Source organism: Urocitellus parryii, chromosome 6 (assembly GCF_045843805.1).
Source record: "Urocitellus parryii isolate mUroPar1 chromosome 6, mUroPar1.hap1, whole genome shotgun sequence".
In the NCBI taxonomy this organism is placed as follows: domain Eukaryota; kingdom Metazoa; phylum Chordata; class Mammalia; order Rodentia; family Sciuridae; genus Urocitellus; species Urocitellus parryii.
The window spans coordinates 157,802,784-157,930,173 of NC_135536.1; the positions used below are offsets into that span (position 1 = coordinate 157,802,784).

At 42.9% G+C, this 127,390-nt stretch overlaps 2 protein-coding genes across 6 annotated transcripts; one reads left to right on the forward strand and one right to left on the reverse strand.

The window, feature by feature from the left end:
- Positions 1 to 14,596: 14,596 nt before the first annotated feature.
- On the forward strand, positions 14,597 to 82,170 carry Rrbp1 (ribosome binding protein 1). Of its 4 annotated transcripts, none has more exons than XM_077799916.1 (24): positions 14,597 to 14,827; positions 37,810 to 40,162; positions 54,745 to 54,893; positions 56,020 to 56,142; positions 58,597 to 58,749; positions 59,760 to 59,878; positions 61,908 to 62,061; positions 65,592 to 65,730; positions 67,835 to 68,004; positions 68,115 to 68,149; positions 71,382 to 71,472; positions 72,302 to 72,394; positions 73,941 to 74,033; positions 74,110 to 74,193; positions 74,340 to 74,429; positions 75,156 to 75,248; positions 75,641 to 75,712; positions 76,319 to 76,414; positions 77,105 to 77,188; positions 79,004 to 79,111; positions 79,937 to 80,020; positions 80,366 to 80,464; positions 80,943 to 81,086; positions 81,617 to 82,170. In XM_077799916.1, the coding sequence occupies exons 2-24, from the start codon at positions 37,831 to 37,833 to the stop codon at positions 81,653 to 81,655; spliced, it is 4,644 nt and encodes a 1,547-aa protein (XP_077656042.1). In that variant the 5' UTR covers positions 14,597 to 14,827; positions 37,810 to 37,830; the 3' UTR covers positions 81,656 to 82,170. The 4 variants fall into 4 exon arrangements, with proteins under 4 accessions (XP_077656042.1, XP_026256503.2, XP_077656044.1 ...); XM_026400718.2 differs by having other exon boundaries at positions 37,810 to 40,153; XM_077799918.1 differs by lacking the exon at positions 79,004 to 79,111.
- A 4,763-nt stretch (positions 82,171 to 86,933) lies between these two features.
- Positions 86,934 to 119,770, reverse strand: Dstn (destrin, actin depolymerizing factor). 2 transcript variants are annotated; one of them, XR_003301857.2, is made up of 5 exons: positions 119,448 to 119,770; positions 92,656 to 92,963; positions 90,496 to 90,572; positions 89,824 to 89,937; positions 88,078 to 88,166 (listed from the first exon to the last, which is right to left on the reverse strand). XR_003301857.2 is itself a non-coding variant. In XM_026400714.2 (4 exons), exons 1-4 carry the CDS (start codon positions 119,448 to 119,450, stop codon positions 88,057 to 88,059), a joined length of 498 nt encoding a protein of 165 aa, XP_026256499.1. In that variant the 5' UTR covers positions 119,451 to 119,763; the 3' UTR covers positions 86,934 to 88,056. The 2 variants fall into 2 exon arrangements, 1 of the variants encoding a protein (XP_026256499.1); XM_026400714.2 differs by lacking the exon at positions 89,824 to 89,937 and having other exon boundaries at positions 86,934 to 88,166; positions 119,448 to 119,763.
- Positions 119,771 to 127,390: the final 7,620 nt, after the last annotated feature.

Genomic DNA, 127,390 nt, shown 5'->3' on the forward strand with positions numbered 1-127,390 from the left:
TAAACTTTTCTTCCTTAAAATTGTTGTTGTTAGGTTTTGCATTTCTCCAAAAGGCAGCCAGCACAATACCCCCACCTGCCCTGAGACCTGACACCCAGTGACCAAAAAGCTGAGTAAAACAAGGCTCTCAGCGGATCATGCTTTCCTAGTGACTGGCCCAGTGTCATGGCTCTGCCCAGCCTTATACCTGTACTATGGCAGGATTGATCCACTCCTTCCCTTGTCTCAGCAGTAGGTCTTAGTTCCCACCCCCAACTCCTTCCATATTCTCTTCCCCATCATTATCATCAGCCCTCCCAGAGTCTCCCCAAACAAACATACCACCCAATAAAAATGTGCATGAAAATACACTTCAGGACCTGTTTACTTCCACCAGACACTTCATGTACAGAAATTCTGGAGTTTCTACCGCATGGATTCAATGGCAGTTTGGCTGGTCATCATCCCAGATCATTCTTAAGGGACAAAGAACCCCAGGGTTCTTCTTTCCTCACATTTCGAAGTGGCTCTGGGAAGAATGAAGCCTGTCGTACTAACGCATTGTGTCAGTAACAATATCAACCTTTTCAGTCTTACCCATGCTGTAAAAAGTAATTGGCTACAAACAGCCACAAGCTCTGCCTCTAGACAATAGGATCATATTCATGGAAAGAGACCTCAGGATGGAGCTAGCAGTAAAGGGAGCTTAGCTAGTGCTTCCGTAGGCCAGGGATCACAGTGTCCACTTCATATTTTACATTCTGTCTTACACACATCTCTTGCCTAGGGGAACACTAGGAGGAAATACACTACTGTATGTAAAGGGTTAGTGTTTCATGGATGAGACTATAGACATTCTTTCCGTATTTAACAAAAAGTTATCTATATGATTCTCTCTCTCTCTCTCTCTCTTAATATAATAAAGTGTACATTTAAAAAAATTGCAAGCTACTGGAAACAAGTGCTGATGGTGGTCTACAACATACCATATTTTTACTGTATGTTTGTGTGATGAGATCCTATGGATTTTTTCCTCTGCATATCTACCAATCTAAGTCTTCAAGCTGGGTTCAAATCTCACATCCTTTACTAAATCATCCATGCCCCTGACAAAATTTGTTCCAGCCAGCATCTTTCCATATATTGTTTGTTTATAACCACATCAGATGCTCAACAAGGACTGTGATGAGATCTTTAACTTTTCTCCCTTTCTGCTCCTCCCTCCACTGCTCTCATAGACACCGAACCCAGAATCTCACCCATCCTAGACTGGGAATAAGTCTTTATTCTTCATATTTCCAATAGACTTTAACACAGAAATTTAGAGAAAATAAATCCAAGCTGGCACTATGTATAGTAGCACAGGTTGTTCACGACACAAATGCCAAGCAATCGTACAAATGGTTCCCTCAGCTGGAGGATGGTGCCCTCAGAGTCCCTGTCCCATCACGTCTATTTTGTGACCTAGAAGAGGTCGTCTCCTGAGCCAGTTTTCTTATCTTTTTAATAGGGCTGATGGGATGATCGGAATGAAGATGATTGTGTTCACAAAGCCCTCTGCAAACTATTAAACACGCTTCACTGGTACGTGAGGTGTTCATATAATAAATCTAGACGATAACTTTCTTTCTGACCTCTTTTACTACTTGCTCTTTACCACTTCTTGCTCACCATTTAGATCTCTGAAATTGTCAACCGTTTCCACCTCGTTCCACCTTCTGCACATGCTGTTCCTTCTATCTAGAAAGCTTCTGCTCCCATGTCTTCCCACAATGGGTTCCTTCAGATGATTTAGATTTCAGCTCAGGGTCACTTGAGGCTTTACCTGAACATCCTAAAATAGGCTCTCCCCACTATCACTTTCTGTCACATTACTCCAGTTCTTTTTTCCTTTTTTTAAATTATATTTTTAGAGATGGGGTCTCACTAAGTTGCCCAGGCTGGCCTCAAACTCCTGAACTCTAGTGATTCTGTAGCTAGGACTACAGGCATATGCCGCCACACCCAGCACCGACCACTCTCTTATTAGTATAGTAGTTGTTCCTTTTCTGGGGGTGGGTGGGGTGCTTTCCATGTCCCACAGTGGATCCTGAATCCATAGATAGTACCAAACCTTATGTATACTCTGTTGTTTTCTTATATGCTCAGCTGTGTTACGACATAGTACCATAGGTAATCATCCTTACATTTGTATGCATAGGTGCTCCTTCTCATCATTATTCATATGCTTTGGGGCCATTATTAAGTAAAATAAGGATTACTTGAATTTGATCTCTGTGATACTGTGACAATCTACCTGATCGATGGCAACTAAGTGAACTAATGGGTGGGTAGCCTATACAGCATGGATACTCTGAACAAATGATTCAGGCTTATGAGATTTCATTGTGCTCCTCAGTGTAGTATGCAAATGAAACCTTATGAATTGTTTATTTCTGGAATTTTCCATTTAATATTTTTGACTCATAGTTGACCATGATTAAAGTGAAACCACTGTAGGGAGACTAGTATACTTGAAATTATTTGTTTGGTACTGATTGTCCATCTCCTATCTCCTGGTCTACAGGAGTTTTGTCCGTTTTGCTCATTGCTCAAAAATCATGCACTGACCAAATATTTTTTTACAACATTGTATGTATTCAGTTCAGTTTTCCAACCATTTTTTTGCAAAAAGAAGAGACTGTGAGGGAAATACTGTTCATTCCCACCCAGTGACTGAACGAATCTGCTCAAGACGTGCCTGTCGGCCACAGGTCTGAATGTTTGCCACTCTGGTAAGGCTCCTCGTCAGCCGCCGGGTTGTGGGGAACTGGAGAATAAGGAGGGCATTGTGCTGCGCTCAAAGATGGATGCGTTCTGAGAACAGCTCAGGGAAAGTACCTCCCCATTAGACACACCTCTCCGGGCTAGGTGCTTTGTTCTCTTCTCCTTTCCTGTCTTTCCCCTACCAGAGCAAGGAAATCAGAACAATCCTCCTTACCTTTGTTCCTTGTAACTCAGTGTGCAGATTCTTTAAGGTTCTGGTGCTTGTAGACAAGCCCTGCCAACACCACAGTGGAATTTTCTAACCCATGCCAAAGAGGGAGCTCATTAATTTTCGTGGCTGAAAGAAAACACTTCTTTAGAAATTGGAATATTTGCTCTGCTGAAGGAGGGTGCACAGCCTCCCTGGGAGGAAGGTGGGTCCCGCAGGGAATCCCCCCAACCCCAGCCCACTGTATAGTGTGTTGTTTGCACTGATGGCTGCCAACTGTCCTGGATGACTTGAGCAGAGACAGGAACACACTCCCTCTTCCCCTAAAGTGACCACCCAGTATATTTCCAGAAAGTTCTTTTGCCCTGTCTCTTCCTTTCTTTCTTCTTGAATGTTCATGGTTCCTGGAGGGGATCACACCCAAGTGTCTGCTTTTCAAATTGGAAAGCAATTTGGGTCAATTCCCCAGTGCCTGGACTTGGTGCCATCAAATAGCCAGAATATTTTACACAGTGGTAAGTAATTTAAAAACATTTTATGTTTAAACAATGTGTCTTTATAAATAGAAAATAGTGTAGAAGGAAAAACACTTAAAATGTCACATCAGAAGTTTGGAACTTCCCATGATCTTCTCATATTTTTATTGATAACTTCCCTTGTACTATATATATATATATATATATTACAATAAAACTATTTCCATTTTGAGAATACCTGCTCCTGTGGATATATTTCAGAGAAGAATGGAAAAATCACGTGGGTATTTTAAGATCTATCTTAATGCCTTCCTGGGACAGATGCTTGAGGGACCATAACCCCCTTCCTCAATGTCCACCTTCCCTTCCCTCTACCTTTAGAGGAAGTTTGACAAGAACGTTTGAGAAGGAGCTGCATAGTAAGCCAGTAAAACTTTAGTGTGAATTAGTCTTTCATCCTCCTCTCTCTCAATCATGCTCATACATAAATATTGGCATCTAGGGCTTCATGGAAATCACTGGACTTGTGAAGAAATGACCCTGGAAGGAAGAACAAAAATCATCTAAATTAAAGTTATCTTAAACTGAAACTGTGCCCTGACCTGGGGCTCTTGGACCACAGTGACTCTCAACAGACTAAAGAAGAGAGCTGATGGAGCTGTGGGCTAAGTTCTCAACCCTCCAAATTTAATTTTTATGCAGTTCACATTCAGATCAGAGGCTGGGAGGACTGTGCTGAGGCGGGCCAGCCGGCTTGATGTATTAGCTGGTTGAAGGGCCTGCCGGGCCAAAGGCAGAGAGTGGAACTCAATCGCCCTAGTGGGCCTTTCTGAGTTTTATTATACATTTTTTTTTTTGGCTTCTGGCTTAAGGACCATCTTCAAAACTCTCACTAATGATTAAAAAATAAAGAAGAAGAAAAAAAAAGCTGATTAGCAGAGTTTGAGAAGAGCCATACAGTGATTAAGTGGTTGGGGAAGAAAGGTTTAAGGAGCTGCAGAATTTAAGTCTAGAGGCAAGAACCTGGAAGAGGGGATCGAATGATAATTTTTAAGTGCCAGGCTCTTATTAATCAACTGACACCACTCGGTGAATGTTTAGCGAAGATCCAGCATCGAGCAGGGTGCTTTAGCTTTGCCCTAAAGCTATGTAAAAAATAAGGCTTGAAGAAATGAGTACACAGTGAGGCAGGAGTGATTTAAGAAAGAACTTCTGGGAGCTAAAAGAAACACACTGCAGAACCTAGAACACAGGAAATACAGAAGGAAAATAGTACCACTCATGCCTTCCATAAGCTATTATTTCTGAAGAGTTAGGATACCTGGATCTAAAATCTAGCAGCAAACTCTAGTGCCCTGTTGGGCTGGGGCAGCCTCCAAAAGTAGGCATTGGTAGGGGGAAAATATTTAGAGGTTTTGTGGAAGAAGGAGTTCTGTGGGTTCTTCAAGGGCGGAGAATAACCAAATTGCATTCAACTTTGCATCCACCTATGAGAGGGTGCTTGGCAAACCTAGAACCAACTACAGAATGAATGACTGAAGGCAGGACTTGAAAGGTGACAGGGTGGGGTGGGCATGGTGCTGAAGGTAGGGGAAAGTGCTCCTTGGACAGAGGCAGCTGGTGCCTACAGATGGGAAGAGGCAGACGTTGGGGAACAGAGAGGTACTGGCATATGAGGGTCTATAAAAATCGGGCAGAGAAAGAAAGACTTGATATAGTCAGGACTATTTTTGGCTGCTGAGGCGGAGGCATGACAAGGTAGAAGGAGTAGTTTTGGAGGTAAATTTTACTAAAGAATGGACTAGAAAGAGAGAGAGGGGGAAAAAAAGATAGCTTGGTCCTTTATATCACTTTACTCTGTGAATTTACTTGAAATTTACATACCAGGAGCTGAATGCAGAGCTGTTAAACTATTGATTGCCTGCTTCCCCCATCTCCACTAGACTATTAGCTCACCGAGGGGAGGGGCCTAAAGATTGGTTCTCTGTTGAAGTCTTAGCAGCTAGACTGTATTATGCCATGGTGCTCCATAAATATTTATCGAATTGTTTTCATTAACTTTTGAGTTTCTGTGACCAAAACACCTCACAAGAACAACTTAGAGGAGGAAAAGTTTATTTGGGGCTCATGGGTTTCCGAGGTCTCAGTTAAGCTAACTCCACTGCTCTTGAGAGAAGGATCCAGGCAAGGGAAATGCTCAGCTCATGAGAGGGTCAAGAAGAAAAGGAGGGAGGGACCACAGGGAAGAAAAACTCTCCCAGAGCCTGCCCCCATTGACCTACCTCCTCTAGCCATGCCCTACCTGCCCACAGTTACCACCCAGTCAGTTCATTCAGACTAGGATGGACTGATCACATCATAGCTCTCCTAATCTAATCATTTTACCTCTGACTATTCCTGCATTAACAAGAATTTTGGGGGACACTTCATATCTAAACCATAACATGGATGAAAATAAAGTAAACCAAGAATGAGAGATGAAGTTCTGTTCTATGTACAGGTCAAATCCTGAGCTTTTTATCTCTGGTAATCTTCCAGAAGAGCTGAGATATCTAATTAGCTAGACTAGTTAAAGAATGCTTTCCACTCAAAGATGGAAAGATGAAGCCCTTTTGTGCCTTCCAATCCAATAGCTTTGGAAACCCATTTTGTCCCAAGATGCCCATTGTAAGGCTTTTGGTCACGCCAGGCTGACCTTAGGGACATGAAGTGTTTCTCCTGACTGGTAACTTCCCACCTGTGATGGAGGGGTGTAATCACACAATTCCTAGAATATCACAGCTGGACAGCACAACTGGACATGTCTTTGATTAAATTAAAACTTTTTTTTTGACAGCTAACCAAGTGCTCCTTATTATCTAAGGCTGAAGGGGAGACACATGGAGTCCTAGAAGAATGATGGAAAGGAGATGGTTTCCGTAACTCATGTAGGGTCTGTTGTACTGGCTCATTTCTTCACTCATGATTCCGTAGAGGAAGCAGAGATGAGGCCTGGAACAATGCTGTTTTTGGAGTCTTTCAGGGTTATTTAACTTTATCATTTCTAAGTGTGAACATTTGGGCAAGCTATTGCACTTCCCTAGCCTAAGCCCCCCATCTGTAAACTGAAAATACCAATAATACTTTACTGTCATGGTTATAATAAGGATCATCTGCAAAGCACTTTAGAAAAAAAAAATGCCAAACATCATTTTACTTTTCCTTGTTTTCTTTGGGAGCCTACAGATGGTCAAATCATTGTCATTTCTCAAAAGCCTCTAACTCTAAGCTCATTTCCAACATCACCCACACAACAAATCCGTTAGTTATTTTCTAACTCAGGTTGTCTTTTACTACCACTAGCAAGTGCAAGTGTTGGTAACTTGGGCTCACACAATCTATTTTATTTGCCTCAATTTTATTTTTTCTTTTGACAATTTCTACCATCTATAGGGATATTTTTCCCCAATGTGCTCAATAATATTACTCATTTCAAGGAACACTATTGCAGAATTTAAATGATCTGGGGTATCATGTAGATTCTCTGCTCTAGATCTTGTGAGAAAGCATATGATACATGGGCTGCCTGGGGAATGGAAGGATGTCCATTCTGTTTTACAACTTTTAAATTCTGAATTTGTGTTTAAAGGTATTTAATGGGCCCTAACCCTTACACCCATTCATACGTTTGTTAATTCATTCAAGAAATATTTATGAGTTTGGTGCAGATACTGTCAGTGTCCTGCCCATATCCCCTTGGTCATTCTTTTGCATATCAAGTGCCTATTATTACAAACACTAACAACGGTCTTTCTGGTCTTTCTAAGTGCTTTCTTTGGAATGTGAGCTGGAAATGCCAGCCTAATGCTTTCAGGAGCAGCCTTCAGCCAGTGATGGATAGGAGTTGGTGAATAAGTACTTCAGCTTCCTTACCTCTTAGCTTGAATGACCGTGAGGCGTATTCTATACTACTTCTAGCGTTCTTTTATGGGATCATACCACAGCTGCCCACAGCAGTAACTTGCCTATGATGCACTATTCACAGGCTTTCATCCTTATCTGACTTCCCGGTTTCCCCTTCTGGTAATTCTGAGATTGTCTTCCAAATAAACTTTTTTCACTCAAATCTTTTTTTCAGGGTCTGTTTCTGGGGAGATAAATCTATGGTGAGTTTTGTTTTTGCTTTTTTTATTTTTATTTTTTGGTAGTGGAGAGTAATTAAACCCAGTGCCTCACAATGCTATGCAACATAGTATTTTTTTTTTTTTAATTTTGAAACAGGGTGTTGTTAAATTGCCCAGACTGGCTTCAAACATGCTACCTCTGTCCTTAGCCTTCCAAGTAACTGAGATTACAGGGGTGCATCAGCATTCCGGACTATGGTGAATTCTTAACATAATCAAGGCATTGGGCTAGGTTTTCATAATGATGCATTGGACAGTGAGAGTGCAGAAGTATCAACATGAACATAGACAATATTTCATTTTTTTGAATACTTTAACATCCTGCTGAGTTTTTCCTCCATTCTTCTCTCTTTCTCTCCTCCCCACCCAACTCCGCTCTGGTCTAGATGACTACTATATTCAGTGGTGTGGTGGAGCTTATAAGAATTTATAAGAACTTATTGTTACATTTTGGGAATTCATGGCAATGTGTTAAACACAACCAGTATTAAAAATTAAATCATATAAGCATATAATGAAATAATTATATTTTTAAAAAGTTAATAAATACTCAAAATCATTACTTCCTAATTATTTTACTCCATATCAAAGCTCTTGAAGTTATGTCTATTTTTTGGATGTCCATGGCCAAGATAGTACACAGTGGTGTATGACTGCAAATTTATTCCCATCTTTGCCTTCAGTAATTAGATAGTTTGAAATCACTGGGCTCTGATGGGAATACATGCACCACAGAAATTGGTAAATGCCCCAAATCAGGGAGTTCCTCCACTTTCCCTGCCCTCTTCAGATAGTTGTTAAGTATTTACAAGCAAACATCAACTGCAGCTTGCCTGGAATTTTTCAATACCTCCCTAGTTTATGGTGCCTAATCCTCTGTTATGAAAACTGTCCTAACCATTCTGCATACTACTGATAAAGTAGTCTTTTGAAATGCAGATCAGATTGCATTTAGTCCTGTGTAAAGCTCCCCTTTGGCTTCCCATTACCTCCCACAGGGACTCCCTGATCTGGGACCTTCCTGCTACAGATCCCCTGTCTTTTCTCCCTTCTTCCTTGAGTTCTAGTCGTGTAACCTCCTTCCTGTTCCCTGAACCAGCTGCTGACCTCCCCTTTGTCCCAGGAATTTTGTACTTCCCTTTCCTTATGCTGAGACAAGATCAGCTTCTCATCATTTAACTCTCAACTCAACCATCCGTCCCTAGAGTCTTTCTCTGACCATCTTCTTCACACTCACTGCACTGCTCATTTCCCAATCCCTGGTCCTTCACTGTTACATGAGCCCCATCCACTTTTCCTTGCACCACTTTGACTCATCTTGCTTATTTATCAGTTGATTTGTCTATTGTCCCTCTCCCCACTACCATGTGAGTATGCTCCATCAAAGAAGACCCCTCACCTTGTTCATGGCTGTCTCCCCAGCACCTAGAGCAGTGACTGACACGTGCTGGGTACTCAGCTGTGTGTCTGTTGGATGAACAGATGCACTTTGCTTCTACCTTTTCTCCTCCCATTCATTTCTCAACCCTCTGTAATCTAGTGGCCACTTTACCACTCGCTGCATTCTCTAAAGTTGTTTCCCCCAGGTCTCTGGTGATTTCTGAGTTGCCACGTGTAACACTACTCCTATCTTTCTCTTGCTATATTTCCAGGCTACCTTTAATAGTGCTTATCCCTCCCCAACTCTTGAAACTCTCTGTCTTCTGTAAATCCCTCCTTTCCTGATTTGCTTCCCTATTGCTACCACTTAGACCTTGTGGTAGATTATATCAATTATTCTGCCATTTCTTTACTCCAGCCTGTATTTCCCCTCCTTGTAAATCTGAGCTCACCTGTACGACATGGTTTGGCTAAAAGAATGATATGGAAGCAACACAGTTCTGAGCCAAGACCTCAAGAGTCCTTGTATATTTCTGATCATTTTCTTCTGATTCAATCATTGTCACGAGAAGGGAATGTTCCCTCTAGCTTGCTGATCCCAAGAGGAGGGTGTAAGCCAAGAGTTAGGAGCAGGAGCAGGGCTTCTGAGGTTCCTCAGTCAAGCCCAGGCTAGAGGTGAGTCCCCAGTCTACCCAGTGCCCAATGAGTGAGCCAGCCAAACTTGACCAAGCCTCAGCTGACTCACAGAAGCCTCAGCCCTAACAAGAAACCAGACTTGAATTAAAACCACCAAGTTTTAGACTCTTCTGTTATGCAGCAAAGGCTGATTGATACAGGCTTTTTTGTGGATTTTCCTTTTTCTGTCCAGTGCTCAAGCATCGGCTTTCTCCTGTCACCACCCACACGCAGCTCCCAGCTCTATATGTTATGTATGATCATTGTTGTTCCTGGGATTTGACCTTGCTTTGGCATGCTTAGGTTTCTAAACTCTTTTGCCAACCCTGATTTCAATATGAAACTTTGGATCTACAGAACAATACAGTCCTGAGCCTTAGAACATTTCAGTCAATGACACATCGCACACATAAGAGTACTGGTCCCATAAGACTGTATCATCTAGTGACATCATAGCTGTCTTAGTTTATGTGAGTACATTCTGTGATCTTTGCACAACCCTTTTTATTCTCTTTTTGAGACAGAGTCTCACTAAATTGCCCAGGCTAGCCTCAAACTTGCCATCCTCCTGATGAGTTGCTGGGATTACAGTATGCACTACTATGCCCCATTTCTACTTATTCTTTTAAAACAATATTTGCAATTTGGTAGAGAAAGTAAAGTACTATCATGAATTAATAGACTATACTAGGCAATTATTCTCATGTTTAATTTTTCCTAATAAGAATGCTTTGTTTTAAATGTACAACTAAAGTCTAATGCATCCTTTTATTTCAGTTAGGTGATTTAATCATAATTTTTCTTACAAACCAAATTCAGCCTTTCAAAGAGTATACAATTTGATGAGTATTGCTATAATCATGTGACCGTTACTGTAATCAAGATATGGAACATTTAATTTATATCATTCCAAAAAAGTTCCCTTATTCCCCTTATGATCACCTTTGGGGAATAATTCTTCCTATCCTCTCCTTTGTCCCTGAGGTCTTTCCAGGTAGCTGTCCCACGTGCATCAGGCTGTTCCTCACCAGGGGCATACTTTGGACCTGGTTACCTTCAATGTCTCCCTTGAGCCCCTGTTTATTCCCTCTTCCTTGTGTCTGAAGGAACCCCTCTGCCCAAAGCACCTGTCCCATCTGGGTCCTCTCTTTCTTTTGTGTTTAATAAATCATCCATTCACACCAGAGAGCTCCTCAGTGGACTGCCATCTGGGAACGGAAAGGACCTGTTTCCTAGGCTCGAGCCTGAAGCCTGACACTGAGAAGATGGCACCTGGAGTCTGGGTCACAGACGGAATCTTCCTTGTGCTGCTGGTGAGTTGTGTGATTTAGCAGATTCTGGACTGTGGTGAAAGATCAGAGCTCAGGAGATGCCTCTTATTGCCCCCAACATCTAGTCCAGGGGATAACTAGGGTTTTTTCCCATCTATACCTTGGAATAGCTGATGAGATTGTGCAGGGATAAAGATGGGACTCCACAGGTACAGCAGTGTGGCCATGAGGATCAGACCATAAGGTGGGATGTGAGGCTGACCAGCTCTGATAGAGCTTGGCTGAGGGAGGTCGGTTTCTCCACTCAAAGGTGCCTGAGGAAGATGAAGCTGCAGGTGGGAGTCTCTAGCGCATAGCTGGGGGTGGCAGAAGATGAGTGGGGAGGGATTGCAGTAAGCAAAGCTCAGAGGAGGCCACTCTTCCTTGGGTCCTGAATTGAACGTTGTGTTGAGGCTGAACCAAACATTAAATTAGGGGGAGGAACAGATAGGGAGCCTCTTTTTGTAATAAATACCACTTACTCTTAGAGACTTCATAATTCTATCATTCACTGGACAATATTTACAGAAATATTGTTTTGTGTTTAAATTACCCATTCACACCAGCTGCTGTGGCAGGCACTGGTTCCATGTGGAAGGCTTTAAGGTGCTCCCTCCCACACCCTCTGGCACTCACCATTCTATCAAGAACTACTTTCTTCAAGGCTTTCTCTGGCTGATAAGGGGTAGGGTGAGTTAAAGTCCCTTAACCAACAAGGACTGGGAGTGCAAAACAACCATGTCCTTATCCCTCTGGTGGGACATTTCTGAGGTGTGTTCTGTATCATTTCCCAGCATCTCCAGTGACACCAAGCCCTAGCAGCCTACCGAAGTTACTCTCTTGACGAAGGGTGTGGTGGCACATGCTGTAATCCCAGTTCTCTGGAGGCTAAGGCAGGAGGATTTGTGAGTTCAAAGACAGCCTCAGCAATTTAGGGAGGCCTAAAGCAATTTAGTGAGACATTGTCTCTAAATAAAAAAAAAATATAAAGGACTGGGGATATGGTTCAGTGGTTAAGTGCCTCTGGGTTCAATCACTGTTTAACCCTCGACCCTGCTAAAAAACAAAAAACAAAAAACAAGTTAAGTGCATGATACTGTGTTCTTTACTGGCTCCTTCCTATCCTATTTATCCATCAGTGTTTCTTATAATCACCTCTAAATGAATTACAGTTGCCTTCCAGAGCTATCCACAGGTTATGCACCCACATACTCAACTGAAGATAAAAAACAAAATTCAGAAAAAACCTGCATCTATACTAAATATCTATAGACTTTCCCCTCCTTGTTATTATTCCGTAAACAAAATGTATAACAACCACTTATATCATATTTGCATTTTATTAGATATTATAAGTAATCTAGAGATGATTTAACATGTATGGAAGGATGCATGTAGGAAATATGAATATACTATGCCATTTTAGATGAGACTTGAGCATCTTCAGATTTTTTTACATCTGTGAGTGGTGGTCCTGGATACCAAATCTCCTTTGAATAGTAAGAAACAATTGAAATTTTGAACCATATCCTTGTGCCAGGATCTGCTGGGAAAACTTAAACAGTGAACAAAATAAAGGAGGCTCCTACACGAGAACAGGCCCCTGGGCAGTTGGGTCTTTACTGGATCTATGTATTACTCTGGGCTTCCTGCTCTATCCCAGTCTCTCAACAAACATCCATGAATGAATGAATTTCTTCCCTAAAACCCAGAAGAAACTGACTGTCCTACAATAAATACATCGATGTTCAGAGAGGTTAAATGGCTTATCTGTTGTAAAGTAAGACCAGTTGGTAGTAATTGCCAGCCAGAAGTTGGAATTCTTGAATTTATTTCAAGCCAGGGTTCACTGAAGAAAATGAGCGTAGAAAGCTAATCCAGGTTAATTCCCGTTGATTAATCATTAATGTGCTAAGGAACTGCTGAGATTGAAAATAGAAATGAATAGTTTAATTTCAACCTAACTCCTCTTTATTCCCTCATAAAGGTTTTTATTTTCAACTTCTTTCTAACAAAAACTAGTATAGTACCAATGGCAAATGGTGGTGGTGCTTTAAAAAAATAGATATTAGGCAGGGAATTCTGCAACCACAAAGATGAGAGGAGTGGTGTGGGCAGATAGACAGTCACAGCCCTTTTGGCCTCTTAGAAACTTAAATTTCAAAGAAACTGGCTTTGGCTCTAGTTTGAAGGGTTAGTTTTTGTTCTTTTTTTTCTTTGGTGCCAGGGATTGAACTCTGGAGCACTCGACTACTGAGGCACATCTCTAGCCCTTTTTGTATTTTATTTAGAGACAGGGTCTCATTGAGTTGCTTAGGGCTTCGATAAATTGCTGAGGCTGACTTTGAACTTGTAATCCTACTGCCTCAGCCTCCTGAGTCACTGGGATTACAGACCTGCACCACTGCTGAAGGGTTAGTTTTTTGTTCTTGCAGTGTTTCGGATCAAACTCAGGGCCTCATGCAACCTGGCAAGTCCCCTACCACTGAGCCACACACCCTGCCTTTTTTACATTGTATTCTAAGGGAGGGCCTTGCTGAATAGCCCAGGCAGGTCTCCAGCTTGGGATCCATCTGCCTCAGCCTCCTGAGTAACTGGGATTACAGGCCTGCACCACTGGATTGGCTGATTAGTTTTAAGAGACTGTTATAATGGTTAAAATCTAAACCTACAGTTAACTTAATTAAATTTGGTTATGAAGACAGTGTTGGGTAATATCTGGAAGGAACACATGTAATGAGGAAGTGCCAACTGTTCAGTTTCCTGGGGTACAGGTGAGTTTTCTTGGGTCAGAACCTTTCACCTTTCCCATTACCTGGAATAAAAAGTGCATAAGGTGGGTGATGAATTATTACTCTGGGGCTGTGGTTTAGGCCAGAACAAGAAAGACACACTGAGCCTTGGGTGCACCCTCTCTAAACAAAGGGTGTGTGATGTTCACAATGCCTTGTACACTTTCTGGGTTTTTCACCCCAATTTTCCCCTTTATTCAAGGAAATCTTTCTAGTGTTGACTGTAATCTCTTTGAAGATAATTACTTATCTTGAGTTGCCCCCCAGCAGAAGTTGTGTTCCCACCCAGAAACCCCAGGGGGCTCTGCTTTCCGGAAAGTTTAGTTGGGTTTGAATACAGCAATTTCTTGAATTGCGCAATTCTGCTTAGGGTGACACCCATCGCCACCTCAGACCGGAGACGTCCAAAGGCGCAGGCCAGGGGCTGCTGGGATTCGAACCTTCCGCCTCCCGCTTAGGCGGAGCCCATTCCAAGTCAGCTACGGCGAGCAGCGCCCAGGCCCGGAGTGGGCGGGGCTGGTCGGGGACCACCCCTAGCTGGGCGGAGCGCTCGGGTCCCGCTCCGCCCCCGCGCAGAGACCAGAGCTACGCGGCCCCGCCCCTTCTCGGCCCCGCCCCCAGCGGCTCCCCGCAGCTCCTCCCCTCTCCCATTGGCCGAGGCGGAGACCCTCCTCTTTGTCCAATGGCCGCCGCTGCGGCTCGGCCATTCGCGTCCTTACTGGCCAGCGACCAGCAGAGTGGCGGGTAGCGGACCAATAAGGAGAGGCGGTTCGATGAATGGCTGGTCCGGGTGGGGAAGGCAGGAGGCGGCGATCCCGGCGGTGGGGGCCGTTCGCCAGCTCCGAGGCAGAAAGTGCCACGACTCCACACGCGCGCACGCAGCCAGCGAGCGGCCGGAGCGGACGGCGGACGGGGCGGACGGCGTCGGGGTCGCGGCGCCTGCAGCTGCTTGGGGGCGGCTTCTTGGTGGAGGCTCGGCCGGCTCCTCTCTCCCGGTTCCGCGGCGGCGGCGGCGGCGGCGGCGGCGGCGGCTCCGGCTCCTGTCCTCTTGCTCTCCCTCTCGCGTCTCCGCCTGCAGGTAAGAAACTTGGCTGGGCCCTGCAGCGGCAGCGGCGGCGGTGGCGGCGCGCGGGCCCGGCCGTCGGGGTGCCGGGGCCGGCCGCGCCGCGCCGCGAGTGACACGTCTCCTTGGCGGCCCCTCCCCCGGCGGCGCCGGCTCGCCCGCCGCCCGCCGTCACCGCGGCCGCGGCCCCTCGGGGTGGGACTCGGGTGGGGGGGCGTGTGCCAAGGCCCATTCCTATGCAGGGGCGGCGGCCGAGCGCGCCGAGCTGCGCGGACCCCACGTCCCTGGCCGTCTGGCGAGCTGTGGCGGCCCGGCGGCGCGACGTGGCGACCCCTCCCTCCCGGCCCGGCCGTCGGGCCGGCCCGCGCGCTCCTAAGTTGGGCGAAGAAAGTTGGCGGCGGGGCGGGGCGGCGCACAGCTGGCGGAGGAAGGGGTTAAGTTTCGGGAAGCCGCCGGATGACGTTGCCGGGCTGGAGTCCGGGCCGGAGGAGTGGGGGGGAGCTGGCGGAAGGCGGTGGAGGCCGTGGGGAGGAAGGCGGGATTGAATGGGCAACCTGAGGGCCGAGTGCGCCCGGTTGCGGGCCGCCGAGTGGCGGTGTCTTGGGGGATCCTGGAAGACCCGACGGGGCGGGCCCGGGCCGCAGGCGTGCTGTGCGGACGCCCCAGGGTGCTGTCCCGGGCGCGGACGTTCGGGCGGCCGTGGTGGCAACTTCCCGGAGTGCGGGACGAGGTTCCCTGCTCCCCCTGGCGGCGGGGCTGCGGCACCGTTTCCCCCGCGGGGCCGCGCGGAGTCCGGCGCGAGGGCACCCGGCGGGGGTCGGGGCCACTCCGGGCCCAGCTCGGCCTGCCCCTCCCGCTGCCACTATGAATGGGTCGGCAGTGCCAGGCCCAAGCGGAAGCGGGCACCTCCGGCCCGGCGGGCCAAGCGCTCTGGCACCCAGCCCGCTGCCCGCCCCAGCCCGCCAGGCTCCCCTCCTGCGCTTTTGGTAGGGAGAGTGTTACTGTGGCCCGAGTTTCCATTGGGGCTCAGAGATGCTTTAGGGATCCCCTTTGCATTACAAATCACAAGGTGTGGCACTGTCTGGTGTCCATGCACCCTGGAGGTTAGGACCAAGTCATCTTTCTCGGGCTTGGGGTGAGGGGCTGTCTCAATTTCCTCGTCTGAAAAATGGGGCTCCTGATTCTCTGTACTTTAGAGAATGCTGTGGAGGACCAGCACATGTAGGAAGTAGTCAACAAGTGTTGGCTTGTCCTTTTGGGATGCATTTTTAGGGACGTGCCGGACACAGGAGCAAGGTGGAGCCAGGCTCCTACTTGCCTACTGCAGACCACGCAGGCCTGCAGCCTGCAGAAGTCACAAGTTTGGATTCCACTTGCTAGACTACATATCTCTGGTCCCTTAACCTCTCTGAACCTGAGTTTCCTTATCTGTAGCCTGGAGATAGTACCACCCACTCACGATGGGGTCAGGGGAGCTGTGCAGGGAAGTGCTCGGACCTTGTGCAAACAACAGGCAGTTTGGCAATAATTCCGTAGGTCAGAGGTTAGGAGAGACTGGAAGCACCAAGGAAATGAAACTTTGGAGGCTCTTGGAAGACTCACACGTCTCTGTTTGCCCAGCTATTCACTCAGTGTGCTGAAATCTTCCTGGTTGCCAGTATCTGGATGGAATTTTCTGAAGTTTGGGAAAAGTGACCCAGTAGGGTCTCATATCCCAGGCTGAACAACTGCACATTTTACAAGAGCCCTATGCAGTTGGGGAGCATTCTTCTACCTCCCTTCCACCTCCTTATACTTTTCCAACTGCCCTTGTTTGTCTTAACTGGTCATTAATTGGATACCCCGGGAAATCTCAGTGATTCTGCAGCATGCTATCTAACTTTGGTGATGTCTTAATTTGTTTATGAACTTTCCAAAGGTCAGCCCGCTATCGTCTGCCAACTTGTTTCCCTTCCAGAAGTACCTTCCGGTTCTGAGGTCCTGGAGATGCCACTTCCTTCTTGATTTAAGTAGAGGAGGAGAGGTCAGGGCAGACCTCCTAGTAAGTTTCCCTTTGTATGAAACAGGGCAGACTTGGATAGCAGGGCAAACCCATATTATTGGGCTGCCTGGCCACACCCCAGAGGAGGGCAAGAAAGGAGTCCTGGGGTTTGGAAACAGGGTTTCCAGTGGGTAGGGCTATAGGCACTATGTTATAAGAGAACTTCACCCTTTCATACTTAGAAGTCTGCCTCTGACCATTTCAAAAGGAGATTAAGAAGTTAGAGCAGTACCATGGTATAAGGATATTTTTTGTTGATGGGAGAGTTTTAAATAAATCCTGAATCGAATCATTTGAGCAGTTATGCTCTTTGCTAACTAACTCTACAGGCTGCAATAATTATATAGCACCAAACTCAGTTTAAATGGTTGAATGCAAATGATTTAATTGGAATATTGGTTTATTATGCAGCAGAATACCTTTTTAAAGTGTAAAAACCTGGATTCTTCTTACTCATTCTTTTATCACTGGGAGCTTTAACTAATAGACAAATGACACAGAGTCAGAGACAACAATTCTTTTGAGATACCGGATTTTTTGTTAAAATCTTGTTTCCAGAGGAAAAAATGGTCAGTCAGAATTATGAAGGTAGGGACTGTGCTTTCCTTCTGTATATCCCAGGCCTACAATGGATAAGATCTAGTAAGTTTCCTTTGACACAGAGTGGTGCAGACCTGAATCACAGGACTCCTGATTTAGCTGAAGCCTGGAGGAGACCATGATTGAGGGATGGCAAGAAAGGGATCTTGGAGTTTGGAGATAGAGGGTTTCCATAATTAATACTGATTAAGTGGGATAATCTACCATCTCTGGTTAAAATATCCTCAGTAATTAATCCAGCTGTTTCATGGGATAAATGAAACTGAACACAACTTGATTTTTAAGGTTTACTGTTTATAATCAGATTTCATAACTTTAATGTACATTTAGGACTGACAACAACCTTATTTTTTAGGATAGGTATAGTTGTCACCCATTTGATGGATGAGAATGGGGAGGCCCAGCAGATCAGGAGGTGTTTAGACTTGTTTTTGTTGCTAGTTTCTAGGTGACCTGGACTCTGCCTTCCAAACATTCTGTGGGGCTGTACAATTCTACCTTCTAGGGACAGTAATTATCCCAGAGACAACATAGAACTAGAAGACCAAAATTAAGTTTCACTGGCGAGAAGGTGGAGAGTCAGTTGAAAATGTAAAGTGGCAATGCAAGAAGGTACTTTGAATTTCATTTCTTTATGAAGCATCTCTCTTCTGGACCTTCAAATCTATACATACAAATGAGGGACTTCTAGTTCTTGTCTGAAGAAGTTGCTATGAAAAATGGTATTGTCCGGCACCATAGCCACATACAGCTATTTAAGTTTGACTTTAAAACAAGTAAAATGAGATAAATCAGTTTCTTAGCCACATTTCTAGTGCTCAGTAGTCACATATTAGTCAGTGTAGATTTAGATCATTCCTATCATCACAGAAAGTTCTGTCAGATAACATTGGTCTAGGGAAGCTGTTATTCTCTAAATAGTTAAGTCTCTGTTCTCTTGATTATAGGGAAATATTTTGATGTCCAGCCGGGTGAAATGCCCATTCTATAGATCAGTACAGTTGACTAGTGGCAGTTCATATGCTTTGACCTAATAAAATGTCACTTTTAATCACATTAGTCCTGACTCTGCATTGTAAACTACATAATGAGTGGGGAGTGGGGGGATATCAGTTTTTACCTAATAGCAACAGCATCTAAATGGCCAATTGTACCAAACATGGAAAATAAATAAGTATTAAGTAGAAATCATATGGCTTGTAAGGAAAGTAAATATTTAATTTTAAGTGGGCAAGCAAGGCCAGTTAGCATTATAGAACATTAACTCAGGGACTTCCTAAGAGACCATTTTTTTTTTTAGGCAGACAACTTCTGAATGAGTCTCCCCAAACAGGCAAGAATACACCCAAATTTAAAACCAGGCAAAAGTGACTCTCCAATCTCTCTAGAATGCACAGCAACTTTAATTTTTTTTAAAGTCCTATAATTCCTTTAAGTTGTAAATTCTCAATTATTTTGGCAAGACTGGACTACCTGCTTGGTCGCCAAACCTTACATCTTCCAACATATTGGAGTTTTCCTATCCCTGGGGCAGTGACTAATTTGCAGGCTCTTTCATACTCCGTATGACTCTGAAAGGCTCAGTGGGATTTGAGAGGATCAGTATTTGGGAAGAGCTGTTGAATTCTTGGTTGTCCTAGTGGGCTCATCTTAGTACTCAGAATGACAGAACCAAAGTTTAAACAAAGAACCTTCAGTGTTGGGCAGTTAGTCAATCTCTTGTTGGTCAGAGGAGAGGCCCACTGAGATTGTGCGGGAAGTTATCAGCTATTTATAGTGATAATGAATATCATTTGCTGGCTCAAAAGTCGTACTAAAAGACCATCCTGATCTCAAACCTTTAATTCTGTACCCTACCTGTGGGCTAGTTATCAGCAGACAAGGTCTGTGTTAAGCTGTCTCAAGACAGGTTTGAGGCTGGTGCACTGTGTGGACTGAACTTGGCCTGCACATGACGTTTGTTTGACAAACCCCATGTCATTAAACACCTTTTAAAAATGGGGGGATTTTTTCCCCCATTAAAATATTTCATTTTACATGAGGAAGAAGCTAAAGCCCAGAAAGAGAAAAGTCATGTCTAAGGTCACATCACTTATTCCTGGTATCAGAACCCCCACTAGGGCTTATCTCTTGGAAAAAATATTTAGGGCCCTCTTGGAAAAGATGAGAATGTCTGGCCACATTATGTTGGTTTTCTTGCACGAAAACTATGAACTGTGGTCACCCTCTGGGAAGAGCCTGTGCCCTCATGCACCAGCATCCTACCCTAGTTTATGTGATGTGCTGGGGTTTCAGCAGTCCTTGAGGGGGCTGGAGAGCATCTAGGAGCGGCCTGGCTCATCTCCAGCATGGGGCAGTGAGATAAGCCCTGGTTGGGGTTCTGATCCCAGGAATAAGTGGTGTGACCTTAGACATGACTTTTCTCTTTCTGGGCTTTATTTTGTTTCTCATGTAAATGAAAGTAGGCCAGATGGCTCCATCTTTGAGGCTTCAAACCTTGGTTTAATTCCCTGCTCTCTCATGCCAGTGTCTCCAACATCAGCAAATCCCATCAGTTCTACCTTTAAAATAGAGCCCTCATTGGACTTCTTACCCTCTTTTGGTTCCACTGTCCAACCCCTTTCACCGCTTGCATGGATTATTTTACTGCCCTCTGAAGTGGTCTTCCAGTTTTTACCCTCACCCCATGCCTTCTAATCTGTTCCAAAGCAGTCTTCTGTTAAAGAGCCTCCTTGGTCAGAGTGTTTATAGTGGTCTCCAGTGTTTCCACTTAGGCTCTGGCTGCCTACCATGTCCCTTGCTCCTCGGGCACACTTCTGACTCTGGCTTTTTTCATGTGCAGTTGCCTTTACCTGGGGAGTTTTTTCCCCAGATAACCACGTGACTGGCTCCCCCATCTCCCCCAGGTCTGTTGCCACTCTTTTTATTTTCACAATATCTTTATTTTGTTTATTTTTATGTGGTACACAGTGCCTCACATGTCAAGGCAAGTACTCTGCCACTGAGCCACAACCCCAGCTTCTGTTGCCACTCTTTTTAAAGTGACAGCCATCTGTCTCTTTTCATGTCTTTCTCATCTCTGCATCACTTTCTGTTGATTATCACCACCTAATGTATCCCATATTTGACTTTGCTGTGCTCCACCCCAGTGGAGCATGAGCTCTACCAACATGGGGATATTATCTGTTTTGTTTCCTCAGGTGTCTCCAGTATCTTCAACAGTGATGGCACCCAGTAGATGCCATCCTTGCTGAGCTAATTGAAGAGACGATTTCCTAGTGCTCATATTCTTCGGGTATATTATCATTTAGCCTGAAGTAGTCTGGATTCCTAGAGCATCAAATATAAACACAAAAACATATTCCAGAGCCAAATGCAAGTGATTTTTGGATTACCTCCAGCCTGGCTCCAGTTGAGAAATTGACAAGAACGTTGTGGAGTGGTGCTGTCAAGCATGGACAGTCCCTGCTCTGGCAGCAGAGGCTAGAGGTTTAAGTGTGCCTTAGGGGAAGGCTTGGGTGCCTGCCCTCCCTCTCCTGGCTCCCTGAATCTCCTGGCCAGCATATTATATAGATCTCAGGGCTGCCTGTTTCTCCACAGCCCATCATCCATAGCACCTCAGCAGGGCTAGGCCCTCCCAGGTGCTTGTCCTAGTTTGGGGGAGGAGCACTGGCAGTCAGCATCCTGTGTTTCCCTGTGTGAATTATGAGCATGAGGTGGGGTTTGCAGAGTAACTGAGCATATCAGTGACGACACACTTAACCAGGAAACAAAACGTTATTTTTGGTTCTGAACAATGTGCTGGCTTGCTCTGAATAGAGGTGGATTTTGTATTTCAGTGTTTCTTAGTGGTAGGAGGGAGAATTCTTTTCTTTTAGTTGGTATTACATTTTCTTTTCTCTTGGTCAGACTAAGGAGTGAGAGGACTTGATGAGGTTATTCTGTTGCCTCCCCTCGCAGTGGGCTTCTTTGCCCTCAGAGGGCTTTAGTGTGTAAGTTAGCAGAGATGGAGGAAGCCTGGTCAAAGGCATGCTGGTCTTGTAGGTGAGAGTGGATTCCAGGTTAGCCGCCATCCTTCATTTCTCCTTCTCTCCTGCTTGTAGGCAAAGAATGGAAAAGAACATCCTAGATTCCTAGCTCTTTGTAATGATGGTTTGTGACCTACTCATTTTACATGGAAGTGTGAAAGATCCTTGTCCATACCTAGGTGTGGTGTTTTCTGGAATCTGTCCTTCAGTGATCAGAATGTACAGCTCAAAGACAATTGAGTTTTCTATGAATAGGAATTGATGTAGCTTTATTTCTGATGGATACATTCTTATTTTTGGTTCTTGATATTTATACTGTAGTACTTAGAAAAATCTTAATTTTTAAAAATTTATAATAATAAATGATTAGAAAAATCTTAATTTTCAAAAATTTATAATAATAAATGGTTCAGGGAAGGAAGGAGCTAAAAAATAAATGAATTATTGCAACTCTTTATGAAAAGTCTTATTGGGGACTTGTCAAGGAACTTCTGAAAAGTCAACTTTAGCCTTGACTCTGAAGCCCAGCCCTAAGTTGACTGTCATATGTAGCTTCTGTCTTAAGTTCCTGAGCCTTATGTTGTACAGTTTTATTTTTTAAGACTGAGGAGGATAGCACAGTAGGTGTGGCTCCTTGCTGTCCTGGACACATCAGGAGATAACACCTGCCTGGTTTCTTTAATTCCTCTCTTTGGAGAGAACAATATTGAGTATATGTAAGAGCTGGGAGGTGGCAGTAGAGACAGAACTGTGACAGATTCTTTAGGCCTTAAATTTACCTCTCCTTCAGGATCCATGAGATGCATTTTCCTGGCAGAGATGGCACACATACTTTTAAAACAATATTTATTTTTTAGTTATAGGTGGACACAATATCTTTATTTATTTATTTTTTAAATGTGGTGCTAAGGTTCGAACCCAGTGCCTCACACATGCTATGCGAGTGCTCTACCACTGAGCTACAGCCCCAGCCCAGCACACATATTTTTAACTCTTTCCTGAAGTAAATATATTTGAGTCTATAGCTCAATACATTTTTTTTTTTTTACAGAGTATAAACCCTTGTTTAACCATCAGATCAAGAAGTCTATTATTTGTGTCCCCTTTTACTTGCTGCCTGTTCCCAAGGACAACTGTTCTCCTATTTCTAATAGATTCTTTTTGCCTTTGTAGGAATTCTATAGATGTGGAATCACGTGGCATATGCTTGTCTTTCCCTCAGGATATGTGTAAGATTTCATCCATGTATTTGGGATAGCTGTAGTTTATTCATTCATTCTTGTTGTTTATATTCCAGTATGTGAATATATCTCATTTTATCCATTTTACTCTGGATAGGTACTTGGATAGTTTCCAATTTGGGGCTATTAAAGATAATACTGGTCTTGCCTCTGACTTTTGGTGAACACATATTCATGATTCCATTGGAGTGGAATTGCGGAGCCACGAGGAAGTGTATGCTCAGCTTTAGAAGACAGTGCCAGACTTTTCCCCCAAAATGCTTCTATTAATTTGTACTCCCACCAGTAGTATATGAGAGTTTAGAGTGCATTGTGAAATGACTGACTTTAGGAAGGAACCAAAGTTTGATAATAAGAATCAATTCCTTCATACCAGAGTTCTTTTGTCACAGAGATGGGAATGTCTGACCAGCAGAATTTGTTAATCAAAGATGGGTCTTTGCAAGGGCTGATAGGAAGGTCAGATTTAATGTCAGTGAGCAAATGTTATTTCTTCACCACAAATCCAAGTGGAAAGGAGCTCCTCATAAAAATTAAGTGATGGAGTTGATTTGTGTTCTGATCTGATCCCTATTGGTTTCTTAAAAACAAGGCAAACAACAGTTGGGTACCAGACCTTATTCAGCCCTGGCTCATACATTTCTAATTAGAAGATCTACCCCTTCCATGAGTATGGTGGTGTGGGGATACACCTGCAGGATCTCCTACTTATCCACCTCCCACCCCTTGGGATTAGGGTATAGTAGTTCCCCCATCTGTGGGAATATATTCCTGCGACTCCTGTGGATGCCTAAAACTGCAGGTAGTTCTGAACCCCATACATACAACGTTTTTTTTTTCCTATACAATGTAATATGATAAAGTTGAATTTATGAATTGGGCACAATATGATATTAACAACAATAACATAACAGAGAAGAAGAGTTCCAACAATATCTGTAATAAAAATTATGTGAATGTGGTCTTTCTCGGTATCTTATTGTTCTGTACCCATTGTTTTTCTGTTGACAATGTGAGACGGTGCAATGCCTACCTGACGAGATGAAGTTAAGTAAATGATGTAGGCAGTGTGATATAGCATTAGGTCACATTGACCTTTTGACAATACATACTTTAGACTGTGGCTGACTGGGTACCTGAAGCCTCAGAAAGGGAAACTGTGGATAAAGCAGCACTTCACATATCCAGGTCTGGATTAGAAACTTGTCTTGCTGGCACAGCCAGCCTTCCTGTCACATAACAGTGATGTTTTCCCTTTTCTTTGAAGAGCTTTATTGTCTGGAATTTGGTTTGACTGTGAGTGGCAACAGTGCCAGCTATCGGTTAGCTTAAAGATTGAAGGGACACTGGGTTTCTGGTGAGGTAAGGTCTGGGTTGTCTAGACCAGTCTTCTGATTTGGGATGGGCTGGGGCAAGTACTAGATAGAAGATCAGAAACACCTCCTGTAAAGCATGGAATGGCCTGGAAGATACTGAAGAAGGATAAACATGATGCTGAGGGCCTTGGGTGAACTGTGCAAACTCTTAAGTTTTGAGGGAATCTCTCAGCACAAGGGGCAGAGATCAACATGGGCAGCATAATAGGAGAGCCTCTCCTAAGAGCTGGAACCACTAGGGACTTCAATACCTTTAGGAAGAAGGAAAGTCCTAAGTAAGCACTTCTGGGACTGGGGATGTAGATCAGGGGTAGAGCGCTTGATTAGCATCTGGGAGTCCCAAGTTTCAATCCCTAGCACTGCAAGATAAATAAGCAAATATACAGATAGACCAGCAGTACACAGCAAATAAATAAATAGAAAGGAAGGAAAGGAAAGAAGAAAGGAAGTGCTTACCCTACCCAAGAGCCAGGTTGTGTGGAATGGCATAGCCTGAGAAGTGGATATGAAAAGTTGTCCCTTATGTAGATCACATGAACTGAGTACTGGGAAACAAGCTCATTTTAAAGTTATTTTATAATTGACCTGGACAGATAGTGCTCTTGTGCCAGTCTCTGAGCAGGCAGGTCTATGAAGAACTGTACCTTTATGTAAGCTCGTTGAATTCCCAGTAAAAGTGTAACAGGAAAATGAACAGCCCATGCTCACAAAACACACAGAACTAGACAAAGGATGCAAAGTCCAACATGTAAATATGAAAATGTCAATAATTGTAATAAAAATCTGACAAATGGGATTATCATCAACTTAGACAAAACTGAAGAGAAGAAATGGACTGGAAGGTAGAACAGAAGAAAATATATAGATTCATTTTTAAAAACCAAATAGATGGGGCTGGGGTTGTGGCTCAGCGGTAGAGCTCTTGCCTAGCATGTGTTAGGCATTGGGTTTGATTCTCAGAACTGCATAGAAATAAATAAAGGTTCATCAACAACTAACTAACTAACTAAATAAATAAATAAAACAGATGAATACTTTGTAAGACCAATAGAGATTCACAGAGAATGGACTGAGAAGTGTGTATAATTGGGGATCCAGGAGAGGATCTGGATCTCTTCAGTGGGTATCTAAAGAGATCATGACTGAGAATTTTTGCAAAATGGATAAGACATTCATCAAAAACTAAAACCAACCCTCTAAAAACAGGTTTACGTGTGGATAGGTTAGTGGTTAGAGGGAAAAATTCAACAGTGAAGGTGAAAAGGTCATTTTAAGACATAAACCAAGAGGGTTACTATGGATCTTGGCTAAAGGACATTCTCAAGGATATTCTTGGAAGAAAGATAAGGCCAGATGGAAAAAAGTGAGTCTGCAGGCATTGAAGAGTAAAACTCGTTAATTTTTGAACAATCCTAAATAAATATAAATAAAATGAGATTATATACATGAAAATAGTAAGATCTAAGTTGGAAAAGGTAGTGAAATGTATGGGGGAGGGTAAAATTTTTGTGAACCTTGCATGTTGATTTTTAAAGATAATTACTAAAGAGTAGAAACAGTGAGTTACTTCTGTAATAGTGGGGTAGAGGATGGTGAATAAAACATTTTAAATAATCAAGAAAGATAGAAAGTAACCCAGGATAGGGAATAAAATAGCACAAAACGCAGATTTAAACCCAAATATATGAGCATTCTTATTAAATGTAAATGACCTAAATATTCCAGTTAAAATGTAAATATTTTGTTCATACTGGGTTTTAAAAACATCCAGCTCTTGAGGTATTTATGAAAGATGGGTGAAAGTAAAAGAATAGAAAAAGATACTACAGAAAAACTATTAAAAAAAACTGGTGTATTAATGTAATATCAAATATGCTTCAAGGCAAAACCCATTATGTAGAGAGAAGGTCACTTCATAATGATAAGCATGCAATTTGAAGATTGTTAATTCTAAAGTTAAAATTGCTCAATCTTAATACATAAAGCATAAACTGACAATTTTCAAAAAATGGTCAAATCTATATTCATAGTAGAGAATTTTAGTAATCCTGTCAGCTAAACAGAGCAGTAGGAATGTAGTTTGTAACGATTTTTGGGGGGGGGGGTACCAGGGATTGAACTCAGGGGTGCTTAACCACTGAGCCACATACCCAGCCCTCTTTGTATTTTATTTAGAGACAAGGTCTCGTTAAATTGCTGATAAATGGCTTTGATCTTGGGATCCTCCTGCTTCAGCCTCCCAAGGCCCTGATATTAACAGGCATGTGCCACCATACCTGGCTGGCATGTAATGATTTTTTTGTAAATAAAACACTATAGCCAGTGCATACTTCAGGTTAGCCATGTCTGTAGCCTTTAAAGTAATTCTCAAGAAATAATAAAGGTTTGAAATTGTACAGAGTAGATAGATCACTATTCAATTAAATCAGAAATATGAATAAAAAGAAAATCTCCGTGTACTTAGAAATTTTAAATTGCTTCTAGTATTCATGTGTAGGTAAAAAAAATAATGAGAAATAAAAATGTTGAAATGTATAGTATGTTAAAAGTTGTAGCATGTAGCTAAAATATTATTTACCAGGTAATTTATGACTTTAAATGCATTCAGAAGGAGAAAAAGATGAAAATTAATGAACTAAGCATGTATCTTGAGACATTACAAAAGGCAAAATAAACCTGTCAATCAGCAAGAAGTAAAATAAGGATTAATGAAACAGAAAACAAATATATAATAGGGAACCTCAACAAAACCATAATTTCACCCTTAGAAGAGATGAGTAATATTGACAAATCTCAAGCAAAATTGATCAAGAGAAAGACATAAATAACTAATCAAGTATGTAAAATGGGACTTCACTACAGATGATGTAGACATTAAAAGATAAGTGGTTATTATGAAGAACTTGTGCTACATAAATTTTAAAATCAATATTTATTAACATTTATTAAAATATCTAATAACTAGAGAGGAGTTATACATCATATATCAAAAACTTCCCTTTTACATCTCAACATGGCAAAGGTTTTGCAAATTCTTAGAATATTAATAAGCTTCTAGAAAATATAACTTATCAGTACTGAATCAAGAAGAGATAGAAAACTTGCATAGTCCTATAATTATTAAGGAAATTAGATCCTTCAAGTTTTCTCACACAGAAAATAGCAGCTCCAGATGACTTCACTGATTAGCTCTACTAGACTTTTAAAGAAAAGTATTTCAGTTGTTCACAAACTCTTCAAAAAAAGAAAAAAGAAACACTACACTATCTACTCATCTTGATACAAAACCTGACGAAAATAGGTGGGAAGAAAATTTTCAAATCTTACTCCTAAAAATACAAACCAAATCAATTAGTATGTATAATGACATATTTATCCTAGGAATGCAAACTTGGTTTAATGTTTTAAATATGTTTATATTCATCTCCCGTGCTCACAGATTACAGGAGTAGCACAGCGTGATTATCAAATACAGAGAAAGTATTTGATAAAATTAACCATGTATTTATGCAAACTAGGGATAAAAATGGACTTTTTTAAACTGATAAAGGATGTCTTCAGAAAGCCTGTAGCAAACATCACACTGAAAAAAGGGATTCATAAAATCCTGCCCTTAGATATCAGGAAGAACTGGTTGCCTAGCATCATCCTTTTTCCCTCTCTTTTTTGTTTTTCGTTCATACTGGGGGTTGAACCCAGAAATACTTTGCCAACTGAATTATATTCCAGCCCTTTTTATTTTGAGGCAGGGTCTTGCTAAACTTAAAATCCTCCTGTCTACCTTCCATGTAGATAGAATTATAGGTGTGCGCCTCTGCAGCCGTCCGTCCTTTCTCTTTAGTGCTGTGTTGGAGTCCTACCCTGTCAAGAAGAGTGAAACAGAGCATATCAAGAGTGGGAAGAAAAGAACAAACAATGGTTCATATGCTTAGATATATAGAAAACTTAAAAAAAAGCCTTCAGATGCATTATTAGAATTAGGCAAAAATTTACCATACCTGAATCAAATACATTTCTTATACCAGTAACAAATTGAAAATGAAACGTAGAGACCTTTTGCAAGTGTGTAAAAACTGTGAAGAACCAAGAAATAACTCTCTGAAAAAATGGGTAAGACTTCATGGTGGACATTAATTTCTCCTTCAAGACGGTTGTGTTTTTCTTTGTAAATTTGGTCCTTATAAAATAAATTAACACATATTGTCCTGATATCAGCAGATACTGACGCCGATGTGAGGAGGCTGGCTGCATGCAGTGCAGGTCAAGTTCATCCCTGCTTTCTGAGAGGTGTATGTCAACCGCAATAAGCACTCTGTTGTGGGCCGACACATCTTTACTCTTCATGTTTATTTTTAAAAACCAGGATCCTTGATTCCTACCACATAGGCATGTTGTCTTCATAAGATGAAGCTTGTAGATTTCTTAAAGCTCTCAGAAGATTTAAGTCTATTTAGATACCTACTTTTCCAAAGACTTCGTGATTTTGAGAAACACAAACGTGTCAACTCTTTATTTTTTTCCTCAGGCATACAAATTGAATCTGAAATGGCTGATGAATAAGACTTATAATAGAATACATTTCTATTTTTAGTGTTTCAACTCTTCTTTGAAATGAGTGGTATTGTTTCTTTAAAGTAGGAAGTCAGTTATTTCCATCCTGTTAACACATGAAATAAGTGATTACAGAGCTGTCTTTAGTTACTGCATTTTCTCTTAGTTCCTCTGGGTTAAACAAAACACAACAAAAACAAATCCAAGATTACATTTAAAATTTTAGACCAGATACTCTGATTCCGTTTTAGAAATGTTAGATGAAGTTAATAAGCATTTTTTTTTTAAAGTTTTGCTTATGGGGTAGCAAAGAGATTGCCAGAAACTGTAAGCTAAGTGAGAAGTGACTGGGGCGTACCCTAAGCTGACCCTGGGATAGGGGTGGGGTAATGACAACTACAGTCATTTTTTGCTTTAATGCCCAGGGGGTAAGGGATTATGTGAAGTGGAAGTGGGAACTGAGCTTTCCTTCACATACCCATTTAAGTCCCAAACCCTTGAAGGCCTGCATCCTCAATGGAAGAGCAGACATTATCCCATGATTAATAAGGGGAGAGGAGGATGGGTAAGCACTTACCTGGTTTTGTTCTGAGGTAGGAAAGCAAAGTCTCCTGAGTTTTTCTGTGCTACTGGGCCCAGTCCAGGGCCTAGCACATGATAGGTAAGTGCTCAACCACTGAACTATACCCCTACGCCTTTTTATTTTATTTTAAGACAGGGTCTTTAAGTTGCCCACACTGACCATGAACTTGTGATCCTCCTGCCTCAGCCTCCTGAGGAGCTGGGATTACAAGTGTGCATTACCATTCTGGGCTTAGTTAATTTTTTTTTTAAAGGATTATTCAATGATAAAGTGGAACTAAATTGTAAAGGAAAAAAGGATAACACTTGAATAATCCAATAAGAGTGCAAAAAAGAATGGGAAAATATATAAAGAAACTGTTATAAATAGGAAGTATAAAAGGAGAGTATAAATGAGTCCAATTACATAGGAAACTACAATAGATGTTGGTGGATTAAACCTACCAGTTAAAAAAACAAATTGCCACTGGTCTTAAAATAAAACCCAGCTATATGCTATTTTTAAGAGCTCCACTTAAAACATAGGGACACAGAGGAGTTGCAAGTAAAAAATAGAAAAAGGTTCCAGGCCAATATTAACCCCAGAAATTTTGGTAGGGCTTTTAAGTAATCAAACAACTTTAAGGAAAATAAATTATTATTAGGATAAATAGAGACATTGAAGAATAGAGGGGAGGTAACAGGTTCTTTACCAGGAAGATGTAATAATTCTGATATTATGTTCACCTAACAAGATAGTCTCTAAACAAAGCACAATAGTGGGAAAATTATGAGTTCTCAATAGCTGCTTGATTAGGTAGGCAAAAACCTAGTGATGTATAGAAGATTATTAAGCTAGAACTAAGAATTCACACAGGACCTTATATTCTACAGAGTATACATATATTTATAAATATTGATCACAATCTTGGTTTGGAGGCACATGCCTATAATCCCATCTAATCAGGAGATTGAGACAGGAGGATGGCAAGTTTGAGGCCAACCTGGGCAACTTAGAGAGATCCTGTTTCAAAATAAAAAGGGCTGAGGATATATAACTCAGTGGCAGAGTGCTTGCCTAGTATGCACTAGGCCTTTGATTCAATACCAAGTGCTGGGACAAAAAACTGACTACAATGTAGTAAAAATCACCAAATACATAATCTAAATTAGAGTTCTTCAAACTGCAAGCATTGGAGTCATTTTAGTTTGTTATATAACATCTTCTGTAATTTTTGATGACAGAGAAAAAAACAACAATAGTGCATTCCATCTACTAAGATTGAGTTGTTTCATGAGAATTTTATTTACTTGGTTTTCTCTCTTTATGTGTGTGTGTATATTAATATGTATGTATGTATCTGTGTCCATGTCCTAGGATACACAATAATTATTTATTTTTTTGGTTAAAAGTCTGTAGGCTTATAATACAGTTAAATTAGGATTTATCAGCCATACTTAAGACTCATCCTATGTGTTAGGAAAGTTAAGCACTGCCTAGTCACAGGTCAAAGAAGAAACACATGGGAGCTAGAAAATAAAACCGGTTATGAGAATGCTGTTCATTGATGCCTGTAGGATGAAGCTACAGCAGTACTTATGAGGAAAATGTATTGCCTTAAATATTTGCTATAACAAAAGAGGAATGAAAATTGATAAATGTTCATGTCAAGAAATTGGAGAGAACAGAATGGAAGATCAAAGAAATAGGGAAAATTAATTGGGCCTAGAATCATCATTGAAATTGAAGCAGCACTCTACCTGAGTTCTATACTGTTCTACTCCCTACTCCAAGAAAATATCTCCAGACAACCATCCTGACAGTTTTATTATACCCCTAGTCTTCCAAACCTACAAAGAGCAAATGCCACAATTTCATACAAACTTTTCCAAAAAACGGAGGAAGGGAATAATCCTAGTTCATTCTATGAGAATTGAGTGACCCTGATTCCAAGATCAGAGAACAACCTGAGAATGATCTCTGATTTTTCTACTTAGAACATACAGAAATTCCACATAAAAATATAAATAAACCAAATCTAGAGATAGTATTTAAAAAAAAAAAAAAACACCCCACCTTTTGAGGACTCGTTTATGCCATAGAAATCATCTTTTTGAGTTAACAGAATATGTATGATAATAATCCCCCCCTTATAGTTTCACTTTCCACTGTTTTTGTTATAGGTAAGTATGGCCCAAAAATATTAAGTGGAAAATTATAGAAATAATTCATAATGGGGACAAGAAAGATGGTGGAATGAGATGGACATCATTACTCTAGATACATGTATGACTACACATATGGTGCGACGTTTTATTGTGTACAACCAGAGAAATGAAAACGCATGCTGCAGTTGTGTACAGTGAATCGAAATGCATTCTGCTGTCATATGTACCTAATCAGAATAAATAAATAAATTTTAAAAAAGAAACAATTCATAAATTTTAAATTGTTTGCTATTCTGAGTAGTGTGATAAAATCTCATGAAATATTATCTCTAGATTTGGTTCCTTCATATTTTTTTTTTTTAAAGAGAGAGTGAGAGAGGAGAGAGAGAGAGAGAGAGAGAGAGAGAGAGAATGAGAGAGAATTTTTAATATTTATTTTCTAGTTCTCGGCGGACACAACATCTTTGTTGGTATGTGGTGCTGAGGATCCAACCCGGGCCGCACGCATGCCAGGCGAGCGCGCTACCGCTTGAGCCACATCCCCAGCCCCGGTTCCTTCATATTTTTATGTGGACTTTTCATGTGTTCTAAAGTGGAAAAATCAGAGGTCATTCTCAGGTTGTTTTCTAAGGTTAGTATCAGGGTCACTCAGTTATCTTAGAATAAGCTAAGGATTATCCTCTTACACATCACACTCAGGACATACTCCCTTCATCCAGTGTATCCAGACTATATGTGCTACCTGCCCATTAGTCTGTGTCATCAGACTAAGTCTATCATGGTACTGCACAAGTAAAACTTAATTTGTTTAACAATGGCCTAAAACACAAGTAGGGACGTATTATAGTGTATTATTATAATTGTCTTATTTTATTGTCAATTTTTGCTCTAATTTACGAACTTTTTTTCATGATAAATATGTACAAATAGGAAAAAACATAATATATACATATAGGATTTGGCACTGTTTGATTTCAGGCTTCCACTGGAGTCTTGGAATATATCCCTAGCTGATAAGGAGGGGGGGTACTTTATTATAATTCAACACATTTCAGATTAAAAGAGAAAATGTCAAGTGATAATGAAAAAGAATTTGCAAAAATTTACAACTCAGTTGCTTAAAAACAGGTAACCAAAAAAGATAAGATACACTACTTAACCTGAGAAAAACTTGCAGTCAGTATAACATGTGATAGTGAAACGTAGAAGGAAAAACTTAGAAATGCATGGGAAAGCTTCCCCTTACTGACCCCTCAGCCCTGCGTGGGCACTCCCCACCAACTCTGCTAAGACGGGAAGAGATGAGATAATCCAGTTTAGGAAGCAAGAAACAATACTGTCTTGTTTTCCACACATGATTTTTTTTTTTTTTTAACAAAGAGAATCTGCAAACTCCTAGATTTGACAAGAGCTTAACATAATAAAAGCTGGGTAAATAATACCTATGCAAACTTGTAGAACATTGCAGGTTGTCTATAGCTAGAAAATAGAAAAAGTGAATTACAAAAGATACTTTTCTGCCAGCACATTTAAAAGCAGTAGTAATCTTAATAGCAACAACAAAAATTACAAGAGTTTATAGAAAAAAATCATAAAAGCTTTCTGAAAGTATGAGAAAACATTTAAAACAATGTAGTGCTGTAACATAACAGTGTTCGTTGACAGGAAGTTCCCATGGTTACAAATGTCAGTCCTCTCTGTGTTTATCTGTAAATTCAGTGTGATTTAAATAAAAAAAAATCCCAGTGGATATTCTGGAAGGAATGCATAGGCTAAATACATAGGTATCGACACAGGGCACACATAAATGAATATACTCTTGAAACAAAGTATAGAATCCAGAAACAGGTCCACTCATTGGAACAGAGGAGTGGAAGGAAGAGACCAGACAGGGGCTGAGGATGTGGCCCAGTGGTTTAGCGCCCCTGTGTTCAATCAAAGTAAAAAATAAAAAAAAGAGACCAGTCAGGGAATGGTGCTGGTCATTGAACTAATGGGGATAAGTTCTATCACTCTTTCTTGTTGTCTATCAAAGTCAATACCCAGTGATTGTGAAATCCTAACTACAAAAAGCATTACTGATGTTTTTAGGAGAAAGTAAAATTTTACTATTTTAAATAGTAAAATGACTTTTGTTGCAGTGGTTGCCTCCAGAAAGGGACCTTGGGTAGCAAGGAGGGGAATGAGAGAGAATTTTTATTCTGCTGTTGCCATGTCACATTGCAGTCTCATGTAGTAGTAGTATAAATTTTATATACAATGTCTCATCAATATGGCAAACTCTTAGAGGATTTGATAAATCCTCTAAGTGGGTAAATAGACATTCATATTTTTCTTTCTTTTTTAAAAAAATTTTTGTTTTAATTAGTTACACATGACAGCAGGATGACTTTGACATATCATACTTTTGAATCAGATGGGATATGATTTCTCATTTTTCTGAGTGTACAGGTTGCAGAATTGGTCATGCAGTCACGTATACACACACAGCAATAATAATGTCTGTTTCATTCTACTATCCTTCCTTTCCCCCATCCATTCCCCTCCCCTCCCATTACTTCTGTCTACCCAACCTAAGTTGACACTATTCTCTTTTTTTTCCTCACATCTTCATACGTGTATTTTATATAATGATGAGGGTCTCCTTCCATCTTCCATACGATTCCCCTTCTCCCTTCCTTTCCCTCTCACCTCTCTTCCCTATCTAGAGGTAATCTTCTTTCCATGCTCTTCATATTTTTCTTGCTCTTCTTTATTTTTGAACTCTTTCTGAAGTGCTTGGACCAGAAGTGTTTCAGATTTGGGATTTAAAAAAAATTTTTGGAATATTTGTTTATACATAATGAGAACTACCTCAGGGATGAGACAAGTCTAAGTTCATTTGTTTCCTGCACACCTTATTACACATGCAGCTTGAATATTATTTGTACAGTATTTTGAGTACACCTGTGTTTTGACAGAGACCATCATATGAGGTCGGGTGTTGAATTTTCTAGTTGTGGCATCATATTGTATTCAGAATTTCAGAATTTGGAGCATTTCAGATTTTTGAGTTAGAAATGCTCAACCTTTATCTTAAGGGGAAAAAAAAGGAGATAATGATTCTGATATAGCCATATCTGTTTTCCTGCCATTCTGCTTTAGTTCTGTTTCTTTCTGTTAAGTCACCTTATGTCTAGGAAAAGGATATGGAGGCTTATCCTCTTTGACCATCCCTACCTGTAGCCATGGCTTCTCCCAGCATCCAGATGTGGTCTACCACAGAGCAGCTGAGACAAGCCCCAGGGAAGAATCATTCTCTTGGGACCCTAGAGGTGCTCAGGGAGTTTGAGTCAGTGAGCATGGGTGGCCCCTGCTTCTGACTCCTTCCCTCTTAGGGCCTTCATCTGTTTGCCTTACACTCTTTTAAGCGTACTCTCTCTCTCTTACTCTCTAGAGAGTAAGAGAGAGAGAGTAAGAATACCTGTTTCACAAAAGTTTCTGGAATTGACACAATAGAGATACCTTGTATTATGGATAAGCACACTTTTGACTTAATTCTTTGCCCACCTAGGCGTGGCCCAGGGGAAAGCCCTGGAAGAGTTCCTACTGTGGGCCTCCTACCACAGTGCAAATTTCAGAAGGGAAGCACTAGGGATGCTGGTCTTGAGAACATATTTGAGAGGCCCTATTGGCTTTATCATTTCTGGAAGTCATGCAGGATATGTGTAGCCACACCCAAGCTGACTCTCTGAGGCTGTAGAGCAAGTCTTTACTGTCCACAGTGATATTACCCTAGCCTTATATGTTTCAGTGTATTTCTAAAGACTAGGCTTTTCATTTTCCTGTGAAAGCTTGCTTTTCAAAAATTCTAACTCAGGAATTAGTGGTGGGGATGTAATTTCTTTTTAAAGCAACTCGTTCTGCAAAAGTTGGGAAGATACATTTGTGCTGCAATAAAACATACATTTGTGTGTGCTGCAGAGGAAAAATATTCTCCTAAGTTTGCTTTTCTTGATTCTTAGCTCCCCACAGAGAATATATTTTTGTATCTCATGTTTGCTATGTGGAGTCAGATTAAAGGCTAATTTTCCAGCCTTGTTTTTTCTGCTGGAGTTTGGAAGCTGGAGAACATGAGGCTTCACAGAGCTGTACAGTCCTCTGCTGTGAACAGGCCCTGCTCTGTCAATGGCCATTCACTGTGTTAGGGTCTGGTGACCAGTGCCAACTGCAGCTCCAGGAGAGGCCACCTCTCAAGAACATAGTTGTTGGGAAGCCACTTAAGGTTTATGGAGCCATAGCTAGGGTGACTCAGACCCCAGTGTTGGTCTGCCTTCAGAAAGGGGTATTTTGGAGGATTTTGGTCATCTGAATAGGAATATAGTGATTAGAATTTAGGTTTTATTTTATTTTATTTCTGCATGAATGCATCCACATTGGCAGAGTTCTGAGAGGTCCTTGTGAGGACTTGGCGTCAGTTGGTAGACACCTACCAAGAAATAGGGTTGACCCACAGCATTGCAAACCTTCTTGTCCTGCCCTTCTACCCACTGAACCCATCCAGGGCTGAGCAGGGTACAAGTCCCTTTTTAATGCCAAGTGTGGGGGAGTGTGTTCCTGGAAAGGCTCATTTGTGACAGCTTACCTTGATCGTCACATAAGAGAATGCCCTGGTGGTGCCCTGTGCTATTACTACTACAGCCAGAGGTCAGAATCCACTTGGAAACACAAATGCCATCTCATCCAGAGGTCGAAGGCCTCTAGGAGCTTACCTCAGACTTTGTTTACAGACGTGATGACCAGGGTGCAAAGCTGTGCCTTGGCCCTGTGCCACCCAGGGTTCACCGTCTGTTGGAGAAGTCAGTGCTACAGCAGCTGCTGATGGTGTGATCACTATGAAAGTGTGCTGGGCAGCTTTTGTGAGGGAAGTATCAAAAACCCTCCTTAAGGGGCTTATCAGAAAGACAGTGAAATCCTGTGTTTGAACTGCAAGTAGAGTGATTTGTTTTAGAATATGATGCTGAGACATTTAAACACTGTCCTTTGCAGTTCCTTCTTTAAATCACCCTGTTGTCACATTTGGCTTTTGTAATTGTTGTTTAGAAATTCCCACTTGATATTTCCATCCCTACACATGCTCAGGAGGTGTTGGAATCTCAACTTTTTGGAAGAGCAGTCTCAATGTCTGAGCCACCACCAGCCTAGACCCAGGTTCCGCGGTGTCTAAGAATCCTGGAGGGCAGTGTCCTCTTCTTTTCCTCTCCCTTTCTGGCCTTCCCTGTCCATTTTCCTTTTCTGTTTGCCTGTTCTGTTGCTGATCCTCTTTAAAAGGGGTTAGATTTTTCTCACTCCGGTTTAGTGGACTGAGAATTGATGATAGCGTCAGCATTAGTTAAAAGTTGAGTATCTGTATACACTCCTTGGTTCCTTGGTGAAGTGGAACTAAGTCTGGGCCATCAGCCAGAAAGGTCTGCACCTTGTTGCCTCTGGCCCCTCAGACTTTTGCCCATAGGTAGCAGTGAGAATGGTGGGGTGTGTTGCCTGACAGAGGCCTGTTGATACTGTCCCCTCCCTTTGTGCAGCCCGAAGATGTGAAATTCCAACCCTGGAGTCTGATGGGCTTTCCAAGACTTCCCCTCCTACTTCCCAACTTGCAAATTATAGGCTCTCTGACTGCATGAGCTATTGTCAGCAAAAAGACATTTTCCTTCACTAAGTTCTTGATAACTGTTTTAGGATTGTAATGCACAATTGTTTATTTTTGACCCCAGTAGTGCTAGGGATAAAAGGGAGGCAACAAAATAGAGATGGCATGCCAGTGGCCTGCTGGCCAAAATGTACACTGCTAAAAGGCTTTGATGTTTTTGAGTTTACTCACATGGTATTTTTAAAATCAGTCAATTTCACATCAAGAGAAGAAGAAAAAGATTTCTGCCTAATGTGAACAATTAGATCATCTCTCAACTCAGTACTCATATTTCTATGGCAGTCAGCTATGGCTGAATGGCTAACCTACTACCTAATTTAGGCAGGGCGTTTTTCTCCACAGTCCCTACTACTCTCCACTGTCTCATATCTGGTTTTACTTGTGCTCAAGTGCATCTTTGACCCCTGCCACGGGGAACATCTTGAATTGGGATCATAGCTGCGACTTGATCTTAATGTCTCCTGGACATTAAGTACTCAGTTATAGATCTGCACTTTGCAATCTGTCTATTATTTGCACTTCCCATCAATAAGAGACGCTCAGATCTTGGATAAAAATTGGTCTCTTCTAAAAAAGGGGCAGGTAAGAATGTATGATACCAAAGATTGCCTGGGTTTGTTTCTAATCTGAATTTAGTCTGAAGAAAGAATTAGTGAGACCTTATATTTGGTGACAGGGGTGGAGATGGAAATTGTCAAATGCTTCAGTTTCTCCAAAAAGTAATCAAATGTATGTATTTGGCAGGTGAAAAGAAAGCCAGCCAAGATGGATATTTACGACACTCAGACCTTGGGGGTTGTGGTCTTTGGTGGGTTCATGGTTGTTTCTGCCATCGGCATCTTCCTGGTGTCAACCTTCTCCATGAAGGAGACTTCGTATGAAGAAGCCCTAGCTAACCAACGCAAAGAGATGGCAAAAACACACCACCAGAAAGTAGAGAAAAAGAAGAAGGAGAAAACAGTGGAGAAGAAAGGAAAGACCAAGAAAAAGGAAGAGAAACCTAATGGGAAGATACCCGACCACGACCTGGCCCCCAATGTGACCATCCTCCTCAAAGAATCAGTGCGTGCACCTGAAATGACTTCGGCCCTGACCCAACTCCAGTCCCCCATCGTTGTTGCCCCTATAGCTACAGTACCAGCCATGCCCCAAGAGAAGCCAGCCTCCTCCCCTAAGGACAGAAAGAAGAAGGAGAAAAAAGTGGCCAAAGTGGAACCAGCAGTCAGTTCTGTTGTGAATTCCATTCAGGTTCTTGCCTCCAAATCTGCCATCTTGGAAGCTTCCCCTAAGGAGGTGCCTATGGTTGTTGTGCCCCCAGTTGGCGCCAAGACCAGTGTCCCTGCTCTTGCTCAAGGCAAGAAGGCAGAAGGGGTCCAGAACCAGGGCAGAAAGGGGGAGGGAACCCCAAACCAGGGCAGGAAGGCAGAGGGAACCCCAAACCAGAGCAAGAAAGCAGAAGGATCTCCAAATCAGAACAAGAAGGTAGAGGGTGCTCAGAACCAGGGCAAGAAGATGGATGGGACCCAGAACCAGGGCAGAAAAGGGGAGGGGACCCAGAACCAGGGCAAGAAGGGGGAAGGGACCCAGAACCAGGGCAAGAAGGGGGAAGGGACCCAGAACCAGGGCAAGAAGGGGGAAGGGACCCAGAACCAGGGCAAGAAGGGGGAAGGGACCCAGAACCAGGGCAAGAAGGCAGAGGGAACCCAGAACCAGGGAAAGAAGATAGAAGGAACCCCAAACCAAGGTAAGAAGGCAGAGGGAACTCAGAACCAGGGCAAGAAGGGGGAGGGAACTCCAAACCAAGGTAAGAAGTTGGAGGGAGCCCAGAACCAGAGCAAGAAGGGGGAGGGTGCTCAGAACCAGGGAAAGAAAGGGGACGGGGCTCAGAACCAGGGCAAGAAAGGGGAGGGGGTTCAGAACCAGAGCAAGAAAGGAGATGGGGCTCAGAACCAGGGCAAGAAAGGGGATGGGGTTCAGAACCAGGGTAAGAAAGGGGATGGGGCCCAGAACCAGGGCAAGAAGGGAGAAGGGGACCAGAACCAGGGCAAGAAGGGGGAGGGGGACCAGAACCAGGGCAAGAAGGGGGATGGGGCCCAGAACCAGGGCAAGAAGGGGGATGGGGCCCAAAACCAGGGCAAGAAGGGGGATGGGGCCCAGAACCAGGGGAAGAAGGGGGAAGGGACCCAGAACCAGGGGAAGAAGGGGGATGGGGTCCAGAACCAGGGCAAGAAGGGGGATGGGGTTCAGAACCAGAGCAAGAAGGGGGATGGGGCCCAGAACCAGGGCAAGAAGGGGGATGGGGCCCAGAACCAGGGGAAGAAGGGGGAAGGGACTCAGAACCAGGGCAAGAAAGGGGATGGGGCCCAGAACCAGGGCAAGAAGGGGGATGGGGCCCAGAACCAGGGTAAAATATTGGAGGGAACGCCAAACCAGGGCAAGAAGGTTGAGGGGGCCCAGAATCAGGGCAAAAAGGGAGAGGGATCCCAGAACCAGGGTAAAAAAGCAGAGGGGGCTCAGAACCAGGGCAAAAAGGTAGAGGGAACGCCAAACCAGGGCAAGAAGGGAGAGGGAGCCCAAAACCAGGGCAAGAAGGGAGAGGGGCCCCCAAACCAGGGCAAGAAAGGGGAGGGGGCCCAGAATCAGAACAAAAAGGGGGAGGGGGCTTCTAACCAAGGCAAAAAAACAGAGGGGAGCCCCAACCAGGGCAGAAAGGGAGAGGGAGCCCCCAACCAGGGCAAAAAGGCAGAAGGGACGCCTAACCAAGGCAAAAAGGCACAGGGGACCACCAACCAGGGCAAAAAACCAGATTCAGTTCCTAGTCAGGGCACAAAGGCAGAGAGTGTCACGAACCAGGGGAAAAAAGCTGAAGGAACCCCTAATCAAAGCAGAAAGACAGAAGGAACTCCCAACCAGGGTAAAAAGGCAGAAGGGTCTCCCAACCAGGGCAAAAAGATGGATGCAGCTGCCAATCAGGGTAAAAAGTCAGAGTCAGTTCCTGTCCAAGGTAAAAATGCAGACATGGTCCAGGGCCAGGAGGCACCAAAACAAGAGGCTCCTGCAAAGAAGAAATCTGGTTCAAAGAAAAAAGGTGAGCCTGGTAAGTGACTCTGGTCTCTTTGTGACCTTGGAGGGAAAAGCTGTCTTTATATGGCTTGTGGATTCCCTTGAGGAGCCATCTGTAATCGTCAGCTTTTGCCACAATAAGACCCTGTAACAAACATCCCCCAAATTTAATGGCTTACAACAGCAGTCACTTACCCTTCTTCATACTGCTGTGAGTTGGCTGGAGGTTGGCTGGGATGTCTTGGCTTGGAGGTTCTGCTTCAAGCTGTGGTCTAACTGGGTCAGCTCCTTGCTGCAAGTTGAGCTCACGTCTGGTCCTCATGTATTAATTCTGAGGTCTGGGCTGGGGATTCAGTGGCTCTCCAGGGTAGAGGGACAAAAGGGCATTTCAAGTAGAAACACATCTATCCTGGGATCATTGGCCAGGGAAAATCATGTGACTGAGCCTGAATCAAGGGCCAGGGAGTCTTCTCTGTCTCCAGTGAGAAGGACTGCAAAGTGATGTTGGGTAGGGGATTTGAAGGAATAGTCTACATAGGACTGTGTCTTGACAAGTCAGTCTTAAATATCCGACTGTATTCTGTCAGACTGTTCTTTGTTCTTATTTCACCTGATGCTTTTGTATAGCTTTATGCATTTAAATATATTTGTTGGGTTAATAGCAGTAGAGTAATGTTCTTAAGGTGCAGACACATTCTTCCATATTGCTCCAACCTTCCTCTCTTCCCTGCTCCTACCCTAGTTATGTAATGGAAGTTTTATGGAACATTAATGTAGGAATTGTTTCATATAGACAGATATTAGATCATGTAGAGCATTAATTTGCCTTTATCTGTGTAGTGCATACTAGTAGAGAAATTGGACCAGAGTGCATCACTCATTGGATTTCACTTTGTCTCTTCCTCCTCCTCCCCCTCCACTTCTTTCCTCCTCCAGTGTTTGAATAGCCATTGACTGAATGGAAAATTAATTCTGTTTGTCTTAAGGAAAGGTATCTTAGGGCATTTGAAGGTGTGAACCTGTGTCATGTAGCATAGGGCCCTGTTGTTTTTAAAAAGTTGAATTTTCCTATTTTGCTCCTCTGTTGAACTTTGTTCCCTTTCTCAGGTCTCCCCCAACTCCAGTTTCTGATGGGACATTTCCTCGGAGTATATGAGGAAACCCATCCCACATGACTGGCTCTGGGACTTGCTCAGCATCAAGAGGCCCACCTGGGTCAGGTTGGCCTTTTAAGACCTTGACACTGAGGAACTGGGCTTTAGCTTACTTCCAAAGGCTGGAGAGTAGCATACTGCCCTGTCTTTAACATGATGTTTGTTCCACTGCACCCGCAGATAGGGGTAGAGCTGAGAACTGGCTGGCATCAGATTTTCCCACATGGAGTTGTTTAGTGCTTCCTGTGCCCCATGGTCATTATTAGGACTGGGATTATATGACTCAGTGATAGAGCACTTGGGAGCATGTACTGGGCCCTGGGTTTATCCTCACCCCTGCAAAAACAACAACATGGTCTTTGTTACCTTGGATGGTTTTAGATGTTTGAAATAAGATGTGAAACAGAAATGTGGTGGTGATAATAATATTGGAAGGGAAGTTGAAATTACCCTAATTTGCCAAGTAATAAAGAACCTTGTAAGGAATAAGACTTATGTGTGATCTGTCTAAATCTATGCAACAGCTTGATTGAGGTGAAAAGAAAATTTGAACCAGGAAAATAACTACCATGATCCTGATAAGAAAGATTAAATATTATAGATAAAATGGTAGTTATTTCAAGTTAACTTATGGTCTCCTGTTAAGCTTTCAATGAGCTATCCCCCTCTAACTTGACAAAAGTTGTAAAAGCTCCATCTGAGGGGAAAAAGGTAAGAACAGTGAATAGATTTTTTAAAATAGCATTTATAAGGCCTGTCCTGTCTGCTATGGGAACATTTCTCCCAAATATTGTGATTATAAGTAGGGAAGTAGAATGGTCCAGAAATCAACTTTGTCACCCCTGAGAACATACATGAGGGATGCATCAGATTTTAGTAGGAAAGAAAAATGTTCAGTGAATGATTTTGAACACCATGTTCATAAAAACTAACTTACTCCCCCCTTAAACTTACCCTTTCTAAAACTTTAACATTTAGATAAAATATATTTAATTTTAAAAGAAATTAATATTGATCTGCCCAGATGGTGGAAGACAGTCCAAGGTTGTAATGAGAGGTGGGTGTGGGGGAACTTGACTACACAGATGGCCAGGTGGGATTGTCAGGACCAACAGTAAAAGACAAAGCTGGAAATGGGCAACTGGTGTGACACTGGAAACGCAAGGCAGATTTCTTTTTTCTTCAGAGTCTAGAAACATGGGGAAAGTACTTTTTTGTATTTTTCATTTTTCTGAATTTGCACTGTGCATTTTCTGCTATTTTCTCATGGTTGGTGGATGCAGGCCATCTTTACCCCTACCCCACCCCCCGCACAGCCCTCCCCCCGCCCCACAAAAAAAAATATCCTTGAAGGTCCTGAATGTTTCTCCTCCTGCAGTTCTTCTCATATTTGATATGCAGACTATCCCCTGGGGATCTTGTTAAGATAAAGATGTGCCTTAGCTGGGGGGAGTGCTTGGGGTGGGCCTTCGATACTGTACTCTTTACCAGTTCCCAGGAGATGCTTCTTACCTCAGGCCTACACACAGGCTAGGAGGGACCTTTTCATATATCAGACAGTTTTGAAAATTCACAATATTCAAATAAAATAAACTTTATTTAAGATGATTACTTCAAGCAAGAAAACATGGCTGTGGTTAAAAAGATTGTGGCATTGTGAATTGTATGACCCTTTTAAAAAGCAATTTAGCAAAATATATCAAGAGCTTTTGGAGGGGCTTGTAGTTTTCTTCTACTCCTGAGACTCTCCTCTGAGCAAAAAGTGTAAGCTGTGGCAGAGAGGGTTTGTGGTTAGTGGCCCTGACTGCCTGGGGACTCAGTACATTCATTCTGCCCACCCAGACACAGAGCAGCCACCAACAGTGATGGGTGTGAATATTCCACCGTGACATGCAGAAACTTTACAGCATGATTTTCATTTGAAAAAAGCAGGATACCAGATTTTTTTAGACAACATAGCAATAGAAAACAAAGACATTAGATGAGTGATAACTGATAAAAAAATAAGGAAATGTATAGTCTTCCCTCCATGACTAAGGGGATTGATTCTAAGACTATCCCCTGTGTATTTCAGACTCTCTGGATGTTTAAGACCTTTATATAAAATGACTTAGAATTTGCATTGTCCTATATACTTTCTTATTATTTTGTTTTTGTGGTGCTAGTGCCTCATGTATGCTAGGCAAGGGTTGTACCACTGAGCTATACCCCCAGCTTTCCCCTAATACTTTAAATCATTTCTAGATTACTTAAACCTAACACAGTATAGATGCTATGTAAATAATTGGTTGAATTCGTGAATGAGGAACCTGTGGATTCAGAGTACTGACTTTCCACATTGAGAAGTCCAGTTGTCTTCTGATTTTTTTTTTTTTTGCAATGTAATAATATTTTATTCTTCAGAGAAGTCAGAAAGTAACCTTGAAGAAGGATCTTGTGGCTGTGACAGTGCCCCCTGAAGTTGAAAATACTTGTGTGGAAGGCCTTTGATAATTTTCTGTGCAAGGCCACATGGGACAGAAATTCTAATGAGCTGTTGTAGTAGATAATTTCCTATTAAAATCCTTCTTATTTAATGACCTTTTAAATTATTTTAGGGGCATAAAATTGGGTCTTGATATATTATCTTAAATTCTCTGTTCATCATTCCAAAAGAACAAAAACAAAAAACACAACTCCAGCAATAATGACACTTCCCGATGTGAAAACAATCCAGAGATACCTGGATGTCAGAGGCAGATGGAACTGCTTTTCCTGCATCTGGTAAACCCTCTAGATACAGCTTAGCATGTCAGGCCTCTGCAGTGGATTTATCTTAGAGTTGTGGTGAAATGCAGAGAAGGACCCTTGAGTATGAGTCTAGAAGATGACCCAAGAGGGTGAAGGTCATTCATATCATCAAAGGCTGGGAGAGGCCACTCAGAATTGTCATTAAGGGAAAATGGCCTTAATGACTGGGTCAAGAGCTCTAGCTGTACTAAGGAGACCCTCTTGAAATTTTCAAGCAGTGTAAGCTCAGGACAGATGAAAGGAGGCATTTATGAACTTGGAAGGGAGTCATTAGCCAACACACATGGATGGGTGGTAAGTCCCAAAGTTCCAGGTGCTGCCTAATTGACAAGAGCATGTATTCAGTAGATTATTTTTCCATAGAATTAGAACAGTGTATTAGCAAGTCTCCAAGGTGAGTATTTCAGGCCATACTTTGTGAAGACCAACACCAGGTAGATGATCTCTTCCCTATTTAGTGGTAGTCTTCTTCTCATGCTCTTCCTCCCTATCCCATTTTGAGTCACTCCAGCCTCTAGTTTTAAAATTTTGAGTCAGGGTCTACTAAGTTGCGCAGGTTGGTCTTGAATTTCCAATCCTTGCCTCAGCCTCCAAGGCACCACGCCTTGCAGAATTCTTGCTTTTAATGCTCAAAACTCAGCTTCTGCTCCTACCATGGACAGAGTGGCCCATACCCCACGTCCCTGCAATGGTGAGAATCTCCTCAGCTTCCTGACTTACACTCAGGATGTGGCAGACTTTGAGTCCCTGGAATGACAGAAGCTGAGTATCTCCTAGATGGAGGGCAGGGAAGGAGGTGCTGCCGTGATATGAGGAGGTTGGCATGCATTAAATGGAGGTGTCCATAGCTAGTCTGTGTGGATAGTGATGGAGGTTAAGGATCATGTCTTTTTACTGTATCCATTAGTTACATTGTCAGACCCCATGTGGCCATCATCAAACCAAAGCAGGAAAGAACATGTTCAGGAGTTACTGTTTTTTTAATTGAATGGTATACTTTGCTCTGTGATGATGTTATCTAAGAATGTCCAAAGCAAGTGGAGGTCTCTACTGACTATGGGTTATGAGGTTAACATGGTGAATATATGTAGAATGCTTTATCTGGTTTTCTTGGGGCCAGGCTGTCCTTGACTAGATGACCCATTTGAATTTGCCTCATACGGACTCTCAAAGTCTGCTTATTCCCCAGCACAAATGCATTTTCCACTCTTTCTAGCTGAAGTGCTCCAGGAACATTTCTTAATTTTTGCGTGTCTGTCTTCCTCCTGCTAATAGCACAGGAGGGAGACCCACCCCCAGCAACTGACAGGTAGTGGGGGCAAGAAGGGCAAGGTGAGCTGTTGGCATAGTGCCTACATCTTTGTAGCTATGTATAGGATAGAGGTCCCAGGGTGTGCTTAGTGAAGTGTGTGCCTTTACCCTCACAGTCAATTTAGGTTTTCCTTCTTACAATATGCAAGAAACACCGAAGAAACATGGGACAGAGAGGACATTTCCTATAAATGACAGAATTCCGGTTCAGGCCTTGCTCTGTGAAGACCCACTTCAGGTGGGTGATGTGCTTCAGAGTATTGGCCATTTTCCATCACGTTGGCCTTTCTCCAGGCCAGGAACTCTCGGTCATTTGCAGTGATGTTCCCACCTTGTCCAGCATTCCCTTAGAGTTTTTTCTTCATCTTCAGCCGTGCTTTTGTGAAGCACTGTGACTGAGGGTTTGAAGAACCAATCTGAATTGATGGTGCAGAGTGTTACCAGAGGCTTATGGAATTGGTCTTCACTTCTTGCCATTACATCTTGTACATGGAGTTTAGTGTACCAGAATTAATCTGATTTATTTGCAGCTGTGACTGTTGGAAGGTGAGCAGTCATAAATGAGAAGCAGGCTTTAGTGTTTCCGTGCAGTTAGACACATGTTCCTCCTTTTGTTGGTAAGACTGTAGTCAGCTCCAACTGGCCTGCCCTTGGCCTCCTTGCCCCTTAGCTGAGACTGAACTTCCATCCATCCAGAGCCTGTCTGCACTCTAGAGGCCACATGTGGCCAACCAAGAGGAACTGTAGGCAGAACTCCTGGTGGGCTGATTGGCCCTGGGTGTTCACAATTTCAGGCAGGACAGGGTGAAGTGGCGTGGTGACCATGCTTCTGGGATCAGGGAGATGAATGGGCATTGGGTTCTGGATTACTGGTGTGGAGCAGACTGGGAAGGGAGCTCTTCCCATGGATCTAGGACACCTTTACTTGGGCAGGTAAAGGATCCAGGGATCCTTTAACAGTTTGAGTGTGAAGGTCTAGATCTGTTCAATCCACTGTGAGAGCTACTAGTCACACAGGCCATTTAAATTGTCATTTAAATCAGTCAAAAGTAAATAAAATTAAGAATTCAATTCCTTAGTGGCCCTAGCCACACCCTAAGAGCTCAGTAGTCAGGTGTGGCCAGTGGCTGGCCTTTTAGTGCAAAGAAAGAACATCTCCATCAGACAGAAAGTCCGGTTAGACAGCCCTGCTGTGAACAAGAGCTATTTGGAGGGAGATGGCCTTTTGGGTCACCTTCAGGTGGCCCTGTGAAGACAGAAATGTCTTTGCCAGCCCTATGTTGGAATCATACATGGCTCCTTTCCTGCTTGATTTGGGCTGTCTGTTGTCCTCTGCATCACAGTGGGTGCTATGAGTGAAGTCCCAGTGCAGAACCAGCACTGGAGCTGCTGGGGTCTATCAGAAACTGGTGTTGCTTTCTTGGTCTTATCTAACACTTGGTAAGTGGGGGGGGGGGGGCTCTTGCTGACAGGTGCCCTAGAAGAGACCTGGCAGGTGTGGAGGCAAACATAGGGCATGATTCTGCAGGCCTAAGTTGGAACTCTTCCAGAACGTCTGTTCTGATTTTCCTATAAGAGCAGACCGGGGCCATGTGACAGGTTTTTACCACTTGTCCATGGCTGTAATTTGACAGTGAACACCTGCCTTCCTAATCCTTGCTTCTTAAAATTTATTATTACATAAATGTTTCCAGAAAGCAGGATTTCAAAAGTATAGAGGCATGGAAGGAAAATTGAGTCTTCCCACTTCATGCCTATCACCACCCTCTTCCCCCTGGAGACCCTACTCGTCACATGCAAACAGTGGTTTACACAGCTTAGAAACTGCTCTCTGCTTAACAGTGTATTGGTGACATCTTTCCACACTGCAGTTGCGAAATGGCCACATTCAGCTGCATAACATTCTGAAGCATGAATGTATCGTAATTTATTTAAATGATGCTTAAGTAGTGTGCAGGCTTTTTTTGGCTGCTAAAATTAATGCTGCAGTGATGTACATATATTGCTGTATGAGTGTCTATAAAGTAAATTCCTAGAAGTGTAATTGCTGAGTCAAAGGTGGGTACATTTTTAATTTAGGAAGATGGTATTGCATTGCTCTCAAAACATTTTGCAATTTATGATGAGAGGCCAGCACAATTGTTTTCTGAGTTAACCACTGCTCACATGGTCTTTGTTATGGCACTGTGGAAAGGGCTGTAAGTTCACGGGGGAGCATCATAAACCCAGCATGGAGTGAGCAAAAACATTGGCCTATGAAACAAAAAGTTTGGAGTCTTTTTTAATTGTTTAGAGAGAAGAGAATTGGCAGAATCCTAAAGTAGAAATTCCCCAGAACTAAAGTGTCTTGTGTTTGGGGTGCCATTACTGACCTTAGCTGATTGCCCAGAACTTGTGCATAGCATGTAAGGAAAGCCCAGTTTCTTGTACAGGAAGCGTATGTATATGGTTATAATTGTTTTTTAAAAATCTGTTTTTATCCTCGGAATTAGTCTTTGTCCTTGTAATTATGTCAGATTACCTTCTGCCCTGATCCCTGGGCTGTCGATTGCTTACTAATCGGCATCTTGGTGTTACACTATCAGAAGAACTACTCCGTCCCAGTACCTGGAGCTGAGTTTAAGTCAATGTAGTATGGGCAATGGATGAGGGACTGGGATCTGCATAGTATTCTTGTTTGGGGACTCCGCAGTTAGAATGGGTCTAGAACAGTATGCTTTTAACTGGAACTTAACTCACTCTGTGTTGCTATGGGAAGAGTCTGAGACCAGGTCACAGGTGGGGAGCCTACTAAAGACCTTTCTGTTCCTGCCTGATGGGAAAGGGGGGCCTTGAGGTCATGGTACTTCTCTCATAGACTGTGGATTGGCTTTTCATTGAGTGACCCACCCCCTCTTCCAGCCTGCTCACATTTACTGATTTTACTCTGGGGCCAGAGTGTCAAGGCCCAGGAAAGCCCCACCACCCTTCAGGAGGGAGAAAACAGCAGAAAGGAATACCTTCTTCTTTTGGGGCATTAGAATGGAGGCCAGTTTTCAAGCCTCCATCATGATGCCAATGCTCATCCCAGCCCCTGGCACACACTGGTAAATGTTTATGAGCTGAGCAAAGGTGGAAAGTTAAAGGTGTTTCCCACATCCTGTAATCTGGCAGCATCCTGTTGGATGAGGGTGGGATGGAGACTGTGAGCCCTTGTTGTGTGCAACCTCCCTGGGCCACCATTCAACCTTCACCAGATTAGGCAGAAATAAACAACAGGAAACACAATCCAAAGTCTAGAGTTGAGTCTATAGCCTAATGAGGGCGGAGCTTAGATTGTATAGGGAGGAATTATCAAAGCTACCAGGAAAATTATTCCAGGTAACCACAGCAGAGCATATTCCTTACTTAGACTATTTGTTACAATGATGGTAACACCCCTTCCTACTCCTCACTACTACCACCATCCTTTTTGCATCCTGGGCCCGCTGTGTCCTAGGCCTCCTGCTGGTCACCACAGGAAGGGTGACCATTATGCTATTTAGTTTGTGTTGAGATGTGTGGCTCATGATTCTCCTTTGCCTGCATTTATCCCCTACAGTTCTGTACGGTGGATTTATAGGTTTCCTGTTTCAAAAAGTGGAAAAGTAGAGCTCAGACCTTGCAGGAGTTGCACAGCCAGCAGATGGCAGCACAGAGTTTCCCTGGGCAGTTTTCCAGCACTGCCCTTCCCTGCAAACTGCTCTTTGCCCACTGCCAACAAGTCGTGATACTTTTTCTTTTGACTTTAAGTCAGTTTCTCAGGGTCTGAGGCTCTGAGGACAACTCTCAGGGGCTTTTGAGCCATTATTCACCTTCTGTGCTAAGTTTTTCAAACCCAAGTTTTGCTTTTCTTCCTCTTTTTTAAAAAGGAGAACAAAAACGGACCCTAGGGAAGTGAGCCAAGTATCAGTGAGAAGCCACTAGATGATATTCTTCCAGAAATCGCCATTAGGTCACTTTAAGGCATGGCAGTGCTGGGACTCTAATCACTGCCTAGGCAACTGTAGTCGGAAAGACCAAGATTGTAAACATCTTGTTTATTTCTGCAGGCATTAGGTAAAATCTTGATTGTCATTGAAATTGTGTTCTCCTTCCACTAACCTTGTATGCCTGAGGAAACCCAAGGAGGGATCTTGCCCAGAAGTTCTCCATTAGTTATCTGTCTTTTAAAAATATTGTGATGTGTGAGGTTTTTTTTCCCACAGAAAAAAGCAAAAAAAAAAAAAAAAATTTGTTTTTGGTTGTTGTTGTTGAAATCTCCAGGAGGAGGGGAAAACAGAAGTATACAGAGGAAACAGAGTCATTCAGTCTATAGGACATTTTAAATTTCATTAGAACCATTTAATTCATGTCCTCTTAATTTGGTAACATTACTTTTTCCTCTAATCAAAGGGAAAGGGCTCAGTAAAGGCCCCAACCTGATTTGTGCTTACTTCCAGTGCACTTGAATGCCAGATGTGATTGTCCTTTGCAGTCAGGGGTCAATGTAGGCACTCTTCCTTTGCCTGCCTGTTGTCAGGAAGGCTGGCCAGTGCCTGGCCTGAGCTGATTTTGGAGCTGATTTTGATTCTTTTCCCAGCCCCCAAGATCATGCTCCATGTTAGGAGCATGGGCCTTTCTCCCACTAGCTTGGCTTCTTAAATACTTTTGGGTTTGGACCCTTGTCTTGGGGGTTTTACCTGTACTGTCTGCCTCTATCCTGGTCCATCTTGGCATACTGAAATCATTTCCCCAAACTATAGACCTTGCTCCCTTTTAGGCATTTCTCTGCCTACAGGGTAAAATCCAGATCCTTGGAGCCTGTGAAGCCTTGGACCTACTCCAGCTCTTTTGGAATCTGACTAGCCAGGCTCCTGCTAGTCTCAGTGCCTTTCCTGGGCTGCTCCCATTCCTGTAGTAGTGCTTGACTTAGGGGCCTGCTTTAAAGTGATGTTGCTACAGTAGGAGCTTCCCCCGGTCTCCTTCATATTACGCTGTTGCATGACTCCCCCCTGTCCACTGCCTTTTCTACATGTAGTCCTGCTTCTAATTTGCCTTTTCAGGCCTAGTATTTGCATACTGCTGGGTACACAGTAGGTACAGTATTTGTGTTTGGAGACTAGTTGGACTTGCCTGCTCTGGGCAGGGCAACTGGGTACCTGCAGCAACAGCTGGAGTTGAGCTGGAGATTTTTGATTGGCCCAAACTGGCGCTGAGGTGATGACCCCTCCTGTTAGCCACCAGCTGTCACCAGGCACCCAGAAGGCAGTTCCTGGAACTGGAATGGTTTGATTCTCTCCCCTTTGGGAAAGGAGGTTGAGTGTGAGCTGTGCAGGAACTTTCCAGCAGTTACACACTGGAGATCGGGGGGTTGAGATGGGGGTCAGCTGCTGATCTAGCACTGGGCTGCCTAGTCTCAGGAATCCCCTTTTGGTTGACATCTTCCTTTTATGGCTGAGGCCTGGTGATTATGCAGGCAAAGAATAATTTATTCAAAGTAATTCATGGTTGGCAGCGAAAGAGAAAGAGACCCCTAAATGCCTTTTTGTAAGAAATTTAATTTTAGGTGATAAAGCCTTCCTGTGTGGTCACAGAAGGCAGTGTAGTTTTGAAGTTTGGGGCTTTAAGCACATTTTCTGAGCCACTGCAAGCGTCTTAGTGGGGAGCTCTAGAAGCACAAGGCTCTGCTTACTTAAATTTAGCATCTTGAGTAAGGACAATGGTGTGAGGCTAGAGCAAGGGGATCCCCGACTCTGGTGTTCTGTCCAACCTATCTTCTTGGACAGATTTGGCCATGGAGGGGATGGTTCCCAAGCTTCACCCTTGCATGACTTCTTCATTCCTTTGTTGAGAATAGGCAATGGGCAGGGGGCTCTCTTTAGAAGGGGGTCAAGGTCTTGTATTCTTCCTGGGGTCCTTGAAGGCTGGTCCTGTGAATTTATTGTTCAGTGCTTTACCTTGTGCCAGGCGTTGTCTCAAGCATGTTGCAGTATACTATCTGCAGCCACACTGTTAGGAAGGAATGATTATTACTCCTACTTCACAGAGAAAGAGAGGCAAAGTGGGGGGGGATGCTGTTAAGCCCCTTGTTCAAAGAACTCAGGAGGGAAGGAGTTAAGTTAAAAGCTATAGCCCAGGCCACCTGGCTACAAAGGCCTTGCTCTGGCCAAGGGCAGAGGTGGCCTGCAGACTGAACCTGATCCATGGATGTATTTGTTCAGCAACATGGTGGTTTTATTAATTTATTTTTTATTGAGTTAGCTGTGAGCATTGAGGGTCAGGAGGTACACATGAAAATCTTATTTCTAGTCTCTTGGACAAGTCTGCAGCTCTGAGGGTTCTTGGGAGTCGTCACCTGGAGATGAGGTAACACACTAGGACCACCCAGTTGAGGGGAGGCTTATCCCTTGGGACCAGGCCTGTGTGGACATTTGTCATAACACCTCTTTCTGTGTCCACGACCAGGCAAGGGTCTGATGATACCATCACAGCAAGACACAGCCTGCATCTCCTTCACTCTTCTGTTCCCTCCTCCTCCTCCTCCTCCTCCTCCTCCTCCTCCTTCTGCAAGCCTCCTGGCCTGTCCTTTCTTGGACTTTGAAACCCACCAAGAAGAGGCAAACACTGAGTGTAGCAGCTGCCCCTCAGGGAGTTGGTCTCCTCTAAAATTCCCTGCTCCTATGCTTTTTTGAACCCTGTGGCTTAACATATACATATCTTTGGCATATATTTTGGATTGATTTTAGTGCCTTAAAAGTTCACAATACCAAGTCCTCAAGTATTTGTTGGAGACCTGAGTGAGGTGTCAGGCATATGTTAGGCTCCTGTGGGTATGATGTTTGTGATTCACTGAGAAGCTCAGAAGTTCTGATTCCTGCTTCTAAGTGCTTGCCTTTTTTTTTTTTTTTTCAGTTTTACTGCTCCTGATTTGGGGAGAATAGAGGTGGTGCAATTCTTACCTAAAATATTTAATGAAAAAAGTTTTGTGAAGTTAATGGCTCTCTAAAAATAACCTAAAAGGGAGTGTTTGTGTAAGCATGGAGAAATTTCTGTGAAAGTTTATGTTGGGGTGAGGAGGCAGAGAAGAGTGTTCAGTTTTGCTCTACATAGCTTAGGATTATTTTACTTGTTATAAGTTGCTTATATTTTTAAATTAAAATGTCTAACAATTTTTAATATAATTATACTAGAAAGTTTTAATAAAGATTCATTAGAATACCGCTGGAAGAAGACCCTAGGAAACACTGTGGACAGAGCATGCAGGAGTGCATACACGTGCCAAGATTGGGGAGGCATCTGGCTGGGGCGAAGCCTGTGAGGAAAATGGTGTTCACTAGCAAGGCCTCCTCCAGTGGTGTTATCCAGATGTTCCCCTGGTGGAGTGGGGCCACAGGGCCTGACAGAGTGTCTTCAAAGACTGAGGCCAGAGTCCTCAGTCACCTGGGACCCTTTTCAAAGACAGTGCCTGCCAGGATTTCAGCAGGAAGCATTTTACAGGTCCCCAGAACTGGAAAGGAGTAGAGACTACAGTCCAGGAGAAATATAGTGTGAGCTGCAGCCATGTGCCACTTATGTAACCGAAATGCTCCTCATGAGCCACTTAACATAGGCCAAGAAGAAACAAATGGAATGTATTTTAATGACATATTTAGCCCAATTTATCCAAAACATTATTTCAATAAGTAATCGATATATAAAATTATTACGTCTATTTCACACTTTTTTTTTAAACTCAAAGTCTTTGAAATCCCATATATACTTTCCACTTGTAGCATATTTCAAATCTCACAAGCCACATTGCAAGTGCTCAGTGGCCACGTGTGGCTGGACCTTTCTGAATCAGAAAAGGAAATGTTTCTGCAGCCATCGGCTGGACATAGGCTTTCATGGCTGTCCTGCCTCTTCTGCAACTCCCTGTGTCTTTGAATAGGTGGTCTTCTTCTCCTGGACAGTGCTGACAGTGAACATGCATCTGGAGGCTGAGGGGGGAAACGAGAAACCATAGCCAAAATGGTACCAATGGGGGTGTCTTCTGAGGGTGAGCTCACAAGGGTCTTTATGTATTTATTTACTTATTTTTGCCTTGTGTATACCCAGAATTTTCTCTTGTGTGCATAAGTTTATAATTAAAATTATTTTATATACAGATATCCCAGTGTAAAGAAAGAAGGGGGCATACCCTCCCATACCCATTTTTGTGGCACTTACCAACTCTTAGGCCTTCAATGTGAACCACATTCTTTTTAATCTCCCAAGCTTCACCAGGGTAAGAAGTTATAAAATAAAAGGTGTTCATAGCAACCAGCTCGCCCACATCCTGCATTCCCCTTATTAAGGTATCATGCTAAGTGCTTTAACTTGTAATGAAAATATTGTGACTGGTAAGTAAAAATATTGTGACAAGTCAGAAAATTCGAGGTTGCTATAGAAACCTTTCCCATTTTTTGTCCCTGTAAGGTGGGCTTAGCTGAAGGTGCTGCTGCAGGCTGCTCTCTTTTTGTTGTTGTTTCATCTTGTTTTAGCTCATTTTTGGCCCTCTGTTTTAGCCATGGTGCAGATTTGGGCCTCAGTGGAAGGAATTGCCTTAGCATTTCAGGCAAGACACCTCAGTTTACCCTTTCTTATCTCTAGGCTGCATGAGAACCGTGATGAGAGAAACTGTGCATGGGGAGCGGGAGGGTGATGAGGAGTTCTTCATTAGTGATAATTGGTTGTTGGCGAATGGCTCTGTGTCCTTTAGGAAGTCATTCAGGTACCACCGAGTAGACCAGCCCATTCTGGAAGAGTCTAGCCCAGTTTGTCCTTTCCCCAAACCTGTCACTGATTAAGCTTCATTCAGGGAGTGTTGGAAATAGAGTGTTTGACCCTGAATACATGGGAAGCAGCCTCCCTCATTTTCCATCCTTCTGCGTGGCTTGGAGTATGCCATCCTGGGGGTTCTGCAAGTGGTCAATGATGGATTCCCTGAGCAGTCAGAGCCTATAGGAACACAGGGACATGTTAGTTAAGGGAAAATCTTCTGGAGTTGTACAGGGTGAGAACTAGACCAAGGTATTTGCTAGAAAAAAAGGAGTGGAGAAGGGGAGAAAAAACTTTGGGAAAAGTACCCCTTGCTTAATTCTGCATCCTGATGATAAAGGGATGTTACTCGATCCCAGGCTGGGGTTTTCTCTGGCAAGTTAAAAGGGCAGTGCAGGGTACCATTGTTTGTTCATTTTCAATGCCCTGAAGGAGCACAATGCCACCAGCCTGCTGAACCCAGGCAGAGGGACAGACCAGATCCTTTTCCTTCTGATGGGCTTTGTTATGGCGTCTGTCATTTTGGGGTGTGAATATAATGCTCTGCTCCTTCCTATTTCAGTGTCCCTGGATTCCAATAGCCCTCTGTACCTGCCTTACAAGACACTGGTCTCCACGGTTGGAAGCATGGTATTCAATGAGGGTGAGGCCCAGCAGCTCATTGAGATCCTGTCTGAGAAGACTGGCATCATTCAGGACACCTGGCATAAGGTGGGCCCATTCAGAGACTATTGTAGTGGGCTGGGGCTGGTGGCCCCTCTCCACTGCCTTTCAGGGACCACTGAGCTGTAGTGGTTGCCTGGTCCGAGACACCTCCATCCCCGGGAAATATTCATCAACCATGCTTGCTTGCCAGGCTGCAGAGAGAATTTTCCTAAAACATTCTTCACATCTTCCTGGCAGGACCTAGCCACTCATGCCCATGCACAAGTATAGCGTGAATCACCCTAAAAATGCTTTGGCTTCTGGCTACCAGCCTGGCTACCAAAATGGGAAGCCTCTTAAGAGTCAGAGGCAGACCTCTGCATCACAGGGAGTCTGGGGAATAGAACACACAAGGTGGGGCCTCACTGATCTGTGGCCAGAGCTCAGAGTGTGGGAAGGAAGGTGTAGGAACACTGGGTGAGAGAACCTGATGGTGAGCCCTGAGGAGCTTCTCTGATGGACCTCATGGTATCAGGCAAGTTCTGAGTCTTACCCTTTGGTGCCTCTGCCCCAGAAATGCTGTGTGCATGTGTTTCTTTCTTAGCCAAAGTCTGGAGTCAAGGTAACTTTTCTGGAGTATTTAGTGGCTAGAAGTTTTGGGGGTGCCCTGAGAGCTAGGCTGGGAGCTTCTTTCCTGACGCCAGTGGGAGTTAATTCCTTTCTGTTGCTGGGGGGTGTCATGCATCATGTATAATCTCAACGATACTGGGAGCTCCTTGCTCAGTGAATGTTTGGGGTCTACTGGGCATGAGTATTGAAGGAGTTCAGGGTAACCACACAAGAGACTCAGTTCAGGCCACTGTCTCCAGAGTACACCTCCCTCTGGCCCCCTGGGCTGCAACCAGTGGCCTCCAGACTGCACATACTGGCTCAGGGGGCTGGAAATACGAGGATCCTAAGTACTACCCCAGGAATCCCTATTGCGGAGGCTGAGTGGCTGAGCAGGGCCACCTTTTCTCCCTATAGATGCCTGGAGTTAGTGTGGACCTGCTTGCCTTGAAGCTTTTGTTCCCATTTCATCAGACCCTCGGGCCTCCCTCTTACCTGATTGCTTGGGGGTAGGGTGGGGGGAGGGGACAAGCAAATTGTCTGTCAATCCCCTGTATTAACATTGGCTCCATGGCATTTCTAGGCCACTCAGAAGGGCGACCCTGTGGCAATTCTGAAACGCCAGCTGGAAGAGAAGGAAAAGCTGCTGGCCACTGAGCAGGAAGATGCAGCTGTTGCCAAGAGCAAACTGAGGGAACTCAATAAGGTACAGCCCAAGCAGGAAGGCGAGCCCACTCAGGAAGCACACCTTCCAGTCCCTTGCCGGCCCCTCCCTGGGCCATGATTGTGCTTGTTCATGATAACCAGGCCAGGATCAGCTCTGAGACAGGCAGCTTTCCCATCCAACTTGCATGCTAGGCATGGAGCTGTTGTCAAACCTGTGACTGATGGGGCTGGAGATTACATGCTGTCTTTGAAGAGCCCAGGGGTGAGGTTGGGTCGGGAGCAGAGTGGGTTCTTTCTTTATAGTTGCAGGAACATATGCAAGTCAAGCAAAGATTGGGGACCTCAGTTTGTCATGGAGATGAACCTGGTCAATCTCATGGTGACAGGGGAATATTCTAGAAAGGAGAGTGGACACAGTTGTTCTAAGGTTGAATTTCCTTGAAAATTGGGGCAGGGAGGCAAAAGGCACTGCTTTTCTCCTTTTTTTCTGATGTCAGTGTAATGATGTATTAGTAAGCACCTGGCTCCTTAGATCCATGGAGGGTCAGGGAAGAGTTGTACTCTGAATGGTAATTGGTAATGGGGTTGCAGTGCTATGGGAGTGAACTGGGGGTATCAGTCAAAATGGGTAAGGATCTGAGGCGTAGGGGGCTGCTCTTCCCTCTGCCTAATTCATTGGGGTCTGTTCCTGGTTTGTCTGTTTTTGAGGGGTGAGTCCTGATTCTCTAGCCTTCATGGAGGAAATGCTCGGCAGGGCAAGGGGAGCCTTCTGCAGGGATGGTCTTGCCTGCTTGGAAAGCTGTCTTTCCCCTGCAGAGACCTGCAGGCATGCTCTTGCCCTCTGCCCACCTACCTGCCAGTGGGGAGATGGCCTAGGTTGAGGAGGGTCCAACACCATCTTGGCTGCAGTTCTTCCTCTAGGCACTTCTATCTGCTCACTTGAGAAGAATTGGAAATGAAATAATTTTATTGTTCATTCAGGGGATGTACCTCTGAGCCAGACAAGAAAGTTCTTTGGGTGGGGGGGACAGGCTGGAGAGCAGAAGAGCCTTTGGATATTTACTCTTTGTGTTTTACCCAGAAGCAGAAACCAACCAAACAAACAGACAAGGCTCCCATGACCTTCCCTAGTGCCCAGTGACCTATCCATCCATGTTGTTTTCTTTCTTTTTTCCAAGATGTATCTACACATGATCTTTGCTTGAACCACCCTGGGTTATTGGTCAGATGCAGGGCAGCTAGAGCCGCTTGCCCTTGTTCACCAGTGTCAGATATACACATCTCCTCCTGACTCAACACACATCATGCTGGAGTTAGGCCTAGGCTGTGGCAAAGAGTATTACACCACAATATTTGGCCAGTCCTGCGAATCAGAACTTTCCTACCACTCAAGAACCAACTGATTAGTGTTCCCACTGATTAAGAGTCCATTTTCCTGTATCCTTTTTCTAAACCAAGTTGAGAAATTTCATGAAAATTTAAGTGACAGGAATCGGGGGGTGTTTACATTGCCAGCTGGTTTTGCCTGGCTAGTTACTTGTAGCTGCCCCCTTTTTATTTAGAATGGGCTTTGTGGTGAGTCACATTTGTGGCAAATTGTGTCCCTCTTTCCTATTATGGGGTCTCTGTCCACAAAGGACAGGGTGGCAGGTGTGAGGGAGGGAGTGCCCCTTGTTGTTGGCCCCCTTAGATGTGGCCCCTGTGTTTGCTGGCCATTCAGTGCCCAAGATCTTCCTCAGAGGTAGCTGCATGACACAATTTCCAAACCACAGTCCAGACACCTTAATCAGGTCGAGATACGTATCCTGTCCACCCCTGTTGGGGAAATAGAATGTGTCCCTTAGTAGGAGCTGCAGAGTTACAGCCTATGATTTTTATTCCCCTTCTCACCTGCCAGCCTTGACTCTGGGGCAAAAGAAGTTTAACAGTATGTCCAACCACAGCTCTCTGTCTCCTGACCACATTCCGGTCTCTGCAGCCTGAGGAGGTCCTCTTGAGCTTCCAAATGCTTATCTGTCCTAAGACGATGCCCTTCAGGCTCTGCCAGTGGCTCCTAATCTTCAGCCCCAAGTGTACACCCTGAGCTCCACGTCTTTCCCACCCCTCTTCTGGACTTCCTCCCCTTCCCTGTTGCTCACTTGTGCCCCATGTGTCCTACCTTTGCTTACCTCCTGACCTAAGAGGAGGTTGTTGTCACATATCTGTGTGTGGTAGACTTCAAGCCTTGGGAAGCAATCTCTGGCCACAGAGGCTGAGACCAGCTGTAGCTGAGAGAAAACCTTTGTTGGCATTTTATATCTTCCTCTAATTATAAGTAGTTAAATGTTTGTAGATGCGTTTCGGCACTTTTCTTCCCTGTACTCCTGGAGTAGCTCAGTGGTAGCTGTAAACTTGGGTTCAAACCCCAATACTGCCAAAGAAAGAAAAAGAGAAAGAGAAGAAATCTGACCTCATCTCTGTTCTGCTGACCAGTCCTTCTTTCCAATTCTCCCAGGAGATGGCTGCAGAAAAGGCCAAGGCAGCGGCTGGTGAAGCCAAGGTGAAAAAACAACTGGTGGCCCGGGAACAGGAGATTGCAGCTGTGCAGGCTCGCATGCAGGCCAGCTACCGTGAGCATGTGAAGGAGGTGCAGCAGCTGCAGGGCAAGGTATGGAAGGGGACAGGCTTAGTGCAAGGTCTGTCTGCCCAGGGCTGAGGATGCCTGCAGGGGCCTGGGGCTGTGGCATTTGGCTGAATGGTGCCAGGCAGCCCGTTATGTGTGCATTTTATGTTAATAATCAGAAAGGCATAAAATATATTTTAAAGAACACTTCCAAAAGAGCCTAGCCTCAGGTTGGAGGTAGAGCACTTGCCTAGCATGTGTGAAACCCTAGGTTCAATTCTCAGCACTGCGTATAGATAAATGAATAAAATAAAGGTCCATTAACATCTTAAAAGTTAAAAAAAAAAAAAGAGCCTAGCCTCAAGTGGCCAGCATTGTGTCCCAGTTTGTGGGGGCCCACCATGGACCAAGGTGTTAGCTTCCAAGTGAACCTGGAATAATGTCAGCTCCACCTTCTCCAGATATTGTTGGGATGATTCTGTAAAATAGTAGGCCTGAAATTCCATAGCTCCAGGATGGCCCAAGCACATCTTTGTGGGGCTGCTGCCTGTCCAGGCTGGCCTTCCTTGTCAGAGCCTGAAGCTTAATCTCCTGACACTTGCCCTTTGCTTGGTCCATGGCTGCCTCCCCATTGCACGTCTCAGGAGGTGCTAGGGAGGTTAGAAGGTCAGAAATGAGTCTTTCTCATTTCTGGTAGTTGTGGTTTATCACTTTATCTCAGAAGAGTCAACCCGTGTGACTTTGGAGGCAGACATGCATGGAGTGGTTCTGAGGCTCTTAGCTGAGTGCTCAACTGGAGTTCAGGCTGAGTTCTGAGAACAGTGAGGAGGAAGAAAGGGTGTGTTGCTTTGGGTTACACTTAGCTTTGAGCTCCTGACACTGGAGCTATGCTGTTTTCAGTCCTCTTATTTTATAGCATTTTCCCAACCTCTATGTGGAGCAAGTGGAGCCTCTGGGGTTTTCTGTTGGTGAGCTGTAACCTCACTAACCCTACCCCAGAGATCTATTTTCTTGATATGGTCAACACTCTGATGACCTTGTTAATGACTTTTCAGATCCGAACTCTTCAGGAACAGCTGGAGAATGGCCCTAATACCCAACTGGCCTGCCTGCAGCAGGAGAACTCTATCCTGAGAGATGCCTTGAACCAGGCCACAAGCCAGGTAGAGAGCAAGTAAGTTGAGCATCCTATGCAGATACCACTATTTCACATTCCAAGGGCTTTGGAATCCAGGTGACTCTGTAGGTCTCTTGCAAGGCCGTCATAGTGCACTCTAGTTCTTACTGAATGTGGGGTTGGCCTGGCTGCGGGTGTTTCTGCTCCCTCCCTGTGTTGGGCCACATCCCAAGCGTCCATCTTTTGTGTGAGTTTGAGCAGCTGAATCTTCTGGTAGGTGGCCTGGTACCTTTCAGGTAGTGAAGATTTCAGCAAGAGTCAGGGTGCTCCAACCTTAGGCTGGCCTTGCTAGCATGCATGGTATCAGTGGGATCATGCACCCCCAGCCCCAGGCTGCTGCTAGCTTCTTGCTTTCCTGGAAGAGTGAAACTTGCCCCGTGCCCATCTTCATAACATGCCCCATGGAGGGCTTCATAAAACTCCTGGTTGTGACCTAGAGTATCACGGCCAAGCTGTTTGTCCAGGATGAAAGTTTGTTGGTGGTGTGGGGACCTCATTCTCCACTGGCAGTGCCCTCTTCCATTCTTACACCCTGGTAATGAATACTGTATAGTACACAGGCCTGCTGAGTAAAATTCCTATTCTCTTGCCTCTGCTAAAATGTCACAGAGCCCACAGTGAGTTGGTCAGCTCTGGAGGGCAGCTCTTCACTTCTGCTGTTGAGTACAGCCATACTCTCTTCTGCTTCCCTGACTTGGGCCATCCCTTAAAAAAACCCAGTGGGCTGTCTATCCATGTGCTTGTCTGCCTTCTTTTGGCTTGAAGTGCCCTGTAGGGACTTTAGACTTTATGGGGTTCTGTTATCCCCAGAGCGTGTCCTCCTACCAAGAGAGGACTGGCTAAGGCAGAAAGCACTGGCACTCATCATGTAGCCAGGAGTCAGATGGGGAGAGCCCTAGTACAGGAGCTGGGCAGGGAAAGAAGTCTAGACATGGCTTTTTGGTGGCTCCCTAGAGTGGAGGGAGGTCTAACAGCTGTTTTCCCATGCTGTCCTTCTATCAAGGTCACCTCCAGGTGTGTGTGCACATCTTCATTTCCTCCCTGACACATCAGTGTCTAGACTGCCATTTCCTCAAAAGCCACAGCACAAGAGGAGCATGGGGCTGAAGAACATGCTGGCTTCCCTGATACAGAATCTGTTGTGGCCTCCTTACTGGGAAAAGCTCTAAAGCATGGGGACTTGTCAATCTGGATGTGGTGGCTGTGCCTCTTATCAGTCTGGAAGCCCTGCCTGGTGTTGGGTTTTTTCAGCTCCAAAGCAGTCCCAAGGGGCTGCTACCCAGCCTCCCACTTCCACCCCAGGTTGCTTGAGTCTTGGCATTGTAAAGCACAGGAGCTGGTGCAAATGAGGAAACCCAAGTCAGAAAGGTGGGACCCCACCTGTCAGCAGAGCAGGGCTGGCCTAGACCAGGTTTTGCTACCCTGTCTGGTGGTGTCTTATTGTCAATTCATGCTTGCAAAGGAGCAGGCCTACAGCTGCCCTCCTTCATCTTAATCAAGTTTCCTTCTGTAACTCCAAATATTGCTCTCAGGTCCTGAGAACCACTTTGAAGTGCATGCAGTGTTGAAGGGTCTGCTCCATAAGTGCCTTGGGCTATGGCTGAGAATGGTTTCCCTGGCATGGTCATGGTTGTGTAGGCCAGTGGAGTGGGACACATGGCTTCTGCAAGCTGCTGCCCTGCCCTGCAGGGAGCAAGGCATGTTTACCTCATCTGCAGCTCTTTTGTACCCAGGTCAGCAATGAGAAGAGTATCTGACCCTTTTTCTGTGTGAATTTCCTGTAGTTTCTGAGCTCCTGTGGGAGGCTTGGCACATAATTTGCCCTTTGCTCTCTCTGGTCCATATGCTATACTGGTAAAACAACATCTTTGACAAAACACACACCAAACTTCAATGGATAATAATGCAAAAGAGGCCTTGGTGATGGCTCCAAGATGTGAGCACATACTTCAAAAAAGAGCAGATATACCAGAGAGGCATAGGCCACATATCACCTGTTTCTCAGGGACCTGTGACTGTCTTACAGGCAGAATGCAGAGTTGGCAAAGCTCCGGCAGGAGCTCAGCAAGGTCAGCAAGGAACTGATGGAGAAGTCAGAGGCCTCGAGGCAGGAGGAACAGCAGCGGAAGGCTCTGGAAGCGAAGGCAGCTGCCTTTGAGAAGCAGGTCCTGCAGCTGCAGGTGAGTAGGGGTGCCTCAGTGCCCTCATTCACTGCCCATTGAGCCTGTCTGCATTATGGGGATGGGCAGGGCTTGTAGCCACACTAAGTTATCCCTTTCTAGCCATGAGTAACAGATGGAGATGTAGGCAGTTCTTGAACCCTCAACCCTAGCTAGCCTCATTAATAAAAGTGATAGCATTAAATGGATGCTTTCTGTGTGCTAAGCTTTGTTTAGAGCATTTTATAAACATTGTAACCCTATGAGGTACCTACTCTTAGTGTTTGCATTTTACCCATAAGCACAGTTGAGGCACAAAGAAGTTAGCAATCATATTTAGGACACCGTAGAGGCAGGATTTGAACCCCCTGAGTCTAGCTCTAGATCTGTATTTATCCTCCCATATTTGCCACCATTGTGATCCTGCAGCAGTGGAGAAGCCAGTGAGCTAACTGGCTACATACAAATCCTACTGCTTCGAGGACAGGTGGGATTTTCTTCTTTCTTAGCCTTTGGATATAGCTAAAATCTGTTTTCCCCAAGAGTGTGTCCTTTCTCCTTCAAAGAGAGGAAGGTTTTTCCCTTAGTGCACTGGGCATCATCTAGCATGTTTTCCTCAGCCTGGGGGCTTTGCTGCCCACAGGTCTGATGATTTCCAGTGTTTCCACTGGCTTGTGTCAGGGAAGTTTGACCAGGCTTGGGGCAGTTACCTTAGGCATGAGGAGCTTTGATGCCATACTCATGTGGAGGTTAAATCACTGGAAAACAAGGAAATCCTGGTGACTCAAGGGGCTTTGGGTTGTTTTTTTCTGCTGTATCTTCGAAACCAAGCTATGGGACTAGAGTAGCCAGACATGAAATTCTAAGACTGATGTTTGAATGGATACAAGATACTAAAAGAGAACATAACAAGCACAGTTTGAATTTGAGTGGAATCAAGATGGATAACTTGGTATTTTCTGATTTTTTTGGAAAGCAGACCACTGAGATCAGATTCTTGGAAGTGGGCCTGCCTGGGGATATATTTTAAAGGCTCCTAGGTGATTCTGATACATCTGAGGAAGGACTTTTCACTATTGCAGCCTGGTTTTCTGTCACATGTCATTCCTAAGGGTGGAGGCCTGGCCCTGGCTCTTACTAGCAAATTACCACCTGCAGATGTCTGCTGCCCCTGAGGTCTCTGGACTCTCATCCACAGCCTGGGCCTAGACAGAGGAGTCCATTCTTTCTAGTTTAACACCACAAATTCTGTGGCATGTGGTCAGGGAGGTTGGGGGATGTGGCATTGTCCCTCATGATATTGATAGTGAAGGCCCCTGGCAGCAGCTACTGGATTCAGATTTCAGCAAGTTATTTCAGAGCTTCAGTGTCTGTCCTTTGGGGTAGTTGTGGGTATGTCCTGGTAGTTGTGCTGACATACTCAGAGCCTAGACTTAGAACTCTGCCTTGAGCAGAAAACAAGTTCAATAAATGCCAGGGTCCCATTCAGGAAATTTCTCTGACTAGAAGTGTAGGTTGTGGAAAGGGCCTTTCCCTGTTGTGCTGAAGTGGAAATGGGGCTCTTTCCATTTTATCCTTCTCTCACCCGAGGCGTCTTCACTGTGAGCCAGCTCTTCAAGGACCAGGATGGGTGTGGCCTCCTGTGCTTACCTTGGGAATAGAGCTTTAGCATCAGGAAGCAGACCCCCATCTCCTCCCTTCTCCTTTAGTGGCTTGACGAGGCCTATGTGAAGGAGAGTGCAAAGGGTCCTTTGAAAGTGCTGGTGGCACTTGTCTTGGCTTCTTGTTCCAGTGAGTCAACTGAATTTTAGAAACTCAGGAGCATTTTATACCAATCCCCGACTGGCCATGGGACCAGCTTTTGAAATTGCTCAGTGTGATTGGCTGTGTTGACTACCTTCTCCTTCCAGGCAACTGTGATCCTAAGATGTATGCTCATGGATTCCATTGAAGAGTCTAAGTTTTTGGTTTCAAAGGCGGGTGGGTTGTTTGCTTGTTGCTGGAACCATTATTCTTTTTTTTTTATTTTAATATTTATTTTTTAGGTGTAGATGGACACAACACAATGCCTTTATTTTTATGTGGTACTGAGGATCGAACCCGGGTCCCGCCCATGCTAGGCGAGCACTCCACCACTGAGCCATAATCCCAGCCCTGGAATCATTATTCTAATGAATGGAAAAACATTCAGTCTCCCTACAGCCCTTTCTTAAAGAAGAAAAAGAAAGGAAGAAATTGCTAGTGGTTTTCTCCAGTGACAATCTGGAAAAACCATCTCAGTGACAGGAGCAGAGCTAAGGATGTTGTAGCTCTGAGAGGGAGGCTGGGCCCAGGAGAAAAAGCTGGTCTGCTTCCCGAGAAGCCTGTGGCAGTCATTCCTTCCTTCTCTTTTATCCCTTGGAGTTAGAATGAAACTGACCCCTTGCTATATGCCAATGCAGAAAACATTGTGGACCCTAAAGCTGTCCTGATTTTGTCTTGTACAGTACATGTTTGTCTACAGTCTGATGCAATGACTTGACAACGACTTTTCTGGCTCCAGATCTACCTCTGCCTTCATGGTTCTCTTCAGAGCATTTAGCCTAGCACCATGTTGTGTAGCCATTGGGCTAAAGAAAAAGAAATTGGGGTGTGGTGATAGAAGCATGACTTGGAGCCTCACTTGGGTCAATGAGAGGCATTTATTGTCAGATCCTTCCTGGCCCTGTCCAAAATGAGCTTGTTAATTCTGTAGCCAGGGATCTGGTCCTTTGGAGAATTAGTTTCTTTGAAGATCTGATGATGTGAGAGGCTTTGACCAACATTCTTATCCCAGAAGCTCAGTTTTGGGAATCATTGACTAGCGTGTCCATTGGAGTATTGATTGGGACCACCAGAGGTTGAAAGCAACCTGCCTGCCACTGAATGGGGAAATTGGGAAACATTCGGCACCTCAAAGCTGTGTGTGGTTCTTAAGGACCCAATGATGTGGAAGTCTGTAAGATACCAGATTGAAAAATATGAAATTGTCATTTTTGTGGAGGAAAGATTGAATACTGGCAATTTTATGTGGTTCATTCTAATATTAAATGAAAGAACCAAGAGAATGCCATATTAATGATCCTAAGCATGTGTCACATCCATGTGGGTATAAACGCATATTGCTATAGGCAGGAGACCCAGCCAACTGTCTGCTTCTGGAGAAGGCATCAAGGATTCCACTGGGAAACTCCTTATATACTTTGTTTGAATCAGTATCCTTGGACTTTTGGTACAAGCAAGTATTTACAAATCACTTGAGAAGATAAAAAATATTGAAACCCACCTCACAACCCCCACCTCCCAAGTGGTAAATGCATGTAGGTCCCTGGCAGCTTCTTTTCTCACTGAAAGGATGCTGGGTGAAATTTGGGCAAATTCTAGGAAGTTTTTACGTTATACACAAATCAGAGACCACATGGGGCTTTGGTAAGGGCAGGAGGTGTAAAGATTTTTGTTTTCTTCAACCTGGGAACTGATGAGGGCCCAGCCTCCTCCCCTCCTCACAGTCATCTTTTCTCTGTCCTCTCCAGGTGTCTCACAAGGAGAGTGAGGAAGCTCTGCAGAAGCGCCTAGATGAGGTCAGCCGGGAGCTGTGCCGCACACAGACCAGCCATGCCAGCCTCCGGGCAGATGCCGAAAAGGCACAGGAGCAGCAGCAGCGGTTGGCAGGTAAGGGCAGTGTTCTGATGGCCCCTGCTCCTGATGGGTCCCAAAGGAGTCTGCCGACTGTCCTATTGCCAAGGCCAGGCCTGTACCTACCCCCACACCCCAAAAGTTGAAGAGGCAGGGATGTCAGGACTGGCTGGAGTCACAGAGTCAGATTAAGAGCAGACTGTCCACTGGGTTTGGGGAGTAGGGCCTGCAAGGGCTGGATATAGAGGATGGTGCCTGTGTGGGCTACTAGTGGGGTTGGGGTCTGGGGACAGAGGCAGGGCCTGCAAAGGTTGGTTACCTAGCAGGTGAGGCTGGTGAGAAGTTGACCCTCATTCACTGTATTTCCTGAGCCACTGCCATGGGCACTGGCACCTGCAAGGACAGGGTTATGCAGCAGTGCCCTTTACACAAGGACTTAATCTGTGAAGGGACAGATGGTAAATACATTTGGCTTCCTGAGTCAGACAGTCTCCATTACAACTACTCAGCTCTTCAGCTGTGGACAAAAGTGTCCGTAAACAACGTGTAAACAAGCAGCCTTGACTATTCCCCCACACCCACTAGAGATGAAAACTATGGCATTTACCACTGAGCTACCCAGCCCTCCTATCCTTCCTCCCTCCCTCCCTTCTTTCATTTATTTATTTATTTTGAGACAGGGTCTCACTAAGGTGTCTAGGCTAGCTTCAAACTTAAGATCTTCCTGTTTCACATCCTGAGTAACTCAGATTACAGATGTAAGCACCACTACATCTGGAAGGCTTATCTTTTTGAATAAAACTTTGTTTATAAAATAGACACGGGAGAGGAGCCTATAAGCCAGCTCACTGATCACTGGTCTAGAAGGCCTGGTGTGGCTTTAAACACAGGAGGCCTTTCTGAGGCAGGAGGGGTATTTATACCTAGATCAGAATGATGGAAGGGGTCAGTCCCATGAAGAGTAATCTAGCTAGCATAGACCCCTGAGAGGGGAATGAACTTGAACTTGGCCTTGGGGCTTCTTATTAGCTAGAAAGCCACAAAGCAGTGTTCATGAGCACTACTAGGGTAATATGAAATACCTGCAGACCACTAATGAGAAGATGATGGAACTCTAAAATGGACTTTAGTTGGAGGTTTCTAAAGATTCATTCTCTGGAAACAAGGTGAACAAGTGAATGAGAAGGCTAATGATTAATGTGGGGCCAGATGGGCAGGGCCCTGGTCACCTCCCTGTGAAGATTTTGGGTCCTATGAAACGTGTTAACAGGAAGGTCGGGGCAGGGGAATGGTACAATTTCATTTGCACTTCTGGGGTGGAGAATGGACCATGGGGGCAGGAGAGGCCCAGGGAGAACGGGCAGGCTTCTGTAGTTGTCCAGAAGGTTGACAGGGCTTGGTTTAGGTGATCACAGAGGTGCTGCTACTGATGGGGACAGATTTGGCATGTGGTGACTGTGGAGTCCCCATGCTTTAGTAGTGGGAGAGAGATAGAAAAGGGAAAAAGAGCAACCAGGATGAGACCTGGGAGGCAGGAGGCGTGGTTTGAGTTGCTAAATTAGATTTTGTTTGGAAGTGGTGGGGGGCAGAGCCTGGGGTTGGGGATGAGGTCAGTCCTGGTGGAGACAGCAGTGTCACAGGCAGGTGGACTATACTCAGCCATGAGACTTTAAGATCACCTGAAGAAGAGGACAGCTCCTGAGTAGGGCCCCAGGCAGGATAGGCTCTGGGGAGGGTATAGCCCGAGATCCATATAGTCACTTTCAAAATAGTTTCTGGCCGTGTCACCCCTATCCTTGGTCTCAGCTAATATGAGCCAGAGTGTTCTAGAGAATGAATCTTCAGAAACTTCGACCAAAATCCATTTTAAATCTCTATCATTTTCTTATTAGTGGCCTTTGGGCATTTCATCTTGCCCTAATAGTCCTCAAGAACGCTACTACCAGGCTGTGATTTTGTTCAGTGGTGATTTAAGAAGCCCCAGTGGTTAGAAAGTGTGTCTTAAGATCCCCAGGCACAGAGGAGGCTGGGGAGGGAGCTCTGTGCCCTGTGCGTGTCATGGAGAGGACAGCAGTCCTGGTATTCATCCCAGGCATTTCCAGCCCCTGACTTCTCTTTCCTTTTCCTTTTCCTGCAATAGAGATGCACAGCAAATTACAGTCCTCTGAGATGGAGGTGAAGAGCAAGTGTGAGGAGCTGAGTGGTCTTCATGGGCAGCTCAAGGAGGCCAGGGCAGAGAATTCACAGCTCACAGAAAGGATTCGGTCCATTGAGGCCCTGCTGGAGGCAGGCCAAGCCCGGGATAACCAGGTCAGCCTACTCCTGGGAGGATACTGCTGAGGAAAGGGGCTCCCCTCCTGACTAGTTGCTTTACAAGTGAGCCTAGTGGAGATCAAGGAATTTTCTGTGTCTCGTTCCAGGCCAGCCAAGCCGAAGCCGACCAGCAGCAGATGCGGTAAGCTGGCAGGGCGGCTGCAGGGGGCCATAGGGCTCTTGTCCACTCACTTCAGCCTTAGCTGAGGTGACTGAAGGCTCCTGGAAGCTCAGGCTTTCATTATGGCACTTGAGTTTCCCAGGAAGAACCTCTTCAGAGGCCCCCTTCTACTCCTGTCATTCTAGTGGTTTAGAGAACAGGAGACAGGTCTGGGCAGGCAAACGGTCACCTTTGCAAAGAGCTATGTATGTATTCTCTGTTGCTATAACAAAATGCCTTAGGCTGGGTACTTTATAAAGAATAGATTTATTAGCTCATGGTTTTGCAGGCAGAAAATCCAAGATTGGGCAGCTCCTTGTGTTTGACCTCTGGTGAGGGCTGATAGGAGAGCATGAAAGAGGAAGCATGCACATGGTGAGCCAGGAAGCCAGAAATCGGGGCAGGGCCAGTCTTATTTTTTTAATAGCAACTCACTGTCAGGAACCAAGTCACTCAGTGAAACCAGCATCAGCCCCTTCATAAGGCAGCACTCCCAGTGACCTAGCTGTCTCCCACTAGGCTTCACCTCTTAAAGGTCCCAGCACCTCTTAATTACTCCCATCAGGGAATAAGCTTCCAAGACATGAACCCGGGGTGTGTGTGTGGCGGGGGAACGGGACAAACCACATCCAAACCATAGCAAGCTCTGTGCCCACTCTCAAGGAGCAACACCTATCTGTGTGAAGAGTGGCAAGTGCTTCAGTGGGTTGGGGGCAGACTTCTTGCCAGCTGCATCCATCCAGTCGTCATCTCCTGTGGGGGAAGACTGGCTGATTAAAAGGCAAGAGATTTTAGGGACTGAGGTCTATAAATCAAATGGGGAAATGGTTGTGGCCCAGGCTGTCTGCTGGACCAGAGGTTTGTGATGTTAGAGCTGACCTTGCCACGGGCTGTTTTCCTTTGTTTGTGATGACTTCATTGCTGGCAGATCTCATTTTCCCTCAGTCAGCAGCCCCAGTCCTGGACGTTTTTGCTCAGGGGCTGCTTGCTGTTGCTAAGGCCAGAGCTGACACCTGGGTGGAGTCGCTGAAATCAGGGAACAGAGTCCTTGTGACCATCAACTCTGGGACAGGTGTTCACAGTCTTGAGAGGTGGGTCCTGGCTGCCATGGCCAGGGTTCCCTTGAGCATTGGGTGGGATGAGCCATGTAGTATGTCTTTTCTCTCTGCTTAAACACTTCTGGACGCATTCTAGGATATCAGCCAATAAGATCCCTTTATTCTGGCCATTGTTGCCAAAGAGTCACCTACTATTATGCTTCTCAGCAGGTACAGCTTCCTAGGCTTATAGCCTGTGTTCCTCAGCATCCCTAGGGCTCTGTGGTTTGGCGACTGGAGAAAGAATCCAGCCGCCTTCTTGTGGAAGACCCAGAACCCAACCCTTCCCTTCTTCCTTTCCTAGGAAGCATGGGTAAACTTTCTTTCTCACAGTGGTTATTTTTTTAGGGGCAGAGAAGCTCTATTTTTTTTTCTTTAAGCTCAGATTCTTGAACCACTCAATGAACTACTAGGATAATTAAGTCACATTGCAGTTATTTTTTAATTTCAAATTTTTGCAGAAATGATCTGGTCAAAGCTGGTTCCTTTTCTTCTCAAGTAGTTTACCTGCAAGTTGCTTATGCTGGGCCATCCTGTTCTGGGATAGAGAGAAGTGATTCAGTCCCAAACTTTGTTTCTACAACTTGACAGAAGCTGTTAAGGGGATGAGGGTCAGTGTGTCCTTACCACTGACCTGCAGACTCTTCTTCAGGATCTTGTTCTTCTGGGGTCTCTCTAGAGGTGGTCTGCTGGAGGATGCTGCAGTGTAATACAGGGACTGGAGGGATAGTCTGAGGGGTTTCAGTAGAATTTTGGCTGTGGGGGGGCAGGTACCAGGGATTGAACTCAGGGAGACTTGGCCACTGAGCCACATCCTCAGCCCTATTTTGTATTTTATTTAGAGACAGGTGCCACTGAGTTGCTTAGCACTTCATTTTTGCTGAGGCTGCCTGTGAACTTGCAACCCTTCTGCCTCAACCTCTCGAGCTGCTGGGATTACAGGCATGCACTGCCGTGCCCAGCCTTTCAGTAGAACTTGGAGGGTGGGGTCACAGTTCTGTGGGCCTAAACTCAATGTCCAAAAGTCAACAAAGCTCTCAAGGCCATATGCAAACTGTATGCAGGTTAAAAAAATAAGGCTGTGATAAGCCAGACTTCATTATCAGATAGGTGGTCAGGACAGCCAGCATGCTCAGCCCACACTTGCATTATGGTCAGCATTAGTGTGTGTTAGAATGGTTGTTTTCAAAGGTCTTTGACCATGACCTTCAAGAAGAAACACAAATACGTCTGTCCCCATGTGGCCTGCAGTGTCCACCACAGCCCTCCTTCCTCAGGCTGCTGGGGTGCTAGCTCCTTTGGGGGACTTCCTCCTGCATCTCAGGAAGTGGCTTGAATTGCTGATTCAGACCACTGTTGACCACTTCTAGACTTTAGATTTCTCATGTCCCTAGGTCTCCATCTGTTGCATATCATACTGTGGAAAGGGGCTTGTTAAAAGTGTCCATTCAGAACTGGTCCCGAGAGCCTTGAGTACAGTGCTGTAGTGATGATGACCTCTCATTTCTGTTTGAAGGGCACAAGGAAGTGAGACACTGACACTCAGGGATTCTACAGTGCTGGGGAGTCGTCTCAAGGCTCATTTCTTCCTCAAATCCCAGGATATAGAAATGAATGGTCCTCCATTGGTCCTTGGTTCTCAGAAAAGTTAGAAGTCAGGCTTTGGGGAGCTGTCAAGAGCAGTGGTGTCAGGTGTGAGGTGACAGCACTACTGTGAGTTTCCAGCTCACACCTTAGAAGGCCCAGCCTAGTTCTGAGAGTCAGGTGCAGCCATGTGGAAGGGCCAGCTGGCATGTTCTGTGGTGACAAGATGGGTCATACCAAACTCAGTTCAAAGAGTAGATGTCCTGGAAACCTAACTGCTGGGGCACATCCTCTGCTGGCCATTGGCTGCTCTGGAGCCAGTGCCCTGGCCTCTGAGTGGTCGGCATGAGGCAAGGTAGAAGGGTGTGTGTGCCTCGCAGGTGTTCCTTGGGTAGAGGGGGGTTTAGGCTGGCTGGGTGCCCTGGGTAGAAGAAAGGGGTCCTCCTGAGATGGAACTGGAGGGTAGGCACGGACCCTTGGAGCTGAGGTGGTGACCTGCTGTGGTAACCATTTTCTCTCCCCCTCCCCACCAGTCTCAAGGAGCTAGAATCACAAGTATCATGTCTGGAGAAGGAGGCCACTGAGCTCAAGGAGGCTGTGGAGCAGCAGAAAGGGAAGAACAATGTGAGTGTGGAGGGCCTCTGAGCTGGGGTGGGAGGACCAAGGCAGAGCCGTGTGAGTCCCGGAAAGGTTTTCAGAGTCACCTTAAGGCGTCTGCTGTAGAACCTGCCCTGGACAATCAGGGAGCCCTGATTCTCCCTCTGTTCTCACTGTTGTTTACTCTGGGAGTTTCCTCTTCCTGCCTCCTCATCCCCAGCTCCTCCATATGTTCAGGGTTGACTGCCCTTGGGGCAGGTAACGTCATTACCCAAACATGGACAGTGGTGTGACCCATGTACTGATTGACCTGGTCTGGGTCATGTAGCCACCCTGAGCAGATGTGGGTGAGGGAGGCTGGTGCTAGGAGAAGGGGAGAGAGGCATGCCTGCCCTCTCCAGAGGGCAAGGGCCTTCACCCACATCCTTCCCACCTGCCCTTGTCATGGAGCAGGGCTTGCTGGTTGCCTTGCTGCTCCCAAAGGAGGTCTCACTCCTAGAGCCAGCCGAGGGAGTCAGCTTGCTGTTTGGTGGCAGGAACCTCCTCTCTGAGGAAATAGATCCGTCCTTCCTCCTCCTGCAGTCTAGTCTCCACTGAAAGGACGCCTGCCTCTTCATCCTCTGTGTTCGACCATTCCGGCATCAGGTGGCAGCACCTTGGCCTTGTGCTGAGTGCCCCCAGGAGAGGCCACATGAATGTGAGCCAAGAAAAGAGTGGGTCCTGTACAGGGTCTGAAGTAGGGCCATGGGGTTCTCTGAGCCCAGCCCTTGCCGAGACCAGCTTGAGACCAGTCCACAGGAGCTGGTCATTGACTGACGGGTGTGGGCTACTGACTTACCCTCATCTCCCCTCCCAGGACCTCCGAGAGAAGAACTGGAAGGCAATGGAGGCACTGGCCTCGGCTGAGCGGGCCTGTGAGGAGAAACTGCGTTCCCTGACCCAGGCCAAGGTCAGAGCCCTGGGCATTCTTAGGTTGGCCAGCTGGGATAGCAGCACCTGCCTGGTTTAACTGAGTCCACAAGATATGGAAACTGTAGGGGACAGTCTTGGCCTCAGTGTCTCATAAATCTGTACCAGGGCCCCCAGGCTCAGCATGCAGTGTCCTCTAGTCTCTTCATTGTCTCCTTCCTCTCCCTATTCCTTCCTGCCCCCCTTTCATTTTTCTTTAAGAGAAAGGAGGGAAATGTGCACCCTCAATTGTCTTTCCTCAACTGGGCACTCTGTTATGAGGGTACAGAGCTGAGCATGGCCACAGCAAAGACTGAGCGGGCTTGGGGAGCGCTGTGGACTGCACACTCTGCGAGTGTGCCCAGGGTTGCACCGGCTTCATGGCCTTCAATCATTATTTTTATCCAGAGGTACTTGGAATAATCCTGCTTCTTTCTCAGGCCCTCTGAAGTCACCGTCCAGTTGGTTCCATGTGTGTTCTTAGGGGAGGACATCTTTAGCAGTGAGCTTTTAGGGTGTTGTATCCAACTCTCTGTGATTGGGGCCCCCATTTGCCCTGGGCTGGCTGGAGTCAGTGTGGAGGCTCTGACTAGGGCAGCAGCACTGACGCCCTAGCCCACCCTTTTTTGTCACACATTTCCATCCCTTGTGAAAGGCCAGCCCCTTCCAGCCTTGCTCCAACAGAGGGAGAGCCTGTCCCAGTACCTGAACTTTGCAGTGACTTCCATGATCCTCCCAGGAAGCCTGAGGGTATAAAGATGAGACCCAGAGAGCAGACAATAGGGCAGAAGTTGTAATTAGATTATTAGAATCTTAGATTTTTGGCCCCAGAAGTGAGTGTAGAGATAGTCTGGCCACTGTGTGGCAAGTGCAGAAGCTGTTGCCAGGCTGACAGCTTGTGGCCACACAGGCAGAGAAAGACAGAAGGTGGCCTCCAAGGCTCATGTGCTTTGCCTTCTGACTCATGACTGGAGAACCTGAGTAGGCATGGTGGTCATGTGGCCAGGAGTCCAGGGCAGGCCACAGCATCATCTCTGGATAATTGGGCAAACCAAAAAGGGTCTGCTTCTCAGGCTTAGTTCAGACCAGGGGTTTTGTGGTCAGACTGGGGGTCTGTTGTCACCTGAGGAAAATCAGGTCCAGCCCCATACAGGGTGTGAAGTCAAGCTTCAGGAGAGACCCCAAGCGATGCCCTGTCTTCTCTGAGTTGGTTTCTTCCTCTGGAGATTGGGAATGTTGATTCTTCCTTCCTCCAATGGGTGCCTAGAGATGAGCTCCCTGGGGAATACCTGTTCATGGCTGGCACTGGCTCTAACTGAGGCATGCTGGGAGGGCTGGGAAAATAAGAGCTGGCAGAGTCTGAGTGACTGCTGGGAGGTGTGGGGTAACCGGCACCTGCCACCTGGGGCTTCCCATTGTCCTTCCTGGGAGCACAGACTGGGGAAGCCCATCTTTTCCTTCGATTTTTGTCAATGATGAGGAGGAGCTGAGGCCCTTCCTGGTAGGAGGCTGAACCCTGTCCTCTCCCTCTCCCCCTCCCCTTCCAGGAGGAATCAGAGAAGCAACTCCGCCTGGCCGAGGCCCAGACCAAGGAAGCCCTTCTGGCGCTGCTCCCGGAGCTCTCTGTCTCAGAACACCAGGTAGTGGGGGGTGGCTCCCAGGGATTGTACTCCCCCAGGAGCATTCCCCACCCTCACCTTCCACGTTTCCTCGTAGAATTATGCTGACTGGCTGCAGGAACTCAAAGAAAAGGGCTCCCAGCTACTGAAGAAGCCATCAGCGACCACAGAGCCCTCCTCGGTAAGCAAGGCTGCCAAGCAGGTGCCCTTGGCAGGGGCTGCCACTGTCACCCAAGCTCTCCTACCCCTAGGAAGAAAGTGCCCAGAGTCGTTTCAGCGGGTAGCTGTGTTGGATTCACTAGACACTTGTTCTCCCTCTGCCCTCAGGACCTGGCCTCCAAGCTGAAGGAGGCTGAGGAGACCCAGAACACCCTGCAGGCTGAGTGCGACCAGTACCGCACCATCCTGGCAGAAACGGTGAGCAGCCAGGGCAGGGTCTCTGGGAACTCTGTGCTGGGTGATAAGAGGGTGCTGCTAGGAGGAGAGCTTTGGGGCCTAGAGTGCAGGAATTGGCATAGTATCTACAGAAACCCTCTGGCTCTGTGTGACCTGGGCAGACCTCTGCCCTCCAGACCTCATTTCTTAGACTGGATGGTAATGGGATGGATAAGTCTCTTAGGTCTTCATTATTTCTAAGCTGAGGAGAGGGCCGAGTTGAGGGTTTGAGGCTGGTCCCCAGCGGGAGAAGGGACTTGGTTATAACAACAAGGAGTAATTGGGCAGGCAGTTGTGGGAAAAGTCAAGGTAAGCTTTGGCCTGACTGGGTTGAACCCCTCCCTGACTCCAGGAGCAATGCTGGGTCCAGCCCTTCCCAGTTCTGAGCATCTCTGTCTTGTGTTCCTTGTTCTGGGCCACCAATGGGATCAGCACCTGTGGCAGAGCCCAAGAGCAACAACAGTTCTAAGAGCCTCCTTTGGATCACAGACCTCATTTCCTGGCATGGTCCTACAAGCCAGCACACAGGATAGAAACCTCACTCCTGGGACAGTGGCCACCTTCCCTCCCTACACAACACTGAGTCTTAAGCAGAGGAAGTAACCGCCATCATTGCAGAGGACCTGGGGACAGGAGTGCGTTTGAGTGTAGGGCAGGGCCGAGGAGGGTGACAGTCCTGTCTCACCGCTCTACTCCGTCTTGCCGCAGGAGGGCATGCTCAGAGACCTGCAGAAGAGTGTCGAGGAGGAGGAGCAGGTGTGGAAGGCCAAAGTGGGAGTTGCGGAGGAGGAGCTCCAGAAGGTATCTTGGCATGTGCATCTCCCCAGGGCCTGGTGGCATGGACATTGCTGCTGGGCTCAGGGAAGCCAAGTGTACTCTACTGAAGACACATGGCTGGGTTGAAATTCCAGAGCCCACAAGAGAAGTTAACAGGATCTGTCACTTAGGAGATGCATATCGCTGTTGGCATTTCTGGGGGACACCCTGTGAAGCGGAACTGTAGAATGACAGTGGAGCTTCTCAGTCTCTAGGAGATTGTGCTCCTGTTCTCATGCTGGACTCTATCCCCACTCCCAGTAGAGACTGCTACAGGCCACCAGAGCTTCAACTTGGCTTGGAGATGGTGGCACTACTCGTCCTGGGAAACATCCCTAGACACCTATGTTTCACAGGGCATTTCTTTTGCTTTGTAGTCACGGGTCACAGTGAAACATCTCGAAGATACCATAGAGAAGCTAAAAGGAGAACTTGAAAGCTCAGATCAGGTATGTGGTGCTTCTGTTCTGAGAGTTGGTTTCTCTTGTCCTATGAGTCTCTTTGAAAGTGACATTGCAGAGGCCATTTGAGTTAGTCTTCTCTCAAGGATCACTGGCTTCTCACCTAAGCCAAGTGATCCTATCCTGTTTTGCTTTAATGAGAGACCTTCATAATAACCTCAGAGGCCTAAGACAGCTACAGATGTGTGCATAGTTGTCCAGCCCTGACCAATGGTGGCTTTGGTCTTGGCCTTCACAATCAGGGGTGTGCTCAAGGGAGCCCTGGTGTTCCTTTAAGCACCTAAGCAAGCCCTGGCCTTGGAGAAAGTGCCCCTGATACCTACTTTTGAAAGTGTATCTAAGAATTGCCCTCTCCCCTGCTCCTTAGGTCAAAAACATGTCAGGACCCAGGAGTACTAGAGTTGAGGTACTCTTTTCATCAAGGAGTTCTCTTGCTAGGGCTTGGTTTCTTATTAGCCTTGATTTATTTGGTAAACTGATGGGCCTCAGGGGCTTATCAGAGCCAGCCAGACTGTACTCCATCACCCCACTCTCTGTGGCTACTGCCCCCTGCTGGCCAATTAGAGGCTCTGATGTATGTGTATGTCCATCCAGGTGAGGGAGCACACCTCACATCTGGAGGCAGAGCTAGAGAAGCACATGGCAGCTGCCAGCGCTGAGTGCCAGAGCTACGCCAAGGAGGTGGCAGGGGTGAGTGCACACTCCACGGACTTGTATGCCCTGCCTAGCTAAGTCTGGGTCCTCCCTAGTGGCTCTTCCTCAGCCCTTAGGGAGCTGTTCTTGTCATCATGAGCCTTGAAGTCGGTGTCATTTGGTTTTGTCTTAAATCCTGCTTATGCCTCACCAAAGGGTCAGATCTGAGGTGTCTGGGGGTAGGTTGTGAAAAGGCAGCCCCACTCTGGGGCGCAGGGGCAGAACAGGGACAGATCTGGCTGGGCACTGCAGCAGGGGGTGCATTTTACATTCCAGATCATCCCCTGAGCATGAGAATTCTCTGCCTGGCTTACTGATTGATGTCATTTCCAGTAGGGAGTGGGTTTAAATCTGATAACTGTTTTCTGACTGTTCAGAAGAGGAAAGCAAAAAATTGGCAACCTGAGTCCTGGTTTAATCTCACCCTTGGGGCCTTGTTGTGTTTTTTTTTTTTGAACAAGAGATTAGGGCAGATGTCTAAGAAGGCCTGAGATAGGTGTGCAGTGAACACTATCCTTCCTAAGTCTTCAAAAAGGAAATTGTAGCTATGGGAAGCCTGGCCCTGCTCTGTGGTGATCACTAGTGTTTTGGGTAAATAGATGTTAGGTTTTTGTTTTGCCTCTAATTCACTGGAATTGGTTTTCTCTTCTCTCCTTTTCCCTATCACCTGGCTGTTTCTTCCTCAAGTTGAGGCAACTTTTATTAGAGTCTCAGTCTCAGCTGGATACAGCCAAGAGTGAAGCCCAGAAACAGAGTGATGAGCTCGCCCTGGTAGGTGAACGTTGAGTCCAGCATGGGGACTGTGACGCGCGGGGCTCGTGTGTGTGAGATGAATCTGCCAGTCAAGTTTTGTTGTTCACTCAAAGATTTCTGCAGCTTAGCAGAGGGGGACAGTGTTCATCCATTAGCCACATGAGGCAGGAAGGCTCTTTGAGGCCCTCTTGGAACATTTGCCTAAAATTCTGAGCTGGGCCTGTGACCACTGGGACCAGGGTGCACACCCCATTTCCCTCCCACTGGTAGCCTGTTCTCTTGCTCAAGGAAGTGGGGGTTCTGGGGGTCTGTTCACCTTGTAAGCCCATTTCAGCACTTACGATGTAGTGACCCCTTGCAGATCCCTCCTGGCCTGGTTACCCACCGCACTGTGGCTCTTAGCAAGGCCTTGCCCTCTTGGGGTTTCCTCACCTCAGCAATGGCTCAGACCCATTCAGTCAAATCCACAGGTGTGTGGGGATGTCCTAGTCCCCACCTGGCCTAGTGCCAGGTTCTGGGTGCAGAGCTCAAGCCCCATTCAGATGTGAGGAGCTGCGCTGTGCAGGTGACCTGAGTCCTGCTTGGCTTGCCCAGTTTTCAGCTACTGTGTCTAATCCCATGTCCCAGCTGCTTGACTGGTTCAGCTCTTGCCTCCATAAAGAGGTCACACCCTATCTAGTACCTGCTTGAGGCAGCCTTTACAACCACAGTCCATCTGTCAGATCTGTACAGGCTTTCTTAAAAGTCTTAAAGTAGTCATCAGCATTTAGAGATTGAGATATTTGGGGCTAAAATGTGTAGCACTGATGTCTGAGAAGAAAGAAGTTCTGGTGTGCCAGGCTAGCACCCCCCACAGCCTCCACCAAGCCCAGCAGGTGTTCCTAGCTCCCTGGGTCCCCATCTTGAGCTCACCCAGGATCACTACACCAGAGGGGGTATCACCCAGTTCAAGTCTCCTCCTGAGTTTAAGGCCAGTCATCTTGGCCATTGGCTAAGCCAGGTCGATGTTACAGGCCTAGGGTATACAGCCCATACAAGGGGTATGTGCAGAATCCCACCCCTAGGCTTTCTTATCATCTTTTCAACTACAGTTTGGCTTTTGCCTTTGCAGGCTGTTGAGTCAGAGGTTGTTGAGGTTGCCCCTTGGAGCCGGGCCTCTTGAATAGAGCCTGAGACCACTTATGTCCCCTAGTGAGCTCATGACCACAGTCCCCAACCATGCCTCCTGACTAGAACTTTTACCCATGTTCCCTGAGTGATGCTACCACCCTTCAAATCAGAAGCTCAGTGGTCTGGGAACCTTGGGGGCCAGTGGATGTGCCACTTGCCCTCAGCCATAGAGCTGAGGATGGGGTAACTTATTAGGCAAGGTGTCATCTTATAATCTTCCCTGGACCCCAGAAAGGGCTCCAAGCCATGGTTCTTGAAGAAACCAAGGGTATAGGCAGAACTGTTGGCAGCCTCTCTCTCCCTTTTGGACTCACTGCCTGTGTGGTCTGTGTCTATCAGGGGCCATCTCACTCCTAAGGAGGATTGCCCACCAGTTTGTTTTGAAGCTCAGCACATGGGTCTCATTGGCCTAGAGGCTTCTTGGCCTCCAGGCCTGTTTGGCTCAAACTGGGTGCTGTGGCCCTGCCCAGCTAATCTACGTAGTGGTAGGGACTCAAACATCAGTCACAGATAGCAAACCAGTAGGGGCCTCAGCTATTAAGAGCAGCTGCGGTCCTCTCTAGAGGAGTGTGTGTGTGTGTGTGTGTGTGTGTGTGTGTGTGTGTGTGTGTAAGGTGTGTGTGTGTGATTGGCTGTGCACAAACCCACCCCTCCCTGTTTCAGGTCAGGCAGCAGTTGAGTGAGATGAAGAGCCACGTAGAGGATGGTGACGTAGCTGGGTCCCCAGCTGTCCCCACAGGCGTCTCCCCAGCTGAGCAGGACCCTGTGAAGGTTAGGGTGGTGAGCTGGTCCTCAGATGTGTCACTAACAGCCCCAAGTACAGTGCAGGGTGGGCAGCCTTCATGTTGATTGACATGTTGGCTGCTCCCAGCCCTGACCAGCACCCTCCCCATCCCTCTTTACCTGGATTAGGTGCACCCAGGACCCAAAAGATGCAGAGCAGAGGGAAGGTGACCAGGCAGAGAGGCGGGCGGGGGTGGGAGTAGTCTGAGACTGGGAGTACACCGTGCACCTACCAGGCTGAGAGAGCAGCCTTGGGTTGGTTCTGCAGCCACTGTAGGGGACTTGTCTCCTGTTGTGGCTCTTGCTGGGATATTACTAGCAGAATATCTGCTCTCCAGAGGGGTGGTTATTATTTTTGTGGTCCTGGGGATGGAACCCAGGGACTCAAAAATACTGGGTGAGCTCTCTGCCACTGAGCTGCACTTCCAGCCCTCTTCAGAATTTTGACCAAAGGAGCTACCACTTAAAGAGTTCTTGCCAAGAGGCAGGGGCCTGTCACTAGGGTAGCCACTGTGGGTTTGGGCCTTATCTCATGGCTCTGAGGCATCTTTCTTGTCCTGTGGGTCCTGTTAAAGGTTCCTGAGATTACAGAGGTTCCCTCAGAATCCTTTTAACCCACCAGCTTCTGGACTGCAACTGAGGTTCCATCTCCCCACAGGAGCATCAGGGATGGCTCATTGGGGCAGGGCAAGGCTGGGGGAACCCTAGAAGCAACTAAAAGGCAGAACCTATAGTCTTAGTCTGCCCCAGAGCCCTGGGCCCCAAAAGGGTCCTTCACCAGGTTCCCAAGTTATGTTTGTGATATCTCCACAGCTGAGAATGCAGCTGGAGCGGACAGAAGCCACCCTGGAGGACGAGCAGACAAGGAGGCAGCAGCTCACGGCTGAGTTTGAGGAGGTCAGGCCTGCTTGGTGGTTCTCAGCCCCTATCAGCTTTCAGACTCTTACAGTCTGTGGGGAGCAAGCTGGTCATGCTGGCCCTCCCCTGCTTTGCCCACCAGGTGTCTGGGCTGGGCCATCAGCATGCCGGGGGTTGGGAGGACAATGGGATCCTGGCAGGTGGATGCTGAAGCCTTCTTGGGACCTCATGGCTAGTCTTGGAACCTCAAGGCTAGTCTGTGTCTTCAGGCTTGAGCTGTTGCACCATCAGGCTTGGGATGCCCCTGGTCCCCAGGCAGATTTGGTCATTGACTGCTGAGATGTTGGTAAGGCTGCTCACCCAGGCCCACTCTGCTCTGATAAGGCTCAGACCACAGCGTGTTGCTTACAAGAAGAGCTGGAGAAGCTCCGTGCTACTGGTCCCCTGGAGTCTTCAGGAACTGAGGAGGCTGTACAGCTGAAGGTAGAGGGTGGGGCTGGGGCCTGCGGCTTTGACCAGTCTTGACCTTGGAGAGGGGCCAGGACCGGGAGAACAGACCCCTAGGAATTGGCTTCCCTCGTCATACATGGTGGGAGGGAGCCACGTCACATTGCAGCTATTAGTCAGTGTAGCTATTTAATGTAATTTATATAAAACTTGGAAGTCATGTTTTAGGTACTGGTAGGTATACGTATCTAGTGGCTGGCACATTAGACAATGCAGAGTAGCCCACACCTGTTGTCCTAGGCCAGGAGGTAAGTGGGGCTGGTGGGAAGCACAGTCAACACAGACCATTTCCTGCCAACCAGCACTGTCTGTTGTTGAGTGGCCCGTAGACAGCTTCCTTGTGCTCCTGGAAAGCTCCAGTCCCAGGTATTTGGGCCCTGTGGGTGTATACAGCTCAGGGTCTTACTGCTGATGTCATGTGAGGGCTGATCCCCTCCAACCCTGAAACCCACAGGAGAGACTAGAAAAAGAGAAGAAGTTAACAAGTGATCTGGGACGTGCTGCAACCAAACTACAGGAGCTTTTGAAGACAACCCAGGAGCAGCTGGCAAAGGAGAAGGACACAGTGAAGAAGTTGCAAGAACGGCTGGAAAAAACAGTGAGTGCTTCATCCATGTGGGGCCACAGGGCTGGCTCCCAGCCCCTGTGGCTTGGCCTGTTCTGGAGGTGGGCCCTGACCCCCAGGAGGGTGGATGGGAGTGAGCTTTTGGAAAGAGTTGGGTATGATGCTGGAGCCCCAGGGAAGCGGGACAAGCAGGAAGTGGGAGAAACAGAACTAGGTGTTGGGGACAGATACTTGTATCACGGACATTAGCCCACAGGGCCCAGAGCCCAGGAAGCATGGTTCTCACTGCAGCCTGCTTGGGCCCCGTCCCAGTCCCCCTGCCTCTGTCCTGGCCCCTACCTGCAGGGTTTTTCACCTGACTCAAAGCCCTCACGCTCCTGCATCCTGCATTCTCACTACCACCAACTCCTAGGCAGCCAGCCCCAGGAAGTCAGCTCTGGGTCTCCAGACAAGTGGCTTGGGGTTGTGAGCCCAGGGAGGGGACTGCAGGTCCTGGCATGGCATGAGAGGTTATGCCTTGGCTCCTTGCCCAGCTTTTCTCACATGGCTGCCTTTGTTTGCAGGAGGACGGCAGCAGTTCAAAGGAGGGCACCTCCGTCTGAGTCTCTGCAAAAAGAAGTTACTGTTCAACTTTACCAAAATGCCTTACACATTCCTTATAAATAAATAAACCAACAACACAGCGTTATCCAGGCCCAACTTCCAGTAGCTCCGAGAGAAGCCATTAGAGACAAGAGTCTCTTAGAACCACAGAAATAAATCTTCCAGACCCCCAGTCTGTACAAGAACATTTGTCACATTTGATAAACACTATTCCCTGGAGCAGTCCTGGACCACCTTGAGCCGACGCCAAAGCCCTTGTTGACTCTGACAGACCGGGTTGTGCCGGGAGGCCAGGGTGCTTAGGGATCTATGTCAATCAGTGCAATTGTCATGTCTTTTTTCAGTGGGGTTGGGGTCGGGAAGTGGTTGGACCAGGTGGTGAGTTCTCAGAGGCTGGGGAAACTGGAGGGCCTCAGCCCAGCCCAGTGAAGCAACAACTCCTCACCCCTGGAAGTTGCCAAGCAGAACTGACGTGTGACCACCTGGATGTTAATGCCATTAAAACCAATGTGTTGCCCGGCGCTGCAGTGTCGTCTGGTCTTCTGGGGTTCCCCCATCTTACTTTGGGCCCAAGATGGGCTGTCTTTGGGACAAAGTGTAAGCATAGTCTTGGTTTCTCTGCAAGCAGGGGACCAGCAGCTATGTAAAATGGGGATAAAATCTTTTTTGGGCCCCAGTATTTTCCATCGCCTCCCAGGCTTCAGTGGTTGGTGGGCAGATGAGAAAACAATGCCTGACACCCAGTGGTCAGATGGCCTGACTGCTATACCCCACCCTTGAGGATGTGAGATTTCTGTGAGCAGGGGGGTGGGTGGCCTACTGTGGTATGAAGTAAGCTCTGTGAATGAACAAGGGTCTCCATGTGCGCAGGGCCTTGGATGAAGGTCCATACCTTGGGAGGGGTTCAGGGCTGGAGCAGCCCCTCCCACCTGTCCTGTGGCAGAAGCCAGCTTAGACTTCTGCCAAGTCTCAGACCCAGAGTTCTTGGCCCATAACAGAATGGTCCAGGGGAACTTTGGCCCAAGAGATGTGGAGCTTCTTAACTGAGAAATCTGAAATCTGGGGTTTATACAGAATGTTCGAGATCCTGAATCACAGCAAGGCCTGAACCAAGCCAGGATGGGAAGGTAGGTCTGAGCAGGTCCAGTGTCCAATATCAGCCAGTCTTGTTAAGGGGCTGCCTTGGCCAAGTGCTATTCCACATTCATCTCCCTGCCCTGCCGAGTCTCCAAATCCTTTGGAGAGTCTTAATTGGCAAAACTTGGCTAGGGGATGTTGGGCACTTAAGATGGCAGATCCTACAAGACAGGGTTGTTTTCACACTTCTGGGATCTGTATCTCAGCCCCCCTTGAGTGGTGGATATGATTCCAGTGGCTGTCCCAGGAACCTAGGGAGGTGTAAAGCTGGTAGATGTGTCCTTTTGCCTTTTTATTCAGCAACCCCACCCCCACCCCATCCCAGCACCTGTGTGTGAACCACTTGAATGTTAATGGCTAAATTGGAGACAAGGTGCTGGAAAATCCCGGGCAGTCTCCCTGGAGAAGTGGGCTTAAGCTGGAGTTTGCAAGAGGGTTCCCTCAGGGGACAGTGGGTGCAGAGGGGAAGGTGAGGCTGAAAAGTCATTAAGACCAAGGGGTTTGGACTAGACAGGACAGTAGAAGCCACTAAGGGTTTTTAAGCAGGTGTAGGGGGATACTCCTGTTCTAGGATTCTATGGAGGAAGGTGATGTGGAGGGGCACCCCACAGGTCTTGAAATACTGACCAGGAGAATGAGGAAGCAAATGACAAGAACACCTAATGCCCACTCATACCCAACTCACAGCACCTGGTCTTCAATGAAGTGAACCAGAGCCCATGGAAATGATGGTACTCACCTGGCAAGCTGCAGGGCTGGTTCCAAACCACTTCTTACACCCCCCAGTGCATCGGCACTCTGAATGGGCCACAGGTGTTTTCTAAGGATGCAAAACCCCACTAATAGCTGTGGCCCTATACGTGTGTGGTGCCCCAAATTGCATCTGCATCTGCTGTGTGCACTATGCATCTGAAGCAAGGCTCAGAGCCAGAGGAAAGTCTCTGGGTGAGGGAGAGCAGGGACACTAGCAAGATGATGGTGATGGACAGGAGGGGTGGAGACTGCTTGAGCAGCCACCTGACCAATATCCTCCACAAATGCCTCATCATTGTGCTTTCCTCAGGTTTGGGTCTATGCTCAGAGACCAAAAGAAATGCATTGTTTTTCTTGCCCCTTTCAAACCCATCCAATCCACTCAACAAGATCTAACCTTTGAATTATAGTTAGCATTAAGCTGGAATTTTCCAAAGGAGTAGAGGGAAGCAGATCTGAATTTCTATCCTAGTTTTGCCAGGCAGAAGTCTAACCCCACACAGGTGGCCTTATTTAGGTCACTGGTTTGGGGCCCTGGTGAGTAGGTGTGGTACAGACCACACCTGTGCCCTATACCAGGACTCCCACTCAATTGCCATTATGAACCTGGGAGCCTGCATTTCCAATAAACTCCTCTCCACCCCATTACACTGCACAAATGAAGAGCTTCCACACTGGGTAGATGCCTTCAAAGGCACTGGAATGAGGGCTACTCATTTTTAGTAGAGGAAAGAGGAGAACTCAGGGAAAAATTGCTGGGGTTATCAAGCCACCTTGGGTTCAAAGAGGCAATGGCTTCTGGTCATGGCCCTACCCCCTTGTCAGACACTGTGTCCACCTGTGTGAAAGGAGACAAGACAAAGGGAGTGCATAGTGTGGGCCCAGCTGGCCTGGGGAGTTCAGGAAAGTGCCACTTACGGGGACCTTCCTACTGCAGCTCAAACTCAGGGGACCTCACCTACCCCAGTAGTGGCATTTCAAAGGCCAGCAGAGGGAGCCCAAGTGTGCCTTGCCTTAGCTGGGCCAGGTCACCCAGCTATTCATGGGCAAGGTTCCACCACCATGCTGAAGGCAGAAGAAAAGTGCTCAGGAGGACACCTGAGGCGCAGCCCCTGGCAGACTGCTTGCAAAACAGTGTCACGACTGCCAACATGCTCCCTGTGTTCTTCCAGTATTAGCATGGTACAGATCCTTATGAGGGCCCGGCTCACAGGGCTGGCCATTTGAAGATCCCTGTCCTGCTAAACTAGAAATGTAGGAGTTTTCAGGCAGCAATGGAGAACTAGCTTTTGTAGTCCTTTGGGATGAAGCTGTTAACTGTGAAAGCAGGAATCTAACAGAGGAAGCATGGCTCTCCCTGGGCTGGTTCTTAGGGCCATGGCCTGGACTTATGCTGCTGCTACCCTTTCTTCCAGTACCAGAGCTGGAGGGTGCAGAATAAAAACATCCAGCCGAAATCCTTCCCTTCAGAGTGCAGACATCCCAGAGTCACATGGTTCATAAACTGTTCCACCAGACCTGGAAACCCCATCACACAGACCACTGCTCTTTGATGATGTTAATCTGGTCATCTTCCGAATGACACTGAAACGCAAAGGCACCAGGATGCCTGGCCTGTAAGGCAGCACCTAACGCACCTGGAGGAGGAAGCGGTGTGGTAAAGACAGGGAGAGTAGGGACATCAGCAAGGCATTGGTGTTGGACTGGAGGGGCAAGGACAGCCTTAGAAGCTACTTGACCAGCACCCTCCAAATGCCTCCTCATTGAGCTTCCTTCAGGTTTGGATCTACACTGAGACCAAAAGAAATGATTGTTTTTTTCCCTCTTTTGAATCTCATCCAATGCGTGAACAAGATCTAACCTTTGAATTCCAGTGAGCATCAAACTGGAATTTTCATTAGTGGGAATGAGGAGATCCGAGTTTGTCCCAGTTCTGCCACTTGAGTTGAGAGATGTAATTAGGCAAGTTACCTCTGGGCTGGCTACTGAAGGACTGGCTAGAGGCCCTGAAAGTCCCTTCCCAGATTCCCTTCTGGGAGAACCCTGGCCAGCCAAATATAGTCACTCAGCTTGAGGTACTCCTGTAGTACAACTTACGTCCCCTCTCCTAGTCTAGAGCCTGTTACTGTATTTCAGAAGTGCCCCAAATCATAAGAAATTGGCGTGTCTTTGGGCAAATCCAGTCTCCCATGTTCCAAAGAGCAACAAGCCTGTCAAGAAACAGAAACTGTGTCCACTCTCAACAGTAGTTCTACAAAAAGGAGGCCACTAGACTAAACCTGATTCTATTACCCAAGTCACTGGGCTTTTTCTTTGAGTACTCTTCTCTGAAATAACAAACATCACAGCTAAGGAAGGTCTGGCTGGATTCTGTGGCACTGGCTTTACCTGCTCTTTCTCAGGGCCTAAGAGTAACTACAAAAGGAACCCTAAGTCTTCCACAATCATTTTTGTAATGTGTTGACCCCTGTGAAGATACAAGTGTATTTTCTGGAAAAGGAATACACTTGCAGCTTTGTTTCTGACTAGTGTCAGCTGAAGTTTAAACCCTGACTTTACAAAGAAGCACCTGTCCCAACCTCAGACTTTTCACAGGTGCAGTGGCACACACCTATAATCCCAGCAGCTCAGGAGGCCGAGGCAGGGGGATTGTGAGTTCAAAGCCAGCATCAGCAAAAGCAAAGTGCTAACCAACTCAATGAGATCCTGACTCTAAATAAAATACAAAATAGGGCTGGGGATGTGGCTCAGTGATCAAGTACCCAACATAACAGGATCTAGAGACATAAGTAACTGTTAACATCTTCCCCATTTCTGGAATAAGAGAGGAATGCTCACAGACATTTATACTACAGATGTGCATATTGCTTGCAATTGTTCCCAGGCATGTATGTCTCTTTGTCTCTTTCATATGCACATACACCCATGTGCCTGTAGGTCGCAGCAAGAATGAGTGATCAAAGCAGAGCCTGGATCACATTCCTGGCTCCACCCACAGAACTGATTCTGGACAGGGGCAGCCTTGGGCTGGCAGCACTTCTTTGGGGGGACTGTGACTAATGCTTCGAAGTAGAGAAAACCAGAAATTCAGGATGAAAGAATGATAAGCAGCCAGCACTATTTTCTCGATTCTCTGGAAAAGATTCTTTGGAAAGAGATATTCAAATGAAAGCACAATAACCTTTTTTTTTTGCCTCCCCAAAGCCTGGCCTTTGGATGACGATTTGGAATTAGAAAAAGATTCCCAATTTTTACACCAACTTTCTCATTCAATCTGAGGAGGAAGTGCTGTGATTTTAACTGTCAGAAATAAAAACCTTGATGACTTATCGCATATGGAAAAAAAATACTTCATCCCAATTCACACAAGAATAATTACACAAGAAGTAAGTTAAAAATGCTTCCTTTATTACATAAGCCAGTAACTGCTACTTCTAAGTTCAACTGTGCATCTCTACATTTTTCAAAGTGTCATGCCTGTGATGTTAATGACAATCACTTCCAAGTGTCATTGGGTGGTGGCTCCCTATGAGTTTCATCCATGGTACCTGCACCCCACTCCACACAGTCAACAAACTGCTCTAGGAAATTTGTTCTCCCAGGTTCCAGAGGAAACATATTCAGTGTTCTTCTACATCTTATTGAATCAGATGCAGCAAAGCTCTGAAGGAAACATACTGCAGGTGTCCTAGCTTATCAATATACTGTTTTATCATTTTCATGAACAAAGCAGATTACAATGGAGCCCTAATTTGCATTATAATTTGTTGTTGGGAGACAATGTACCTTCTCCAGAAGACATACCATGATTTCCAAGATGCAAGGTCACTCTCAAAACAGTATCCCAACTAGTGGGCTGCAAGTTCACCTCAGGTACAAGGAAGGGCTGCTTCCTCTTTTTCAATGATGTGATTGAAACAGTGCTTTGCAAGATCAGCGTGAATTACACGTGGACAATTTGATAGTTTCCATTACACATTAAGTAGAATTAAAAGACTGCCTTAGTCTTACTGTTAATTAGTGTATTAGTGTTATCACATGTTAAAGCAAAAATTATATCCCATTATTCTGTTTAAGTCAAGGAAGAATAGAGAATTAAAAATAATTTGGGGCCAAAATGATAATCAAATTATCACCAATTCTCTAACCAAAAAACCCCAAAGTAACTGCTAAGGTTAACAAACATACAATAATTCTCTTCACATGGCTTTGTACTGTTTTGTGAAATGCATTATTAAAATTCCTGAGCTTACGAAAATCTTTAAAAGTCAACTCATTAAAACAGGCATTTGGCCAATAAAAATTTAATTTCATACCAATAAGCCTTTTAGATTCTAAATTTATTTAGGGCTGTGTTTGCACATGTTTATAGAATATTTTGTTTACTCTAAAAGATGACAAAACAGCTCCCCCTCAGTGAGACCCTGGCCTAAATATATTTACTTTCCTTATATAGCAAGAGGATAACATTGAACATGGAAGCTTTCAATTTGTGGCACTGAATGATCATCTACACAGGGCATCCTTCAAAAGCTACAATTAAGGATCCACCTAGCTTTTCAGCAATACAAGCCCGATTGAGGTCTTCTGGCCCATTTGCTTGACATTCATGTTTTATGCCTAGAGAAGAAAAACAATTCTATTTAGAATAACATCAGCAGCTTACTTTATTTTTTATATTTCTTAGTTGTAGTTGGACACAATACCTTTGTTTTATTTATTTTTATGTGGTGCTGAGGATCAAACCCAGGGCCTCGAACGCGCTAGGGGAGTGCTCTCCCGCTGAGCCACAACCCCAGCCTCAGCAGCTTAATTATTTATCTAATATGGCAAACCATTTTTAAAGACCACTTCTAATATGGATAAACTGTGGTATTTAAAAACCACATAATACTATAATGAGAAGAAATAAGTAACCACATGCATCAAAATGGATGATGTTGACTGAAAAAAGCCAGAACAACAAGCATATATTCTGCATGGTTCTATTTGAATAACATACAAAATCAGCCCGAGCTAACTCTGGCTGTTAGAAGCAACCCTGTGGAGGCAGGGGTAGGAGGTTAGTGTTATAAACAGAAGTCCTCAAGGGGGGCTTCTGAGGTGCTGATATTAAATAAAAAACAACATTATGTTCAGTCTATAAGAATCCATGGAATTCTACAATAATTTATGATGCATATTTTTCTACAGATATATTATACGTCACTTTAAAAAAAAGGCAGGGCAAGTAATAAAGTTTTTTCTTAATTTCTAAAATATACATAAAAATAAGAATTATATGTTTTGATTGCACAGTTGATTTCAGCAACTGTACTGAAGTGAGAAAATTACCAATAACATCACTTTTGCTACAGAAAACAGCTAGCTCTCTAGTGGTATTATACTACATAAGAAATCTACTGCAATGAAAACTATGTAAAACGTGGTGCTGATGGCTTTCTTAGAAAAATTACATCACCCTACTACAGAACAAGCTCAATTACAAAATTGCATACAGTGGTTTCTCTGTAAAGAGAGCTACTACATTTTAAATAGCTGCACTATTATTCCATCATTTCAAGACCATTTTCAAGCAAGTTGGCTTATGGGCCACACAGGACTGATCTGAAAAAGCCAGTGACAGTTTCACTAGAAGAAATTACAATTGTTAAGTATGACCAATGTAAACCAATTGGTTCCCACTGCTACAAAGATGACTGTCATTTACTATCAACAAATTAAGTCCACACAGCAATTCCTTTCAATGAAAAAAAAATACAAAATAAGGACCATGAGGAACCCATGCTGACTGTTTTTTGGTTTCACTGTAGAAGTATTAAAGCCAAGGAGTCGTTAGAAGAGGCCAGTTAACAGACTAGTGAACATGCTTCTGGGACACCCCAACATCAAGCCAAATGCATGAAGAACTTGACAAGGCACGAAATATGCAACAGCAGGGTTCCAGAAAGGAAGTAAAAATTTTGTTTTTTAACTAAGTAAAACATATTAGGGCAAACCTGTTCTACTGCAAGTTTGTAAGAACCAATCACAGAAAAACAAATAAAACCAATACTGGGCAAGCCCTCGAGACCTTGACTCACTCAGTTGTTTAGAGATAGCTACGGCAGGGAGGTGGCAAGGCAAACACTCAGACCAAGGCTCCCAGTCTAGAACTGAGGGAATCAAGGCCCATGGAAGTGAGGCAGTTCTGCCCATGGTTACAAAGCAGTTAGACAACAAGCTTAGCTCTCCGTGCAGGCCTCTGGCCACATGCTCCATGCTCTGTCCACCATACCAACACTTCCTCCTGGCTGAAATCTGGCCAGGCCATCTCTTCCGGACCCAAATCACCCAGTGGCCAGTGGCAAGTCAAATATACCTGGCCAGCTCATGGAGTGAGTGTACTTTCCTTTGGACACAGATGAATTAATTACTTAAAATCATACCATTTGATAGTAAAGTCAGAGATAAATGCATTCTTCACATCTATGAACATTTCCTTTTGCTAATTTATTGTATCAACTACATTCATAGGCAATAGCAAACTATATTAAGTATGACCAATGTAAATCAATTAATTCCCACTTGCTGCATGAGAAACCAGTCTGTAGAGCTGGGGATGTAGCTCAGTGATAGAGTGATTGCCCACTGTGCATCAGGCCATGGGCTCAATCCCCAGCAAAACAAAACCTTTAAAAGCAGCCTGAACAAATAATATACAGACAATGTTGGAAGAATGGAGTTATTAACATGGACCCTGGAGTCTCAATGGACCAGTCCAAAGCAAAAGTCCCTCTGAGAGCCAGGTTTCAGCCTATTTTTTTTTTCCCCTTAAAACAAGCAAAGGTCTCCCCCAACTTTGTGCCTAAAGCTATCCAAAGAAAATGAGGTGTTTCTTAGAAAAGTTGCATCCCTATTCTGGGAGAAAGTCTTATCTTTAATATCTAGAGGTAAAGCTAGTCCATACCTTGAAATTTCTTTTTGATTGCATCCTTGGAGCTCGCATAGATCATTTTACTTTTCAGAGGCGCTAATTCTGGTGCCCTAGACAGAAAGATGCCAAAAATGAAAAATTGGATTTAGAGAAAGTATAGCTTACATTTATTAATCTGCATCTGTGATGGGATGAAGGGCCTAAAATCTCCTAAAGAATTTTTCTATTTCTCCACCTCTTCAGAGCATAACTGTTAGAAATATAGGCATATGGAAAAGCATTCAAGTTGACCAGAGTTAAGAAAAATAGAGAGGCTCTGGTAGAAAAAAAGAATCACTGATTTAGAATTAAACTAATGAGGAAGCCAGATACAGTGATAGACACCTGTAATCCCAGCTACACAGGAGGCTGAGGCATGAGGATAACACTTCAGGTTCAAGGACAGCCTCAACCACTTAGCAAGATCCTCAGGAACTTAGCAAGACTGTCTCAAAATAGACAATAAAAAGGGTAGAGATGAGCTAGGTGTAGAGCACATGCTTACAATCCCAGTGACTTGGGAGACTGAGGCAGGAGGATAACAGGTTCAAGGCCACCTCAGCAACTTAGCAAGACTCTACTTCAAAAGAAAAAATAAAGGACTAGGGATGTAGCTCCATGATAGGTACCTCTAGATTCAATCCCCAGTACCCCCACATACACACACACAAAAGAATCATATTAATGTTACCATAATAAAAGAACCAACACTGGGTAATGATATATAACCCAAATTGTTTTCTTTAAAATATTTTTTTCATGTTTTATAACAAAGGCTTGAGTTTAGGCAAATACTCATATAAGATTTTGACAGGTTTTCTTTTTCTTCTTTTTTTTTTGAGAGAGAGAGAGAGAGAAAAAAAAATCTTTTTTTGTAGATGGACACAACACAATGCCTTTATTTTTATGTGGTGCTGAGAATCAAACCCGGGTCGCGCCCATGCTAGGTAAACGCTCTGCGGCTGAGCCACAATCTCAGCCCCTTGACAGGTTTTCTAACGAAAAAAGTTTCAAAATACATAGAAGTACAGAGAAAAACCTGTAAGTCAAGTATCTGCCACCCAGAGTTTTAAAATGCTAGCATTTTGGCATTTGTGCTTCAGACTGCTTTCTTAAAGAAATAAATTATAAATTGAGTACAAATGTCCTTCTTAACTCTCCTCATTCTTTCATTTATATCTATTCCGATGGCAGATTCTGACTACATAGCTATTAGTTTTCCATTTTAGTCTAGCATAATACATGTTCAATTACCAAACTGGGGATCAGCCCTGAGTTTTGATAACTCTCTTAAAAAAAATTAAATCTGCACATGTAATCTCAAGATTCAATATGGAGCTTTCAAAGACTTCTTTTAAATTAATGGCTAGTCAGTAATAAATGTCTTATTTGTCAATATTAGCATTATTCTTGTATTTCCCAAATTTTAGTGCCTTCCTCCTCATGAATGCAAGCATATGGAAGAAGCTGAGTATGCTTTACAACGCTTTCTTTACCAGCAACATTGAAAAACAACAGAAATATCAATAATGGGCAGGTAAACCTCATCATCCTCAGACTGTTCATACATAAATGCCCCCCTTCTGTCTCTATCACCAAGCCTCAGGCCTGGCTCTATATCACACTACCAAAATACCAAAAAGAGTATTGCAAAATACTTTTGAGCCATTACACAATTCCACTCAGCTGCCATATTTTAGGACACATAATCATCAGCACTGGGTGTGGCCCTTATCAACCATACCCAGTGTAACTCAGTGGTAGAGAGCCCCTGGGTTCAATCCTTAGTACCAAACAAAACAAAACAAGTGGGAGGCTGATTCTTAGCATGGCATGTTGGTTGAAGAAATAAAAGAAAATTTTATCTTATAAAGCAGTGAGTTTAGAGGATCCATAGAAACCTGTTTCCTGCCCTTTCCCACTCCCCAAAAATGTCAATTAGAAGTAGACAAAACTAGGTTAAATTTTAGTTTTGGTTCTAAAAACATCAATTCAGCTAAGACCTTATGAAATCTTATAAACAAAAATTAAATGATCATGACTACAAACAGCTTGATTAAAAATTTCTTTGGTTCCAGAATTGGTTCTTTAAGTGCTCACAGTAAGAGACCAGCTCTGAGATTTAGAGAGACTCCATATTTCTAACATGCTTACCACAAAAAAAACATCAATTCTTCTTTTCTGGATTCCTTGGTTTCAAAGCTTGCATCATACAAAGCATAACGACAATCTTTTTCAGGAAGCATTCCCACAAAATGCTTGAAAGGATCGGTTATGGTAACACCAACATCTCCAACCAAGATCTCTTTGCCTTCTTCAACAATGATGCACTTTTTGTCTGCACTGAGACAAAAAATGACAGCCTTCTTTCTTTTCTTGATTTCTTCTGGTGTGGAGCACTTCCGAACTTTCATGTCATAAAAAATGCGACATACTTCATCAGCCACTTGCACTCCTGAGGCCTATGATGACAAATGAGAAAGAGCCTTGCAATTTTTATTATGCCAAATGTAGACTGAAATATTCTTACATCTTTTAAATTATATTTATCATCTAATAAAAAAAACCCCAAGAGTTACTACTGATTTCAGACATCAAACTTTATTTAAAGCTTACATATATTACAGAAGCCATTCATCACCATTACATGAAATATAAGGAGATTTCACCCATAGCATCCTCTCCTCGCTTGAAATCTAAAAGTAAATATTTCTTAAACTGCTGGATTCTATTATTCTCATACATGTTTCTTAAAACCTTGACTGGGAGCTGATCATTTCCCAGTTTGCATATTAGTAACACCTAAAATTTCTTTCATAATGCAGAGCAGATGGTTAGAGCTGCTGGGCTGGAAAAACTCCATTCCTATAGCCCCTCTTTCTCTAACAAAATAACAATTATTTAAAGGTCTTTGCTGCACTCACATTTCAAATTTATGTGATCAACATTCAGAAACATATTAATCACTTGCTATTAATATTTCTCTTAGAAAATCTCTAAGTTCTAAGAACAGAATAGATGAATACTTATTGCTAATAACAAAGACAACAGCTTTAACTTGGTTCTACATTGGCCAAAAACATAACCTTTTATCATGTTATATTTGCTATTTTGGAATGAAGAACAGTTAAACAAAATCTTAAACCAGTTCTTAATTCTTGCATGTTCTTTAAGAAATGTGATATTTATATTAACTTTATCCATAATTTTTATGCCTCATTAATTACTTTGGTTCATATGTCAGCTTTACTAAAGCAAGAACTACGGAGTCACAAATTTAACAGAGTTTAAACACTAAAAGATGAAAAATATTGATACCCCAAAATTTATAAAGTAAAGAAACAAAGATGCATGAAAAAAGACGAGGTAACCTAGAGATTTGCAACTCATATAAGCAATACATATTTAGAATATATAAAGAAATAAATTCAACAATAAAAAAGAAAAATAATCCAATCAACAAATGATCAAGGGATCTTAAGAGGCATTTCTACAAAGAAGATGCTATACAAATATACCTAATAAATATAGGAAAAACTACTTAATATCAGTAGTCATTAGGGTACAATAAGATTCCACCTCACCCCATTTAGAATGGCTATTACCAGAACAAAATATAAATGCTGGCAAGCATGTTGGTAGAAATGTAAATTAGTACAGCTACTATAGAAAACAGTATGGAGGTTCTTCAAAACAGTAAAAGTATAACTATCATATTATCCAGTTATCCCTCTCCTAGTTATGTGTATATATCTATGGGAAATGAAGTCAGCATACAAAAGAGATACTTGCATGCTCATGTTTATTAACACACTATTCACAATAGCTAAGATATGGAATCAGTCTAGCTGCCCCTGAACATATGAATGGCTAAAGAAAATAAGATATATACAATATATAATAATATATACACAATGGAATATTATTCAGCCACAGAATGAAATCTAGTCATCTGCAGCAAAATGGGTGGAATTGGAAGATATGTTAAGAGAAACATGTTAAGACATCATGTTCAGCCAGTCACAGAGAGACAAGTATTGCATATTTCTTTCATATGTGGAAATTTGGAAAAAAAAATCTGAGACGCTGGGTTGTGGCTCAGAAGTAGAGTGCTCACCTAGCATGTGTGAGGCATTGGATTCGATCCTCAGCACCACACAAAAATAAAATATTGTGTCCACCTATAACTAAAAAATATTTTTTAAAAAGATCTGAAAGTGGAATTATCAGGAATTAGGAAAGTAGGGAAGGAGAAAGGAGAGAGAGGTTAGAAGGAAGGATGGATGGACATGATCAGTGCATGATGCATGCATGTGTGGAAATATCACCGTGAATCCCATTAATTTGAGCAATTAATGTGCTACTAATTATAATAAAACATACTGTCATCCATAAAAAAGGGAACACAAATCAAAAGTACAAAGAAATTCCACTTCATATCTATTAGGATGGCTTTAAAGAAAAAAAAAGGGACAAGTGTTAGGCTGTGGGGAATTTGTAACTCTTATACACTACAACAGAATTATAAAATGGGGCAGGCACTTGGACAGTTTTGCAGTTTCTTAAAAAGTTAAACATGGAATAACATACCACCTAAGAATTCTACTCCTAGGTATATACACAAGAGAAATGAAAACTTGCCCATAAAATTGTACACAAATATTCACAGCATCATTACTCATAAGGCCAAAAAAGAAAATACTACTAATGTTCATCAAGTGATAGATTTTTTTTAAATGAACATTTATCACTTGATGAACATTAGTATTATTTTCATTTTTGGTCTTATGAGTAATGATGCTGTGAATATTTGTGTACATCCACACAATGAAATAAAAATGAAGAAATGGAAGTTTAGTGGTTTCCAGGGGCTGAAAAGCAGACAAATGGGGAGTGATTGCTAATGGATATGGGTTTCCTTTGGAAGTGATGAAAATGTTCTAGAATTTGACAGGGATGATGGACCACAACTCTTGAATATAATGGAGAAAAAAACCCACTGAATGTGAATTGTATCTCAACAAAACTGTCACTAAGAGTAGTACAAGTCTATAATCCCAGCTACTGGGAGGCTGAGGCAGAAGGATCTAAAGTTCAAAGCTGGTTTGGACAACTTAACAAGACCTAGTCTCAAAAAAATTTATAAAGGGTTAGGAAAGTAGCTTAGTGGTAGAGCACTTGCTTAGTATGCATCAAAACCTGCATCCCTTCCCTAGTATAGTACACAACAAAACAAAAAAACATGAAAGAATTCTGGGGGGAGAGAAGGATATACTGAGATCCTAGCATATACTTAATATGAAGGCAATTAGGCTATTTAATCATTCATTAAAAGAGTGCTAAATATACTTCAATCCCATCTAACCTAAACCACACATAATCATGATCACTTCAATCGTGTCTAAAAAAACCCCCACACTTTTATATAAATGAACATTACCCTTCAAATTAAGGAAGTAGCAGATTCAGAAAAATAAGACTATCTAGTCTAATAAAACCTACGCAATCTTATTACATTACTATTACATTCTTATCACATGTACATTCTTACTACATTTTTAAAAAAAGTATTTTGTAAGTAATAGTATTTTTTAATACTATTTTTTTTAAAGAGAGTGAGAGAGAGAGAGAGAGAGAGAGAGAGAGAGAGAGAGAGAGAGAGAGAGAGAGAGAGAGAAAGAGAGAGAGAGAGAATTTTTAATATTTATTTTTTAGTTCTCGGCGGACACAACATCTTTGTTGGTATGTGGTGCTGAGGATCGAACCCGGGCCGCACGCATGCCAGGCGAGCGCGCTACCGCTTGAGCCACATCCCCAGCCCTTAATACTATTTTTAATAGTATAGTGTAAGAATAGTATTTTTCTGATCTTTACAATTTAAGTTAAGGGTCTTTATTCTGCACAGGTGTGGTGGTGTACATACAATGACTGGAAGGCTGAGGAAGGAGGATCACAAGTTCAAGGTCAGCCTCAGCAACTTAGCAAGACCAGTCCCAAAATAAATAATGAAAAGGCTGGAGATATAGCTCAGTGGTAGAGCACCCCTGGGTTCAATTCCTATATCAATTTTTTTTTAATTTTGCCAAGACGTGAATACAATGATCCAAGAAACAAAAATTAATGAAAAACTAGAAACAGACCCCATTTCTCTAACTCACTCCCTACTCTACAATGTTGGCTTCTAAGTCTCATTTAACCAACACCAATTTTTAAATATACCTATCAATACCTAGGATCCCCCAAACACTCTAAATTCTGATTTGGAAGTCATATTGAATTAATCATACGGTGGCAACTGAAAACAAAAAGTGTACATTCTGTAATTATAATGCAGCTAAATCTTAGCCAAATATGGCTTTAACTTAAAGGCATTTCAAAAGCCCTAGTAAGGAGGAGATTTTACTATCAGAAGTGCAACCTGTAGAGGTTTCTGATAGAAGACTGTGCTGAAAGAAATTAACACTGAAGATGTGAAGGACAAACTGGAAGCAGGCAGACCAATTCTGATACAATCACTAATATCCAGGAGAAAGCTCTCAACTATAGGAATGAAGCTGAAAATAAATGTGAAGATGTTCCTGGCAAGGTCAAACCAGAAGACAGGAAGGGGCAGTAGTAAAGAAATTTCAGAACTTTTTAGCTTTGTGACTAGATTGTGAGATATGAACAGAAGGGAAAATGGTACAGCAGTATGACACACTCAGTCTGAAGACTGGGCCCAACATCTATGCAGATGGGGTTAGACAGCAAAGGATCTCACAGGAAGGCTGCCCCATACATATTTTGGAGTAGTCCACGTCCCAGGAGGCACAAACTGCAAACAGGAACAGAGATATCAATCAAGGTGACTAAGAAGAAATTATCAAAAAGTTAAAAACAAAAACACCACCACCAAAAAGCCAGGGTGGGAGATAGTCTCCTAGAAGCTAAGGTAGAACATTTTAAGGAGGGAAGTCATCAATACCAAAAACTGCAGAATTTGAGAATGACTGAAAGCAGACTGGGCTTGAAAACTGGCTCTCTGAGCATTTTAGCAGCCTGAAGAAATGGGTAGAAACACAGACTGAGGACCCAAGAGAACTAAAAAGGTGAAGAAAAGTTATAACTGAGGAGATTGACCATACTAGAGGTTTAAGAGCCAAAACATTAATAATAAAAAAAGCTTTAATATTTAATACTTGGCTACTTTGTAGTACATTCATTATTCCTTGATTAACTCCAATAGAAGGAAGTGTCCAGAGGATAGAGCTTAAACTGCAGGGACATGACAGGGTGGAGAGGGAAAGGAACACCACCACAATTAGACAGGGAGGATTTCACCAGATAGTGTGAGTGTGGAAGCTGACTAAAGTGCTCCAAAATAAAGGGACTGAAACAAAAAGAAAAACAGTTCCTGACAAACAGAACCAGTAAATACGATATGGGGGCGGGGGGGAACTGGACTCCATCTAGATTCAGGTGGAAAATGCCTCCAACGGCAAGCTCAGCAGTTTGGAGACCTTGAATGTTAAAAAAAAAAAAAAAAGAGAAGACCAGAGTTTTGGTTTTGAAAGTATATGAAGCTATGCATAAGAGAAGAACAGGAAGAGGACTATATAGCAAAGATACCAGCTAAAAGTTAATTCCACAAACAAGAGGCCACAGAGACCTTTCCAGGCAGTCATAGCAGCATTCAGGAGGAGGGCATGGGGGCCAGCACAGGATCAATCATGCATACTCCACAATGACTAGACTCTGAGGAGAAGGCTGGAAAGGCAAAATCAGGATGGTGATCAAGAGATGGATTCAATTTGCCAAGTGCTCAATCCTTAATTTCCACTGTGGTGGCTTTAGAGGCTTCAATTATTAGAGTACTATGGTTCTCTTTCTTTGGTATATATTATATACCAAATTTTGCCTGTGAAAATAATAAATATCCCATCAGGTAAAGTGTATGTTCAATGAATACACTTAAAACTGCTATACTTCAGGCATAGTACCATCTTGAAATAGCACTGATATGGAAAAAATGAAGTTTAAACAACTAGTCCCTAGATTCTTCATAGAGAGTAAAACTAAAACCATCAGACAGACTGAGAAGGCAAGGAATGCTACTCCTACAGCCTGTCCCGTCCCCACCCCCTCCTGCCCCCGCCCAAGGCACCTCCCTTCCTCTCACTTCCTTTCTCCTGCTGCCATCACATCTCCTCTGCTTTCACATTTGATATTTTGGTAGGTGAATTAGAAATCTGGAATAAATACTACTAGTGGGATGGAAAAATGACAGAATAATCCTTAACTAATTATACTTTGTTAACAGTTTGGAGACCAAAAGAATAGAACATGAAATTAAAGCACCCCAATCATGGGAAACAGTCCATCCAAGCTCCTATACTAACTAGCTATGTTAACTTGGTCACAGCATTCAACATTTCTAAATTATTTTAGATGCTTCAGCTGTAATTTAAGGGCACATGTTAGATCAGTTATTACCTTGGTCACAGCATTCAACATTTCTGAATTATTTTAGATGCTTCAGCTATAATTTATGGGCACATGTTAGATCAGTTATTATCAAACTTCAATGTACACAGTAATCATCTGCTGACTCTGTACAGTCTCTGTAGTATCTGGAGTAGAGTCTGAGAGTCTTTATTTATAATAAGATCCAGTTGATGACTACTAAAACTTAGTTCTAAAATTCCATGAACTATAAAACTTCAGCCAGGCATGGTGGCACACTCCTATAATCCTAGTGGGTTCAGGAGACCGAGGCAGGAAGACTGCAAGTTCAAAGTCAGTCTCATCACCTTAGAGAGGCCCTAAGCAACTTAGCCAGACCCTGTCTCAAAATAAAAAAATGAAAAAAAAAAAAAAAAAGGTGCTAGGAATATGGCTCAAATTAAGTGCCCCTAGTTTCAATTCCTGAGAAGGAAGGAAGGAAAGATGTAAGAAAACTAGCTCATTGCTGAATTTATTTTTGCCTACAGGTTAAAAAAAAAATAATAGTACTTCACAAATACTAGTAGGTTCAAAGACAAAGCATTTGTTTCTGTGTGCTGTGGGCTCCTGGCCAAGCCTATGTGCCCCTTTCTCAAATTATGTTTCAAGTAAAATATATAGGATTACAAAAGAAGTAAATTATACTGAAAAACAGTTCATCTAGGATGATAGTTAAGAATTCCTTGGAGTATTGATTTTGGTGGATTTGTTATCATAAAGCAGGATTACTGTGAATCTTAAATGTATACAATCATCTTGTTCTTTATCTTTACCCTGTAAAGATATGTAACAGAAATAAGTCCTCTCCCATCACTTTCATTTTTCAATATTTCTCTACAATGTTAGGGCATTAAGATAAATTTAATTGTTCAGCTGTTGAAAAATCTCAAGTTTATCCTGAAAAGGAAATTTGAGATGGGCCTTGTGATAATCCCAGCTACTTGAGAGATTGCAGTAGAAGGATCACAAGTTCAAAGTTTGCCTGATCAACATAGTGAAATCCTGTCTCAAAATTGTACTTCACTGGTAGAGTGTCCCTGGATTCAATCCTAATACCACAAAATAAATTACAAACAAATAATAAAAGCAAATTCACTTTTGATTTTAAATTGTCTAAAAGTTACTGATATTCAAATACACAGTTTTAACAATAAAGACCATTAAAGGATACTCTGAACATAGTACTGAAATTTGCTGCACAGTTGGGAAGGAAAAATTTGAGAGCAAAAATAGATTGCTATCGCAACAGGAGCTTTGTGATTACCTTAAAAAGATATGTTATTCACATCTAGTTTCTCTGTTCTGTGCCAGTGTACCAGCTCTTAGAGCTTTATCCTCATGTCAAAACAGTTGCTGTTAAAGAAACACTTTGCTGCATTTTGTCTCACTTGACTTAAAGCTTTAACTTGTTTATGAAAGGCTCTGAGTCTTCTCTGGCAGAAGATTTATAAAATACCAATCAGATATTAAATCAGTATCAAGATTCACTCAATGTGTGCTTTTTAAAATAACCTTATTACTTACAAACAGGAGACTACTACAGAGAATATGGGATATTGGGTATTTTAAAGTTGCAAATAAGAGAACGTAACTTCAAACATCAATTCTAGCATAAGACTTATAATCTTTGAAACTTGAGCATCAAGTTGTTTGGATTCAATTTTTGTAAACAACTGCACTAGTCCATAAAACTACTGATCTTGCAAAATGAAAACTTACACATCTAAGCCAAAATATCAGAAATAGAGGTCTACTTCTATACTACAAAACTCAAGTAGGACACCTAACCTGACTCAATAATTAAAACCAACTATATTTTACCTAACTAGAGAAAAACATAAATGAAAGCTATCTTAACTACCTAAGAAAATGACTAATTTTTAAACTACTTTTCTAAGCTTAAAGAATCTGAAATACTTGAAAACAGGATACTGCAAAGCAGACAAAGGCTATTTTAAATTTATAAACAACTTGGCAGAAAATACTCACTGGCTCCTTTCTCAACCTACCAACTTAAAAATTTGGGTTCATGATTCCCTTTATTTACATTATATCTTACACAAGATCCAAAAGAAACAACAACAAAAAATGACTAACAAAATATTTGGGTTTGGGGCTACAACAATTGATGTCTTTGAGCAGTAAGGTTAAGATAACAAATAGACACTGAGTGATAAGTACTTTTATTTCCACATATTAGTGCCAAGATCTCTCATGGGTCCATGTTAAGATGAGTGGTGGGGGGCTGAATACATATACCTAATTTAACTCCCTACCAAAATTCCACTGGAAAGATAAAGGAGGGTTTAAAAACACAGAAAGAACAAATCTACCTGGGCAAGAAAAAGAAATATAAAGTTCCAACAGAAAAAATGAGTGAAATTAGTTTGAGAAGTAGTTGGATCCCCACATCCCCTCCTGTACTCCACTCCCTCCTAAACTCTACCCTGCCGTGTCCCTCACCTTTACCCCTGGATTTCTGCAATTTATTTTATTCCCTGAAGACAGTAAATAGTAGGTCCTTCTGTCCCCATCATCATACTGAAAAGAGGAAAGTAGGTGACCATACATAAATGAATGGTAAGACACTCTCCCTACCACCACCAACTTGACGCTTGACTATCAATTACTGTCTTTAGTTCACTATCCCAGACTCTGCTTTCCAATGGTGATGGTAATGTTCCTTTTCTGCACTGATATGGTAACCATTAACACACATGGCTACTGAGCACTTGAAATGTGGCTAATAAAGTTGAGGGGCTAAATTTCAACGTTTATTTTAAATAATTTAACATGAAGTAACACAAGTAATTCTCTTAATACTAAAATAGTATGTTGGTTTAACAAATTTATAAAATATAAATAGTTTTCTGCCTTGGGAAAAAGTAAGTTATTTAGCTTTAATTGATGACTTGTGCCATAAGGAACCTCAGTTATTATTATACTATGAAATGGCAGAATATTGTGTCTAAGAGTGAGGTTTTCAAATCCAATTTTCTACAGTAATTATAAGGTCAGCTATTTGGTGGGGCAAGAAAGCAAACTTGGTGCAAATTCATATAAATTTTTTTAGTTCATATTCTAAGTATTAATTTGGAAGAATCCAAACAATCAAAATGGAGAATGAAATGAAGTTTTGTATAAGACGACCTAACTTTAAGCAAAGACTAATTCTTTGAGATGTCATAACAAGAATTTTTTATTTCTTGAGAGGAAAAATACTCTGGCTACCGAAGAAGAAGTCAAATAGTAGATTTAAAATACTACATAAGGGGGGCAGCATGGGTAGAATGGAAGAACTTTGATAGGGCAAAGAGGAGGGAGGGAATGGGAGGGGGCATAGGGGTAGGAGAATCGGATGAATATCATTACCTTAGGTACATGAATGACTGCACATGTGGTGCGACTCTACATCTTTTTTAAAAAAATATTTTATTTTTTATTTGTAGTTGGACACAATACCTTTATTTAATTTATTTATGTATTTTTATGTGGTGCTGAGGATCCAACCCAGGGCCTCACACATGCTAGGCAAACGCTCTACCACTGAACTATAACCCCAGCCCGGGACTCTACATCTTGTACAACTAGAGAAATGAAAAGTTGTACTCCATTTGTGACAGCATTCTGCTACTGTGTATAACTAATTAGAACAAATTTAAAAAGAAAAGAAAGAAAAGAAACCTGCCAGGAAGGAAGCCAAAGCTTCTGTTATCTTGAAGGGAATATTCTGTGGCTTCCATGTTTAATAGATTTGAGTCTTTTCTTTCTCCTACGAAAAACTCAACACTTTACTGGGCCTGAACTTTGCTCTGTGTTGACCTTATTAATTATATTTTGGCTTCGACCATCCACCTTAGGAATTCATTAAACATTTAACAATGGTATTTTGTTTTGCTTTTAGAAAGCATTTGGGAAGGGGAAGTTGATTTCTCTTTTATCTTTTCATATGAGATGAATATATAAATCCTTCTATGAACCTAATGAATTCAAGCCATCGGACCATTACTTTCATTTCCTTTAAGCATTGGTGGGTAATATCCAAGCACATCCTTATTTTAAATTAAATAGTCTTGTTATCATTGAAAAAAATACTACGTAAAAGAAATAAAGGCAATTTTATTTTATGTAATATTACATGAAACTATTCCAGATGAATTTTACAATGAACTGAGAGTATGTATTTTAAATAAGTTGAAGAAGTCAGATACTAACTTTTTCTTTTTAAAATCTGACTGCATTCTCCTTCTCATAAACTGAACTTGGGGCATTTAACCCAGAAGACCTTTCATCCAGAGAAGAAAGCATGCCATAGGGTTGTATAAGACTTATTTAAATCTTATAACTTCAGGAAGTTGGAGCTAACTTCTTTAGCCTCAATTTCATCATCTATAAACTATAAATATTGCCAACTTGAGAGGACCAATAAAAGCATCTAAATATATTGCCTGGTAATGGTATAATTCAGTAAGTGTCAACTCTTTTCATTAACCAAAATATCTGATCAGAGCTTCTTCAGTGCTTCTTACTTACCAATGTGGTCAATATTTACTAAAGCCTTTGGGCAGTGGAATGTTATGGATAAAGAATTCAAAAACATTAAAATTGATATTTGAAACAGAAATTTCTGTTTGTTCTCTGTTGACCAGAACTGTGAATTAAAAAGTAAACCTGACATCTGATGTGTATCTCTTCTTTCTTCCCATGATTATTAAGTGATTAAATAGCAAAGATATACATAATAAGAGAAGGTGGCAGTCCCTTTAACATACTAAGATTCAATTACACTACCTCCTTCCATTCTCTTTGGCATAGGTTATCACCTATAACCATAAGTCAAAACCCACAATGATGAAAGCTAGGGCCTCTGGGGTGAATTAACAGGTTTTATAAACCTAAAATCTGTCCCTTTCCAGTATGCATTAGTCAAACAAGTGCACAAGAATTCCTCAATCTTTTGATAAGTTCTAAATATCCAGAGGTACTGCATGCAGTTTTATAGATTGTACCTTGATTAAAGGTGCCTGCTCAAAGGGGTAAGACAAAGCTGAATTCAAGTTCCTGCAACTATTTGCTTGCAGGGCTGCAACTATTTGCCTGCAGGGCTGCAACCATTAGGAAGAGTGCCAACTGTTCCTCCCCTAAGGCTGCATCACTCAGAGGGAGGAGTACCACTAATTATACAAAGTCACTACATGGCCCATCAGTGATCCAGAAAATGTTCCAAGTTAACTCTCTGTCTTAATATACTGGTTTATTTCCAAAACACAAAGACAAAAACAAACAAACCAAGATGAAGAGTTAAATATACAACCAATTTCCAATTATAAAAATCCTTATCCTTACAAATTAGAATTTCAAAAAAAGATAATAAAAAAATCCTCATCCACCTTATAGTAAAGTACAGAAAATGTTCTTGAGATGGCAGTCTACACAGACCAAATGATTTTGTGTGTGTGTGTGTGTGTGTGTGTGTGTGTGTGTGTGTGTGTGTGTATGGTACTGGTAACTGACCCTAGGGCTTCGTGTGTGCTAGGCAAGTGCTATTACATCCCCACCCCTTTTTAAATTTTGAGACAAGGTCTCACCAAGTTGCCCAGGTGGGCCTCAAACTTGCAATCCTCCTGTCTCAGCTTCCCAAGTAGTTGTTGGGATTACAGGTGTACACTATAAGCCCAGATCCCCAAACAGCAATTTTACCTGATATGCATTAATATTTAAAGAGCTCCACTAAAAGACTCATGGATAAACTTTAGTAAGAAAAAAAAATTCATTCAATAACCAAAACTCTGAGATACCTCCCCTAACAAAAGAAATTTTAAAAATCTTAACAATCTCTTAAAACAAGTCAGAAAATCATCTCAACAGCCAAAGTAGATTTAAATTTTTTAAAATCTCTGATTGCATGCAATTTCATTTTTCAAACACTCTTAATATGGTTTGTTAATAGGCTTCCCACCCCCAGTAACAGGCAAAAGGTGAGAAAAGGGAGGGTAGGAAGAACAAGGAAGTTGTATAATCCTGAATAGAGTATTTCTTATTTCTCCCCTCCTCTTATAAAAAACTAAAAAGAAAACTGGGAATGGGCGCAGACAGCAATGAAGGGATGTTAAGTTCCCTGGCAAATAAACTTATGCCCTTACTGTTTTCATCCAATGATTTCCAATTTCCTTCATAATAAAATCTAAAACCCTTAGCATACAATGTTCAACTCCTTATGCCCTACCTCTCTAGACTCCTTTCCCATTTCATCCTTCTTAATTCCAGGCATGTACAACTCTGAGATTCCCTGAATATCCACATTTTCTTATGATGCTTTTATCGTTTACCTCTTCACTGTGTCACTCAAGTCCTTCAGGATTTAACTCAGAAATCATTTCTTCTGGGAAGGCAACTCTTACTTGGCCCTCCAGTTAGCAACTGGCCCACCGTTTCCAATCTAAATTATATGATCCTTCCATGTATTAGTTATTTCTATCATAGTATCATTTAGAATTGTGATTAACTGTCTGCTGGTTGAATCCCCCACTAGACTGTGCTCTGTAAAGAGCAAGAACTCAGTATCTTCATCATTCTCTGCCCAGTACACATATATGACTCTCCATTTACCCAGAATCATAAAGTTGCCAACCAAATGTTTACTTAATCATTAAATGTTCAATACTTAATATTTGTTTTAAAACTTATGGTTATATACTTTTTATTTTTAAAAATGTGTATTATGTAAATAGAATTTTAGCATAAATGCTACACGAGACATTAATGAATACACTTATCAATATGCAAAAAGCACATGACCTTTAAGAAACTGATATCCCATGAAACACACTGATGCATTTAATAGTTTGCATTTGAAAAATTAATAAAGCACTACTTAATAAAAAGATGTTATTAGTAGTTTTCTGAGTAGATAGAATGACTGTTTCAAAGGTTTTTTTAATATTTGAAAAAATCTTTACAATCCTTCTATCTCATACATTTTGTGAAAACAGGAAACAAAACATACCTCTCCAACCTTTCCAAACTTATTAAGCTTGCATTACCCTGATACCATCATCATACAAAGGGACAACAAAGAAAACTATAAACTAATATCCCTGATAAACATAAATGTAAGAATTATCACAAAACACTAGCAAACCAAATCTAACAAGAATTCAAAATGATTATGTAGCATGACCAAATTGGATTAATTATAGGGATAGAAGGATGATTTAAATCATGGAAATAAATAATTGTAATATATCATATCAACATGATAAAGGACAAAAACTGTATTGTATGATTATCTCAACAGATGCAGAAAAAGCATTTAATTAAATTCAACATCCCCTAACAAAATTCCTCAACAAATTAAGTATAGAAGGGATATGACTTAACACAAGAAAGGCCTGACATACAGTCAGCCTTACACTGAATGGGGGAAAGCTGAAATTTCCTCTAAAATTAAGGAACAAGACAAGGATGTCCACTTTCAACACTCTTAGTAAGTGGTGGAACCCAGATTTTAAAAATTTCAACATCCAGCATAGTATTGGAAGTCTTAGCCAGGGCAATAAGGTAACAGAAAAAAAAAATTATCCAAATAGAAAAGGATGAAACCAAATTAGCCCTGCTTATAGACAACAGAATTTGATATACAGGGAAAAAACCTAAAGACTCCATCAAACAACTGTTAGAACTGGTAAACAAATTCAGTAAGTTGCAGGATACAAAATCAACACACAAAAAGCAGTACCAATTTTATACAGCAATAATGAACTTGCAGAGAAAAAAAAAATAAAAAAAAACAATCCCATTCACAACAGCTTTAAAAACCCACCCCAGGGCTGAGGATGTGGCTCACTGGTAGAGCACTTGTCTGGCATGTATGAGGCCCTGGGTTCAATCCCCAGCACTGCAATTAATTAATTTAATTTAAGTTAAATTAAGAACCAAACAAACAAAAACCCAGGAATAAAGGAGGTGAACAATCTCTACAACAAAAATTACAAAACACTGCTGAAAGAAACTGAAAAGGACACACACACACAAAATGGAAAGATACTCCAGGTTCATGGATCAAAAAAATAAATATTGTTAAAATATTCACACTACCCAAAGCAATTTACCAATTCAACAAAATCTTTATGAAAGTACCAATGGTAGTCTTCACAGAATAGAAAAAAATAAATCCTAAAATTCATAGGGAACCACATAAGATCCTGAATAGTTAAAGCATCTTGATCAAAAAGCATAAAGGTGGAGGGGTATCGTAATACCTTACCCCAATATACTATAAAGCTATAATGAACACACCAGCACAATACTGGCATAAAAACTGATACCTAGAACAATGGAACAAAATACAGAACTCAGAAATAAATTTACACATCCATATCCAATTAATCTTCAACAAAGGCACCCAAAACATGCACTGAAAAAAGGACAATTTCTTTAACAAATGGTAGTGGGAAAAGTGAATCTCCAAATACTGAAGAATGATACTAGACCCCATTTCTCTCATCATACACAAAAATCAACTCAATTTTATCTCTCATAGTGGAAATACAAGTGATTTTTATCTTTTCTGGTTCTCCTTTTTCTGCATCCTCACCAGTATCTGCCCCCCCCCCTTTTTTTTTTTCTTCTTCTTCTTGATTATAGCCATTCTAACTGGGGTGAGATATCTCACTGTGGTTTTGATTTGTATTTTCCCTAATGGTTAGTGTTGAACTTTTTCTTTTCATATTCTTATTAGCATTGTATATCTTCTTTTGAGAAATGTCTATTCAGATCATTTACCCACTTTAAAATCAGATTATTTGGGTTTTTGCTGTTATTTAATTTCCTACACTCTGGATATAAAGCCCCTGTTGGATGAACAGATGGCAAATATTTCCTTCTGTTCTGCAGGTTACATATTCACTCTGCTATTTCTTTTGCTTTACCAAACACATAACTTTTTGATTCAGTGATATCATACCTAAGACCTATTTTGAAGAAATGATGAAACATGCGCAAAGATTTACATGAAAGGCAACAGAGAATTTCTTTTTCTTTTTCTTTTTTTTTTTTTAAGAGAGAGTGAGAGATGCGGGGGGGGAGAGAGAGAGATTTTTTTAATATTTATTTTTTAGTTTTCGGCGGACACAACATCTTTGTATGTGGTGCTGAGGATTGAACTCGGGCTGCACACATGCCAGGCGAGCGCGCTACCGCTTGAGCCACATCCCCAGCCCCGAGAATTTCTTATAATAATGGAATTGTATTTAACAGGAAGATAATTTAATGTCACAGTACATACATGATGATACAACTGGAATCATTTTCACACATATATTTTATAAACCAAAGTCACTCATTTAAAGTGTAAATGTGGCAGGTTAACACCTGGTTTGGATGTGAGGTGTCCCCCAAAAGCTCAAGTGTGAGACACTGCAAGAAGGTTCAGAGGAGAAATGATGGGGTTATAGGAGTCTTAACCCAATCAGTGATTTAATCCCCTGATAGGGCTTAACTGAGTGGTAACTGAAGTGGTAGGGGAAGTGAGAAATGGGGAGTGGCTTTGGGTACATATTTGAATCTGGTCAGTGCAGTCTCTCTCTGCTTCTTGATCACCATGATGTGAGCTGCTTCCCTCAGCCACACACTCCACCATGATGTTCTGCCTCACCTTGAGCCCTGAGGAATGGAGCCAGCCTTCTATAGACTTAACACCTCTGAAACCATGAGCTCTGAAATAAACTTTTCCTCCTCTATAGTTGTTCTGGTCAGATCCTTTAGTCACAGCAGTGAAAAAGCTGAAGAAAACAGTAGGTTTTAGAATACTCGAAAAGTTGTGCATCTATCACCATAACTTGATTTTAGAACATTCTGAGCCCTCTAAAAAGAAACCTCAAATCCATTACCACTCATTCTTCTTTCCCACTCCCCACAGCCCTAGCCACTACTAATTTATGTCCTATCTCCATGGATCTGCCTATTCACATTTCATACAACCAAAATAATACAAAATGTAGTCTTTTGTGGCTTGCTTCTTTAGCTCAGTATGTTTACAAGTTTCATTCTTGCTGTAACACATTATCAGTACTTCAACTATTTTGATTGCCAAATAATATTTTATTGTATGGACATACTACATTTTACCTATCCATCCGTTGATCAATTGGGTTGTGCTCACTTGGGGGCTATTATGAATAATGCTACTGTGAACATTCATGTACAAGTTTTGTGTACATACATTTTCATTTTACTTGGGTATATAAGTAGGAACAAAACTGATGGGTCATATGGTACCACCCAAATTTAACTTTTTGAGGAGTTGCAGAACTTTTCCAAAATGGCTATATCATACATTCCCACCAGCAATGCATGAAAGGTTCCAATTTCACAGCCTTGCCAACATTTGTTACAGTTATCTTTTTATTATAACCAGCCTGGAGGATAAAAAGCATTATGTTATGATGATTTTGATTTGCATTTTCCTAATGACTAGTGATGTTAAGCATTTTTTCATGTGCTTATTGGTGATTTGTACATCTCTACAAATAATGATTAAAATACTTTTTGTCTATAAGATTGGGCTGTCTTTTTATTGTTGAGTTTTAAGAGTTCTTTATATATTCCTACATACAAGTTCCTGTCAAATATGTGATTTGCAAACATTTTCTCCCATTCTGTGGGTTGTTGTTTCACTTTCTTGATGATATTCTTTGGTGCATGTATGTTTTTAATGAATTTTAATTTATCTGTTTTATTTTTTTAAATTAAAAAAAAATTTTTTTTCAGTACTGGAGATTGAACCCAGGGGGTACTTTTATCATTGAACCACATCCCCAACCCTTATTTTGAGACAGAGCTAGCCTTGAACTTGAGATCTTCCTGCCCTAGTCTCCCCAGTCTCTGGAATTACAAGCATGCATTATGGCAGCTGGCTTGCTTTTTCTTTTGTTACTTGTGCTTTCAGTGTCAAGTCACCTGGAATGCCAAAACTGGCAAAATAAAACAACAACAAAAACAAAATCAACAAAAACTGCTTCAAACAAGGTCATAAGGGTCTATGCCTATGTTCTCTCCAAGGAGTTTTATAGCTTTAGCTCTTAAATTTAGATCTCTGATCCATTTTGAGTTAAATCTGGCATACAATGTGAAGCAGAGATCCAAGTTCGTTCTTTTGCATGTAGGTATCCAGTTGTCCCAGCAGTTTGTTGAAAATGCTATTTTCCCCCACTGAATTACCTTGGCACTCATTACATTGGGACATGGGAAATAAAGTTTTATCCTTATAGATGAATTCAACTGTGTGGGGGAAAAATAATTTATATTGGCAGTTTTCACACAATCATTTCTTCCACTAAACTAAGTATTAAAATCTATAATTATCTTATTTAGTTGGATTCTTATTTCTTAACTGTCTCTCCATTAGAATGCATACTTCTTAGAGACAGGGTCCTTATCTTACATATTGTTGAGTACCCAAAGCCTACAACAGTACCCTATTCCTCGGAGGAACCTAAAAATTATTTATTTGAAGAATGAACATATATAAAAAATGGCCTGGGAGAAAATGTGCCAAATGTTTACATTTTGGTTGGGATTGTCATTACTACTAAATTTTTCCTAATATTCTACAATTATTCTTATAATCAGATAAGCAATTAAGGTATTTTGAAGATTTGTAATAAGCTGGATCAATATATTATTCCTCAAAGTTCTAAGAACCTCTGTTTTTGCCAAACTATTTTAATGACATCATCAACCTTGAGTCTAGATCTGGGGAGCCACCACTGATGATCTTTCCTTCTCTTATGCCACTCAACCAAATTACATCAAGTTCTATAAGGTCTACCCACAAATATATATCCAATCTACCCACCTCTCACCATCTCCACTACCAAAAATTCTAAATTAAGCTATAACCATCTACTTACTGCCTGAAAAAAAAAATTGGGGGGGGGGGGGCTCATTTGTACACATACACACTGATGAACAGGAACAAATCATCTCTCTCCATTACTTAACTTGTCCCCACTACTATACACCTAATGGCTTCCTGATGTGATCAGAATAAAATTCAAATTCCTTACCTTTGGCCTAACCACTTTTCCTGGTCTAATTCTCGCCTATAACCCCTTTCCCCCCTATTTCACGGAATTCTAGCCAAACAAGCCTCTTTTTAATGTGCATATGTAATGTTCATTGTGTTCTCAAGGTCTTTTTTACAAAAGAGTTCCTCTGGCCTGAAATGAATGGAAAGGCTAGCTCTTTTGTACCATGCAAGGCTCTCGCCTTAAATGCCACTCACTAAAGGACTTTCTCCAACAATCCTAGCAGAAAAGGACAACTCTGCTGGTATTGCCTATTGATTATTTTAATTTTTTTCATACCATTTTAATTACTATCTGACATAATTTTTGTTTTTGTTTTTTTTTTTTTTGGTCTGTTCCTCTGTATTAGAATGTTAAGTTCAATGAGGAACAAACTGTGTTTTTCAATACTGTATCTCTAGTACCTGGATTAATTCTTGGCATGTAACAATCCCTTGAATATTTGTTGAATGAATGATTGCTATTATAAACACTGAGGGGTTTGAAAAACTATGATTAATTCTTTCTTAATTACTTTAGAATAAAATATATCTAAGAGTGAAAGTCAAGGTATTTTTACATCAAGAATCAAGTCACCCACAAAAATTAAAATAAAAAAAATTCATTATATATGATTCTAAGTAAAATAACATTAAAGAACATTAAAGAAATAATAAAACTACAGAAACATGTTCTAATGTACTCCTCCCCATCCTTTTATATGATCTATAATTACAAAAGCATGCACTGCTGGAATAAGGATATGATGGCTAACATAGAGCAGGCACAATGGTGTACATCTGTAATTCTAGCTACTTGGGAGGCTGATGGAAGAATCACATTTTGAAGCCAGTTTGGGCAACTTAGGCTCTATCTCAAAATTATAAAAAAGCTGGGGAGAGAGTGCTTTCCTTGCATGTGTGAAACCTTGAGTTCAATCCCTAAGAGCACCACCAAAGGAGGAGGGAAAAAAAGAGACAAAACCAATACAGGATATAGGATTAATAAGAACTCTGAACTACTCTAAACATTTACTCAAGTTAATTAGAGACAACATGTACAAGTGGGAATCTATGTGATTAGTGCTACAGAGTAGCAAGATGCCCTGGCTGTCAAAAATAAATGATTCTGTCTGAAGGGAGGTAACTAGAGGGAGCTACCATGTCAAGGAGATCTTCCCAGAATTAGCTCTTGAAGGTTTAGCTGCCTTTTGATTGGCTAAGCGTAAATCCATTTTTAAAGAGTTCAGTGATATTTGACTTTTTCCATTCATATAGCAAGTAAGGAAAAGAGTATCAATCTAAATTAGATCCAAAGCTGATACCATTTAATAATATTATTCTAACCAATACTGATAAGCACTTTACTACATGCCAGGCACTTCTTTAAACCCACAGTGTTGTGATGGTAGGCACTATTGACATTCTCACATGGAAGAATCATAAAATCAAGGTACAAAACAGCCAGTAACTTAAGGTCATTTGGTTAGTAAGTGGTGGAACCCAGATTTTAAAAATTTCAACATCCAGATTCTGAGTCCATGCTCTTAACCACTGGTCTGTATGGTATAACTGGAACAACACCTGCCTAAATGGATAAGCACTGAGTAAGGTATGAGAAAACAAATGTGTGACACCCAGTATTTATCTAAGACAGCATTACTTCTTGTGCTTTCTTTTGTTAGGACTTCAAGTGCTTTTCTATGGTTCAGGATACTTTACTGAGCATCAAATACCACTTGGTTTCATTTTCAAGGAATGGAGGAGAATTGGCATTTATTGAGGGGTTTCTGTATACCAGAATCATTTTAGAGATATTACTCTAATAATACTTGCCTCATCTATCTCAAAGGATTTTCACTGTAAAATTCTCTAAATTGCAATACAGTCTGAAAAGAGGAGGTCCTATTCAATTAGTTCAGTCCTTAAACCCCAATTTCCATTGAATCTTAAAAAAGTATGTGGGAACAAAATGTATAAAAATTAAAGTAATCCATCTCCACAAGAACCCGTCTTTTATCACAACTAAGAACAACTCTTCCTTCCTGTTCATTAACATCTGTGTGAGCCTACTATGACAGGCATCATACTACTGATAGTACAGAATATCTTTAAAGAATTCAACATTACAGTTTCACAAAATATCTTAGTGAGTGCTATAAAAGAAACATTTGCTATCCTTTTTTTTTGGGGGGGGGGGAGGGGTACTATCTTTTTGGGGGTTACTATCCTTTTTTGGGGGGTACTATTCTTTTTTTGGCAGGAGGTACCGGGGATGGAACCAAGGGGCACTTAACCACTGAACCACATCCCCAGACCTATTTTGTATATTGTTTTTAGAGAGAGTCTCATTGAATTGCTTAGTACCTCACTTTTGCTGAGTCTGGATTTGAACTCTTGATCCTCCTTCCTCAGCCTCCCGAGCCACTAATGCTGCTTCTTATACATGGGCAGAAATGCAAAGAATTAAATTATTGGTAATCATATCAACTTCTCATTACATATTAAACAGACCAATCCACAAAATAAACTGGTCAAATAAGATGACCTCTAACCACATGTAGCTTAGAGAGTCCTTTAAATATGGCTGGTGTGACTAAATTTTATTTCATTTTAATTGTATTTTAAAGTTCTCAATTTTATTACTAGAAAAAATGTTAAGTATGTCTGGAGCAACTTGGCTATGTGACTCTACCTTTTCAACTGTAAATTTTACAGTATCTAAATATAGATCAAATCTGTCCAAAGAAAATGTGTTTGAATTGAAATGAGCCTTAATATAAAATATACAAAGGATTTCAAACAATTTGAAAGACAAGAGAATGTAAAGATACTCATTATTTTTTATACTGATTAAGTGTTGATACAGGGGATGGAGCTGTGGCTCAGTGGTAGAGAGCTTGCCTATCATGTGTGAGGCATTGGGTTTGATTCTCCCATACATATATAAAATAAATTTAAAAATAAAGATCCAGCAACAACTAAAAAAATATATATACATTAAAAAAATAATTTAAAATAAAGTTGATACAGCCAGCAGCTCAGGAGGCTGAAGCAGGAGGATCAAGAGTTCAAAGTCATCCTCAGCAACTAAGTGAGGCACTAAGACTCAATGAGACCCTGTCTCTAAATAAAATACAAAAAAGAGCTTTGGATATGGTTCAGTGGTTGAGTTCAATCCATGATACCCCCCCCCCAAAGTTAATACAATATTTTGGATAGGTTGAATAAATAAATTTGAATAAATTGATAGGTTGAATAAATAAAAAGATATGTTAAATAAATTTCATCTTTTCTTTCTACTTTTTAAAATGGGGCTACCAGAAAAATTTAATTACACACATAGCTTGTATTTATTTCTATCTTACAACACTGGTATAAAGGTTAAACATTCTTATAACAAAACTTCAATACTTTGAGAATTCCTTAAAGCCCCCAGGTTTCAACAATAAACTTAAAAGATTACTCCAGAGCAAGTTGGAGGAGTCTTAACTTTATGCTTATGTGCCTGCACATTAGCCTTAGCTCTATTACTATCTGAAAATACACCAATAAAAATATGAGAACATTTTGAAATCAAAACATGATTACTTGTACAAGCTAAGAGAGGAATAAGAACAGGAAACTCATCTTTGCTTTTCTATGATAAGGCAAACAAAAGTAGCAAACTATAATCTTAAAATACTGAAAGGAGTAAACAGTCTTTCTCAGATGTGATCCAAAAGCAAAATTAAGTGACAAATGACCTCACTGTAATATGTACTGAAGTTTCTTTCAGATAACTCACCAATGTCTTGCTGCAACAGAACTAGTTCTCAGCCTTTTCATTCTTTCAACTAGATTCAATTCTTAAGTTTTAGTTGCATTTTTTTTTTTTTTACTTAAACCATTTACTTTAAAAAATATTTTAGTGCTGGGGATATAACTCATTTGGTAGAGTACTTGCTTCACATGTACAAGGCCTTTGGACTGGGTTCAATCCCCAGCACCCCCCCCCACACACACACACAATTAAATTGATTCTTCCATTTTAACACAAAAAAGCAAATTATAGATTAGAGTGAGCAACAAGATCAGTTACGAGAAGACTAGCTCAGAATTAAGAATCACTCTAGACTAAAATCTATTGACTCAATGGAGGTCCTGGTATAACAGATTCCAATGAATGTAACAAGCGTGTCCAAAGTATTACTGGGATAAATGAGCCTTATGTTTATTTCTCTAAGTCTATATCTTTCTCAACAAAATTTTAAGAAAAAAGAATAGGTGATAGCTCAGAAGCACAATTTCACGTAAAAACTTCTAGCTTCTCACATCAAAACAAAGAAAGGGACAGAAAAAAACTGTCATTAAAATATTTCTGAATTGTTCGTTATGAACCTTTGTATATTACTCATGGACAATATAGAGAGGACTATTATGCCCCAAAGGAAATAAATTCGAGATAACTACAACAATCTTAGTTCTTTATTGTTCTGTGGATTATATGTACAAATAGCAAACAGTACAATAAAGAGACTGGGCCTAGGAACTCAGGACTCAAGTGTTGCTCTGCAGATTAAAAACAATGCATTTGGGGCTGGGGTTGTGACTCAGTGGTAGAGTGCTTGTGTGGCACTGGGTTCAATCCTCAGCAACACATAAAACTAAATGAATGAATAGAACAAAGGTATTGAAGAAAAAAAATGTATTCATGCACATTTGTAATCCCAGCTATTCCAAAGGCTGTGGCGGGAGTGTCTCAAATTCATGGCTAGCCTACACAAATTAGCAAGACTCTGTCTTAAGATAAATTTGGAAAGGGCTGGGTGTGTAGTTCAGTGGTAGAGCACTTGCCTAGCATGCACAAGGCCCTAGGTTCAATTCTCAGTACTGCCAAAAGAAAGAAATAAAACACTGCATTTATATGTAAATTTAGTTTTCAGGACCTTGGATATTTATTAAAATTTCAAGCATAATGTGTTTCAACTTGAGGTATTTAATTATTACTCAAAATATATTACCAAGTTACATTAGCATAAAACCATAAATGCTCAGAGTCCTCCTTTATTATAAAACATTTTATTTAAACCAATTCTATTAGAAAAGTAGTCATGATTATGTTTTATATTGAAAGTTTGTTTTTAAATAGGCTTTATTTTTTAGGGAAGTTTTAATTCAGAGCAAATCTGAACAGAAAGTAAAATTTCCATACATTCCATGTTTGTTTTTAACATTTGGCTAGTCAACTGCCTAGGAAAAAGAGGGGAACACATATAAAGTGCAAGGGGTTAATCTCCATGGACCTCAGCTTAAAAAAAAAAAAAGGAATTCTACCCTGAAGTGCTCCATGGTTTAGCCCTCCAGAAGCTGGAGAATGGCTGGGAACTAGAATGAACAGAGAACTGAATTTCTGTGATTTAGCAGCTAAGTGGCCTGGAAAGAGACTTATGTGACAGAAGAAAGGAATATTATTATATTATTTTAGAAGTCATCCAGTGTTTAAAAAAGCTGCAAAGGGCAAAGCACAGCATTTATGTAAATACAATATGTATTATTAATAATGCATATCATATATGTACAGCGACAAAGTATGGAACTATCAGTGAGAATGGAATAGATCAATTTTAGGTGATTATGTTTGCATCCTGGAAAGCAGTGATGGTAAAGAAATTCACCCTCATTATTCTGTATTAGGGGAAAAAGGTAACTAAAAAGGACAGGCCTGTTATATATTTTGAAATAAGGCCCATTTCCATTCTTCCTCAAGATTCCCTGGTTTATGTGCCCCTTTTTTCTTTGAGAAATTTCTCCTTAATAAATGTTTTCCTAATTTGCTATAGCCTGAATAAAATCATCTCCTTAGTGGGCCAGTACATTGTGTCTTTGACACAGGAATAGGTATCTCTGGGGAGAGAAGGGAATGGGAAGAAGATGCATATTTGGCTGAATATGGCAAAAAGTTAACCTTTTATAAAAATCATGCATACTTTACTGCTTAAAATGTTTCAAAATTATTAGCTTGGTTTGTTAGAACAGAGTTCTGATTAGGGTAAAGTTAACAGGTTAGAATATCAAGTAGACCTGAACTTTATTTTAGGGGCAAGACTATACTCCCACTTTCCAGAAAGCTATATATCTAAGCTGCCAGTACACATCTTGGTTATAAGAGCTAGGAAAGTCTATGTGTGACGTCTTAATCCATATCCAACAAAACTACTGAGCAAACAACCCTAGGAACTTGATGGTGGACTGGTAAACAATCTTTGCACATATAATAAAGAAACTGGCACACCCAGTACACACATAAAAAATTTTTTTCTCGAGGTGTGTAAATGTGGTTCACGTGGCGGTAGGCTCTTTTTTGGGTGGGGGCACTATAAAAATGAGACATCTAAAAATATGATCTCATTTTAAAGTGCCCAGGATGATTTTCTGAATTGGTTTCAAATTGCTTTTTTACAAGTGCTTCTAGAAGACTTGGTGAGTACCAGGAAGTAATTGTGCTGTTTTATAACAAACCCATTAGCAGTTAAAATGTAACCTCAGGAAGAAAGAAACAAGCTTGGAATCAAGTATCAAACTAACAAATCTAAACAATTCCAAATACAGAAAGAAAATGCTAGACTAGAATCTAGGATAATAAAGGAACTCTTCTTCTTCACAATATTTTCTAAGAGTTGGACTGAATGGAGATGCTTTGTGTTCACAAGACCAAATATACGAGTTACCTTTAAAAATGATGGGTCTGAATTCTGAACTCTTTATTCTTTGCAAGCATCCAAGCCAAAGTAGCTTGTAAAGGCTTCTTGATTTCACTAATACCAAAAAGTTTGAGATCTATTAGAATTCATCCACGTTTTTATTTCTTCTCCCCACAAGTACCAAGGAATAGGAAAAACACTTCCTTTATTTCATTTTAAGGTACAGAGGGTTAGGAATTTAAATTCTAATATTAAGTATTTAACATAAGCGTTTAACCAAAGTCAAAATATTTGGTCCTATTTTCAAACAAAAATAAAGACTGTATTAGAAACTAAAAAAAAAAAAAAAAAAAAAAAAAAAAAATTAATTCAGAAGACTCTAAAGCAGGCTCCAGTCCACTTCAAAGCACTTTCATCAAAAGGGATGGTCTTAAATTTATCAGCACTCAGACTTCAGTTTTAAAGTCTTCTAGTGTAAGGTACCATATACTTAAAATCTTAAAGATGTTAAAGACTTAAGATGGTGATCCTCTTGGTAACTTACATTAAACCAAAAAGAACCTCAGACTAAATATCAAACCCCTATTACACAACCTCAGCCATTAAGAAACTACCTGTTAATCTCTTTTTCTTCCACAGCCTGCATCTTCATGAAAATTGCAATACCTTAAGAAAACCAAAACTGCTATTCCACGAAAACATTCTGTATGCAGATAAAACTGGTACCAACTGATTCCAGACAGAGAGATGCAATAACAATGTGATATTTCTAGCAAAGTCTGGATAAGACTTTGCCTGCAAATCATTGACCAAAAATGGTAACAGTATGTGCACACTACAGAAAATAACAAAATGTTCTACCTAATCGTAGAACGCTGTTTTACAGCAGATGAGAGTGACAGTTTAGAGAAAAAAAAGTAATATATAAATTAAGCCAAATCTCCATCATCTACAATAAACATGTTTACTTTTTAGTGACTCAGGTAATTTAACAGACTTTTTAAAAGCTCTTAAATTTGCTTGTATTAGCGTCCCACCATCATGCCCAAACCTTGCATGTCAAGTTGTGGCAAAGCCAAACTGTTTACAAGTAAAAGAAAGTTTCTATTCATACACGGACATATCGGGTAGGGAAGGGTTAAAAGAGACATTGCCAAGCTTGACAAGCATAACGAGAGTGCTGCTGGAAGCTGATTGCCAGATACGACAAACAAAGCGGCTGCAAGGCCACCCGGTTCTTAATCATGCCAGGGTCACGCTCCTCAGCGATCATCCGCCCTCTAGGGTCGTTGAATAAAGGTCTTCTTTTCCTTATTGATGGAAAGATCTCAAGACGGAAACAGGCGCGGGTCACTGAGAGCCGGCTTAGGGGAAACCCGCGCCACAAGGCTCGTCGCCGGGTTCCAACCCCCCTCCCCTCGGGCCTGCAGACCCCTGGATCTGTATCCGAAGCTGTGCGGGCGTTCGCCCCTGTGTACCAAAGCCAGGAGAGACTCCGCGGAGGCCTCGCAGCAGCTGGGAAGCTGCCACAGAGCGCAGGGCCCAAACCGAGCATCGGAGGCCGGGAAACTCTCCTCGGTCGGGAGACGGCAGCCCAGCAGGGTTCCTTCCATCTGCGAGCGGGGGACGCGCCCCTCAGCTCCGTACCCTACCCGTCCCGGGGACTCGCAGTCCCGGGACGCCTCAGCCCATTCCTCGGGCTTTTTCCCACTCACCATTTTCACCGCAGCTGTCGGAGGGATGCAAGGGAGGAAGCCGACCAGCACCGAGTCTGCGGAGCGTCCTATTCGCAGCAGCGAGACCAAGAGACCGAACGGAGAGCCGACGCGGCGGCGCGAGCCTACCAAGGGGCGGGCGCGCGCCCCGGGCCGAAACGCGGCTGCGCACGTCACGCACCTCCCGCCGTTGCTTGGCAACCGGCTGGCCGGGCAACGCCCTGCCCCTGCGACCCTCGGGAATCCCAACTGCGGGGGGCGGGAGGAGCCTCAGTCACCTTTTTGGGGCTGTGGGGGCGAGTACCCCTTCACCAGCTGGGTCTTTGGGAATGTAGTTGGGTTCCCTAGTCCTGCTGAAGAGAAGGAGGCGGAGCCTAGGCTGACACCTACCGGCGAGGGACGGGCAAAGGGTGAGCCAGGATGGAGTGGCCATTCCCCTCCCTGGGGCGGGGTCAGAAGATGCCCCGCCCCCCACGCAGCAGTTGCCCATACATAGAAGTAGCCACCTGGCCAGGTGTGCACCGCAGCTGGGGGCGGGGCTGGAGGCGGAGGATGGGCCCGGCCCGCGGCGGGTGCGGAAGGGAGGGAGGACTGCCGGGAGCCAGGCCCCAGCCGGGGCCGAGGGGCGGCTTCCCGCATTTTTTACCTACTTTGGTGTGATTCCCGCCACCCGCCCCTGATTGGCCAGCCCAGCACGTCGGGCCCTCGCGTGAGAGGGAAAGTCTGTACATTTTTCCTCCTTTCCGAGGCGACCGTGGCTGTTCAGAGTGCTCTGTGACTCACCGCTAATTTCAGGTCTGGAAAACAAGGAGTGATTTATTTATCTTACGGCCCGCAGGGGTGTGGCTGGGAAATGGCTGCGTTGCCTTGGCCTGGTGGCGCCGGGCCCACTGCTCCGTTTTGAGGGGTTTTAATTTGGGACTGTGTTTTTCCAATGGGCGGTTGCAGCAGAAACAGTTTTTCAAAGGGACATTAGGAATCCCAACTTTTTTTTCTGAGGGTTTTTTTGTGGGGAAATAAAGGAAACAGGAAGAATCAAATGGGATGATGAAGTTTTACTTAATTTAGGCTACGGAGAACATCATGGTCTATACCAAAACTATTTTAATTCTCCAAAATGAGCCTTTTGGACAAGATGATTGGTATTGTGCCCCGCTCCCCGTGCTATATAAAGTCTAGGTTGTATGTGGCATTTGTTCTGCCACTCAACATAAAAACCCATTTCTCATTACTTTTTTTTTTTTTTTAAGGCAGTAAGCAAGTTGTGTTATTTTTAAGCCTTTACCATTTGCTCTAGGATTTTTGGCAGTCCAGAGCATTGGCATTGGAATCATGTGGGTAACTTATTCGCGGTCAGATTTGTGAGTTTCTGATTTAGTACATCTAGGATGAGACCTAAGAATTCGCATTTCTAACATTTCCTAGGTGATGCTCCTGCTGCTGATTGGAGCTCACTCTGAGAACTCTGTCTAATGAGAAAGAACCCCTGTGTATCCAGCTGCAGCTGGAATCCTTTGTTTTTCTGTGTGCGGGAACTCACTGCCCTCACCTCCCCTACCCCCACCACCACCACCAAGTAGGAGACTTCCTTTCTAGTCCAAAATTGGAGCGTTCTCATTTAAGGACACATGCCTGCCTGCTCCAGCCTCTCTCACTTGTGTAGTTTATCTTTCACTCTACCACCAGTTATGGCCAAGCATAAGAATTCGATTCTGTTACTTTCCTGCTTAAAATTTTCTGTGTCTTCCTCCGGAATGTTCAGCAAGTCTAAAGTCTGTGGCATCTAACTGAAGCCTCAGTGTCCGTTTTCTACCATGTCTCCCACATCTTCCAAAGTGCCCACTTGTACCTCCTAAACTTCTCATTCCATTACCCTTCTTGCTCTTTCCAACTCCCATGATCACAAATCTGGTCATTATTCAACCTTAAATGTTCCTATTACCCCAGCAGTTTGTAGATTTCTCTGACCAGTTCCCAAGGAATCAATAGGGAACCCTTCTATAATCCCACAGTTCATCTCTTCTAGAATCTTAGCATCCAAATTGCCTGGGGATTCTGTTAAAAAAATGCAGATTCAGGAATTTAAGGGTGGAGTTTCAGATGCCACCAGAAGATTCAGATGCCTCCAGTCCTCAGACCACATTTCAGAATGATGTTTTATGGGTTTTCCCTACTGATAATGTAGTTCTGTAATTGTTTATATATATTTGGGACTATCACAAGGTTAGACTGGGAATTGCTTGGGGTCAAAAGATATTTAGGATGGATCTTATATGAACTGGCCTAGCCCCTCATACATCATAGTTTAATAAGTGTTGTTCATTAAGTGAACTGGTATCAGAAGATGTTTTAGGATATATATATTAGGATATATACAGTTCATTGTAGCTTAAGAAGAACTCTTTTTTTTTTGAGATTCCATTGAACTTTAGCTTTTACATTCACACTTAACATGTTCTAGATATTTTCCCACCTCATCTCACAAAAAAGTTTTAACAAAATTCTTTAGACTGTTTTTGTCCTCCTCCCTCAGTTCAAATATGGAACTCTAATCCCCAGTGTGATGGTATTTGGATGTAGGCCTTTATGGTATGATTTAAATTATGAGGGCAGATCCTCCAGGAATGGGATTAGTGTCTGAGACCCAGAGACTCCTTTGCCCCTTCTACAAGTGTGGGGACACAGAGGCTGTCTATGAACCAGGAAGTGGTCCCTCCCCAGACACTGAGTCTACTGTTGCCTTCATCTTGAACTTCTCCAGCCTCCAGAACTAGGAGAAATATTTCTGTTGTTGATAAACCACCTGTATGGTATGGTATTCTTTTACAGCAGTCTGAACAAGCGACATTGCATAAGATCTCTTCTTAAACATGAGATGAATGTATTCCATTTTCATTTAGAAAACATTTGCATAGTTAACAATCTATGGACTTATAAGCACTTTCATTTAAAACCATTAATATGAGTGGCAAGGAAGAATAATTTATACATTAATGAGGCACTTGCAGAGACACGTAGGTTAATAGGTAGTCTGGAAAAACTTCTTTTGCCAAAGGTCATAACCCTATTGGAATACAGCATAAAAAAAAAAAAAAGACTATTCTGACTCCTCCCTTGTCTCCCCACAAATATGCTTCTTTATTTATACCCTGTCCTTATTCATGTCTATAGTCTTTAACTTTAATCCTATAAGTAAGACATGAATATATTCTCATTATGCCTGTTTCAAAAGAGCTGGACACGGAGGGAACACCTGTAATCCCTGCTACTTGGAAGGCTAAGGTAGGAAGATCATAAGTTTGAGGCCAGCCTCAGCAACTTAGCAAGACTCTTGTCTCAGAATAAAACTGAAAAGGGAGTAGTTCAGTGGTAGAACTACACCCCTTTATCCACGTATGAAGCCCAGTGTTCAATCTTGCAAAAAAAAGATTCAAATAGTACAACAAAGGAAGACCCCTTGAGTACCTACTTTACTTTGCCATAATCTCAGTCCCCTCCTCAGAGGTAACCACAGACGTTAATTTGATGTGGCCTTACAGAGAAGTATGCCTTATGCATGTGTTTTGCTTTTGGTGTTGTTTTTTTTTTTTTTTTTTTTTTTTTTAATGGTTTTATGCTGGCTTGTAGTGTCCTATAGCTTGCTTTCATGCAGTTAATAATTGTCTTGGTAACCTTGCCTCATCAATAAATCATTATTGTAATTGCAGTAAAGCATGACTGTTCATGACTCTTTCCCCTACTGATAACCATTTAGGTTATTTCCAATGCATAGCTACCACAAACAGTGTTTCAGAGACCAGCCTTAGGACATATGACAAATATGGGGAGTCAAATATTTGGTTTAAGGCTAGGCTAAATGAGTTCAAACTCTTCAAAATCAATGTGAAAGACTTTATCATATTTATGAAAAATAACCACATGGATAGATCCCTAAGATACACTGTTGAATGAATGAATAAAAACAAGATGTAGTTCTGTATATGTTGCTGAGATATTTGCATTTTTAAAATGTCTTACGTTGTCAAGACTTAAAAATAGTGGTTTAAACCACTATTTTATTTGTGAAGTTTATTTAGAAAAGAAATGCAGAGGTATAGTTCAGATTTGGTATATTAATTTGCTAGTTTTTGAGATAGTCTCTATACAGTTGTTTTGTTGTACATGGTTTCCTTTCCCTAAGTCACCTAATGGTCCACCGTAGCTGCCAGAGCACTAGCTGTTACGTCCACATTCTATGGCAGTAAGAAGGAAGAAAATATAAAAAGGACACCCCTCCCTTTTTAAGGAAACTTCCCAAAAGTACAGGATTGCCAGTTTTATCTCGGTGATCAAAACTTGGTTATAAGGCTGGGAAATGTGGTCTCTGCCCTGACCAGTAGTATGCTTGGCTAAGAAATTTGGGTTCCTTTACTAAGGAAGAAAGGGAAAATGAGAATATTGAGAGATAGCTAGTGGTGACTGCCATAGGTATATATTTTGGTCTCATTCTACTGGTGAGGTAGGCTAAGATGTTCCTTGGGAGCCCAGAGGAATAAGCAGTGTGCTCCAGGCTCATGACCCTTACCATTAGACCACATGACACAGCATTCATGAGGAAGGAGGATCAAGAGAACTGAGGTGTCTTTTAGTGCTTCCCTAACACAATAGAAATATGTTAGTGTTAAAACAACGAATGGAAACTGCAGAAAATACATTCTTGACATTCCTTTACTTACTGCCCATAGCCTGGTCCTGATGGATCATGCCTCCTCCAAGCCACTGGCATCTATTTTTGGTAAAGGCTAAGTATATTTGAGTATATTCATGGAATGATACAGTATCACATGATAACATTATTGATTTGTCTATTATTAGTCTTTAAGATAGAGTAAAAGTCCCATGCTACTCTTTCATAATGTTTAAGATCGAACAATTCTGTGTTGTTTTTTTTTCAGATAATAGTGTACTTCTTAAGGTAAACCATGAAAAAAATGGAATACAAAATAGCATACCAATCCCTTTTTTCATTTTTTTAGTGCATTTTAACTATACAGAATAATGGGTTTCATTGTGGCATTCTTACATGCAAACAATATACTTTGATCACACTTACCCCGCATTGCCCTTCTAACCATCCCCTAAAGATGGGGGAGGGAAATCCTTCATCTCCTTCCTCTTCTTTAATAGTCTCCCTGTTACTTTCCTATTGTCTTTTCTCTCCTAGATTGTACATATGAGGGAAAACATGCATTGATTGTCTGGTTTATGTCTCTTACCATTATGATCTACAGTTCTATTCATTTTCCTGCAAATGACACGATTTCGTTCTTTATAGCTCCTTTGTGTATATATACCACATTTTCTTTATCCATGCATTTATTGATGGGCACCCAGGCTGATTTCATGGCACAACAAAGATGGCCAATGCTTCTTAACTGCTCTTGGGGTTCCCTTTGAGATTCTTATGAAAAGTCTAAGCCCCCCCCCTCTCCAGAAAGATACACATTTATTCCAACTCACAAAGCTTGGCCTATAATCTGCAGGAGCTCATGCACTCCCCTGAAGCACATCTGTTAAAGTAGATATTTCCAGAGTCTTTTTGGGAAATGTTCCAAAGGAAGCCCAGTGTAGGAATAAATGAACAATCCCACAGTTCTTCATACACAGACATACACACACCAACATCAGAGTTGGTATCTCGCTGCTTATTGATGTAGCATCAAATCTTTCAGACCTTTTCAGTATAGAACATTTTAAAAAATACAACAGCACATTTAGGACTGCAGTTTTTATTCAATCATTCAACAGTGTGTCTTGGGGATGCATCTATGTTGTCTTGCCATTTTTCATAGGCATGCTTCATTCTACAATTTAGATATGGGAGTTGTACCTCTGAAGGAAAATGAGCCATGAAAGATTAAAGAGTCAATAAAGGGAAACAAATATTTTGGTTTAAGGATAAACAAAATGGACTCAAACTCTTCCGAATGCAAAGAAGCTCGAAAGTTGGGTGTTATGACACAATTAAGAGTAGAAATGAAGTGAATAGACCGTTCACAGCAAAATGTTAACATATAAAAACAAAAGGCTTCTCTTAAAGCTCAGAAGTAATTTGGGGGAGAGGGGGAATACAAAGACTAATTTACGTAGTCTCCCCCACAGCTACTATAGGACTGAAAAACCTCTGAACGTGCAAGGCATCCACCCCAGAGACTGCCAGATAATGTTAAGGCAACCTTGGAGCCTTGCTTAGGTGTGGGGAGATGATAAATGCAAGTGGACTGCACTTTCCCTCACTTCCTCCACCTCTGAGGACTCAATGATTATATCCTGGAACAGAGAGGGTTCAGGGAACAGGAAGTCATCTGAAAGGGATAGGGCCTCCTGGTTGAGGTAGGGGGTTGAGCCCAGATTCCAGCATCAGTGGCTCCCAGCCACCCCACCTCTCTCCCCCAGACTTATCAGGAGCAGCATAGTTTCCTCTCTCCCCAGGTATTCTGTAAAAGCCCAGTAAGTGAACATCCCAAGTCCATGGATGAAGATGATGAGACATAGGAGGAATCTAAGCACTATGAAGAGAAAGACAACAAACTGAGTAAACTCAAGCAGAAGAAAAAGGAGGACAAGAAATGAAAATAAGCATAGTAAATATTCTCAGAGAAAGAAAAGATACTAAGAAACCAGGGCAGGAATAAGCAGTTATGGAAGAATTGGGGACATTAGGAATATAAACTATTATTGTAGAAATAAAAGATTCAGTGGATGGGTTGGGAAACAGCCTGGGTATATTCAAAATAAGTTTGTGAATCAAAAGATGGGATCAAGGAAGGAAATATTTAAAGAAATAATAACCATGATTCTGCTACTTTTAAAAAATTAACTATGGAATTCATTATTTAAATATTTGCTTTGTGCATACTCTGTTCAGAGCCATGAATAAAATAGATAAGTTTCTTGCTATCTATCCTGGAGCTTAATCTTAGTGTGCCAGAGGCTGACACACAATTAAGCACAAAAGCATGGGGTTGTGAATGAGAAGCGCTCTGTTGACAATAAAACTGGATGATGTGAGAATGTGAGAGAGGGTAACTGAGGGTGAAAGGGTGCTAATTAAATTGGTGCTCAGAGAAGTTTACTTTTGAAACAAATATTTCTTTCAGAGACGTTTTCTGAAAAGGTAGTATTTTTATCTGAAACTTAAATTTCAGGACAAACACAGCCATGTAAAGGTCTGGGGGAAACATTCTAGATGGAGGAAATTAGCTTGGTGTGTTCAAAGAACAGAAGGAAGACTGTAGCTGGGGCCTGAGGAATCAGGGTATGTAGATCTGGGTGAAGCTGTGAGGTTATCATATACAGCTATACAGACCATGGTGAGGAGATTAGGTGATTAATTTAAAAAACAAAACAAACTACACTATGGCCTCAGTGTTAAGGCATTTGTAGTTATGTTATTTTTTATTATGTTAGGTTGAACAATTTTCTATTGATAATAGTCAACTACCTGTGACCTGCAAAAACAGGAGTTTCTCATGGTTCAGTCTAATACATACTAACCACATAGGTATTTGAGCAGTCTGGTCTTTTTAAAAATAAGAGTTTTTTAAAAAATGATTCTTTTAAATACTCCATTATCTATTAAAATACCACCCAGATTTCTCCTATGAAACAGAAGAGCTAAGTGTTAAAAAATAAAAGCTTGGCAAGGCATAGTGGTGCACACTTGTAATCCTAGTGACACAGGAGGCAGAGGCTGATGCAGGAGGATTGAAAGTTGGTGGTCAGCCTGGGCAACTTAATAAGGTGCTGTCTCAAAATAAAACTTAAAAAGGACTAGGAACATAGCTCAGTGGTAGCGCGTCCCTGGCTTCAGTCACCACTACCGCAATCAATCAATCAAGAAAGCTTGTGTTTGGAAGCAAAAACTGAGTATCTTGTTTACATTCATAATGAAATGCCCTTTT

What these genes read in the sequence shown, in the direction of transcription:
- Rrbp1 (XM_077799916.1), top strand. Translation starts at nt 37,831, where the DNA reads ATGGATATTTACGACACTCAGACCTTGGGGGTTGTGGTCTTTGGTGGG. An exon ending in TGCAGCAGCTGCAGGGCAAG is followed by an intron (nt 58,750 to 59,759) that starts GTATGGAAGGGG and finishes ATGACTTTTCAG; the next exon opens with ATCCGAACTCTTCAGGAACA. An exon ending in AGCAGAAAGGGAAGAACAAT is followed by an intron (nt 71,473 to 72,301) that starts GTGAGTGTGGAG and finishes CTCCCCTCCCAG; the next exon opens with GACCTCCGAGAGAAGAACTG.
- Dstn (XM_026400714.2), bottom strand. An exon ending in GAATTGATGTTTTTTTTGTG is followed by an intron (nt 90,573 to 92,655) that starts GTAAGCATGTTA and finishes CTTTCTGTCTAG; the next exon opens with GGCACCAGAATTAGCGCCTC. An exon ending in AATCAAAAAGAAATTTCAAG is followed by an intron (nt 88,167 to 90,495) that starts GTATGGACTAGC and finishes TTTCTTCTCTAG; the next exon opens with GCATAAAACATGAATGTCAA.